General features: G+C 41.8%; 1 protein-coding gene across 2 annotated transcripts; it reads left to right on the forward strand.

The window, feature by feature from the left end:
* The first annotated feature begins 19,829 nt into the window (after positions 1-19,829).
* LOC125460102 (hepatocyte nuclear factor 4-beta-like) lies at positions 19,830-101,833 on the forward strand. Of its 2 annotated transcripts, XM_048547210.2 has the most exons (10): positions 19,830-20,210; positions 45,197-45,371; positions 52,746-52,840; positions 58,555-58,661; positions 62,016-62,171; positions 64,337-64,424; positions 72,650-72,802; positions 84,653-84,889; positions 97,498-97,620; positions 98,020-101,833. In XM_048547210.2, the coding sequence occupies exons 1-10, from the start codon at positions 20,096-20,098 to the stop codon at positions 98,157-98,159; spliced, it is 1,389 nt and encodes a 462-aa protein (XP_048403167.1). In that variant the 5' UTR covers positions 19,830-20,095; the 3' UTR covers positions 98,160-101,833. The 2 variants fall into 2 exon arrangements, with proteins under 2 accessions (XP_048403167.1, XP_048403168.1); XM_048547211.2 differs by lacking the exon at positions 97,498-97,620.
* The last annotated feature ends 10,894 nt before the right edge of the window (positions 101,834-112,727 follow it).

Here is a 112,727-nt window from a genome sequence, read left to right on the forward strand (position 1 = left end):
CACTCTCCTACTCCTATATGAATCTACAGAGAAATTATTTAAAATTAAGAATGGGAGGGGCAGAGGAGGGTCGCGTGTGGTCATTAAACATTGAGGAAATGAAAAACTGTTGTAAAATTTTGTGTTGAGGCTGGCAGAGGAAGTTTAAGTTTTGGTGTTATATTCAACAAAGAAAGTGAATATCTTTACTGGATCCATTCTGTAACTTAGTAAGAGATGGTGGCATCTCATTATTCACTGGAGGCTGGTTATTATGGACTCACAGAATTGTTAGAGTCATAGAATGTACAGGGTGGAAGCAAGCCATTTGGCCCATCAGGTCCATACCAATCCCCAAAGAAAATCTGAGCCAGGCCCACCCCACTACCTTATCTATGTAACCCTGCACCTCCATGCTGAATACACTTAATCTACACAAACCCTGGATACTTTGGGCAATTTAACCTGGTTAATTCACCAAGTCTGCACATCTTTGGACTGTGAGAGGAATCAGGAGCGCCGGGGGGAAACCCACACAGATGCGGGTAGAATGTGCAAACTCCACACAGACAGTCACCCAAGGGTAGAATCAAGCCAGGGTCCCTGGCACTGTCAGGCAGCACTGTGCTATCATTCCACCTCACTTAGGGTGTATTAAGGATAGTTCTGTTTTTCTGTTTGGACAGTATAATTTTGCAGGTTGTTCAGCAAAGGAGGGTTGTGTGTGTTATGGTAGGCATGGAACTTTCTTAAGATCCCTATTGCAAAAACAGCGGTGCATTATAAATGTCTCCCAATGCATGTGTTGCACTGTTGATCTACAAAGACCTCTTGTACTTGTGTGCACACTTGGGTGTGAGACTCGCCACTAGATACTGGGCAGATCCATTGGGGTTTTTAATTCCTATTAGCTGTTGGATGAGAGTGGGGAAGTTAATAGTCCACCATTACACTCCACCATGCCTGGAATTCCTGCTAGTTTCCTTCCAAACTTCATTTTTTTCACAGTTATATTTCAGTGTGTCGGTAAAGAAAAAGCCCCTATCAATGTGAGATAAAATACTGGCATGGGACCAGCAACAGGTAAATAGCCGCAGACCTAAACTGAACTCAGCTAAGTATAGCTCAAGATTTCATTGGGTCAGTACAACTGAATTGCTGCATGTGGTTACATAAAACTCACTGTGGTTAATGAATCAGATAATGAGTCATGACACTCCCAGCGCCACCAAAGGACTATCATAGCTGATCACCATTTTTGGCATAAAAACCAAAAGAACTGCGGATGCTGTAAATGAGGAACTAAAACAAATTTGCTGGAAAAGCTCAGCAAGTCTGGCCGCATCTGTGAGGGGAAAAACAGTTAATGTTTCGAGTCTGGTGACCCTTCCTCAGAACTGAGTCACCGGACCCGAAATGTTACTGTCCTTTCCTTCACAGCTGCTGCCAGCCCATTTTTGCCATATTAGAAAATAAGATCGTAAGAAATTAGAGCAAAGGTAGATGATCTGGTCAGCTTGGATCTGCTCTGCTATTCAATAAACCCATACTTGTCCTTGATTACACTGTCCCACCAGCTCTCCATAATGCTGATTCCATGAGACCAACATCTATCGATCTCAGCCTTAAGTATAATTGAGAATGGAGAATCCACAACTTGCTAGAGTACAGAATTCCAAAAAAAATGCAAAGGAATTTCCCCTCATCTCCGTCCAAAATAATCAGTTGCTGATCCTGAGGCTGTGCCCCAGGCCCTAGATTCAGCAGCTGGGGTTGGGGTGGAATACAACATCTCTGTATCCTCTCAAGTCCCTTCAGAACTGTGCATGATCTTCTTTCTTTCTTATAAACTCCAGAGAATATTGGCATAATTTACTCAACCACATAGAACAACCCTTTTAGCTCAGGAACTTATTTTGTAAGCTATCACTGTGCTAACTCTGAAAACAGGTATATCCAATCAGATTGAATATTGACTGATACTGTTAGAGTGGCCATTTATTTGAGTAAACATAATCATTTACACTAAAATCTCTGGTAAAAGTATTTAACTGTGCAGTGTTTACTTGTGCCTTCCACTTATGCACAGCTTGGAATCCTGCATTTATATCAGTAGCGATGCTTCAAATACCATTTGTTTCTCTCCTTTTAATATCGTGCAGCATTACACTTAATGAGTAACTGATTTTATTGCTCGTGAAATTACAGTGTAAGCAAAACTGAACACTTCAAACTTCTCTTATCTGTGTGGGTGGCTCACAATTATCAGAGACTGAAAATCAATATCGACAACACTTTTTTTGATGAGCTTTTCTCTAAATATAAGATGATACCTTCTTCCTGTGATTTTTCACAAGGTTACAGCAGTACTTTAGTACTGGTTGTACCTTCCCAAAAGTCATGAGATAAATCTTATTGATTTTGTGTCTGGGTGTTTTTGATAACTGGGCTGCAGTGAACCTGTGCTGGCAAATCAGGGTGGTGCTGAAGGTGTGTCGTGCTTGTCAAGGTTCAAGTGAATACTTGATATTAAAGATTCAGTGACACTATTTGAAGGAGATCAGGAAAACTTTATTGGCATTTTGGCAACTGTCCTCCATCATCCAAAATAATTTACTTGTTCAATTCATTCCCAAATCCAAGACTTTCCTGCATGAGAAATGGTAGGTTTACTTCCCAAGAAAACAACAGTTGATAACTTCACAGTAATTGATTTTACATGAAATGCAGTGCAAATTTTCTCAGAGATGTGTAAGACATCATATAAATTGTAAGTTATTCTGTCTTTGTGGTGAAGAACACCAGCCAAACCACATCTACCAATTCTGAAAACACATCTCAATACTGACCAGAACAGTCAATGATTCCAAAATGTTAGACCAAGCATTGTGAATTTTCCTGAAATTTTCTTTATTCTTGAAAAACCATTGAATCACATGAAGCTGTATGAACTCCTCCTCCTCTACACTTGCCAGGGTGACTACTACAGGAATGTCACATATTATTCTTTACCTCTCCATGGTGTTAAATGTCAATTCACAGGGTGGTGAATGTAAGCTATGAAACGTTTTCAGAGAATGGAATTGCAGATTGGAGAGTGACTGTGAGCATGAGGTGAGGTGCAATAAAATGAAGGTTTAGTGATGGCTATTCAGATTGGGACGTAAGGCTGTGCTTTGAGAGAGAGAATGAGTGGAGTTGTGAGTTCTGTTGATCTAAGAATTGTTGTGTGGGAGAATATAGGGAAATTCAGAGTATGGGTGCTGTTATGTTAATACAGAATGCCATTTCATTGTTCTGCCCTGATAAGTGAATCTCTTCCAGTACTGTGTGTGAAGTTTCACACTCCTGCTACTTGATTTCCTGAGCCATTTTGAGCCACACCTACTTGGCTTAAAATGTAGCTTCTTCCAGCTATTGGGAAGACTGCGGTCTCTCTCAGGAATCAGACCCAGTGACACCTCAGAGAATTGAGGAACAGGTATCTCATGGTGACCCTCCATTGTTGTAGTTTCTTTCCACTGTCATGGCAGTTATGTAATGGAAAGATTCTTTCCCCCATTGGGAATTCGATATTGAGAGCTTTTAACTTTCATATACAAGTTGTCATGATGCTTCCCGCTCACATCATTTGGGAAATGTGGAAACATAACGCAGATACCATGCCTGAGGTACGAAGTTACTTTAAAGTCCCTCCAGCAATGGTCTGCTTCTTGACCTGTTATTGGTCTCACTTGTTGTAATAGGGTTGTAAGTGTTAAGATTCTGGCTATTAGTTCTATTTCTCTCTCCACAGATACTGCCTGATTTGCTGTGTACTTTGACTATTCACTGTTTGCACTAAGTATACTGTTTATATTCCTTTAGAAGAACACACAAAAGCATAAACAAAGGAGTATGTTATTCAATCTTCAAGCCTGTTCCACCATTCAATTAGATCGTGGCTGATTTGTACCTTAATTCCACCCACTGCCTTGTCTCCATAACCCTTGATATACTGAAAATGAAATCTATCAATTTCAGTTTTGAGATTTTCAATTGACTTCCAGCCTCAACAGTAATTGATAACAGAGTTGTAGATTCTTCCTGCGGCCTTGCAGCATGAGGGCCCCGGTTCAATTCCCCCATCAGAAGATTTTTTTTCCTCATCTATGTTAAATAATTCAATTAGATCAATGCTCTATACCCAAGGAGATACAATCCTAGTTTATCCAGCCAATCTTTGCAATTAGCCCCAGCATCGTCATGGTGAATCTGCGTGGCACACTTTCCTTAGCCAATACTTCCTTTCTGAATATACTGTTCAGATTGAACACACTATCTAAATAAGATTTAACCAGAGCTTCATATAACTCTAATTTGTACTCTAAACTATTTCCAATATTGCAGTTTTTCAACATACTGTTGCTATACTGTGTGATAAATTATGATTTGATTGGATAACAAAATTTAGTCAATGTTTTCATGTAAGCTTCTTCATATAACCTGCACTGATCATTGACCTACCAATGCTGAGGTGTTGAAGATTCTTTGTAAGATAAATTGTTCTGACAGATTCCATATACAGCCACATCCCACCTCCACATTTGATGAGGAGCAGTTACCATTACAAAACTACCACCTAATAACCTTGTTGTGTAAGAAAGTATGACTTGTAATCAGATAGTGATCACGCTGAGATTGACATTGCTGTCAAAAACAGAGCAAAGTCCAAGGTTAAGATTTTCTTTGGCTTTTACACCATTCGTGCACTTATAATGGTCATTTTCAGTAAAGACACAGTTGAAGTATACTGTCTTCACCTTTTTTAATTCAAAATAAAAGGTAAAGTTGCCAGACTTTCAGGACTGTATGGCTGATTTCTCATTTGACAGCGATGACTGATGGTGGTTTAACCTTCGGGTCACTAATCCTCAGGAAAGTGGATAGGTTGAGAAGGTAAATCCTTCATGTGAACTCTGCTGATGCAGGAACTGAACGCATGTTGTTGGCATCACTCCACATGGCAAATCAGCCATACAGCTAACCAACCTCCTTAAAAATAGCACTCTGCTTTGGTGTGGGTCATGCAATATTACTTATGGGGTGGCTGTTGGATGAGTTGGCTAGATGGTGACAATGTGCATCGGTGTCATTCCAACATGATGGGATTTGATCTCTTTTCTGGCTGACATTGACTGCTCTTCACCCTGCCCGTGGTAAAAAAATCATGGTACTCCATTGGATCTCAAAGAATTATCATCAGGAAAGTGGCTTTCATAAATATCTCGAAAAGAATATTTCAAAAAGAATGTTATTAATTTTAAGTGCATGTCTATGGATGGAATACTGAAGACATATGGATACAAACAAAAGCAATTTAGACAAGGAAAGCAAATTATCATTTAGTGCATTAGACTACATGCCAGTCAAATAGAGTGACCAGGGACTTATCAAAGGAGCAGTGAAGTAGACCCAAAGGACAATAGCCTTTACTTTGAAGAACTGTGGCAATTTGAATTAAACATATCTCATTTGTTGGAATGCTATGTATCAGAAAAGAAATATCAATTTATTTGTCACCATGGACCAAATTCAAATATTGAGTTCCAAAGCCTATAGAATCAATCACTCCCTCTGATGGCTAATGTACAAAAGAAACAGATGTTTTGGAATGTTCTCCTTGATTATTTCACATGGCAGTATTAGGAATATGTGTCCCTGTACTTCTAGTCAATAATTCTTTTTAATGAGCAACCATGATTAGCATATTATTTCATCACTGCCAAATTGCACTGTCTTCTTTCAATGTTTATACTTTACTCACCCATGTAACTCTTCTCATAAGTAACATCATGAATTAATATCAGATTTTATTTTTCAAATGATTGAGTTCAGTGGGGCGCACTCAAGATACAGAGATCAGACAGACTCAATAGCAGGCATAAAGTCTCCTGTAACAAACACACAGAATGCTGGAGAAACTGAAAAGGTCTGGCACCATCTGTAGAGACAGTAACAGATTTAATGTTTCGTGATTAGTATGGCTCTTCTTCAAAACTGGAAAGTGTTGGAAAATAATATTTTTACACCAATGTAAGAGGCAGGGTTCAATACAAAAGACAAAGGGCTGTCAACAGCACTGAGACATAAAAAGATATAAAATGGGTGTAAATTAAGTTGTGAAATTAAGGGAATGTATCCTCTATACTAAGAACAAACCAAACAAAACACAAATGTAACAAGGCAGTGGGAACTTGGGGTAGGTTGGGTGTGATAACATCTCTAAGGCCCATAAGGAACAAATAATTAACCTCCCTGTGGGTAAAAATCTGGTTATCAGGTGTGAGGCACTCTCCCTGTTGTTGTGCGTGGCACAGGTCTGGCCCATCACCCTAAACTATGCTGCATTGGTTATTCAAGCCAGCTTCCACTTCATCAGGAGGTCTAAGATGCGCCATCCCTGCAGGGCTCCATGAACAAAACTCTGGATTATGGGGTGGAGAATGTACCCGATGTCACCCTTACGCTGGTTGCCACCTTTGTGCGCAGCTGCATCAAGTTGTACGTAGACCCTCGGTACGCAAACGGCAAGTTACACTATGTACTGAGCTTTTTCCTGTCTTCAGTGAGGCAAAGGATGGGACTGGCTTCTTTGCCATGGAACACTCCATGGACCGTTCGTTATCAACAGTCCTGCATAGTGAAATTTACAATGAAAAACGCCTTTCGCCACAAATCCGTCAGGAAGTGTTTGGCCCCTAGCGTTCTTGAGACCCTGAGTGAAAAGGAGAGAGTGGATCCTGTCGCGTGGTTCCCTCAGCAGACTGTCACAGTCATTTGGCAGAATGCTTCATCAGTAGAACTTTCCTTGATTTGATGGTGACATCTTTCATGTAGACACAGTTAGTCTGCGCCACCTCACACTGCCCTCAAACAGCTGTGGAGGGTGTTGAGACTGACACATACCTCCTGCTGGAATGTGCCTTTGCAAAGGAAGTCTAGTGGAAAATGCAATGGTTTTATCGAGATTTTGTCCGGAGCAGCTCTGTGACGCGCAAGTCTGTGCTCTACGGTCGGTTCCCTGGGATGCAGACCGTGACAAACATCGGCCGCACCTGGAGGACCATCAACTCAGTGAAAGACACTCATTGATCTTCCCGAAACTTATTGGTCTTCCAGAGCAAGGAGTTGACTCCAACTGAATGTTGCAGATTTGTACATTCCAAGGTCCAGGACTATGTGTTGAGGGATGCACTGAAGCTTGGGCAGCTAGAACTTGGGCTGTGGAAAAGATCATGATCTGAGGCCTTTTGGCTGAAGGTAAATGGGGTCAGTTCAGCTATCAGACTCTCCCAGTGCCTCAAATATAAGTAAATACGAGTACTGTATGTATAAGAGACGTCCTTGGCTTTTTTTGGATAGAGTCAAATTCCATTGTTTTGTTTGTTTACTTGATATGCAACTATACAGAACTGAACTGCTTTTGTGGCAATGCATATATACAAAGAGTGTTTTTATGAATAAAGTATGCTTTTGAGCTAAAAAGGTGCACCATAATTGAATCTTATGCTATTTTTTTAGTGAAATTTGGAGTGTTGTGTGGTAAGAATATAATTATCCCAAAGACAATGAACAAGTCAATATTGTCACCAGAAATTCTTTCAGGCTTACTTTCCCATTCATTGATGCAACTTCAGAGAAAGTCCATTTACTTGCTAAAGTCATGGCAGCTGAGTGAATCTCTAGCAATTGTCAACATTTAATAATGCTTATAATAGAGATTAGCTTTGTTTTAAACTACTGAAGCAGTTCTATGCATAAACAATTGCTTTTTTTTGCAAACTGGAACAATAAGATCGACCGTTGGTTTTGAAGAGCTGAATCTTTATAGGAATAGTCAGGAAAAGATTTGAGCAGATCTTCAACAAATTGAAAAGAGGACCATGCAAAGGATTCAGCTTGAATTTTAATCCCTTAGTCTGTTTACATGCTGGTAACTTCTAAGAATATATTGTGTAGGTACACTATTATTAAATCTATTTGAAGTAAATTCCCATAAGCAGCCCAGAGGTGATAAAATACCCACATGAAATGCATTTTAAGTCACTACTACCTAAGACCATAAGATGTCGGATCAGAATTAGGCCATTCAGACCATTAAGATTGTCCCTTTTCTTTTAGTCTGTACCCTCTGGTCCTAGTCTCACCTATTAGTGGAAACATTTTGCCATGTGCATTCTATCTAGGTCTCTCAGTATTCTGTAAGTTTCAATCAGATTCCACCTCCATCATTCTAAACTCCATCGAGTGCAGACCCAGAGTCTTCAACAAGTCCTCAAATGACAAGTCTTCCATCCCGAGGATCATTCTTAAATCTTCCTTCGACCACCTCCAATACTAGCATATTGTTTTTAGATACAGGGCCCAAAACTGCTCACAATATTCCCAAGGTAGGTCTGACCAGAGCCTCAGCAGGACATCTTTGCCCTTGTATTCTTGCCCTCTTGAAATAAGTGTGAACATTGCATTTACCTTCATAACTGACAACTGAACCTGCATGTTCAGCACAAAAGAATCCTGAGCTAGGGCTCCAAAGTCCCTTTGTGTTTCACATTTTTTAAATAGTCTATGCCTCTATTCTTCCAATCAAAATTCATAATCTCTTACACGTTCCCACATTGTATTCTATCTGTCCCTTCTTTGCCCAGTTATTTAGCATGTGCAAGTCCTTCTGCAGCTTCCCTGCTTCCTCACACTATCTGCCCCTTCACTTTTTTTTGTGTCATCTGCAAACTTAGAAACAATACTCTCAGTTCCTTCATCAAAATCGTTCATGTATAATGTGAACAATAGTTGTCCCAACACTGAACCCAGTGGATCTTCACTTACTGCCGGCTGCCATTCTGAAAAAATACCCTTTATCCCTTCTCTCTGTCCTCTGCCAGTCAGCCAAACAGATAGACATGCCAGTACCTAATACCCTACACCATGGGCTTTTGTTTACCAGCCTCCTTTTCAAAGCCTTTCTGGGAATACCTTTGAATTGTTCATCAAGCTGTCAAGGTAACATTACCAATTAATCTTTATCTTCAAGTTGGTATGTATCATATCGTCACTGTAAAACTTCTACCAAGTTCTTGAGTAAAGGCAATACTATGATTCAAATTGAGCTTGAGATAAGATAGTTGGAACTTCAGTAGAGTTTGTTTCTTCCCTGATACACCTTGAACTGATATCACTTTGTGAGGCCACGCTTGGGAGAAAAAGCACATTTTCTAAAATGTACTGCACAAATCTTAATAGTTAGCACATGCAGTTCAAATGATGAACATAATGAACCATATTCAACTCGTTGGTTTTCGTGCACAATTTGCAGTTAGAGGTTGGGAGTTCGAGAAGGGGATTTCATGTATTTATTTGAACTCATTGGGCAAAGCTCTAACCAAACATACGACTTATAATTGCTTATAATTTTTTTCAGTCATATAAATCAGTTGATCGAACTGGCAAATGGAAAGTTCTTGAGCTTGACTTTGATGCAATGCTCAGTATGTTCTCTGTTATGGAAAGCAGATATTTGATGTAAACCCAGTGAAGAGCCAAACATTGAAAAATTTGTTGAATCAGTACCCATTTTGTAGACATGGCACACCAAAAAGCTTTTTCTCACGTCCTCCTTGCTTAGTGTTATAGAGTCATAGAGCATGGAAATAGATCTTTTGGTCCAACCAGTCAATGCTGAAAATAATCTCAAACTAAATTAGTCCCACTTGTCTGCACTTGGCCCATATCCCTCCGAACATTTCTCATTCATGAACTTTTCCAAATGTCTTTTACACATTGTAACTGTACCTATATCTACCACTTCCTCTGGAACTATATTCCACACACTAACCACTCCTGTGTAAAAATATTGACCCCTATGTCTCTTTTAAATCATTCTCTTCTCAGGTTAAAAATATACAGCCAGCCTTGAAATCCCCCATGCTAGGGAAAAGATACCTCCTACTCATATTTAAACCCCTCATGATTTCACTTTAAATCTTCCCTTCAGTTTTTCTTCCTTTTCCATGTAGGAACATGTTCAACGTACTCATGATATTGAAAACCTCTAATGCACTGATTCACAAGTCCCATGACACCGACTGTCTTTGCAAAAGGTAATGATTTAATCAGAGTTCGCAAGATCCCCAATTTGCAGTCTGATAGAATCCGGTTAATGGAAAACACAGACCAAACTCCTGTACTTAACAAGAATGGCTTTACCACTAATATTTAAGTCCTGGCTACAAGCAAATAGAAGCATGAAGTAACGACATTCAATTCTACTAGTCACAGAGTCATACAGAATGGAAACAGACCCTTCATTCCAACTCGTCTGTGCTGGCCATAGTCCCAAACTGACCAAATCCCATTTGCCAGTATTTGGCCCCTATCCCTCTAAACCCTTCATATTCAGATACCCATCCAGATGCCTTCGAAATTTTGTAATTGTACACACCACCACTACTTCTTCTGGTAGCTTGTTCTATTCATTGCATGAGAAAATTACCCTCAGGTCCTTTCTAAATCTTTCAAAAAAAGGTCACCCAACAACCTCTGATACTCGACGAAACAAAAGCCCCAGCCATTTCAGCCTATTCAAACCCTCCAGTCCCAACAGCATCCTCATAAATCTCAAACTGCCTCAAATTTAACAATATCTTTCCTATAGAAGGGCAACCAGAATTGTGCGCCGTATTCTAGAAGTAGCCTCTTCAAAATCCTGTACAGTGACTTAGAACGTAGAACACTACAGTGCAGTACAGGCCCTTGGACCCTCGACGTTGCGCCGATCTGTGAAACCAAACTGAAGCCCATCTAACCGACACTATTCCATTATTAACCATGTTTATCCAATGGCCATTTAAATGCCCTTAAACTTGGCGAGTCTACTACTGTTGCAGACAGGGCATTCCACATCCTTACTGCTCTCTGAGTAAAGAACCTACCTCTAACATCGGTCCTATATCTATCACCCCACAACTTAAAGCTATGTTCTCTTGTCCTAGCCATCACCATCCCAGGAAAAAGGTTCTCAATGTCCACCCTATCTAATCCTTTGATCATCTCGTATGTCTCTATTAGGTCACCTCTTAACCTTCTTCTCTCAAACGAAAACAGCCTCAAGTCCCTCAGCCTTTCCTCATAAGGCCTTCCCTCTATAACAGGCAGCATCCTGGCAAATCTTCTCTGCACCCTTTCCAATGCTTCCATGTCCTTCCCATAATGTGGCGACCAGAACTGTGCACAATACTCCAAGTGCAGCCGCACCAGAGTTTTGTACAGCTGCAACATGACCTCATAGCTCTGAAACTCAATCCCTCTACCAATAAAACCTAACACACAGTACACCTTCTTAATAACCCTATCAACCTGGGTGGCAACTTTCAGGGATCTGTGCACATGGACATCAAGATCTCTCTGCTCATCTACACTACCAAGAATCTTATCATTAGCCCAGTACTCTGTATTCCTGTTACTCCTTCCAAAGTGAATCACCTCACACTTCCCTGCATTAAACCCCATTTGCCACCTTTTATCCCAGTTCTGCAGCTTATCTATGTCCCTCTGTAACCTGCAACATCCTTCTCCACTATCCACAACTCCACCGACTTCAGTGTTATCTGCAAATTTACTAATCCATCCTTCTACGCCCTCATCCAGGTCATTTATAAAAATGACTAACAGCATTGGCCCCAAAACAGATCCTGTGGTACACCACTAGTAGTTGAACTCCAGGATGAACATTTCCCATCAACCACCACCTTCTGTCTTCTTCCAACTCACCAATTTCTGATCCAAATAGCTAAATCACCCTTTATCCCATGCCTCTGTATTTTCTGCAATAGCCTACAGTGGGGCAATTTATCAAACATGTTACTGAAATCCATATACACTACATCAACCGCTGTACCCTCATCCACCTGTTTAGTCACGTTCTCAAGGAACTCAATAAGGTTTGCGAGGCATGGCCTATCCTTCACAAAACCGTGTTGACTATCCCTAATCAAATTATTCCTTTCCAGATGATTATAAATCCTACCTCTTATAATCCTTTCCAACACTTTACCCACAACCAAAGTACGGCTCACTGGTCTATAATTACCAGGATTATATCTCCTCCCCTTCTTGATCAAGGGGTCAACATTTGCTATCCTCCAGTACTCTCATGTGGTTCCTAGCTCGTGTGCTCAATGTTCAGACCAGTGAGGGCAAATGTGCCAAAGGCCTTCTCATTCACCACCCTTTCTACCTGCAACTCCACTTTCAAAGAACTATGCACCTATACTCCTGGCTTTCTTGGTTCAGCAACACTCCCCAGGACCCTATCATTAACTGTGTAAATCCTACCTTAGTTTACCTTAACAAAATGCAACACCTCATGTTTGTGTAAATTAAACTCCATCTGCCGCTCCTTGGCCCATTGGCCGATCTGATCAAGGGCCTGTTGTACTCTGACATAATCTTCTTCATTATCCAATCCACCACCTAACTTGTAGTCATAGAGTCATGGAGTCATACAGCATGGAAAAGGCCCTTCAATCCATTGAGTCCATGTTGATGCAAATCATTTATTAAACAATGAAAAACCGTGGAGACAGCACCAATTTTTGTGGTTTGCCGCTGGTCCCAGTCTCCAGTCCAAAAAACAACCTTCTACCACCACCCTCTATCTCCTACCTACAAGCCAATTTTGTATCCGATTAGCTAGCTCCTCCTGATCCGACGTAACCTAAGCTTATTAACCAGGCTACGATGTAAAACCTTGTTGACTGCCTTACTGAAGTTCATGCAGACAATGTCTACCATTCTGCCTTCATCAATCATCTTTATCACCTTTTCAAAAGACTCAATCAAGTTAGTGAGATGCAATTTCCCAATCTGAAAGCCATGTTGATTATTTCTATTCAGCCCTTGCCTTTCCAAATGCATATTAATCCTACCCCTCAGAATCCACTCCAACAACATCCCCACCACTGACATAAGGTTCACTGGTCTATAGTTCCCTGGCTTTTCCTTACTGCCTTTCTTAAGTAATGGCACCACAAATAGCTGACCTCCAATCTTCCGGCACCTGTGTCTGTAGATGATTCAAATATCTCAGCAAAGGGCCCAACAATCTCTTCCCTAGCTTCCCACAAAGTTTTGGGAAACACCTGATCAGGTCCCAGGGATTTAATTACCTTTATACATTTTAAGATCCCCACCACCTCCTCTTTTGTAATATGAACTCTTTTCAATACATCATTATTTATTCCCTCTATTTCCCTTGCTTCCATGTCCTTCCCCACAGTAAATATTGACATAAAATATTTGTTTAGTATTCCACCCATCTCCTGTGGTTCCATGTACAGATTGCCACGTTGATCTTTAAAGGGTCCAATTCTGTCCCTAGTTACTCCTTTGCCCTTAATATACTTGTAGAATCTCTTTGAATTCCCCTCAACTCCATTTGAATTGAAGCTCTAAATCCAAATTAAATCCCTGCACAGATGCATGTATAGAGAAGCAATAATAACTTTGATGTTATGGGTATAAGGAAAATAAACCGAGAATCAGGGTTCAATAGCACCTATCAACAGGGTTCAAGGAGGTGTTCCTTTTACATAGAACATAGAACATAGAACATTACAGCACAGTACAGGCCCTTCGGCCCTCGATGTCATACCGATCTGAAGCCCATCTAACTGACACTATTCCATGTACGTCCATATGCTTGTCCAATGACGACTTAAATGTACTTAAAGTTGGCGAATCTACTACCATTGCAGACAAAGAGTTCCATTCTCTTACTACTCCCTGAGTAAAGAAACTACCTCTGACATCTGTCCTATATCTTTCACCCCTCAATTTAAAGCTATGCCCCCTCGTGCTCGCCGTCACCATCCTAGGAAAAAGGCTCTCCCTATCCACCCTATCTAACCCTCTGATTATTTTATATGTCTCAATTAAGTCCCCTCTCAACCTTCTTCTCTCTAACGAAAACAGCCTCAAGTCCCTCCGCCTTTCCTCGTAAGACCTTCCCTCTATACCAGGCAACATCCTAGTAAATCTCCCCTGCACCCTTTCCAAAGCTTCCACATCCTTCTTATAATGTGGTGACCAGAACTGTACACAATACTCCAAGTGCGGCCGCACCAGAGTTTTGCACAGCTGCAGCATAACCTCTTGGTTCCGGAACTCGATCCCTCTATTAATAAAAGCTAAAACACTGTATGCCTTCTTAACAGCCCTGTCAACCTGGGTGGCAACTTTCAAGGATCTGTGTACATGGACACCAAGATCTCTCTGCTCATCTACACTACTAAGAATCTTACCATTAGCCCAGTACTTTGCCTTCCGGTTACTCCTACCAAAGTACATCACCTCATACTTGTCTGCATTAAACTCCATTTGCCACCTCTCAGCCCAGCTCTGCAGCTTATCTATGTCTCTCTGCAACCTACAGCATCCTACAGCTTCCCCTGACCTTCTATTCTATGATCTCCTTCCTGCATGTTCTTTCATTTCTTCGTAGAAGCACAGGGCAATTGGTTACTGGTTAAAGGCCCTAGTTTACAGCAACTGGTGGGTGAAAATAACTCGCTTAAGGTATCAGCTTCTTTTCCTCCAGAGAAATAGACACATAGAACCTACTCTTCCAGCAGTCCAGAGAGTTCTTCCCTTCTCTTGTGAACCTCCAAGCTGTTCACCTGTCAAGGAGCCAGTCAGACAACTGCATTCAGGGTGATGACTTCTGGCATCCAAAATTAGTCATTACTGCATAAACCAATCTGTAATCTGTTGTTATTCAAAATCTCAGTCTGCACACACATCCTGATGATGCACATTCTTACTTGATCCCCCCCACTGCTGGAAAAACAATAGCGTAAACACAACTCAATAATGTATTTTCAACAATTTGTTCTGCAGCCCTTGGTTTTAAAATATTTTCTTTTCCCCATTTCAGTTCACAATCAAAAATAAAGAAAAGCAAAAATGTTGCCTTTGTAATTTTAAGAGGCTGGTGGCAGCAAAGAAACCACAGGATAAGATGCAGCCTTGGTTTGATTGCATGTACAACAGATTATTGGGCTAGAATCACTCATTGTAGCATATCAGCTTCCTTTGGTTACAGTAAAGCAAATAGTTGGTTGATTTAATGAATTGCCTTATGTATTTTTAAACAGGAGACATGGCTGCACTAATAAATAATTATTTCAAATACCAGTTGTAACATTAAAAGCTTTCATCTATTAAAAATGGACTATTTAATTTTATAATGTTTGTCAGAAAATGCAAAATAAGAATACAATGTTGGCTATGCAAGTAAGGCACAGATAAGGAATACTTTATTTCAACGTTATCAATCCGATAAATGTTACAGCCTGAGACTCTGTTAAGGTTCCACTGCTCTAGAGCAAAATGATGGAGCCACTAGAAAAAACAGGAAAACCCTAATTCCAAGGGTACCCTCGATGCTTTGTCAGAGGCAAACTTTCTATTCACTCGTTACAAACCAATTAGAATCAAAATAGATGGTGACAGTGGACTGTAACCATAAAATCCCTATCCTGGACTTCTTTTCGATTTGAGCATTGTTGTGGTGATCAGAATTAAATGCAGCCAGCAGAAAATAGATGATTCATTCTGAAAGAAATGAGCAGATGCATCATCCTTTTATCTGGCATTTGAAAAATGCATTCTAAGGGTTGAAAAGTAGAACGTTCAATTTCTACTCAAATGATGAAGTCATAAAACTATAGCTTCCATTGGGATTGGCCAAGGTTCATAGCAGTACTTGGACCTTCCTATCTCATGTGAATTAAACTGAAGCCCTCCCAAGCTGCATTGGAGTCGGTGATGGAAGTCTTCATAAACATGGTCCCTTTATAACAATAGGATTATAATCCAAGACATTTTGAGGCATCCTGGCTCAGGTTTCATAAAGAAGCTCAACATCCTTTTAGCTGATTATTCTCTCACCAAACATAACGAGTAATTTCTCAAATTCAATCTAAATTATTGTGCCTTTTTCTTACCAACTCTTTTCTCTGAATTTGCCTATTTTGCTCCCCCTGAACTCACAGTTGACCATCCTCCTAGCTATACCTCTCACCTACTTCATTCCCACAAAATCACAATTCATTGCCAGTACGCAATACTCCAAGTGCAGCCACACCAGAGTTTTGTACAGCTGCAACATGATCTCATGGCTCTGAAACTCAATCCCTCTACCAATAAAACCTAACACACAGTACACCTTCTTAATAACCCTATCAACCTGGGTGGCAACTTTCGGGGATCTATGCACATGGACACCGAGATCTCTCTGCTCATCCACACTACCAAGAATCGTACCATTAGCCCAGTACTCTGTATTCTTATTACTCCTTCCAAAGTGAATCACCTCACACTTTTCCACATTAAACTCCATTTGATACTTCTCAGCCCAGCTCTGCAGCTTATCTATGTCCCTCTGTAACCTGCGACATTCTTCTACACTATCCACAACTCCACTGACTTCAGTGTCATTTGCAAATTTACTAACCCATCCTTCTACGCCCTCATCTAGGTCATTTATAAAAATGACAAACAGCAGTGGCCTTAAAACAGATCCTTGCGGTATACCACAAGTAACTGAACTCCAGGATGAACGTTTCCCATCAACCACCACCCTCTGTCTTCTTACGGCTCACCAATTTCTGATCCAAACCGCTAAATCACCCTCAATTCCATGCTTCTGTATTTTCTGCAATAACCTACCATGGGGAACCTTATCAAATGCTTTACTGAAATCCATATACACCACATCAACTGCTTTACCCTCATCCACCAGTTTGGTCACCTTCTCAAGGAGCTCAATAAGGTTTGTGAGGCACGATCTACCCTTCACAATACCGTGTTAACTATCCCTAATCAAATTATTCCTTTCTAGATGATTCTAAATCCTATCTCTTATAATCCTTTCCAACACTTTACTCACATCTGAAGTAAGGCTCATTGGTCTATAATTACCAGGGTTGTCTCTACTCCCCTTTTTGAACAAGGGGATAACATTTGCTATTCTCCAGTCTTCTGGCACTATTCCTGTAGACATTGATGACATAAAGATCAAAGCGAAAGGCTCTGCAATCTCCTTCCTAGCTTCCCAGAGAATCCTAGGACAAATCCAATCCGGCCCAGGGGGCTTATCTATTTTCTCACTTCCCAGAATTGCTAACACCTCCTCCTTATGAACCTGAATCCCGTCTAGTCTAATAGCCTGTATCTCAGCATTCTCATCGACAACATTGTCTTTTTCCTGTGTGAATGCTGATGAAAAATATTCATTTAGCACCTCTCCTATCTCTTCAGACTCTACGCACAACTTCTCACAACTATCCTTGACTGGCTCTAATCTTACTCTGGTGATTCTTTTATTCCTGACATACCTAGAGAAAGCTTTAGGGTTTTCCTTGATCCTCCCTGCCAAAGATTTCTCATATTCCCTCCTGACTCTTCTTAGCTCTCTCTTTATGTCCTTCCTGGCTGACTTGTAACTCTCAAGCACCCTAACTGAGCCTTCACACCCCATCTTTCCATAAACCTCCTTCTTCCTCTTGACAAGAGATTCAACTTCTTTAGTAAACCATGGTTCACTCACTCGCCCACTTCCTCCCTGCCTGACAGGTACACACTTATCAGGGATACACAGAAACTGTTCCTTGAACAAGCTCCACATTTCAATTGTATCCAGCCCCTGCAGTTTCCTTCTCCATCCTATGCATCCTAAATCTTGCCTAATCGCCTCATAATTGCCTTTCCCCCTGCTATAACTCTTGCTCTGCAGTATATACCTATCCCTTTCCATGGCTAAAGTAAACATAACCAAATTGTGGTCACTATCACCAAAATGCTCACCTCCTTCTAAATCTAACACCTGACCTGGTTCATTACCCAGTACCAAATCCAATATGGCCTCCCCTCTTGTTGACCTGTCTACATACTGTGTCAGGAAACCCTCCTGCACACATTGGACAAAAACTGACCCATCTAACATACTCAAGCTCTAGCTTTTCCAGTCAATATTTGTAAAGTTAAAGTCCCACGTAATAACCACCCTGTTACTTTCGCTCTTATCCAGAATCATCTTTGCCATCCTTCCTCTACATCTCTGGAACTTTTCAGAGGCCTATAGAAACCTCCCAAAAGGGTGACCATCCTGTTTATGGAGGTCCCACCTACCCCAGAATGATCCCCAATTATCCAGGTATCTGAATCCCTCCTTCCTGCACCATCCCTGTAGCTATGTTTTCAACTTCTCTGTCACCCTTTTCCTTGACTCGCTAGCACGTGGCACGGGTGTCAAACCAGAGATAATAACTCTGTTTGTTCTAGGTCTAAGCTTCCATCCTAGCTCCTTGAATTTCTGCCGTACATTCCCATTCCTTTTCCTACCTATGTCGTTGCTGCCTCTGTGGACTATGACTTGGGGCTGCTCCCTTAAGGATCCCGAAAACACTATCTGAGACATCATGGACCTTTGCACCAATTTCGAGTCTCTCTCGTTACCACAGAATCTCCTATCTGTCCCCCTAACTATGGGGTCCCCAATGACTAATGCTGTCTTCCTCTTCCTCCTTCCCCTCTGAGCAACAGGGATAGACTCTGTGCCAGAGACCTGTGCCCCATGGCTTACCCCTGGTAAGTGCCCCCCACAAAGTATCCAAAACGGTATACTTGTTATTGAGGGGAATGGCCACAGGGGATCCCTGCACTGTCTGCCTGTTCCCTTTCCGTCCCCTGGTTGTAGCCCATCTACCTTCTTCCTGTACCTCTGGTGTGACAACCCCCCTGTAACTCCTCTCAATTACCCCCTCAGCCTCCTGAATGATCCGAAGTTCACCCAGGTGGACTTGTAAAGGTCCATCTGTTCCTCAATATCTTACAGAAATCCTGCTATTTGTGAGGTTGCATGCCCTCCCCACCCACATTACTTTACATTTCTTGTCTGCATTCCATTTGCTAATTTTTCTCCTTACTTGACCAGTCCATTGAGAGCTTCACGCAGTCTAAAGCTTTCTCCATCACTATGAACCATATCACCTCCAAACTTCTTAATTCTGCCACTTAGTTTTAAGTCTACATTATTCATGTATATGACAAATGCAAGGGACTCTGCTGACCCCTGTAGAGATTGTCGGAAAAAGTTGTTTGGTGAGCAAAAGACTTGTTGATTTGGTTCTCATTGAAAGCCAGTCCTGTAGCTGCCCCTGATTCCCTGACAGACCTCATGAGTCATGTCCAAGGGGAATAAGTTGTTCCCTGTAGTCAGCCTGTGACCTGAGGCTTAACTGGAATCAAGGTCACAACAGGAAGCTAACACGATAGGAATCAATGGTGATTGTTGCCAGGATATTGAGTACAAAGCTGTAGGATGTATGGCTTGTGGTAACAACCTATCCTTGCATTGGGGGAATTATGTCATTTTGAATAATCAGAGTTTTCTGACAGAAAGAACAGCTGTTTCCCCATGTGGCTGGGCAATTGAACCAACAACTAGATAGAACACCCCATTCAATTTTCTGATTGCCCTACACTGAGATCACGCAAGTGGCTTCTTTAAGGCCTGACAGTAACTATGCAGAAAATCCTGCCTTGCTGCTATTTTAAAATAATGAGATTAAGCAGTCATAGCGGATAACATTTGAAGTCATGGCCTGGACTTAAAAAAAAATGTTGCTCTGTTTAACTGCTTATGCCATAATGTTACTGGTTGTTTAGGAATAATTTGCATGGGTGGCTCTACAAAAACCAATAAGGTATTACACCTTTTATGTTGTGTACACAGTAGAACAGATAAGCAGATTGCATGAAAACAGGGATGTTGGGTATCTAGATAGATTCAAGGCTTATCAGAGTCATATGCTCATATTATGAGAAAGACGGTATTGGGAGTGCCAGTGGATTAGGTTTCCAGAACTTCAATGCTCAACCTGAACATGTAGGGATTTTTTGGGGATTTGTCTGCAGTTGGTGAGGAATTGACAGGCACACCGCTTGTCACTTTTCCTCCCTAACCATTGAAGCTGTGATCGATGGCTTATGATTTGGTTTTCAGCTCACAATAATGAAGCTTTGTGAACACATGATGGATATGAGTAGGCCTGATTACACAGAAACATTGGATTCGTCTTATACCATGCTTGAGTTTGACAGCCTGAAAGTACTGCCATCAAATAGCGGTGAGTTTTGATGCATTGATGAACTTTCTTGTATAGCACAGGAGTTTGATGTATTTAAGGCTGTGCTTTAACCAGAATATCAACTTGACTAATTCTAATAATTCTTCTGCTTTAAAACAAGCCAAAAATACTCAAACAATTGCTAAATATTGATCACAAATCCAAATTCCACCAGCAAAATGAAAATGAATTACAAAACTCAGTGAATTTCAGTTGTATCACACAATAAATAAATGTAGTATTTATAACTCATTAATTATGAGTTATTTATAACACATTGTCTGCATTAAAAGCAATTAATATAAATTGCTAAATCTTTAGCTATCATTGAATTGTCATAAGGTTTTCATTTACGTCAGTTTATTGATTTCAGTGAAATTGCACGGTTTAGAAAGAATTGCATCAAAGCACATAGTTATCAAAAATATGTTTTCTTTCTTTGCTTCCTTTTCATGTAAAACAAGGAATACGTAAAAATATCAAAGCATTTTGAATAAAGTACTAAATTTATAGGAATTCGCAGCCAACTTTAAGGGCTAATGGTATCTGGGTCGCTAGAAGTTTATTTGATTTGTAGTTAATGTTTAACCAGGTTTCAGCAGTACTTGTGTTGAAACCAGATTGTTAGATGTATCATTTCATAATTCAACATCATACTATGACTATGAACAATTGGATGTCTGTCGAAATGATAACTAATATTGATAGCAACTACTTAACTGTTTTTCCTTTATAATGTTATAATGGTTCTCCAACAAAAAGTCCCTTGATCCTGCCTACTGTTTCCTCTCCAAAGTCTTTGAATATATTATCACCTCCCAAACCAATGCCCACTTTTTCTAGAAATCCAGTTTCAATCCCTCCAACCAAGTCTTTGCCCCAACAACTGTGCCCAAATGGCTCTTATCAGAGTAAAAAAAAACATCCTGTATGTCTGTGTCAAATGTAAACTATTCTTCCTCATTCTCTCAATTTGTTTTCAGCCATTTATTCACCATCTATTTCCAACTTCTCTCCTTCGTTATTGAGCAGGATGGGACTACATTCGCCTGCTTACCAATTTTACTAGATAGCCACTTGCAATGATTCTCTTTCCAACACCAACTACTGCCTGGGGTGTCTCTCAAAACAAAATTATACTTGGTCCCCTTCTATTTCCTTTCTGCATGCTATTGCTTGACAACATCATCCCTAGTAGTAAGGGAATGGAACGCTTTGCCTGCAACAGTAGTAGATTCGCCAACTTTAGGTACATTTAAGTCATCATTGGATAAGCATATGGACGTACATGGAATAGTGTAGGTTAGATGGGCTTGAGATCGGTCTGACAGGTCGACACAACATCGAGGGCTAAAGGGCCTGTACTGTGCTGTAATGTTCTATGTTCTATAAACCTAATGCCGAATTTTCACACATTCCCTGGTGACACTCAGATCAATGTCATCACTACCTCTTGCAATGCTTTCTTCCAACTTCCCATTCTTGCCAAAATACCAGAATTTTTGACTAACATCCACTAGATGAGAAATTTTCTCCAACTAAATATCAGGTAAGTCAAATTGCCTTTGGTCCCTGTGTCAAACCTAGTTCCCAAGCTACTGTTTCTCCCACTGATACTCGGGCTGTGGCAGACTGTTCACAACTTCAGTATTACTTTTGATCTCAGGATTAGCACCTGACTACAGATTCATGTTAGCACCAAAACAGTTTCCAGCACCATTTGTTTTGTCCAACCATGATTCCATCTTCACTCCATCACGAATATTCTCATTCTATGATTTTATTGCCTCAAAACCTGACCATTCAAGACACTCTCTATTTCTGAAATCTTTTCCAGTTACACACCCCACCAAGACAACTGCACATATCTAACTCACGACTCCCAAGTGTCCTTCATACTGATCCCTCTGTCAGTTTTCAGCTTTCTGGGCCTTAAGCTTTGGAATTCCCTTCTCTTCCTTCCCATCCTTGTACCTCACTTTCCTCCTTTAAGGTTCCTTAAATGTAATTATTTGACCAAGTGAGCATTTTAATATCTTTTCATGTTCCAAAATTTGATACAGTGCACATAATAGAGAAAAGCTATCACTCATGGAATATGACAGACAGTAGCAACATGAGTACAAAATTGGCTGAGTAACAAGAGATAAACAATAATGGTCAGTGGAAATCTTTCAGCTTGAAGGGAGGCTTGTAACAGAGTTCCCCTAGAATTATATGGGGACCCTAGCTGTTCATAATAAACTAATCATCTAGATCTTAGTAAGCTGGCGGCCATTTCAACATTTCAAGATGATACATAATTTAGCAGTATTGTAAACCATAAGGAGGACAGTGTAAAAATCTAAAAGGACATAGTTTGTGGAATGGTCAGATGGGTGGCAGATGTAGTTCAATGTGGGAAAATGAGAGGCGATTAATTTGGTCGGAAGAACATGGAGAGATATTAAAAGGAATATAATGCTAAAGAAGGTTCAGGAGTAGAGGGACCTGGTTGTATATGTATAGAAATTGTCAAAGGTGGCAAAACAAGTGGAGAAACTAGCTGTTAAAGCATATAATTTCAAGTGCTTTATTAATAGAACAATAGCATACAAGAGCAAGGAGGTAATACCGCATGTGTATAACTCAACAGTTAGACCTCACCTTGGGTATTGCAAATAGTTATGTACGCCATACTTGAGGAAGGATGCCAGTGGTTTGAGAGAGTGCAAAAGTGATTTACAAGAATAGACAATAGACAATAGGTGCAGGAATAGGCCATTCGGTCCTTCGAGCCAGAACCATCATTCATTATGATCATGGCTGACCAAGAATGATTCCAGGTGTGAGAAACTTCAGTTATGAGAATAGATTAAAGAGGTTGAGATTGTTCTCCTCTTTTGAGGAGATGAGATAGAAGTTTTCAAAACCATGAAATATTTGAATACAGTTGATAGGGAGAAACTTCTCCTGTTTGTAAAAGGATGGACAATAAGAAGATACAGATTGAAAGTGAGTTACAAAAGGAAGAATGTGATGTGAGAAGAAAACCTTTTCATGCAGCAAGTGGTTCAGGCCTGCAATATAAAGCCTAGAAATGTGATTGATGCAGGTTCAATTAAAATACTCAAGAAAGAGTTAGATGCTTTGTTGAATAGAAACAAAATGCAGGGGTGCGAGGAAAAGGCAGGAGGTTGGCACTAAGTCATTATACTCACTTAGAGAGTCAGCGTGGACCCTTAAAGATTGGCAAGGCCACTTATGTGTGGAACTGCAGGAGATGGGGGATGTTGTGAAACTTGAAAAGGTTCAGAAAAGATTTACAAGGATGCTGCCAGGGTTAGAGGGTTTCAGCTATAGGGAGAGATTGAATAGGCTGGGGCTATTTTCCCTGGAGAGTCAGAGGCTGGTGGGTGGCCTTATAGAGGTATATAAAATCATGAGGGGCACAGATAGGGAATATAGATGAGGTTTCTTCCCCAGGTTAGGGGAGTTTAAAACTAGATTGTGTAGGTTTAAGATGAGGGGGAAAGATTTAAAAGGGACCTAAGGGACAACTTGTTTATGCAGAGCGTGGTGTGTGTATGGAACAAGCTGCCAGAGGAAGTTTTGGAGACTGGCACCATTACAACATTTTAAAGGCAGCTGGATGGGTACATGAAAAGGAAGGTTTTAGAGGGAAATTGGCCAAATGCTGGCCAACAGGACTAAATTTATTTAGGATACCTGCTCTACATGGACAAGTTGGACCAAGGGGCTTGTTTCCATGCTGTACACTTCTGTGAGCCTATAACTCTATGACAATGGGTTCGATGGCCTTCTAAACCTTAATAATTCTTAATGATTTTTGTGCGTTGGCTGGGAATCATATTTTAAATCATGCTGAAGTGAATGATCTTTGCAAGTTCTATTGCATTAAAACTGTAGTATAGATTATAGTTGCTGTCAAGTAAACAAGGCATATTCAATTTTGAATGTGATTGCAAACATGCACGGAGGTTGAGTTAATGTCATTCAGTTTTATGCCACTTGGTGTTATATGTTATAGTAAACTAAACTTAAACGTTATGTCTATTTCACCTGGAACAAGTAAATCTGGTAGGCTCTTTGTGTGAGTTATGTAGGCACCAAAGCTGCAGAAAACTATGGCTTCAATCATTGCCATTGTCATAAAAGAACATGACCCTTGTATGAAGAACACCATAAAATCTCTGCAGTCAAATTGTTTATTGTTTTATTATTCTTTCTGCTCCAGCCTGGTCTGAGTTATAGGCTAATTATGGAAAATATACAAAATTTCTTTTAAAAATGCATCGATATAAAAAAAATAAATTATCAGACATAAATTAGAAATACAGAGATCTATTATAAAATTAGCGTGTCCCAATTATCAATGGGGTACATTGGATTTTTAAGGCTGGCCTGATCACAAATATAAACAGTTTAAACACGTACACTCCTGAGACCAAACTGGTCACAGATGCTCACGAGTCTGTGCAGCATACAGTGGCATAGTCCGTGTAGAGGGAAGCTTAGATCTTCAGGCCTCTACTGCTTAGGATACCTTAAATCAGATTATCTTAGATTAGATTAGATCCCCTACAGTGTGGAAACAGGCCCTTCGGCCCAACAAGTCCACGCCGCCCCTTGCAACATCGCATCCGGACCTATCCCCCTATAACCCACACACCCCTGAAAACTATGGGCAATTTAACATGGCTGACCCACCAAGCCTGCACATCTTTGGAATGTGGGAGGAAACCAGAGCACCCAGAGGAAACCCACGCAGACATGGGGAGAATGTGCAAACTCCGCACAGACAGTTACCCGAGGCTGGAATCGAACCTGGGTCCCTGGTGCAGTGAGGCTGCAGTGCTAACCATTGAACCACCTTCATGATAAATTCAGCAAATGGTTCTATTCAACACACAAGTTGCTCAGTGTAAGAAGACAGCTTTGTCTGACTCTGGATTTGATTGAGAAGCATTCCCATTTGATTGAAACTGTGCGACTGTTGTTTGTGCAGAGAGGTTGGATTCAATTGCTGATTTCATCCCCAAATCCCATTTTGGAATACCCCTCCATCATAGACATTTGTGATATTCTGTCAAAGACTTTTTCCTGGAACAGGTTATGAAGCAGGTGTCCATTCTCCTATTCTACACTTTGATATTTTGCACACAATATATTAGCATGGATAGAGTGTTTGCTGACTATTAGAAGACCGTCATTTGGGAAAAGTATGACTTTTTCAGGATACTAATGGAGTGCCATAAGGATCAGTGCTGGGGCCATAATCATTATATGAATGAATTAGATGAGGAAAGTTAATGTATTATATCCAGGTTTACAGATTGCTCAAAAATAGGTGGGAAGGCAAGAGCTGAGGATGACACAAAGAATTTGCAGAGGACTACAGATAGGTGATACCTGCAGGCAAAGTCTTGGCAAATGTAATGTAATGCAGAAAAATGTGTGATCATGCACTTTGGCAGGAAGAATAGAAGATCTGAATATAATTTAAGATGAAAAAGACGACTGAAAGCTATAGCACGAAGGGATTTGCGAGTCCCTGCACATGAACTACAAATTGCTCGTGCACAGGTTCAGCAGGTAGTCAGGAAGGTAAATGGGATTTTGATCTTTAGTTCAAAGAGATTAGAAAATCAAAGTAGGAAAATCTTGCAAAAACTATACCAAACAATACCTAGGATACTGTGAGCAGCTTGCTCCCTTTACCCAAGGAAAGATACAATGTCATTGAAGGAAATCCACACAAGGTTAATTTGGTTAATTGAGGTATAGAGGAATTTTGTGAACAGGAAAGAGTGAGTATGGTGGGCTTGTATTCATTGGGGTTTAGAAGAATAAAAGGCCACCTGATCGAAATGTGTAACATTCTTAGATGTTTGACGGAGTAGACACTGAGATCCTGTTTCCCCGTATGGGAGACTCTGGGACCAGAGATCATAATCTCAGTGTTAGGGGTCACCAATGTAAGAAACAGAAGAAGAGGAATCCCTTCTGGCAAAGGTAGTGAATCTGTGGACCCTTACGTTTTAGATGGTTGTCAAGGCTGGTCTGTAAGTGTATCCAAGGCTGAGATAGACTAATCCTTAATCAGTAATGGAATTAAGAGACATAAGGAAAATGCAGGAAGGCGGAGTTGAGAATTATCTCATACATCTCTGTCAGGCTACAGCCAATCAAATCACATAGAGTCAAATGCAACTTGGCCGGCAAGTCTTCGCTTCTGGGAGTTTTACTCTTCTACAAAGAATGGCTGGCCTCACTCAGCTCATTCACAGTTAGCAGTTGTCCAGACTTTCCCTGCGAAATACCAGCTCAGACTTCCATAATGGAAAATGTGAATGATCGGCAGGCCATGCAGCCTATGGGCTTCATGACATACAGTCGGACATGGAAGGATTTATTTGATCTCGAAATATCAGACGGCGATGACATTAGTAAATTTTTAAAAAGCCAAAAGAACTGTGGATGCTGGAAATCAGATACAAAAACAGAAATTGCTGGAAAAACTGGCAGCATCTGTGGAGAGAAATCAGAATTAATGTTTCAGGTCCAGTGGCCCTTCTTCAGAACTCATGGGAGGTGCAAAAGATAGGGTGGGGGAGGGGCTAAGAAGTAAACAATAAATGGAGATAGAGCACAAAGAAAAAGACAAAAGGACAGTTGGACAGACAAAGGTGTTGATAAATGTCAGCCTAAGAGAATGAAGGGCTGCTATTGGAGACTATTAGTGGCTAAAAATGGGTCCTGTATAATAGCAAACCATGTGACAACAAGATCTGGTGTGTAGAGGTAAGGGAAAACATGGGGAAAGTATTTAAGCTCTAAAATTGTTGAACTGTTCTTCCAGCTTGTGCTGACCTTCGTTGGAGTACTGCAGCCAGCCTGTGACAGAGATGTTGACCAGGGAATAAGGTGGTGTGTTGAGGTGGCAGGCAACAGAAAGCTCAGGGTCTTTTTTCTGGCCAGAGTGTCGGTGTTCTGTAAAGACGTCACCCAGCCTATGCTTTGTTTCCCCAGTGTAGAGACCACAGTGTGGGCACTGAATGCCGTAGCCTACATTACGTGAAGTGCGGGTGAAATGCTGTTTTGCCTGGAAGCTGTGTTTAGGCCCTTGAATACTGAAGAGGGTGGAAGTAAACGGGTGGGTGCTACACCTTCTGTTGTTGCAGGGGAGGTGCCAAGGGGTGTGGGATTGTGTTGGAATTAAAGGAGGAGTAGACTTGGGTGTCCCAAAGGGAACAGTCCTTGCGGAAGGCTGACAGGGGAGGGAAGGGAAGTATGTGTCTGGTGGTGGCCTTCCACTGGAGGTGGTGGAAATGACAACCAATAATTTTCTGGGTTGTGGATGTTGGTGGGATAGTAGGTGAGAACAGGGGGCACCCTATCACTTTTGTGGGAGGGAAGAGAGGACTTGAGGGCTGAAGTGCGGGAGATGGGACAGACCTGGCTGAGGGCCCTGTCAACAATGGCACTGGGGAATCCTTGGTTGAGGCAAAAAATGGACATTTCAGAGGTCCTCGTGTCAAAGTTGGTATCATCAGAACAGATATGATGGAGATGGAGGAACTGGGAGAATGGAGTAGAGTCTTCAAAGGCAGCAGATGTGAGAATGCACAGTCAAGATAACTGTGGGGTCAGTTGGTGTTTGCACTGGATATTGATTGCCAGCCTAACTCCAAAATTAGAAACAGAGATGTTGAGTAAGGAAAGGGAAAAGTTAGATTTGGACCAGGTGAAAGTGAGTATGGTGGTAATTGGAAGCAAAATTGATAAACTTTTCCAATTCTGGACCAGAGAGGGAAGCAACACTGATGATATCATTGATATACCAGAGAAAGAGTTGTGGGTGGGAGCTGGAATAGGACTAGAATGAGGACTATTCCATGTACATCAAATGGAGACAGGTGTAACTGGGGCCTGTACGCATACCCATAGCCATCCCTTTGGCCTGAAGAAAGTGAGAGGAGTTAAAAGAGAATTTTTGGACGAGCTTGGCCAGACAGGGTGGTGGTAGATTGAGACAGTTCAAGCCATTTTTCCAGGAAAAAGTGAAGAGCCTGAGATCACCCTGATGGGAAATAGACATGTAGCGGGACGGGTAAGAGGAATCCATGGTAAAGAGGAGATGACTGAAACCCGTAAACTGATGACATGAGCTAACTGTCTTCTTGCTTCAGGCTATGAATCTCAGAGTTGCCTCTGTGCACCTCCTGGAAGAGGAAACAGAGGCACATCTTGTCCTGTTTCACAGAGTGAACTCTTGAATGGGAGGTTGCCTTGGAGGACTCTGAGGCAAAAAAAACAAGGCTAACTATCTGCTCATCTCTTAGTAGCCCTTGACATTCAATGGTATTTCCACACGGAATCCCCCACTAACAAAATCACGTGAGCTCCCATAGCACACAAACTGAATTGGACCCACTATATTAATACAATGCTACAACAGCAAGATGGAGGCTAGGAATTCTGTAGCAAGTAAATGTCCTCCTGGCTTCCTAAAGCCTGTGGTTGAGGCTAGGGAAGTCTAAAGCTAGAGGGCATAGGTTTAAGGTGTGAGGGGAAAGATTTGAAAAAGACAAAAGGGGAAGCTTTTTCACACAGAGGGTAGTGCATGTATGGAATGAGCTGCCAGAGGAAGTGGTGAAGGTGGTTACAATTGCAACATTTAAAAGGCATCTGGATGGGTATATGAATCAGAATGGTTTAGAGGCTAAAGTCCAAATGCTGGCAAATGGGACTAATTAATTTAGGATATCTGGTCGGCATGGACAAGTTTGACCAAAGGGTCAGTTTCTTTACTGCATAATTCTATGACTCTTTAACTCTACCACCTTGAAGGTTAAGGGCAGCAAATACACAGGAACACTACACATGGCAACTTCTTTATTTGGAACTGTAGTCCGTTTCTGACTGGTGCTCAATTAAAATCCTGAAAGTCCCTTCCTGAGAGCACTGTGGGTGTCCCTATACATGAAGGGCAGAAATGGAATGAAACAGAGCAGCTCAGCCACAACTTCTTTGGGACAATTAAGAAATAAATGTTGACTTTTTTTAGAAATATTCCTTTTCTTTGGATGAGTTGAAATGGTGAAGATAATCAAAAATACACAAAAGCAAACTGCTGTATGTTGGAAATCTGAAATATAGAGAGCAGGAAGCACTCATCGGGTCGAGCTACAACTATGGAATATGAAATAGAGTTGGGTTTCAGAACTGTGACCTTTCACCAGAACACAAATACGTGGCAGTTTGATCAACAAAATACTTTTAGATACAATCACATGCTGCTCTGCAAGCATACAACTTGTTACACCAGTCACGTATTGCTCAATAGTGTTAATCACAAACCTACTGAAGCCTTAAACTTAAGGCCTGCAGTAATTACTTAATGTCCCATTACAGCTAGGGTGGAAAAAGGTAGCTTGGAGGCATTGAGATGTATGAATGATGAACAGGAGAGCAGAAAGTGGAATGACAATATTCCAAAGGCTTATTAATTGCCTGACCTTCTTCAGATGTGCAATACCTCCTCCTTCATACAGCCCAAAAGAAGAAGCTTCCTATATCCAGTTTTGACCTTATTACCTTCTGGAGAATTTAGAAATCATTGATGCAGTAGCTGCTGCCAAGATGGAAGCTCACCAAGTTTGGAATTATCTGCAATGTTTGATTCTCTCTCTCTAGTTCAAAACCATTAAATAAAACAATAAATAATAATAACTTTGACTCCGACTCTTCTGGTAATCAATAATAATGCTGGCAGTTAGCAATTATATTACGGGAGGATCCTCCTAAATACCAGAAAATGAATACAAATTTCAATCAATGAAAACTATTGTTATACCAAATTGCATCAAACTTTCTTGTAACCATAAAACCTCTCCTGAATTATTGGATCTTCACATATAAATTGTACTAAAGCTCCAGTAAGACTAATGAGTCCAGAAAGAAGGGTTAGGTGGAGAAGAAGAGTTCGAGGGAAGGGCGAAAACATTCTTCCATCAGTAAACATTTACAGATAAAATATAAAGCCAAGTGAAATCAATTCTTCATTTATTGTTTAGTGATTAGGATTTTAGGGTGTGGAATAAAACCAACACTAAGATTGTCTCAGATCCACGTTTCTAAAAACGTTTATACAGAATTTGCATTCAATTGTAACATGACTTTTCCCGACCTAAACATTCATATCCTCTGCTCCTTAAGAAAAGAATAACTTAATAAATAACAGCAGGGTTACCTTGTCTAAATTTGTTAGTATTTGAAAGAAAACTGGCATCTCCAGATAAGGTCTGTCCATTAGCAAATTAAAGGCTGTTCCTGGGCTGAGTGAAATTTTCTGTGTCTGTTACCCAGGTTGTGTGAGAAGGTTTCAGTTGTGGTAATGTGAATCTACTCCAATGTTGAGCCTAATGTCTCATAAGAGTACATCAAGTACCTTAAATAAAATATACCAGCTATTGAGTAGTTTACTGATCAACAAGTCTAAGTCTTCCTTCGGACAATGACTTTGTGTGTGTGTCCTTCCCAGATGATATTAGTATTCTAAACTAATACTAGCTAAAAGGATCGGTGGCACTGACACTCACCAAAATATTTCAGTCCAAATGCTAAAATAGAGCCCAATCGATCATGGTTAACCTTCTGCCTCAATACCAATTGCCTGTCCCTTTTGCATATTCTTTGATGCCTGAGAAATAAAAAACTCCATCTATCTCATTTTGGAACACATTTATCTATGAAACATTCACATCTCTCTAGGTACATAACACCAATTATGAGGGCAGGAAATCATCATCTTAGTTCTAACTAATTGATTCCTAATTCTGAGGCTACATCCATTTGCTCTGTTTTCCTCAGCCAAGGGAAACAATCTTTCAGTTCTGTCCTGTCAAGCCCTTCAAAATCATATATATTGCAATGAGATTACCACTGAATTTTTTTGTAAACTTCAGAGAGCATAGGTCCAATTCATTCAGCCTCTCGTCACAAGCCAAATTCAAATCTGATCTAATGAACCTCCACTGCACCATGTTCAGTGTCAGGTGTGGTGTCACCAAACCCCTGTACAACTGCAATTCTTGTCCACTAATCTCCTTGCTCTTGCGGCTAATCTGCTATTTGCCTTCCTAATTACCTCTTTACTTGCTTTCAAGTTTTCTATGCTCCCCAAGTCTCTCTGAATTTCAAAGTAGAGAAAGTTCATGCATTTTAGGCAAGATTCTGCATTACTATTCTTGTTTCCAAAGTGAATAATTTCATGCTTGCCCACCTAATTTGCATCATTAGCAAACTTAATATGTTTGTCTTAATATCTACATCTAAATCATTAATACAGATGTCAATAGCAGTGGCTCCAACATTAATGCTTATTACACATCACTAGTTATAACAAGCAGATTCAAAATGCTTCATTTCTCCCTGTTCTACTTCCTATCCATTGCTACACCCACTATCCATGCTCATATATTACTACACCTTCCCGAGAACACCCTAAACTCCCCATTACCATCTTGCATGTAGACCTTTTGAGTGGCACCTTACTGAATGTCTTTTTTTGGAACTTGAATCCATTTCCTAGCTCTGGTTTTTTGACCCAGCTAGTTACAGTTTCAAAATATTCAAATAAATTTCCCTTTCAAAAGACTAAGTTGACTGGGTCAGATCATGCAAGGATTTTTCCAATTTCATTGTTAAGACTTGCTTAATAGTAAACTCTCACATTTTTCCATTGACTGATGTCAGGCTAATGGTCCTGTAGTTCCTTATTTTCTCTCTCCCTCCTTTCTTGAATAGCACAATACGTTTTTAACAATTGCTGGAGCTGTTCATATAAGGAGGATATATTGAAAAAACATGAACAATGCACCTAATTTCGGATCCTCAGATGACTTCTAATACCCCTTAGACTTTGTCAGATTTTTGTCCTTTAATGCTCTCCAACAATTCTTCTCTGCTGCTATTAATTACTTTAAATTCCTCATTCTGATTAGCAATTTGGCCATCCTCTATTTCTGGAATACAATTTATATTTTCTACTCCAAAGGCTGACAAAGCATTCAAGACATATTCGAACAAAAAGAAAATACACCAGATCAAAATTAAGTGGCAAGTCAAAAACAGATTTTCACTTTTCTAATCTCCAAGCATGCAATGACAGTTCTGAAACATTGGTTCTAAATACCTCATAGAATATTAATGTGCCAAATCACTTCCTGTTCACTCAAATTATCTGGAACTATTCATCCACCCAATCAATTAATGATGAAGTTCCAATCCAAAAGTAAATGATTAATTTTCAGGGTCCAATCTTCTAAATTGAAGTTTACAATCAATCTATACTGCAGGAGACAATGCATTTTGATAATTTAATTACAATGGGGTTACACGTTTCTGTTTTGTGATATTTCTTATTTGCATTTAAGCCCTGAGTTGACCACTGAATAGTTACATGACCTGTCATAGATTTTATGGCCAATGAGCAGAATTGCAAATCCACATATGTCTTTTGTTAGCAAAATACTTGAATGTTTATGAGAATTAAACTAGGCTGACCATATGGATGAAGGGTCTAGGCCTGAAACGTCAGCTTTTGTGCTCCTGAGATGCTGCTTGGCCTGCTGTGTTCATCCAGCTTCACACTTTATTATCTTGGATTCTCCGGCATCTGCAGTTCCCATTATCACTGACCATATGGATGTTTGTGTGTCTGTGTGCGCTATCCTCAAATATCCAAGAGATCCAAAATAAAGAATATATGCGCCATTGTGAAATCTCAAGGCAATAGACATGAAACATAGCTTTCATTATGAGCTGAAATAAAAGTAGAAAATTTGCTACAGTTCTTTTACAATTAACAATAACAAAGAGCAGTCAGTTTAATTCATGTGGAAATAAACAATAGTTTATATCCAAAAGCATTCGTCTAGAGAAAAAGTTCTGATAACTGACCAAGCTTTGGAATCAGAGCTCACACTCGAGGCTCAAACTTTTGATTTAGTTTGATACTTTCATAAAGTCATAGGGAAATGTTACATTGTCTGAGATCCTGGGCCGCATTTTGGTCTTCAGCTGGATCAGATTTAACTGGCTTGGGAAACATTCCTGATTCAGCAACATGCCGTGGTAAGAATTTTCCCATCAAACCCAATTTCTGCTTATGGGAATAAAGGTGAATGGAAAGGAAAGATAGAATAAGCAAGTTGTTTTATCAAGAAAGATTGAACTAGTTAGGTTTGCACTTGCTGGAGTTTAAGAGAGTAAAATTTGACTTGACTGCAACATTCAAGATCCTGAGAAAACTTGACAGGATGGATTTGGAAAGGATGGGCTGGATTTTCTAAGGATTGGCAATCCCATGAAGATTGCCTCTTCAACCTGCTTTTTTTATGAAATGAAAGGTCTCTGTATTTCTGGTGAGAATATGATCAGGGCTCCTTCAGAAACTGTGATGGGTCACTCATTGTGCAGAACTGCCGTGGAAAGACAAACCATGATCCCGTTGGACAGCAGTCAGCTGCTTTACTTTAAGGTATAAAGGTTACGTGCTGCAAACAGCCACTTTGCCAGCTCCTGTGAAAGGGAAAGTACACAAGGTAATTGTAAGGTTATTGTACCAGTTGGGTAGGAAGTTAGGTAGGTAAAGTGCCAGGTGGATAACAGAAGGATGCCAGGTAAGTAATGCAGTAGGTGTGTAGGGTGCCTAGTGCGTATGGGTAAAATGTCAGGAAGTACGGGGATAGATAAGTAGATTCCAAGAAAGTATGGGAATGGTATCAGGGCAAAGGTATCAAGTGGATAGGGGATATATACCAAGGGGTAGGGTATCCGGGAGTAGGATGCCAGGTTGCAAGGTAACAAGGGAGCAAGGTGAGTGATGAGTGAAGGAGTGTTTAGGATCAAGCCGAGACGTTGGGAGATATTGAGTTTGCTGGTAACAAGGTGGATGGTGTAGTATTAAGGAAGTGACAAGGTAGTTTGGGGGAAGGCAGGTCAGGAGTGAGGCTCTTTTTCAGGTCAGGGGGGATGGGTGGCAACAGAGAACGGCGTCATTGAATCCAGCATATGAGTGCTGTTGGCCAAGTATGGAGAGTGGCCTCATGTCAGGTCTGGCAGTGGGACAATAATCATGGGGGAGTTCAATCTGCAGGTCGACTGTGGAAATTAGGATGGTAATGGATCCCAAGAAATAGATTTCATAGAATGTCAATGAAATGATTTTTTTGGAGTAGCTTGTAGTAGAGCCCATTAGGGATTTGGTGATGTATATTGAGGCAGACTTGATTAGGGATCTTAACGCGAAGGGGCCCCTTTTGAGGCAGTGACAATAAAATGATGGAATTCACCCCGCAGTTTGAAAGGGAGATGCTAGAAATATATGTAATGGTATGACAATTGAGTAAAGGTGACTACAAAGATATGAGGGAGGAGCTGACCAGTGTTGATTGGAAGGGGAGCCTAGCAGGGAAGACGATGGAGCAGCAATGGATGAGTTTCTGGGGGTAATTCAAAAACGTGCAGCAGAAGTCTCCCAGTTGTGCAATACTTCTTTTGCCTATCTGTACTTCACATATCTACAACGCTCTTGCAATCTTCTTTCATATTATCAGCTAGCTTGCTATCATACTTTATCCTCTTCCTCTTTATTGTTTTTTAAAATAACACTCTACTGAAGGCTTCCCTGTCCTCTGGCTCCCCACTGATCTTCCTGAATTACCCCCAGCAACTCCTTCCATTGCTGCTGCACCATCTCCCCTGCTAGGCCTCCAATCAACTCTGTCCAGCAACTCCATCATATCTTGGTAGTTACTCAATTGTCATACTGTTGCCTATAATTCCAGCTTCTCCCTGTCAAACTGCTGGGTAAATTCTATCATATTATGGTCTCTGACCCCTAGCGGTTCCATCACGTTAAAATCCCTCATCAAGTCTCCCCCATTATTATTGTAATAAGCTTTTCTTACATGACTTTTCAATCTTCTGACGTATTTCCTTCCTCAAAATCTGACTAATGTTAGGAGGCTCATACATAACTCCCATCAGGGAGTTTTCTCCTTTGTGGTTTTTCAACTCTACAAACAGATTGTACACCTTCCAACTCTATATTGCTTCTCATTATCAATTTAATTTTATTTCATGCGAGCAAGGCAACCTCAGCCCCTCTGTCCATCTGCCTGTTCTTCCGATTGGGTGGGTATCCTTATATATTCAGTCCCCAGCCCTGATACCCTTACAGCCACATTCCTGTGATGCCCACAACATCATACCCACCAATATCATTCTGTGTCACAAGCTCATTTGCCTTGGTTGGTATACTGTGTGCACTTAAGTGCTACATCCTCAGTCCTGCATTGACTACCCCTTCTCATTGTTGTCCTCTTATTTACTATGCTGGAAATTAGATTTTTTGATACTCTCTGTCCTATTACTTATTCTGGTAACTTTAGTAACCTCTGCTTGACCCCCTCGCCACCTTTAACTGGTTTAAAGCCTTTGTGACTTTGATCGCCGTGATTTGTGCCATCAGTTCATCTACTTTGTTCTGAATGTTTCATGCATTAAGATACAAAGCCTTTGTTTATTATTGAGTTTCCCTACACTTTTATCGTTCCATGGAATAATATGACATTCACACTTTCTGTCTCTTCCTTTAATTTTCTGGTAACAATCAATCCCATCACTAACCAGCAATCCTACTTTCTCCTTTACCTTTGATTTTATAATTTATAGTGGCGTTACCTTTAATTTTCCATGGAGCAATAAAGGCTTAAGATCACTGTTTACAAATTTAAAAATGTTCACCATTTTAGACAACGTTAGGGAGAAATATTTATCTTTCACAGGGTTGAGTGTCTTTGGAGCCCTTTCCCTGATAAGGCAATGAAGGCAGAATCTTTCCTCATTTTCAAGGGAGAAGTAGATACATTTTTGTTAAGCAAAGGGGTGAACGTTTATCAAGAATAGGCAAGAATGAAGAGTTGAGGTTAAAATCAGATCAGCCAAGATTACTGCCCAGCAGATTGCATGTAGCCACAGGTTGGTTTAGTGCCAAAGTGGGCAGTTTAAATGGATAGGCTTTTTTATGTTTGTTAATAATTTAGACGCTCTAGGTCTCACACTGCCTGCCACGTCTAGCCATTCTGCATGCCAATTCCATGCCCCTGCCCCACCCACTCCAGATCACCTCTCACACCCTGTCAACTCATGGCTTTTCCATGATTATTCATCCATCACATACTTTATGCAGAAGCTGTAAATTAAAGTTTTCACTTCTCCCTAGATGTATGAAGAAAAGAAAACTTTTTATGGGATTCTGGGCTCTCAGCCAAACATATTAAATTCCAAGCTTAACCTATGAGCACAGCCCCAAATATTTTACCAAAATTAGAATTTGTTTAAAATATCATATATAATATGTATCAAAAAACAACCCAATCTGATGAAGTTGCTATCATATTAGGTGCCCCCAGAGTAAAATGACACTGTTTATCAGCACTTAATGAAATATGATTTTATATCACAACATATTTAAACACCCTGAACTGTCATGACGCATTGCTCCATTTCATGACTCCATGGTGTTTAAGTTTGTCAGGTTCAATCATATCACTGTGTGATTTTTTTTGGCAAGGTAAGGAATTGCTCGGCAATGAGAAGGAACAATTGGTAAGCGTGTGTCACCCTTCTCCAATCTCGCAAATGTATTTTCAAATGTCCCAAGAATAATAATAAATTTTAAATTAACATTTATTTGAAATAATTGGTAGCTAAACCTCACACAGTAGGTAGTTTCTCATCCTAGAACACTGTCAAAACCAAGTGCTACAAACAGTGAAAGACAATCTCTAATGGCTCAATAATCATTTTTATTGGAATAGGTAAATGCAGTTTCATGTTGTTGGAACACTGTTCTTACAACTCTCTTCCTGATTTTATTACTGAGTTTCTAAATCTAGAAAAATAATAAAAACTTAGGAAGGAAAATGAAAATGGACTGTGGGAAATGAGAGAAGTATTATTGTATGGAAATAAATGTGAGGAAAGAGCTGCATAAATGTAAAAAAAGGTTTAAAATGATTAAGTGTTTAAGTGAATAGTTACTACTATTTCCTACTGCGCATTAGCAAGGTTAACAGGGGAGCTTGTAGTATGTTATTAGCAGTATGTACGTATGCAATATGTTGAATCTACTACAGGTAGTTCTATAACATGATGGTTGCATTCTTGTGTGACCTCACACTATAGAAAATCACCGTAGAAAAGCATGCTATAGGGAAAGTGCTACAGAGAATTGCCAAACCTGTGCAGCAGGAAGTTCGCATTATCCAAACAGCGTCCACTATTCATCAATTGTGTTACAGCCAATTCGTGTTAACATAACACGTGCTATAGCAGAACTACCTGTGCATTCTTGGAGGTGTTATTCAAAGTAGATAATGGATCTGCACTGTCTGTCCTCTCAGACATGCCTGGCTGTAAAAAATCCCTTTGACCTTATTTTTCAGAAGAATGAGGGAGCATTCCCTATATTCTGCCCCAATATTCATGCGGGATAAACAAGCCGATTATTTGGTAGCTGTGTCTGTGATCTGTGTGCAAAATGCCTGCCAAAGTTCTAACATTTCAACCGTGATTATACTTCAAATGATCTTCATGACTATATAATATTTGTGATTGTGCATGTTGCTGTGTAAAGCCAAGTCCTTTCTACTTTAACTTCAAACAGAAACAGTAATTTAAAATTGGCAAACTGTTCTCTGTCAGTGGGGCTTTATCTCGAGTCATGAGATCGAGTATCAGATCTTCTCATGAATAGCATATGTGCTGACAGTGGGCGAGGTCCCTTGTCCTGGGAGACACTTGAAAATTGCAGTTTCCATGCCAACTGTTCTGAATTAATGCAAAATCTTATGATACAGCTATATTAGGGCTTGATTTCTGGTGTTACTAACAGAGATTAGGATCTTCCCATTACTAAACAATGTAAGCATTGACTAGAAAGTTGGGAAAACTGAGTGTGATGGCCAAGTAGAAGCTTCCTAACCTTGAGAGAAAAGAGACCCACTTTCTAACCATGTGTTCAATGACACAATGAAATTCTCACTTGTGAGCAACAGGAGACCTTTTTGCATGTATTAACATCTTGTTATTCATTAATTAAGCCTTATTAATATACAGCGTTCCATTCTCCTATCTACTGGATAGCAACAAAATGGTGAATTACCAATATGAAAGTCAAAGCTATTTCCTGGTGACATTGGGTTTAAGCTATTGGGCTCAAGTGAATCCCTAGAAGACTATAAAAAGTGTCGGAGTACACTTAAGAGGGAAATAAGAAAAGCAAAAAGACGGTATGAGACGGACATGGCAGTTAAGGTTATAAGATAATTCCAGGAGGTACTACAGCTATATTAAGAGTAAAAGGGTGGCTAGGGAGAGAATAGGCCTTCTTAAAGATCAGTATGACTGTCTATGTGTGGAGTGATAGGAGATGGGGGAAATTTTTAATGAATATTCTGAGGAGAGAATCATGAATGCTAAGGAAATAAGAGAAACAAGTGGAGATGTGTTGGACCACGTACATATGGCCAGAGTGGAGATATTTGCAGCCTTAGATTGCATTGAGGTGAATTAATCCCTGTGCCTGATAAAGTCCATCCTCAGACAGTGTGGCTGGCTAAGAAAGAAATTGTAGAGGCCCTTGCAGAGATTTTTGCTTCATGTTTAGCCACTAATTCTGGAAGACTAGAGGTGGGTAATGTTGTTCCATTGTTTAAATGGGGTAACAAAGACAAGCCAGGGAGCTTACAGGCCAGTGAGCCTGATATTAGTGGTAGGCAAGTTATTGGAGAAGATACTGAGGGACAGTATTAGCCAACATTTGGATAGTCAAAGTCTGATTAGGGATAGTCAGCATGGATTTGTGCACAGAAAGTCACATCTGACAAATCTTTTAGAGTTTTTTGAAGCAGTATCCAAGAGGATCAATGAGGGTAGGGCAGTGGATGTTGTCTAAACTGACTTTAGTAAGGTCTTTGACAAGGTCCCGCATGGCAGACCAGTCATCAAAATTAGGTTACATGGGATCCAGGGACATCTGGCTAATTTGATTCAAAATTGGCTCAATTTTGAGGAAGCAGAGGGTGGTGATTGAGGGTTGTTTCTTGGACTGGAGGTCTGTGACCAGGGGTGTGCCACAGGTGTCGGTGCTGGGATCTTTGTTATTTCTTGTATATATAAATGATCTGGCTGTGAATGTAAAAGGCATGATTAGTAAATTGATGGGCGGTACGAAATTAGGAGCTGATAGCGAGGAAGATTATCAAAAATCATAGAGGGATCATGATCAAATGGGGAAGTGGGCTGAGGATTGGCAAATGCAATTCAATACAGATGTGTGAAGTGTTATACTTTGGAAAATCAAACCAAGATGGGACTTATACGGTAAATGGTAAGGATCTGAGGAGTGTTGTAGAACAGAGGAACAGAGGAGCACACGTATATAGTTCGCTCAATGTGGTGTCACAGGTAGATAGGGTGGTGAAGAAGGTATTTAGCATGCTGGCTTTCATCGGTCGAGGCACTGAGTACAGGAGTTGGGACATTCTGTAACAGTTGTATAAGTCATTGGTGAGGCCGTTCTTGGCATATTGTATACAGTTTTGGTCACCCTGTTATAGGAAAGACATAGTTACACTGGAAAGTGTGCAAAGAAGATTTATGAGGGCATTGCCAGGACTAGTAGGCCTGAGTTATAGGGCGAGGTTGGCCAGGGTAGGACTTTATTCCTTAGAATATAGGAGAATGAGGGGTGACCTTATTGAGGTGAATAAAATTGTGAGGGGCATAGATAGGATGAATGCATATAACTTTTCTCCCCCCAAGGATGGGTAATTGAAAACTAGAGAGCTTAGGTTTAAGGTGAGAGAGAAAGATTTAAGAATGACCAGAGGGGTAACTTTTTCACAGAGAGTGAAGCGCATATGGAATGAGCAGCCAGAGAAAGTGGTTGAGGCAGGTACAATAGCAACATTTAAAAAACATTTGGATAGGTACATGGATGGAAAGGGTCTAGAGGGATAGGGGCCAAATGTGGGCAATTGGAACTAGCTGAGTGGGCACCATGGTCAGCATGGACCAGTTTCCATGCTGTAGTACTCTATGATTCTATTACTTTATGACTGTATGACTCCAGCTTGCCTATTGGGCAGCAGTCACCAACATAACAGGGCGTGCTTTATGGGTGGCAATCGCATGCACCCCCTAGCACAGACATTGGCATCTGACATCTGCCAGCATCACACCAACCTCAATGCACATCTCTGAACTACTTGCAACATGGTTCTGTACTTCAGTTCTGCATTTTGGAGTGCGCCAGCATCTTTCATTGGAATGCTGCCTCCAGGACATTTTACACACAAGGGCAGGCACCCCACTCATTAATTTGACCAGGCCACATCTCCAGGCTGCTTGCTTGCTCTCTTGGCACTCACTCACACTGTGCTCACAACTTGTATGCTTTGTCTTGTCGTTTGCTGTTTGTCCCATCAGCCAGATATTAATGAGAGTACCTTGCCTTTCTGTTTCGCGCAGACACAAAACCAAGCAGGCTGTTATGGTTTGAAAACAAAGAATGCTGAAAATCACAGTGTCTCAGGCAGCATTGTGGAGAGGGAGCAAACTAACGTTTTTACATAACTCATCTAGCTCGCTCTCTCTCCACGGATGCTGCCCGACTCGCTGTGATTTCAGGATTTTTTGTTTTTGGTATAGATTCCAGCATCTGCAGGAATTTGCTCCCAGGCTGTCATGGTTTTTTGCAGTCATCAGTCAATGGGGTGGACACATTGCTGCATTGGAAGTGCTACCTCAATGTCACAGCTCCACCGTGGGCCAGCAGCGTACGGGGCAAATGCATCAACTCAATCGGCATGTGTCAGTGTCAATGAGGAGTAGACATCAGTCAAGGCTAAGGATATAGGCTTCAGTCAAGACATCCTGGCACAATACATAAAGGGCAGCCTCTGATATCATTCCAGAAGCTTGGACACTATCAGTCAGCCAGTTGGCATGTTTGTGGTCAGAGGTCCTCATCACTACAGACTGGAAAGGGGACACGGTCTGCCCTGCAGGTTGAATGCAAACAATCTGAGAAACCATAGTCAGTCAGAGAGCTGCACACTAGCAGTCAGGGGCCTAGTCGGCCATCAGCCCAGGTTGTCCATCAAAATCAGCCCAGATGGGTAGAGCATCGTCATTCCTGGCAAAGAGCTCAATGAATGCCAAGAAGCATCATCAGGGACCATTGCTGTGGTGAGGAAGTTGGGAAATTTAGTTGTGGGGATAGGAAGCAGCATGCTGAGATACTGAAATCACAATCATTGTGAAGGGAGATCTCAACATATCAGAGGAGATGTTCATGCTTTAGAGGAGATGGGTCACTGTGGGAAAGGTGTGTAATTGACAGTCACAGAGAACTGGGGAAAGATTGGTTGATTCAATGAAGAGTGCAGGAGGGCATGCCAAGAGCAGCACCTAAAAATGAGGGGTTAACCTGGTGAAGCTACCAAACAGGACTAGATATGATCCAAACAGCAGAAGCAAAAAGTGATGCTCAGTGATTCTGCAATGGATCAGATCTAAGCTCTATGGTCCAGCCACATCCGGTCATGAGTGGTAGTGGACACTTGAACAATTCAGTGGAGGAGGAAAATCCACAAATATCATACAGCACAATGATGGGGGAGGCCAACACATCAGTGCAAAAGGTAAGGCTGAAGCATTCACAGCAATCATCTGGCAGAAGTACTGACTGATTGTTTGATCTCTGCCTCCAGAGGTGTCTAAAATCACAAATGTCAAACTTCTGCCAATTTCATTCAGTTGCTATGATATGAAGAAATGGCTGGAGACATTGGTTACTGCAAAGGCTTTGGATCCTGACAATATTCCAGCAATAGGACTGAAGGCTTGTGCTCCACGTTTATCATGACCCCAGCTGAGCTGTTGCAGAATGGCTACAACACTGACATCTACCTGTCAATGTGAAAAATTGCAAAAGGTTTAGGTTTAGTGGTATCAGAGATAATGGGAACTGCAGATGCTGGAGAATCCAAGATAATAAAATATGAAGCTGGATGAACACAGCAGGCCAAGCAGCATCTCAGGAGCACAAAAGCTGACGTTTCGGGCCTAGACTCTTCATCAGAGGGGGGGATGGGGAGAGGGTTCTGAAATAAATAGGGAGAGAGGGGGAGGCGGACCGAAGATGGAGAGAAAAGAAGATAGGTGGAGAGGAGAGTATGGGTGGGGAGGTAGGGAGGGGATAGGTCAGTCCAGGGAAGACGGACAGGTAGAACACAGGCCAATTCCAACCCGGCCAATTAGCACCCTGTCAGCCTTCTCTCAGTCAGGGTAAAGTGATGGAAGGTGTCATCAACAGTTCTATCAACCGGCTCAGCAGTAACATGCTCAATGATGCCCAGTTTGGGTTCCACCAGAGCCACTTAGCTCCTGACCTCATTACTGCCTTGGTTCAAACATGGACAAAAGAGCTGAATTCCAGAGATGAGGTGAGAGTTACAACACTAGACATTAGGGACACATTTCACTAAATGTGGCACCGAGGAACTCTAGCAACACTGGAATCAATGGGAATAAAGGGGGAAAAATGGCTGGTCAAGTTATATTGGTAGGATGTCAGTTATCTCATTTTTGTTTTTATCCAGTCGTGGGACGTGTGCAATGCTGGCTGGGCAAGCATTTATTGTATGTACTAACTGCTCTTGAGAAGGAGGCTGTGAGCTGCCTTCTTGAACTGTTGCAGTCCACGTGCTGTCAGTTGATCCACAATGCTATTAATGAGGGAATTCTAGCATTTTGAACAAGTGACAGATATTTCCAAGTTAGGGTAGTAAGTGGCCTGGAGGGTACACTGAAGGTGCTGGTAGTCCTATGTATCTGCTGCCATTGTCTTTTTAGGTATAAGTGTTTGTAGCTTTGGAAAGTGTTGCCAGAGGATCTTTGGTGAATTTCTGCAGTGCATCTCGTAGATAGTACACACTGCTGCTACTGAGCATCGGTGGTGAAGGGAGTGGATGTTTGTGGGTGCCAATCAAGTCGGCTGCTTTGTCCTGGATGGTATCAATCTCTTTCACTGTTGTTGTAGTTGCTAACATTCAGGCAAGAGGGAGTATCCCATCAGTTCCTGATTTGTGTCTTATAGATAGTGGATGGGTTTTGAGGAGTCAGGAAGTGAGTTACTCAACACAGTATTCCCAGCCTCAGACCTGCTCTTGTAGCCATTGTGTTTATGTGGCTGGTCCAGTTGAGTTTCTGGTCAATGGTCACCTCAACAATGTTGAAGTAGGGGATTCAGTGATCGTAAAATCATTGAATGTCAAGGGACAATTGTCTTTTATTGGAGGTGGTCATTGCCTAGGATTTGTGCGGCACAAATGTTATGTGCCACAACTTTCACTGCAGAAATTTACCAAAGATACTTAGGCAGCACCAGCCAAACCTATGTCACCTTCCATCTGGAAGGACAAATGAATCAGATAACATGGGAACACCACCATCTATCAGTTGTCCTCCAAATCACTCACCATCCAGGCTTTTAAATATATCACCATTCCTTTACTGTTACTGGGTCAAAATAGTGGAATTCCCACCTTAAGGACATTGTGGGTCTGCTGATGGTGCATGAATTTCAACGGCTCAAGAAATCTCACCACGCCCTTCTCAAGAACAACTAGCAATGGGAAATAAATGCTGGCCCACTGACATGCACATCCACTGAATGAATAAAAATACAGGTCTGCCAGGAGCAGCAGCGACATTCATGCCGAACAGTCACCGCATGAAGAGATGAGGGACTCCTCAGGATGCAGAGGAGCAACAGGAGATCCAGAGCCAATTGCTCTCAATACCACTTCCTCCAGATGACCAAGGTATGGTGGTTACCACAGACTGAGAATGACCCAGCAGATTGTCACAGAATTATGCCAGTTCATGGGGTGGGATAGTGGAGGTGTTGGTGACCACCCTCTTCCAGTGAACATCAAAATGACAGTTCCGCTCAACTTTTATGTAACTTTGAATTGACACCTGGTTCCATCAGATGTGAATTGTGAACTCTCCTTGATTGTAATTGTTGGTCCTCAAACAACAATAGTCCACATGTCTTCCCAGAGACAGGTTGCAGGTTCTATCTGTTTTATTTTTCTCTCTTTTGTGTTGCTGAATAGAAGTGAATGTTTTGAATCATTTAACCATTTCCAGTGAGTGATAGTCCACATTGAACAATAATAAGATTTTGGGCAATGCTGGGCATTGGGGAAAGGGTAGCCTTGACTTAGATAGGGTTATAAATGGGATGAGGCTGAGAACGTGAAAGCTGTGTGGCTTTGTTCTTAACCAGCAACAGATGCAAGTGTCTGCACTTGTAAATTCAATGAACTATCAACCATGCCATCTACCTTTCCTGAGGAAGTGTTTGTTTCTGTTTTCTCTCCCACCTTATACCTTGTGAAGGGAAACTGCAGATATGGTGCACTGCTGGTTTTAAAAATGGTGTCAGTGCCAGGGATCTCAGTTTATCCCAGCATTGCCAAGTGCTTCTACCTTATGAAACAATAGAATGAGTGAGATGCTGTTGGGGCGCTGTGTAAAGTTAATGAAGCAAGTTTGGGAAGGTTGCACGAGGAAATCTCCTTGGCTTCACAAACAGAAACCCTACATTCAACTTGCCAAAATGGATACTTAGCCAGTTTCTGGCTGGGTTCAGACCACAAGCTTAACTGCAAGTAAGTTTTGTGATGCAGCTCTTTATTATTCTTGCAGAAGTCTGTTGAGTGCATCCTTTCATTGGAGAAAGTCTCTGGCAAAGGATCTGTCTTTGTACCAGTAACCAGCATGTTTTAATATTGAAAATCTAATGCCTATACTACATTTTCTTATATGCTTTGCAGAGACTATTCCATCAGAAATAGGTAATATGAATGTGTTGATGAACAACGGTATCTCTGCCATTTGCTCAATCTGTGGTGATCGTGCAACAGGGAAACATTATGGTGCGTCCAGTTGTGATGGATGCAAAGGTTTCTTCAGGAGAAGTGTTCGAAAAAATCATGTCTACACATGCAGGTAAGCTCATTTTTTCTCTGATGAAGGGTCTAGGCCCGAAACTTCAGCTTTTGCGCTCCTAAGGTGCTGCTTGGCCTGCTGTGTTCATCCAGTCCCACACTTTGTTATCTAAACTTCATACTGGACTTTGAGAGATCTAAGACATAATTAAAATGGATTATGCTTAAGCTTGAAAATTCAATGAAGACATTAAGCAGGAACTTACTTGGTAATATAAAGAAATTAATTGCATGAATATGATAAATTCAGAATAATATTTCAATATAAGTGCACTCAGATTATTACTCCAAAATCAACAAGGCGAGATAATATAATTTAAATGAGCTTGAATCAGATCAAATCCCTCACTCAAAGGGCTGCTAAATAGTTGAAATAATTTATCTGTAAAGTGGTGCAGGGAATGATATAGTAACAATTAGATGGAAAACTGGGTGATGCAGTACTGGACAAACACTAGTATCCAACTAGTCTAGAGGCATCAACTTAATCAGCTACATCACCATTCCTTTCTGTGTGAAAAAGAATGACTTATACAAATGGTTAAGTTACTGAAATATCCTTTCCACTATTTTCAAAACAGATCTCATCATACTTATGCAATATTTCCCAGAAAATACAATCTGTCTTCCATATCTTCCATTTTCATTGAAATAAATACTAAAAAAATAATGTTTTATATTAATGCCACAGATGCACGAGTGAGAATCTATTTGCGTCACATTACAATCCTGTAGTACACTGATCTGGAAAAATGCCATTCCAGATTAATATGACTGGAATTTATGAAAAGCAGTAAAGCCCTTGGATTACCACATTTAGAAATGCTTTGATGGACATTAGAGACAAGTTATTTTTCTGCGAGACTCAAATAACCAAACTTGTTTTCCTTTGAATTGACCGGTATCAGGGGAAATGCATTGTTATTAATTGTAGGAATGTGTAGGAATGGTCCTTGTCAGTCAGTAAACTAGGTATGTTCTCTACAAGAATTGCAGATTCCTCTTTCATCACTGAAGAAGCTGGAACTAGAGATGTCCAAGGATTTTGTGCAAGTCCTTGGAACATTCCTCTCCTCCTCTCTGGTCCAGAAGGATCTTACGCAGGTGGAAATTTTTGAAACTTTATCTGGCCTCCTCTAAGCAGCAAGACCTTGTAGGATTCTCTCTGACATATTGGTAATACTGCATCACAGCACCAATAATGTAATCTGGCTATGATCCGTACATAGGGGAGGTGATGGCCAAATGGTATTATTACTGGACTATTGATCCAGAAACCCAGGTAATGTCCCAGGGCCTGGATTCCAATCCTGCCATGGCAGATGACGGGATTTGAATTTGGCTTCAGAAATCTGGAATTAAGTTAGCCCAGGGGTCACTGAATCACTAGCATTATTGTTGTATTGGCTGGCTTCCGGTTGTTTGGAGGCAGAATTTTTGAATACTAAATCCAAACTCTCTCCTGGACCTTAAATGACATCAGGCATGGGAGCAGAAGGAAAGAATTGAGGCCAATGAACCAGTCAAATTAAATCTGTAATCACAATCTTGGAGGAGAGGACTAGAACATTAACGCATTTCAAGAAAAACAAGTTTTTTTTGCATAACTGCTGTAGGCACAAGAAATGTATTTGGCAGTAAAACTAGTGAGCTTTGCACAACTTAAAACACACTTCTTTCTCTGCCCATAGAGTTCCGAACTACTTTTTAACATTGAACAACAACTTGTCTTTACGCAGTATTTTAAATATTGTAAAATATTGCAAATTGCTTCACAAAGCAAAATTTAACGCTGCAACATGTAACAAAATATTAGAGCATGTGGTCAAAAACTTTCTCAAAGAGATAGATTTTAAGCAGAGCCTTGAAGCAGGAAAGGGAAGAGTTTAGGGATGGAATTCCAGAATTTAGAGCCTATCAACAACTAATGTTGCAACCATTAATGGGTCAAAGATTAAAATCAGGGCTGCTCAAGAAAATAGAACTGGAAGATCATTGATATCCGAGGGCTGTGGGATTGAAAGGATTGACAGAGAGACACATGCATAGGGAGTTCCCTGTACTTCAGCACTGCCAACCTCCTTTGCACAGTCTGAGTGGAGCAGCCGCCGTAGGATTCCTGGCCTTGTACTGCTAGTGCAACCTGCTTAGGAAAGACAGAGCACAGAGAACCGTACGAACTAGGAGCGGCAGTATGCTATTGAATCCCTCTAGCCTGCACCTCTTTTCTATAAAATCATGGCAGTTCTGCTGGTGATCCCAACTCTGCATTCCTGCCTACCCCCTGAGCCGTACAACAGCAACTAAATTAATCCGATCAAGGTGCAAGTGAGGAGTCTGTGAGCATTAGGGTTTCGAGGGAGCTTTAAAACCACTGGGAGGTAGTGTCATAGTGGAAATATCACTGGACTGGTACTCCAGAATCCTAGGCTAATGTTCTGATCCGTCTGTGGCAGACATTTAAAGTGAGTAAAAATCTGGAATAAATACTGTCCAAATGATGATAAGTAATTTTTTGTTCAAAACCCAAAAGAACTGCAGATGCTGTGCATCAGGAACAAATTCAGCAAGGCTGATTGGACCTGAAACATTATCTCTGATTTTCCATCAAAGATGCTGCCCGCAAACTTCTGTTTCTTTTCTTTGTTTAAAACCCAACTGGTTTTAGGAAAGGAAATCAGCAAACCTTACCTGTCTGGCCTACATGTAACTCCATACCCACAGTAATGTGTTTCATACTTACGTGCCTGCTGGGCAGTTAGGTATGGGCAATAAATGGGGCCTAGCCTGCAACATCCACATTCCAGGAATGAATAAAAATAAACTTTCTATAGCTGACATTGTACTGTCAGGTAAGGGATTAATATCAGCACCTGGGACCCAATATTACTGCAACTAGTGAAAATATGAAATGGGAAACATGGCATTTCATATGAAATCCAGCAGTAGGATCAGGATGTGGATATAGTGCCAGAGTTAAGTCCAGGCCCTCATTCATTCTTTCTTCCCAGCTTGATATATGATTTTGCAAACATGGAAATAAGGAACAGAACCTGGAACTAGATAGGAAATTGCAACCTACAGATCCGGACTTGGAGGTTAGGGCAGGGGGTATTTATGACTAGCCTCGGGGTGAGAGTCAAAGTCGCGATTGGCTGTGTGGAGTCCAAGATCCTCAATGGAGTGCCAGTGAAGCACTCTTTTAAGAAAACACTTTATCTTCTAGAGATGATAACTCCTCCTTTTGTTTCCCAGCCAGATTTCCCGGATATTGCAAACATGGTCAGCAGCGATTAAATTTAAACTAGGCTTCAAGAAACGATGTAACAAGGGACCAAAGTATCATTTCTCTCACAAGACAGACTACTCATTGCATTGAAACTGACTGCAGATTTTGGTCTGGGGATCCTGTTCTTAATTTTAGACACTTCCTGCTGCCCATTGAAGGTGGGGTAATAATGAAGCCCTGGTTACCAGGGAACAAAACCTAAGCCAATCTCCAATGAATAATGAAAGCTCAGAAAAGTGGTCCACACTGCTGGCGAAGCAGTGTGACTCCACTGGCCAATTTTTTAATTAGTGTTTATTGAGGGAACCGTCAAGGTGTTGAACACACATACTTTCTCCCCAGTGTAAGTTGGATTGCAGTACGCTCAAGGTTGGGAATCAAGACCAAGCATCACAATCTGTTCACTTCAAAAACTTTCACTTCAGGGCCATTTGCTCAGTAAGAACCAGCCCGCCATGAATCTGACCAAGATAATCAGCACTCAGGCGCAAGGGGTATTGGAACTCCGAGAATCTCTCTTGTACAGCCCAAATAAATGCTGTTTTCTCACATTTACAATCAAGGACATTCTCTCAAAACACTACCCATCTCATTCTATGTCAATACATCGGCTCCCTTTACACCTTCATGACATTTCCAGTATGCATCATCTTTAAAATAGTTCATTCCTTGGCTCTGAATGTTGCTACATTGTTGGTATTTATTACCTGCGCCTGTTGCCATGAATTCTTTGTAGTAGCAGTGTAATATAACTCAGGGAGTTGCTAGGCCATTTTAGGGGGTAGTTTAGGATCAATGATGTTGGTGAGCAACTGGAGTCACTCATAGGTCAGGTTAACTAACAATTGCAGACTACCCTCTCCAAAGGGCATTCACAAATCAGTTGGGTTTTAATAACAATTGACAACTTCCTGATCACTTTCACAGGTGTCATTTGATCATTTTCACATTTCTTCAAAGCTGAATTCAAATTCACACTCTACCATGGTGAGATTTGAACTTATGCTTTCATGGGTTGCCACAGCAGGCAGCAAGAACTGTACAGCAGGATCATCCGGACCAGACCTTTAATTAGATCTTTAATAAGCAGTGTTCTCTACAAAGGCACAATGCGTTTGTTCCATACACCTTCAACAACCATATCCACTACATTAAAAATCCAGGTTAGTTCTTTCCTTCATTGGCACAAAATTGTAGTGGTTATATTATTGGACAAATAATTGAGAAGCCAAAGTTTGAATCCTATTAAGTAAAACTACCAATAATTGTGATGGATAAGAACACGAAAGCTAGAGGAGTAGATCATTCAACCAGTAATGTATGCTTCTTTATTCAATGATTATGGATTGTCTTGGGTTTCCTGCCTTTTTCCCCATATAGCTTGTTTCCTCCAGAGACCAATGATCTAATAAACATATATTGAACATATGACCAATTAAACATATTCAGAAATGGTGCATTCACAGCCCTTGATAACAAAGTGTGGAGCTGGATGAACACAGCAAGCCAAGCAGCATCTTAGGAGCACAAAAGCTGATATTTTGGGCCTAGATCTAGGCCCGAAACATCAGCTTTGGTGCTCCTAAGATGCTGCTTGGCCTGTTGTGTTCATCCAGCTCCACACTTTGTTATCTTGGATTCTCCTGCATCTGCAGTTCCCATTATCTCTATTCACAGCCCTCTGTGGCATTCCAAAGATTTCTACTTCTGCAGCTGAATCAATGGTCTCATCTCATTTCCAAATGATTGGCCCCTATCCTAAAACTTATACCCCCTTGTTCTAGGTATCCCAACCAGCAAAAATAACCTCTCAGCCTTTTTCATATTAAGCCTCTTCAGAACATTCAATGTCTCAATTAAAACACTTCTCACTTTTTAAAAACACCAGAAAACATAGGACCTGTTGACTCATCCTCCCATTATCTGACAACCCTCTTGCCTCGGGAAATAATGTCGCCTGGCTTTGCTATGCCTCCAATAAACATTGCACAGTATTCCACTTTAATCTCATTGAAACTTTACACAAATGTAGAAAGACATTTTTATTCCTGTATTCCCCATTTGATTAAGGCCAATGTGCCCTTTGCCTTCCCAATTGCTTGCTGTACCCGTAAGTTAACTTTCTACATTTCTTGCATGAAAACCCCATTCTCTGAACATCATTGATTTTAAAAATCTTAACTATGAAAATTTCAAACTTTTAAAAATACTCTAGTTTTCTGTTCTTATAAAAAAATTGATAACATCACATTTCCCTGTATTATACACCTCATATCCACCCATTCATAGATGATAGAATCCCTAGGGTCTTTGACTCAACAAGCCCACACTGGCCCTCAGAGAATCCCACCCAGGCCTACCCCCCCTTCACCGACCTAACTGAGGCATATCTGAACATTATGGGCAATTTAGCTTGGCTAATCCATCTAGCCTGCATATCTTTGGACTGTGGGAGAAGACCCACACAGACATGGGTCCACAGACAGTCACCTGATGGTGGAATTGAACTCAGGTCCATGGTGCTGTAAGACAGCAGGGCTAACCACAGAGCCACTGTGCCACATTATAAGCATAGGCAGTGATCAGAGATAATGGGAACTGCAGATGCTGGAGAATCCAAGATAACAAAGTGTGGGGCTGGATGAACACAGCAGGCCAAGCAGCATCTTAGGAGCACAAGGTCGAGGCCCGAAACATCAGCTTTTGTGCTCCTAAGGTGCTGCTTGGCCTGCTGTGTTCATCCAGCCCCACACTTTGTTATGTAATATAAGCATAGGCAGTGTCAGGAGTGGGATCTTTGCTGTAATCAGGTAATGATCAGTTTGAGGAATCTGGGCTTTCCCTGTGGTGTTCTGATAAATTCTGGCATGCTTGTGTAATATAAGATTTGAAAACAGGGAAGACTTTAAGATCATGAAAAAAGGATTTTTTTTTCCAATTGCATCAGGATATTACAAACATGAAGGGAAATTAAAGTTAAACAAGGAAGTATTTATATGAATGAAGCCTGGAGTTGATATTATATCAAGGAGCCCCTTGTCAGTCTGCTTCTTCCTTCTATGAGGCGTCCTTCTACCAAAGATACCCTTTTCTTCCAGAGAGGATCCATTCAACTGCCCCCATGGCAGTTCCTCACCATCCCTACCAGATGCCAGAGATTCCATTACACATTTTCCCAATCGAAGTTAATGATTCTGTCTACGACAAATAGCACACAGTGACCACTTGCTAAGCCATTGTGGGATTAACAGGTTCAATTGTATGGCTTGTATGTTCAGTAGCAGCTGCATTCTTTTCTTGTATCACCAGTCTGGGCAAATGCTATGGATTGGGGCGATGTCTTGCATCTGCTTGAGAAAACCTTCTCTGCCTCTTACCTGTACTGCTGACTTCCAATAGATTCAAGTGTGTGGTGGGTCACCCACATTGGGGTCTAAGTTGGTCAAGTTTCCAGGAGTCATTATTGATGGCACATGTTGCTTCAGTCGCTACCTCCCAGCAGGTCCCCCTAGCACTGGTTTCCAGGGGCTCACACTTGACGCACACCCAAGATTCACAGCAGACAGGTCACCCCTAGATTTCACATCGCTACCTGACTCATTTTTCATCAAGCCATCACACTCAGACACTTCAGGTTATGCAACACCACGGCTTGAGCTGCTTAGCTCCACACCATCCACCCAACTCTGGCTTCAAGTAACTCCTCTTCTCCTGTGTACCACCGTCTGAGATTGACCCCCAAATAGATGCAGCTACACATCACATAGGTCTGGCTACCTGAATCCAGCCAATGATCACACTTTGGGGTTCAGGGTCCCACACATCCTGTCTCTTATTCTGAGTTCAGAGGAATACATGGCACTGATTGGAGGGTCAGTCCTGTTAGCCCTTGTAATCATGCAATGTTTTTCTTCCCAATGCTTTTTCTTTCTCAGTGACATTCTAGACTTTATTGTACACAGCACACTGGGCTTTCTCAGATGTATTTGAAAACTTTTCCTTAAATTTTGAATATGGTGAAAGGGAGTATAATTAATAGGCCATATCAACGAGTGAAATAATCAATATTATCTTTTCTCTCCAAAGGTTTAGCAGGCAGTGTGTGGTTGACAAGGACAAGAGGAACCAGTGCAGATACTGCAGGCTCAAGAAGTGCTTCAGAGCTGGGATGAGAAAGGAAGGTAATGGCACTTCACTGTTCAGTTGCATTCTCCAGTCAGAGCTATGGAAATTTCATACTCCAGTAAATCGGGCCAGATACCATACAGATAGATTATTTTCCTCACTGCTGTCCAAAAATCGTTAAAAGCATGGTAATTTCTTATTTTCTAAGATTGTTTTGTTTTAAAAATAAGATTTCAATAATCGTATAAACTACTATTTAAATCTCACACCTGCTTAATTTGTATATTACAAATGCTAACTTTAATCTTCCTTATATATCCATCCTGTGCTCAAATGTGCCCACAGTGGTTTGTAAATGTTTCACTTGTGAAGTGGTTACATTGCAGTGTTATGAGGAAAGGCAAGGGTGTGGCTGTAAATTTGACAGATCCATTAAAAGCCTGGTATTGGCACAATGGGCCTGAATCGCCCATGACGGATCCCAAAAATTCTGTGTTTCTGCAATCTTTTGTCAGCTAACCTTATCATGACTGGGCACTATGTAAACAAGACAAGGTGACAACCTAATGTCACTATTGTTGAACTGTTAATCTAGAGATTCAGGTAATGTTGTAAGCACCCAGATTCAAATCCCACCAATTTGAAATTTGAATTTACAGTTCACTGATGACCATTGATGATTGTCAGGAAAAGCCAATCACGTTCACTAATGTCCTTTTAGTGAAGGAAACTGTCATCCTTACCTGTGACTCCAGACCCACCGAAAAGTGGCTGACTCTTTACTGCCCTCTGGGCAATTAGGGATGGGTAATAAATGCTGGACTGGCCAATGACACTCACATCCCATGAATGTGTAAAAGAAAATACCTGAGTGTCATAGACATTATACAATAGTATTCTCTACCTAATGGAGGTTCCACAATTAACCATTTAGTTAGCCCTCATGTTTGGATTAAGAGTATTGTAATCGCACTGACACCATTTAGCTCTCACTTAGAACAGTTGTATGAGATAATGTCAAATAGCAATTTGTGGGTCTTTGGACAGAGGTGTGACAGTGATGGCAAAATGAGAAAATCTTATTTTATACGGTTAGGAACTGAAATGTACTGAAAAAGTGGTGGAGGCATATTCAATCATGGCTTTCAAAAGGGAGTTGAATAATTATCTAAGGAGAAAACATAAAGTGCAGGACCATGGGGAGAAAAGAGAAGGATGGGATTAGTTGAGTTCTTCTTGCAGAAAGTTTCATTTGATCACAATAGGTTGAACAGCCTCCTTTTGTCTTGTGTACGTTCTTTAATTCTATGATTCCGTGAATTGGGGCAATGAAACAGAGCGAAGGAAAAGCAGTTACAGAAATAAACAAAAATATATCTGTCAAAGGCAGTTGTGTCGATAAAATAACCAAAATCTATTTAATGTTTGTCATTACCTCTTTGTATTGTTAGATTGTTTATTGTGATATTGAATCAACAGGTACAGCGGTTGCAGTATCCCACGTTAGCAGGCATGCAGCTAATGTGGTATACTGCATCCATTGTACCCGGTGTGGCCTCCTCTACATTGGGGAAACCAAGCAGAGGCTCGGCGGCCACTTTGCAGAACACCTCCGCTCGGTTCACAATAAACAACTGCACCTCCCAGTTGTGAACTATTTTAACTCCCCCTCCCATTCCTCAGATGACATGTCCATCCTGGGCCTCCTGCTGTGCCACAATGATGCCACCCGAAGTTTGCGGGAACAGCAACTCATATTCCGCTTGGGAACGCTGCAGCCCAATGGTATCAATGTGGATTTCACCAGCTTCAAAATCTCCTCTCCTCCTATTGCATCCCAAAACCAGCCCAGCTCATCTTCACTCCCTAACCTGTTCTTCCTCTCACCTATCCCTTCCTCCCACCTCAAGCCGCACCCCCATTTCCTACCTACTAACCTCATCCGACCCCTTGACCTGTCCGTCCTCCCCGGACTGACCTATCTCCTCCCTACCTCCCCATCTACACTCACCTTTACTGACCTCCCCATCTACACTCACCTTTACTGGCTCCATCCCCACCTCTTTAATTTGTCTGTCTCCTCTCCACCTATCTTCTCCTCTATCCATCATCAATCCGCCTCCCCCTCTCTCCCTGTTTATTTCTGAACCTTGTTCCCCACCCCCCGCCAAAATCTGATGAAGGGTCTAAGCCCGAAACGTCAGCTCTCCTGCTCCTAAGATGCTGCTTGGCCGGCTGTGTTCATCCAGTTCCACACCTTGTTATCTCAGATTCTCCAGCATCTGCAGTTCCCATTATCACTGCCAGATGCCAGGAGTTTTCTGGTGACCATTAGTCCCCCTGGTGGCCAATGTCCAATGCACAAATGTACACACCTAAAACAAAGCAAAGAAGGCAAAAAGATATTCCCAGGCTCAGAGCACCACAGGCTGCCTTAGAAATGAAGGGAGGTATGGCATCTGCAAATGGCACACAGGACAAACATTCAAAATAAGGCAGAATCCCTTAAAATATGGAAAAGTTTGGCCACACTGGAAAATATTGGGTACAGATTCTGCAAACCTGCAGTTTAGAGATTTACCAATTCATTAGTAATTTGAAAACCATTTGGTATATGCCTCCATCAAGATATGCCAAAAAGGGAGGAAGCTTTCTGTGTCTGTTAGATGCTTTTAAAGTACGAGTTTGATATTAGGAGAGCAAGTAGATATCCCCATTGTAAGGTACATTACTGCTATTGCTTAGTACATGAAGCTTGTGCATTAACATTGAAATTAATTTCACTTAAACTGTCAAGAAGCTATGATTTAATCAAGTACACAAAATGTTTAATGTGGCTCATCTTTATTGGACAGATAAATTCAGTTCTTTCCACTGCAACTGGAGTTGTTAAGTATGATTAGCAATATGTTTCAGAAGGTTGCCATCTGCTGGCAAATGTATGCAATGCAGAACTACCCAACAAACAAAAGGGCCAAAATTGGAAATTGCATGCTTGTAGAAATTTAACCTCCCAAGGGAGCATGTTGCCCATGATTTTTGATTCATTATCCTAACAAAAATAGTGTTGGTATATGGGTCACAAGAAGCAGGATTTGATGTTGGTGATGTAAGTCTTGCCCGCTTATGGAGAACCAACTGGAACCCCAGTCATCTCCTTTGGAGAAGGCCCACTAGAATGAAGAGCCCATCAAACTTATAACTTGCAATTTGACAGAATTTTGCTTAAGTTTAAAATCCTTCTTCCAAAAGCTGTTAACCAATGAGAAGCAAGCATCACTCCATTGCTGTTGGCACCAGCAGGAATAGTGGCTAACACTGTTAATGCTCCAACAGGGAAAGGGGTCCAATGATGGAATCAGGTCACAGGTGAGTAAGGGTAGGACAGGGTTTTTAGGAAGTGGTTCCCATGTCCTGCTACTGAGCTCTGAATGCCTTTGAATGAAAGACCACTCCAGCCACACACACGCACCTCCTCCTCAACTCCCAGCCTAAGCTGAATACCAGCAGTTTGAGGCTGTGGAGTGGGTATTAACTATTGCCCACTTTTGGGCTTCAATGAGCATCAGTCTTGGTTGGATGGAATTGGGAGGATTTAGGCTCAAACACCAGCCTCCTGCCCTGTTCAATGCCAGTGCTCCCAAACCATGGCTGTAAGGGCATTAAATTCAAGGCTCAGTGGAGTCTTGATTCAGTGAAAAGTGCTAATTAAAAGTTTGTGTTTCCATCTTGTTTCTTTCTAACTCTGAGCAGGTCTACATGTAACTATATAGCATGCTATATTGTCCAAGAACATCTCAAAGAGCTTTACAACAAAGAAGACACTTTTGAAGTGTACTTTATGTCTTAATGAAGGAAATGCAGCAACAAAACAACAAGATCTCACAAACAAGAATGTAATAATGATTAGATAACCTATTCTTATGATATTGGTTGAGTGATATATATTGGTTGAAACATCCTGGAAAACTCCCCTGTTCTTCTTTAAAGCAATGCTGTGGAATCTCTGCATCTAATTATGAGGGCAAATGGGGCATTGTTTTAAAGTTTTATATGAAAATGAGCCCCTGAAACAGTGCTGCACTCCTCCAGTATAACCATGGGAGTGTTGGCCTGGTTTACGTGTTTATTGTTTTTGAGTGGGGTTAAACCCATAAATTTATGTCTCAGAAAACAGGATACTACCCAGTGAAGCACTGGGGACATTCTTAAAATTTATGACTTCAAGGTACGTTGCAGATATTTGAGGGCCCTCAGGGTAGCACAGTGGTTAGTACTGCTGCCTCATTTTGCCAGGGACCTGGGTTTGGCTCCACTCTATCTATGTGGAATTTGCACAATCTCCCCATGCCTGTGGGTTTCCTCTGGGTGCTGCGATTTCCTCCCACAGTCCAAAGATGTGCACGCTACGTGGATTAGCCATGGGAAATGTAGGGTCATGGAGATAGGGAGGGTGTGAGTCTGGGTACAATGCTCTTCAGAGTGTCGATGTAGACTTGATGGGCCAAATGGCCTGTTTCCACGCTGTAGGGCACCTATGATTCTACCCAGGCTGACATTTCAGTATATTTTGAGGAAATGGTTGCTTTGTGGCAATGTCACCACACTAATAATCTAGAACCCAGATTAATATTCCACAAATATGATTTTAAATCCCACTATGTGGTTGGTGAAAATTACTTTATAAATTTGACATTAAATGCTAGCCTAATGGTGAGCATGAAACCGCTATCTAAAAGGTCATCTGCTTTACAAATTTTTTTTAGGGGAGGAGATCTGCCATCCTTGATCAGCACAATGTGGTTGATTCTGAAATGGTCTAGCAAGCCACTTCAGTTGTATCAATCTTCTGCAAACTCTCTCCCAAGAACGGCAGTGATTCAGGAAGGTTGGCCACCACTTTCTCAAGAGCAATTAAGGATACAGCCAATGAGCTGTACAGCACAAAACACACCATTCAGTCCAACTCATCCATGCTGGCCAGATATCCTAAATTAATCTAACCCCATTTGCCAACTTTTGGCCCCTATCCCTCTAAACCCTTCCTATTCATATACCCGCCCAGATGTCTTTTAAATGGTTATAATTGTACCAGCCTCCACCACTACCTCTGGCAGCTCATTTCAAACACGCACCACCCTCTGCATGTAAAAGTTACCCCTTGGGTCCTTTTTAAATCTTACCCCTCTCACCTTAAACCTATGCCCTCTAGCTTTGGACTCCCCTGGGTAAATGACTTTGGCTATTCGCCCTACCCATGCCTATGGCCGCGCCCCTCCCCCCCCATGATTTTCTCGGTCTCTACAAGGTCATCCCTCAGCCTCCAACAGATGAGCAGTACATTTCTGCCCAGCCAAAGGTGCCCTCATCCGCACCTTTAAAAAAATGTACAGCTGCAATCATTCAGCAAAAGCTTTGAATAAGATATTGAACTGAAGCGCTGGCTCTAATTGAAGAAGAGCAAGAGAATTATCCTACTGCCATCTAATACTACTGAAAATATATCAACTAGTCTTCTATTCCAATAGGTCTGGTGGGGAGTTTATGTGGAAACCAATCGTTATGTTTTATACAACAGTGACTCCACTTCAAAACTTCCACGGATGTAAAGTAATTTGGGATTTCTTGAGATCATAAAAGTTGCTATGCAAATGAAAGTTAATTCTTGTTAATAAATTACTGGAAACAAAAGGTTTCAGGGAGAAATGTATAAGTTAAATTTAGAGCATTGGATACAGGTGATTTAACATTTAATTTTATATTTTCAAAGCTGTACAGAATGAAAGGGACAGAATCAGCATTCGCAGGACCAGCTATGAAGATATTGGCTCCCTGTCCATTGCTACACTGATCCAAGCAGAAACAATGGCTAGGCAGGTAACTTCACCAAAATAAGTTAAAAATACTGGAAGTCAAAACTGTTTAATGATATCTTGCAAATTTTTAATTGACTAAAAAAAGTAAGTAAACAATTATTTTCCCCACTGTAATGCCCTGAAAAATAGTTGGCTTAGTGCATTTGTCAAAAATATTTAGGTCATGTGTTTTCATCAGATGTGTCGATTTGTAATCTTACCTCAGAGCTAAAAGGATTTGGGTTCAAATCCACTCCAGGGATTTGAGAACAAACGTCAAAGATGATAATCCTTCAGTCCCGCATTGGAGTGATGCACTATCAAAGTGCTGCCTTTCAGATGCAGTATTAAACAAAGGCCCTTCCCATAAAATTATCTTCCAGATGAGCAGGGGATTTATCCCAGCATCTTGGTTAATTCTTAACCCTCAGTCAACATCTCTAAGAAACAACTTATTGAGTTATTATCACATTGCAGCTCTGAGAGTGGTGCCAGGAGGAGGGCTTGCTGTGTACAATTTGAATACTGTGAGTCTGATTTTGGCTACCACGGGGGCAGCTTGAGTTGGAAAATTTCTTGACTTGCTAGACCCACTCAGTAAAAGGCAGCCGCTGGCTTCAGAGCTCAATGCCAGGAGGGAATGGGGGTAGGCCAGTGCCAAGGCAGGTTGGGTCACAACTATTCAATGGACATTTTCTGGCCTTCAAGAAAGTTTCCATCTATTCCATCAGTTTGTCACACCTGCATTGCAGGTTAAGGCCCTTGAGCAGCCAAAATGGGGCCTCCATAGCATCCCAACAATGTGGAAACAGGCCATTTGGCCCAACAAATCCACACCAACTCTCCAAAGAGCATCCCACCCAGACTCACCCGTCCACCCTATCCCTATAACCCTCTATTTCTCATAGCCAAATCACTGAGCCTCTCTGAACTCAGCGCTTAAGTATAAATGGCCCAGCTGAGTATGTTTATGTACTCTTGTCTTCCAGACAAAATTAAGTCCAGCCTTTCCTACCTTAAAACAGTGACTACAAAAATACCACCATACAATAGAATCCCTACCATGTGGAACAAGCCATTTGGCCCATCCAGCCCACACCAACCCTCCAAAGAGCATCTCCCCTAGATCCAACCTCATCCTTGTAACCCTGCATTTGCAATGACTAATCCACCTCGCCTGCACATTATGGGCCATTGATCATCACCAACCCACCTAACCTGCACATCTTTGGACTGTGGGAGGAAACCCATGCAGAAAAATGTGCAAATTCCACACAGACAGTCACCTGAGGCTGGAACTAAACCTGGGTCCCTGTTGCTATGAGATAGCAATGATAACCATTGAACCACTGTACTTCTTGAGCAAGAGAAAGGGAATTCTTCTATGCTACTAAAAATACATTATCTGCAATGCAACTCTGTATTATCTTGTGCTTACTGTCAAATTACATCTTCCAGCTAATTTCGGGGACAGTTTCTATTTACATTTAATCGGCTGCTTTCCTTGCAGAGGGAATTTCAATTACTCCCCTTCCAATAATTTAAAAAAAAACTGAAACACATCAGGGCATCCAGATATCATATAGTTCCTTTCGGTCAACCACTTAAAATTGTGATATGTCCAGCTCTTGAGTTGTATTTGTTTTTACAAGCAGTTACAGTGCTCTAAAGATTGTGACAGCCATTGTGTTATCTAATCACCAGTTACCCATCATTTGGGTTGCTGAAGTGGCAATATTTTTAACAAAATGAGAGGTTGGTATAAAGTATAATAGCCATAAAGCTAAAAGGCACAGAGTAAATCATGTGATGAGAGAAGAGGCCCTACTGATGCGGAAGTATATGTAATTGTACAATGCTGTAAAGTAATGCAATGGTTCTGTATTGTCTTGAGATTATTGTCAAATGAACAACTCCCAGCTAATTTTGGGTAATTTCCTTTTGCACTTTATCATCCAATTCTATTACAAAAGGAATCTGCTATGGTATCCAATTTCTACCCTTCAGTAATGAGCCGTTGCGGAGATTCATGGCCTCTAACATTAACTGCTCTTTTACTTTCAGCCATCCTTTTATCCCTATTATGTGTCATCTAATGTCCTTCATGCCCTTTAGAGTAAAAGTCTAAATATGAACATATTATGAGAGAGTGATTAGAATGTATATTTCGGATTTAATGGAGATATGAAATTAAAAAGTCATTTTGAAAAACATCAATCATCAAATGCAGCAATTAATTGCCAAAATAAGGAAGATATTTCACACAGTCCTGGGGAGGCAGATTCTGTCCAAAGCTGGGTCTTTCATCTATTCTATTAACCTGGGATTTAATTATGATGTACATAACACATGTCTTGTGATCCAGCTCACCAACAATAAGAATGAAATGCTGAACTGAGTGTCTTTACTTTGTTAATGGTTCAGCACTATCATTCTCAGATATATCCATCATTTCTGGCGCTGGAAGGACTGAATAATGGCTGTCATTAGCAGCTCAGATTGCTTTGGGATGCTTGTTGTTAGGTGAACATAAACGTTGCTTAATATCTTAAAATAACAACAGTTGCCTCTAAAAGACAATAACAGACCTTAATTGTTTCATTGCATTGTATTACCTATCTATCTCCTCAATTTCTTCCTAACAACCTTCCTTGCAGTTCCGCTGAATCATTCAGTCTTTCTCCAGCTTCTGTCAATCTCTCCATGCTCATATTCTCTAACATAGCACAGGACAACAGTAAAGAAATCCTTTAAAAAGTTTTTTTATTCATTCTTTGGATGTGCATTGCTGGTTGGGCCAACCTTGATCACCTATCCCTAATTGCCCTCGAGAAAGTGTTGATAAACTGCTTTCTCAAATCAAAGATTGTGACTATTAAAGAATCCTTACCATGCTGCATTTCTGTTCATTACATACCCAGTTGACCATTAACCTGGTTACAGATTCTTCCACTTCTTGCCCGATTTAATCATTTAAATATATGTATCTCTAGAAGAATACTGGTTTAACTAGAGTGTAATCAACAGTAATAGGACAGCAGTGGGGGTCCTGAACTTGATTCCTTGTGGACAGTAACATTAAACTGTCTGCATTCTTTGCTCAAATTCTGTTTTATTTTAATCTGTGAATAAAAATGTTCCCTGCCAGTTAGAGCTCACCAATGACCTGACCTATTTAACTCTTCCTAATATCATAGGAATGCCCTTTTTATTCTTGACACCTCGCTTCAATGTTCTGGCTAAAGTTATGAACTCACTAAGTTTATTGCAGATATAAAACCGTGGACACCAAATTCATGATGAATAAAAACATATCAGCTACTCGTGTGTCTCTTCAAATTCAAATAATTGAATGATTCTATTTTTCTGTTGGTAGATATCTGGTTTCAATCCTGTTCATCATGCTGATATTGCAATGAAGAAGATTGCAACGATCAATGATGTTGGTGAATCCATGAAACAGCAACTGCTTGTTTTAGTCGAATGGGCAAAATCTATCCCAGCATTCTGTGAATTGCTACTGGATGACCAGGTCAGTGAAAGGCATGACAACTGAAGAAGGGTTTAGGCCCAAAATGTCAGCTCTCCTGCTCCTATGATGCTGCTTGGCCTGCTGTGTTCATCCAGCTCTACACCTTGTTTTCACAACTAGAAGGCAAATTACTCTTGTTAAAAATTCACAGATACACTTTCCTTGTGCTACCCAGCTCAGTAGTGTCTTGAATTCAGTTAATGCACTTTACCATCCCAGTTCATCTTTCACATTAAGTAAGCACAGTCGTTAAACTTAGTATTATTCATAAGACAGATAATATAGGATATTTTGTGTAAATTTTTGAGTGGTACCTTGAAAATGTTTTAACTATGTATCTAATGATTCTCTACATGCTAAAAAATAACTTGATAAAGAGATTGCTGTTAAACATTTCGATAGTAGGATGTGTGATTGGAATAGATCCTCCATCAGCTGACTCAAAGGTAGCTGTGAAGACAGGAGTAGGATGGTACAAGGGACACAGAAAATTAAGGCAAGTAAGCAAAACTGACAGCTGGAGTTAATGTGGGATCACCCACTCGGGATCTTGGGGAGATAAATCAAAATCTGTTCTTAATGATGGACAAGGAGCTAAAAATGATATCAGCGTGAGTGGTGTTGCATATCCTAGTGAAGAAATCAATAAAAGTACAAGCACAAAGAAAGCCAATGGACAGCCAGCATTTGCTGCAAGGGACTGTAATATAAACTGAAGGAAGTAATGTTTCAGTTGTTTAAAGCCTTACCGAGAAACATTTCAGTTTTGAGCAATGGATACAACTGATCATGGAGGAGATACAATATAGATTCACAAAACTGCTGCTGGAGTTCAAAGACTTAAATAATGAAGATAGTTGCATGACGTTGCCTTGCATTTCTTTGATTATGATAGGATTGACTTAATAAAAGGATTCAATAGAGTCAATACAAGGAAGCAATTTATTGTATTGGTGAAACAAAGGATGAGGAGCAAACCTTAAACTAGAACCTGACTATTTGAACATGAAATCAGAAAGCACTTATTCATTAAAAAGGAAGTGGAAATCTGGCATCATCTTTCCCAAGCATTTGTGAATATAGTATCCATTGGATGAGTCAAAATTGAGATCAATATATTTTTATTAGCTGGTATGGGTATTTTGATATAAGGGTTACAATTCATGGATATTTGAATATAATTTATATATACATTAATATAATTTATTTTAGAGTTTGTGTTTTGAGTTTTGGTTAGTCTATGATAGGGCATGTACATTTAGCAATTAACTTGTCAGTATTTCTGGAGCCAAGGATTTTCTTTAAACTAGTTTGAAAAATGAATCCCTTAAGTATTCATGTAAATTTGTTGGTATTGGGAAAAACAGAGTAAATACTGAAAAGCATTAACTTGCTTTCAATTAGAAGGAGCTGTGTTTCACTTTTTTTTCTTTGGATAAACAACATTGTTTAAGAAGTTTTTTTTAAAATTTCAGTTCACAGACATCCTGGTTGAAATTGAGAAAGGAATTTAGAAAATTTAAGAAATAGGTTATGTCATTATAAGAGTATCAGTTTGAAAGTTCCAGACCAGAAATGTTTGGTTACAATCCTGAGGAGGTTATTTGCAGCTGCGAAAATGAAGCTCATTTGTGTTAATGCTGAAGAAACAGGATATCAAACTCTCAAGACCAGGAATTGAAAGCAACAGTTACATCAAATCTATAGATGTGATAAATAAAGGGACTTTATTTGGTAATTGAGTACTGTAAAAGGATGATATCTGGATGGATGGGATATTAATTTTTACTCTTCAAAATCTATCGAATGACATTTTTCTAAATAGCTTGTATTTTTCCATGTTTCATCTTTTCTTTTACATAATAAAATTGTGTTCTATTGTTGAAATTAAATCTGCATCATTGTGTGCTTATGTTACAGTGAAGGACCAACTTGATAAATAAATCAAAACAAAAAAAAACAAAATATGGCCTATCAAGCCAGATTTCCGTCTGGGATCTGACTTGTCCACTAATAACATCAGCTAGGAAGACGACCATATTGAAGGATATGGAATGATGTGGAATAAATTAAGTTGCAATACAGATTGGACACGTCAGAATAGATTCAAGGTGTTGAATGGAATACTTGTATTCCTATGATCTCATCACCATTTATTTCTATAGGTTGCATTGCTTAGAGCTCATGCAGGGGAGCACTTGCTGCTGGGTCTGGCTAAACGTTCAATACCTTACAAAGACGTCCTCTTGTTAGGTAAGAATTGTCTTATTTAATATTGCAAGAGGCTTAACAATTTTCAAGCTGCTTTGACTTACAGTTTGTTAAAATTTAAGAATAACCAAATACATTGTTAAGATATCTTTCTTTCCCTACAACATGAGAGCTTAAGAAAACAGCTGAAAGGAACATTTAGTGAACTGTAACTTCTAGCTGCCTTCACTGATGTACCTCCACTAGTTTATCTGTACCATGACTAGATCTTATCCTACCTCACAAAAAACTGAGGCCTTATCCTTGATGGTGTGTATGACATTGTGCTTATAATATTTTGAAAATATCAAACCAAGAGAATAGGCATAATTTTTTTATGTTCACCTACGTTGCAACTCAAGGATAAATAATTAGGGCTATCCCTTTAATTTGAAACCTTACATAACTATCCCAAATATGGCAGCTTCTCTGTGTTTCTTAGTCCATTATTTCATTTTGCCGGTAACCACAGTGATGTTTTAAGGCATTGTAAAGAGGTGCTTAATTATCTATCAACTATTCATGAGTGAGTTAAAAAAAACAATTATGCAGTTCATCCATTTGCAAAATATCAATGATATTCTCTGATGAAGGGTCTAGGCCCGAAACATCAGCTTTTGTGCTCCTGAGATGCTGCTTGGCCTGCTGTGTTCATCCAGCTCCACACTTTGTTATCTTGCAAAATATCAATGTTGTTTACAGAATAGTGTATTGAGTATTTCTAAGTGAGAATCTAACTCTAGGAGTCATCTAATTAGCTGTAAATGAATTTAATAGAAATTCGTTTTTAATTAAATAGTTGCTAGAATTTAAAAATGCCAGTCAGCAAGGTAGTCTGCTACTCCTGAGGAATGAGGCAAATCAGAGACAGTTTGAACGTACCTGACAACTACTTCTACAGGAAGTGTGTCCAATTGCAGCACCTGTCAGATCGCATGGATCTATTGGAGCAGTTGGGCATACTTAAGAGCATGCAGGAGGCAAAAAGAGTCATATACAGGAGTTTTAGAGATGTGGTCACATCCAAGGCTCAGGCAAAAAGGTGGGTAACCACAAGGAGGGTCAGGCAGACAATGCAGGAGACCCTGTCGCTATCCCCCTCCTTAACAAAATACTGTTTTGCATCCTGTTGTGGGGGGGGGTGCATTTCCTATCAGGGGATCGCATGTTTCTGTGAAAATGAAGGATAATGATGGTGAGATTCAGTAATATTGAATAACAAGAGAAAATGCGAGCTTGCTCAAAAAGAAAAAGGTGTACATAAGGTTTAGGGAAAGGAAGACAGACCGAGCACTTGAAGAACAGAAAGAAAACAGAAAAGAACTTAAACAAGGAATCAGGAGGGCTAAAATGGTACATGAAGTATCATTAGCAAACAGGATTATGTGAAATCCCAATACATTTATGCGTACATAAGTAGCAAGAGGGGAGCTGGGGAAGGGGGAGGCTCAATCAAGGACAAAGGAAGGAATTTATGCATGGAACCAGAGGAAGTGGGTGAGGTGCTTAATGAACACTTGCATTGGTGTTCACAAAGGAGAAGGACATGGGAGATGTTGAGTTTAGAGAGGGATATGTTGATATTCTAGTGCTTACTGATATAAAAAAAGGAGGATGTGTTGAGTGTTTTGAAAAGCATAAAGGTAGGCAAGTCCCCAGGATCTGATGAAATCCATCCCAGAATACTAAGGGAGATAAAGGACAAAATCTTTGTATCCTCTTTAGTCATAGGAGAAGTCCCAGAAGAGAAGAGAGTAGCCAACATTGTTCCTGTGTTTAAGAATGACATTAGGGATAATCTAAGAATTTACAGACTGCTGAGTCTTACATCAATGGTAGGGAAACTATTGGAGAGGATTCTTATAGACATGATTTACTCACAATTGGAAAAATACAGATGTATGTGTGATAGGCAGTATGGTTTTGTGCAGGGGACGTCATGTCTCAGAAACTTGACTGCAGGACAGTGGATGTTGTCTTTGTGGACTTCAGCAAGACCTCTGACAAAGTCCCTCATGGTAGACTGGTATAGAAGGTGATGTCATTTAGAATCCATGGTGAGCTGCTAAGAAGTTTATAGAGCTGGCTAAGCCATAGAAAACAGAGAGTAATGGTGGAGGGGTGTTTTTCTGCCTGGAAATCTATGATGAGTGGTATTTCAGGAGGATTATTGCTGGGACCCCTGTTGTTTGCAATATGTAAATGATTCGGAGGGGAATGTAGGTGGCCTGATTTGTAAATTTGCAGAGAACACAAAGATTGGAAGAGCTGCAGGGAGTCAGGAGGATGGTCAGAGGATATGGAAGAATGTGGATAGGCTAGAGAATTGGGCAGACAAATGGCAGATGGAATTTTATCTGGACAATTGTAAGGTGATGCACTATGGAAGATCTAATGCAAGAGAGAAATATACAGTAAATAGCAGAACCCTTAGCAGCATCAATATACAGAGGGATCTAGGCTTACAGATTCACAATTGCCTGAAAATTGCAACAGAAGTGGGTAAGATGGTCTTCAATGCATGTGGTATGTTTGCCTTCATTGGTCAAGGCATAGAGTATAAAAATTGATCAGTTGTGTTGCAGTTTATAGAACTTTAGTTAGGCCACATTTGGAATATTATGTACAGTTCTGGTCACCCAACTACTGGACAGACATGAAGGCTTTAGAGACGGTACAGAAAAGGTTTGCCAGATGTTGCTTAGTTGAGAAGGCGTTGTGGGTAAAGCTACCTTTAATTTGGCTACTAGCTAAGAAATATTACAGACAATCAACTACTGAAGCAATGATTTAAAACTTTATTGCATGCAGGAACCAAACTAAGACCTTCAAGTAAGCATGTGATAATGGGAACTGCAGATGCTGGAGAATCCAAGATAACAAAGTGTGGAGCTGGATGAACACAGCAGGCCAAGCAGCATCTCAGGAGCACAAAAGCTGATGTTTCGGGCCGAGACCCTTCATCAGAGAGGGGGATGGGGAGAGGGAACTGGAATAAATAGGGAGAGAGGGGGAGACGGACCAAAGATGGAGAGAAAACAAGATAGGTAGAGAGGAGAGTATAGGTGAGGAGGTAGGGAGGGGATTGGTCAGTCCAGGGAAGATGGACAGGTCAAGGAGGCGGGATGAGGTGGTAGGTAGGAAGTGGAGGTGCGGCTTGAGGTGGGAGGAAGGGATGGGTGAGAGGTAGAACAGGTTAAGGAAGCAGAGACAGGCTGAGCTGGTTTTGGGATGCAGTGGGGGATGGGGAGATTTTGAAGCTTGTGAAGTCCACATTGATACCATTGGGCTGCAGGGCTCCCAAGCGGAACATGAGTTGCTGTTCTTGCAACCTTCGGGTGGCATCATTGTGGCGCTGCAGGAGGCCCATGATGGACATGTCGTCAGAGGAATGGGAGGGGGAGTTGAAATGGTTCGCGACTGAGAGGTGCAGTTGTTTGTTGCGAACCGAGCAGAGGTGTTCTGCAAAGCAGTCCCCAACCCTCCGCTTGGTTTCCCCAATGTAGAGGAAGCCACACCGGGTGCAATGGATACAATATACCACATTGGCAGATGTGCAGGTGAACATCTGCTTGATATGGAAGGTCATCTTGGGGCCTGGGATGGGGGTGAGGGAGGAGGTGTGGGGGCAAGTGTAGCACTTCCTGCGGTTGCAGGGGAAGGTGCCGGGTGTGGTGGGGTTGGAGGGGAGTGTGGAGCGGACAAGGGAGTCACAGAGAGAGTGGTCTCTCTGGAAAGCAGACAAGGGTGGGGATGGAAAAATGTGATGGGTGGTAGGGTCGGATTGAAGATGGTGGAAGCGTCGGAGGATGATACGTTGTATCCGGAGGTTGGTGGGGTGGTATGTGAGAATGAGGGGGATCCTCTGGGGACGATTGTGGCGGGGGCGGGGTGTGAGGGATGTGTTGCAGGAAATGTGGGAGACGCGGTCAAGGGCGTTCTCGACCACTGACTCCCACAGCTACCTAGAATACATCTCCTCCCACCCACCCTCCTGCAAACATTCCATCCCCTATTCCCAATTCCTCCACCTCTGCTGCATCTGCTCCCAGGATGAGGCATTCCACTCCTGCACATCCCAGATGTCCACATTCTTCAAGGACCTCAACTTTCCCCCCGCAGCGGTCGAGAATGACCTTGACCATGTCTCCCGCACTTCCCGCAACACATCCCTCACAGCCCGCCCCCACCACAACCGCCTCCAGATGATCCCCCTCGTTCTCACATACCACCCCACCAACCTCCAGATACAAGGTATCATCCTCCGACACTTCCGCCATCTTCAATCCGACCCCACCACCCAAGCTATGTTTCCATCCCCACCCTTGTCTGCCTTCCGAAGAGACCACTCTCTCTGTGACTCCCTTGTCCGCTCCACACTCCCCTCCAACCCCACCACACCCGGCACCTTCCCCTGCAACCGCAGGAAGTGCTACACTTGCCCCCAAACCTCCTCCCTCACCCGTATGCCAGGCCCAAAGATGACCTTCCATATCAAGCAGATGTTCACCTGCACATCTGCCAATGTGGTATATTGTATCCATTGCACCCAGTGTGGCTTCCTCTACATTGGGGAAACCAAGCGGAGGCTTGGGGACCGCTTTGCAGAACACCTCCGCTCAGTTCGCAATAAACAACTGCACTTCCCAGTTGCGAACCATTTTAACTCCCCCTCCCATTCTTTAGATGACATGTCCATCATGGGCCTCCTGCAGTGCCACAATGATGCCACCCGAAGCTTGCAGGAACAGCAACTCATATTCCGCTTGGGAACCCTGCAGCCCAATGCTATCAATGTGGGCTTCGTAAGCTTCAAAATCTCCCCTTCCCCCACTGCATCACACAACCAGCCCAGCTCGTCCCCTCCCCCCACTGCATCCCAAAACCAGCTCAGCCTGTCTCTGCTTCCCTAACCTGTTCTTCCTCTCACCCATCCCTTCCTCCCACCTCAAGCTGCACCTCCATTTCCTACCTACCACCTCATCCCGCCTCCTTGACCTGTCCGTCTTCCCTGGACTGACCTATCCCCGCCCTACCTCCTCACCTATACGCTCCTCTCTACCTATCTTGCTTTCTCTCCAACTTCGGTCCGTCTCCCCCTCTTTCCCTATTTATTCCAGTTCCCTCTCCCCATCCGCCTCTCTGATGAAGGGTCTCGGCCCGAAACGTCAGCTTTTGTGCTCCTGAGATGCTGCTTGGCTTGCTGTGTTCATCCAGCTTCACACTTTGTTACCTTCAAGTAAGCATGTTAAGTTTCACAACTCAACTTGGTTATGACACAGTTAATGGTGGAATTTAGCTACAATTTCAGCCAACAGCATCTGGCGCTGGATGTCAAGGGGTAGATCTTTGTGCCATGTTGTTCTTTGAAGTTCTGCTGAAGGACAATTGTCGTGTTTGATTCTTATACTGTATTTTTGTCCTTCAAGCTTATGTTGTGACATTATTGATGATTCTTCAGAATGCTTTCATCCAAACCATTGACTTCTCCTCTGAAACTGTCAAGTTTGCAGCTTGCCTTCCGAACAGGAAATGTTCTTTGTTACATTTTGCCTTATCTCTCTGAAATCATAGCCTTCCTGTGGTTAACTCCTTAAATTCTTCTGCAGGGCAATTTATTTTCCTTGTGGAACGAGGCAGGCATTGCAATTGACAGAATAATCTTCGACTCCTTCTTCTCCCACACATGGCTAATTGCTTTCAATCTCATGTATAAGTCTGTTCTTGTCAGCTAATACAGCAAGCTATGCTTTAACCAGCACTTTATGAACTGACATTCTCAATAGAACACAGAACATAGAACATTACAGCACAGCACAGGACCTTCGGCCCTCGATGTTGTGCCGACCTGTCATACCGATCTCAAGCAGGCAAAATCTATATACTTCAAATACCTGAAATCTACTGTATTATTGCAATCTCCACAATGTCCAAGTGGTCAGTTGAGGGTGTGGGTGAGAAGACTCTCTGACAGTAAATTTTATTTTAGGCAAAGATGCATTATTATTTGTGATTTATGCTGGACAGAAAGTATAACAGTGATGTGTACAGATCATGCATTACATTTTTATTACTCATGTTTGTTTTACATTGAATATGTGGACGTCTTGATCAACCAGAATAATTGATTAACTGGTACACTCCTGGTCCCATAGGTACCAGTTAATAACAAGTTCATTTTGATTTATTCCAGATAAAGTCATTTCTGATCCAATCATGTGTACCAGTTTATCTTTGTTAATTCTTTCAATCGGTCAAAAGTTATTAAAGTTCTGAAGTTTACACTGTCACAAGAGTATTGGCTTTGAGGATGGATTGAACAAACTTGGCTTGCATTGATTTGACCATTGGAGGTTGAGAGACAACCTAATCGAAGTTTACAAAATAATGAGAGTCACAGATAGAATGGACAGTCAAAAATCTTTTTCTTAGGATAGGAATATCAATTACTAGGGGACTTAGGTTTCAAGTAAAAAGGGGAAAGTTTAAAGGACATGTGAGAGGCAGGCTTTTTACACAGGTCGTTGTAAATCCCTGGAATGCACTGCCAGTGGAGGTGGTAGAAGCAGACACAACAGAAACATTTTAAGAGGAGCCTTGACAGACATATGTACAGACATTGAATAGAGAGAAACATATTGGGCAGAGGCAAAAGGTTTTTAGATTAGAAAGCCATCATGTGTTGGTGCAAGTTTAGTTTTTTGTTCTTTGATTTTTAGAGAGTTTGAGAGAGCAAAATTTTGTTATAGCACAAATTTACACTGTGAACTATTCAGAGAAAGCACAGCTCCTCCTCAGAAGTATAAGCATCATTCCACTCTTCGAATACATGTGCAACTTTTCCACAGTTCTTTTCTAACACTATAACTTGAAAGTCCCCTTTAAGGAAGGCTCAGCTGACCATGAAGCTTTATAAACTTTTATTATTTGTTCTTTGTAGGTAAGCTTTGGTTTGCTTCGGCTCTTTGGTACAGAAATAATCCTGCCAATGGTGATGCTACTGAGCCGCTCTTGGCAATGGATGTTGAAATCCTTCATCTAGAATACCTTCTGTGCCCTTACCATTCTCAGTGTTACATTCAAATGGTTTCAGCATGGAGGAGCAATGATTCATCTGCTGAGGAGATGCAGTAGGTCATAATCAGGAGCAGGTTCCCTTGCCCATGCTTGAGTGGTTGCCATGAGACCTCATTAGATCTGGAGCGAATGTTGAGGCTGCCTGGAGAAACTCTCTGCTGGCCATATACCACTGTTTTGCTATTGGGTCTGATATGCCAGTTGATCAGAACATACCAGTTCTAGGTGATGGTGGTATCTGGGATATTGTCAGTTAACATTCTCTGACCATGACTGCACTGGGCTGTTTCTTGATTAGTCTGTAGGATAGTTCGGCCAATTTTGGCCGAAGCCCAAGCTTTTGGTAAGGAGGACAATGTAATATCAACAGTGCTGGGTTTGTCATTCTCATTTCTGGTACCTTGATCCCTGCCTGGTGATTCATTTGGTTTCATTCCTTTATGCAGAATTTTAGCATTTTGATAAAACTCCACCATTTCAGAGAGCAATTAAGAACCAATTGTATAGCAATGAGCCTGGAGTCACATGTAGGCCAGACCAGGTAAGAATGGCAGACTTCCTTCTCTAAAAGGCATTATTGAAACACATTTTCTGACAGTCGATAAAGGTCACAAGGTCACAATTAGGTGATATTTTAATTCCACATTTCAATGAATTCAAAGTTCACCATCTGCCATGGTGGGATTCAGGCCATGTCCCTACTCATTTGGTTGGGTTCTTGATTATTACTCTTGTGACATGACAACTGTGCCACCAGATGGAGAACATTTTTTAAATATCTGCAATAAATATATTTTATGAAAAGTACAGTCGTTTAATATATTGCTCCATGCAGAAGATTATAAACTTCAAGCCTCACTGTGACATAGTCAGTATTAGTACGTGCTAAAAAACAATGGTTTGTCAATGCTCTTCTCGGCCCTACCTGCATGCTCCTCTTACATTTCTATTTATGATTAATAATGCTTCTTAACATTTCCCAAACATTGGGTGGATTATTATGTTTCATGCAAACTAGAATATTTGCATTTATGAATATAAACGCTACGTTAACTGTTTTTAAATGGTTTTCAGATATGCTTGATTAGGTTCAATTATATCAGTTTGTGAACTGGAGGTACAAAGCTAATACAATCCACCCTTTTCAACAGGAAATGATTACATCATTCCCAGGCACTGCCCAGAGTTAGAGATTATGCGTGTTGCAAACAGAATTCTGGATGAGCTGGTGAAACCATTTCATGACCTCCAGATAGATGAGAATGAATTTGCTTGCCTCAAAGCTGTGGTATTTTTTGATCCTGGTAAGTGTCTTTGTTGGTTAAATTAAATTTAAATATCAATATAGCTCAATGCATGTTAAGATCTCAGACTCCTGGACAAAATTAGGTCCTAGAAAGTGCTGGAAAACGTATCACGTCTGGCAGCATCTGTGGAGAGAAAACCGGAGTGAAACGTTCAAGTCTGATATGACTCTTCTCAGAAACCAAAATGAAACCTGGTTTCTCAGATCAGTTTTTATGTAAAAAATTAACACGGTAGTCATTTACTGAAAAATAAGGTCATGCAATATAGGTGCTGAATTAAATCAATTAGCCCTTTGTGTCTGTTCCATCATTCAGTCATGGCTGCTATGTTTCTCAACCCCATTTGCCTGCAGTAACCATTGATCCCCTTATCAATCAAGAACTGAGCTATTTCTGTCTTGAATATGCTCAACAACTGCCTCCACAGCACTTTGCCGCAATGATTTCTACAGATTAGCCACCCTCTGTCTAAAGAAATTCCTCCTCATCTCAGTTCTAATGGATCATCCCGTCACTATTAGGCTGTGCCCTTAGGCCCTACTCTCTCCTCCTAGTGGAAGTATCTTTTCCATATCCACTCTATCTAGGCCTCTCAGTATTTTGTAAGTTTCATTCAGGTCCTTCCCTCATCCTTCTAAACTCCATTGCGTAGAGACCCAGGGCCCCAACCACTCCTCATATGGCAAGCCCTTCGTCCCCAGGATGATTTTTGTGAACCTCCTCTGGACCTCCTCCAATGCCAGCATTTCCTTCCATTGATACAGGGCCCAAAACTGCTTACAATATTCCAAATGCAGTCTGACCAGAGCCTTATACAGCATCGGCAGTTCATCTCTGCTCTTGTTTTGAAATGAATGTTAACATTCATGAGTGTAAATGAATGCATTTACCTTGCTAACTGCCAACTAAACCTCCATGTTAATGTTAAGAGAATCCTGAGCCAAAACTCCTAAGACCCTTTGCGCTTAAGATCTATGAAGCATTTCTCCATTTAGAAAATTGCCTGAGTCTCCAATCTTCCTAGTAAAAGGCATAGTCTCCCATTTCCAACATTGTATTCCATGTGCTACTTCTTTGACCATTCTCCTGGCCTGTCCAAGTCCTTCTGCAGCCTCCCCATTTCCTTAACACTACCTCTTTCCACCTATCTTTGTGTCATCTGCAAATGTAACAACAATACCCTCAGTTCCTTCGGCCAGATTGTTAATGTATGACATGTATAGTTGTGGTCAAAACACAGACCCCTGCAGAACTCCACTAGTGACTGACTGCCATCCTGAAAAAAACCCTCTTTGTCGCTACATTCTGCCTTCTATCAGTTAGCCAATACTTTATCTATGCCAGTACTTTGCTCCTAATACCATGGGCTGTTTTCTTAGTTAGCAGCCTCTGTGCAGTACCTTGTCAAATCATTCTGGAAATCCAAATAGATCATGTCCACTGCCTCTCCTTTGTCTCATTTGTTCATTGCGTTTTCAAGAATTTTGACAGATTTGTCAGGCATAACCTCCCCTTGACAAAGCCATTCTGACTCAGTTTTACCATGCACTTCCACATACTATGCAATCTCAACCTTAATAATGAATTCTAAAACCTTACCAATGATTGAGGTCAGGCTTACTAGCTCATAACTTCGAGCCTTCTGCCTCCCTCCCTTCGTAAACAGGGGTGTTAGATTAGCCATGTCCCAATCCTCTGGTAACCTTCTTGACTCCAGTACTTCCTGAAAAATCACCACCAATGCCTTTATAGTCTACTCAGCTTTCCTTCAGAACTCTGGGTTGTAGTCCATCTGGCCCGGGTGAATTATCCATCTTCAGGCATTTCAGCTTTCTCAGCGCCTTCTTGTTAATGATGGACACTACACTCACTTCTGTCCCTGACTCTCTTCAAGTTGTGGTGTCTTTCACTGTGAAAACTGATACAAAGCATGTGTTCACTTCCTCCACCAATTCTTTATTTCTCATTATTCTTTCTCCAGCCTCACTTTCTAGCAGACCAATATCCACTTTTAGCTCTTTCTTACCTTTTAGATATCTAAAAAAAACCTCTTGCAGTCTCCTTTTATATTACTAGCCAGCTTACTCTCATATTTCATCATCTCCTCCTCTTCCTTCCCCACCTGTCCTCCTGACTCCACGCTACACCCCCCCTGCCCCAAACACACACACACACACACACACACACACACACATACACACACACACATACACACACACACATACACACACACGTTATTTAGTTTTTAAAGGCTTTCCAATCTTCTGGCTTCCTACTAATCTTCACCACACTGTATGCTTTTTCTTGCTTTTTATGCTTGGGGACCGCTTTGCAGAACACCTCCGCTCAGTTCGCAACAAACAACTGCACCTCCCAGTCGCAAACCATTTCCAATCCCCCTCCCATTCTCTAGATGACCCCTGTCTGCTTTCCGGAGAGACCACTCTCTCCGTGACTCCCTTGTTCGCTCCACACTGCCCTCTAACCCCACCACACCCGGCACCTTCCCCTGCAACCGCAGGAAATGCTACACTTGCCCCCACACCTCCTCCCTCACCCCTATCCCAGGCCCCAAGATGACATTCCACATTAAACCTGCACATCTGCCAATGTGGTATACTGCATCCACTGTACCCTCTACATCGGGGAAACCAAGCGGAGGCTTGGGGACCGCTTTGCAGAACACCTCCGCTCAGTTCGCAACAAACAACTGCACCTCCCAGTTGCAAACCATTTCCACTCCCCCTCCCATTCTCTAGATGACATGTCCATCATGGGCCTCCTGCACTGCCACAATGATGCCACCCGAAGGTTGCAAGAACAGCAACTCATATTCCGCCTGGGAACCCTGCAGCCATATGGTATCAATGTGGACTTCACCAGTTTCAAAATCTCCCCTTCCCCCACCGCATCCCTAAACCAGCCCAGTTCGTCCCCTCCCCCCACTGCACCACACAACCAGCCCAGCTCTTCCCCCCCACCCACTGCATCCCAAAACTAGTCCAACCTGTCTCTGCCTCCCTAACCGGTTCTTCCTCTCACCCATCCCTTCCTCCCACCCCAAGCCGCACCCCCAGCTACCTACTAACCTCATCCCACCTCCTTGACCTGTCCGTCTTCCCTGGACTGACCTATCCCCTCCCTACCTCCCCACCTATACTCTCTCCACCTATCTTCTTTACTCTCCATCTTCGGTCCGCCTCCCCCTCTCTCCCTATTTATTCCAGTTCCCTCTCCCCATCCCCCTCTCTGATAAAGGGTCTAGGCCCGAAATGTCAGCTTTTGTGCTCCTGAGATGCTGCTTGGCCTGGTGTGTTCATCCAGCCTCACATTTTATTATCTTGTATGCTTTTTCTTTTGCTTTTATGCTATCCTTTAATCCCCTGGTCAGCCATTGTTGCCTCATCTTCCCCTTTGTATGTTTATTCCTCCTTGTTATGATTTTCTGCTGTGCCTCTCAAATTACCCCCAGAAACTCCTGCCATTGCTGTTCCACCATCTTCCTTGCAGGTTCCACTTCCAATCAACTCCGGCCAGCTCCTCTCTCATACCTCTGCAGCCACTTTTACTCAATTGTAACACCACTATGTCTGATTCAAGCTCCTCCCACTCAAACTGCTCGGTGAATTCTAGCATATTACAATCACTGCCTTCCAGGAGCTCCTTCATCTGAAGCTCAGAAATCAAGTTTATCCCATTCCTCCTGACCTGCTGAGTTTTTCCAGCAACTTTGATTTTGTTCCTGATTTACAGCATCCACAGTTCTTTTGATTTTTATTTACTATTTAATTCACTGCCACATCTCTTCCAGGCATGCCCACCTTAAAGAAGTTCTGCTCCTCTCTCCGATGGGATTTCCATTCCAATTTCTCTTCTTGTCCACCGATGTTAATTTCACTGTCACTCCTAGTGTTTGACCAGGTATTTGCTAAATCTCATTTCCACAGCCATGTCATATTCCTCAGTGACTGCCTCCGGCTCAGACTCACCCCACGTGGATTCCACCTGAAGTTTCATCTCTCATGTTTTGAATCCTCCCAGGATCACAGGTATCTCCGTGATGTTCAACTTTCCATGGACAGCTGCTGTCACCGCATCCTGAGATCCACATTCAGTGCCACGTGGTGTCACATACACACTCTCAACCTTTCTCTTCAACAGCATCGCGACGCGCTGGCTCAGGGCTGCGTTACTCTGCAGTTCCACTTCATGCTCCGGCACATTCGTCGCGCTAACAAGAAGCTTTTTCTTTTCCTTTCAAGCATCAGGGCCCACAAGATGCAACAACTCAAAAATATCTATGGCCCTCTGGAACCACTTCTGCTCCACTTCCCTCTGACTCTATCACCTCCCCCAAACCTCCACCCACCTCCTGCCGGGTATTCACCATCCCTCCTAAACTTCCGCTCTCCGATGCTGAATGCTCTGTACTCATCGAAAGCCTCAGCTTTATCCCTCTGTGCCCCCGCCTTAACGAATTTCGGGCACGACATGACGCCGAACTGTTCTTCCACCATCTTCACCTCCGTGCTCATTTCTTTGGACAAGAGTCATCTCCCCGTCCCACAGACCCCTTTGCCCAACTCCAATACTCTCCCTCCACCTGGATCCCTCCCTCCAGTCTGTTACCTGCCCTCGATCTTTTCATTGAGGATTGTCGATGTGGTATTAGTCGCCTCAATCTCACTGCCCCCTCAACAAATCCAACCCATCTCCCTCCGAACTGACTGCACTCTGTGCACTCAGATCTAACCCTGACTTTGTCATCAAGCCTGCCGATAAGGTGGTGCTGTTGTTGTTTGGCGTACTGACCTCTACCTTGCAGAGGCTGAGCAGCAGCTCTCAGATACCTCCTCCTATCATCCTGACCATGACCCCACCAAGGCACATCAGGCCATTGTATCCACTACAGTTAGGGTGGGAAGAGATGACTATAAGTTATGGATCTCATTTCATCCGGTGATCTCCCCATCTTTTGCTTCCAAGCTAATAGTCCCCAAACCCCGCACAGCTCATTACTACCTCCTGCCAAAAATCCACAAACAGGACGGTCCAGATAAATCCATTGTTTCAGCCTGCTCATGCTCCACAGAACTCATCTCTTCCTACCTTGACTCAGTTTTCTCCCCCCTGTCCGATCCCTAACCACATACATTCACGATTCATCTGACTCCTTATGCCAGTTTCAAAGCTTCCAGTTTACCTGCTCCAGCTACCTCCTCTTTACCATGGATGTACAATCCCTTTCCACATCCATTCCCCACCAGGAGGGTCTCAGGGACCTCTTCTTCTTCCTGGAGCAAAGACCTGAACCATCCCCACCCACCACCACCCTCCTCCGCTTGGCCGAGCTTTTCCTCACCCTCAACAACTTCTCTTTCAACACCTTTCATTTTCTTCAGGTAAGAGATGCTGCCATGGGTACCCACATGGGTCCGAGTTCTGCCTGTCTTGTCGTGGGGTATGTGGAACATTCCTTCCTCCAGTCCTATACTGGCCCCCACCCACAACTCTTCCTCTGATATATCGATTACATCATCAGTGCTGCTTCCCTCTCTCGTCTGGAATTGGAAAATTTCATCAATTTCGCCTCCAATTTCCACCCTGCCCTCACTTTCACCTGGTCTATCTCTGACTCCTCCCTTCCCTTCATCGACATTTCTGTTTCCATTTCTGGGGATAGACTGGCCACTAATATCCATTACAAACCCACCGACTCCCACAGCTATCTGGACTATATGTCCTCACACCCCACTTCCTGTAAAGACTACATCCCATTCTCTCAGTTCCTCAGTCTCGGTCGCATATGTTCAGATGAGGCCAAATTCGACAAGGGAGCCTCCGACATGTCCATATTCTTCCTCAACCACGTATTCTCCAGCTCCATTGTCAACAGGGTCCTCAACCAGGTCCAACCCATCTCCCACACTTCTGCCCTCACCCCTTCTCTTCCCTCCTGCAACAGCGATAGGGTTCCCCTTATCCTCTCCTACCATCCCACCAGCAGCCACATCCAGAAGATCATCAGACACCATTTCTGCCATCTCCAGCAAGATGCCACCACCAGACACATATTCCCTTCCCTCCCCCTTGCAATTGTCTGCCTTCCACAGGGACCGTTCCCTCTGGGACACCTGGTCCACACTTCCATCACCCCCAACACCTCACAACAGCCCTACGGCACCATCCCCTCTAACCGGCGTAGGGGTAACACCTGCCCATTTACCTCCTCCTTCACCAGTATCCAAGGGGCCAAATATACCTTCCAGGTGAAGCAACACTTCACCTGCACTTCCAAGAATCTAGTCTACTGCATTCGCTGCTCACAATGTGACCTCCTCTGCATTGGGGAAATGAAGCGTAGACTTGCCGACAGCTTTGCAAAACAGCTACGTTTTGCTCGCAAAAAAGACCCTGAACTACCTGTTGCCTGCCACTTCAATGTACCACCCTGCTCCCTGGCCAACATCTCTGTCTCCTGCTTGCTGCAGTATTCCAGTGAAGCCCAATGTAAGTTGGAGAAACAATACCTCATTTTCCGCTTGGGGACCCTACAGCCCTCCGGACTCAATATTGAGTTCAATAATTTTAGGGCCTAATCTCTCTGATGTCCCAGCCCCCACCCCACATACCAGGCCTTGTTACCACATAGCCTGCCATTACACACCCCCTGTTGTTAGTCACTAACAGTCCCTATTAACAACTATTCACCCTCCCAGCCTGATCGTTAGCAACTCCTTTGTCTGTTCAACTGTCTTTCTCTCTCTTTGGGCTCTATCCTAATTTTTACTCCCTACCCCACCCGCCTCCCTATTTTCTGCATATACACTGACGTTTTCCCAGCCACCATCAGTTCTGAGGAAGGGTCACTGGACCCGAAACGTTAACTTCGTTTTCTCCTCCACAGATGCTACCAGGCCTGCTGAGCTTTTCCAGCAACTTTGTTTTTTATCCTATTCCACATCACCAAAACTAGAATTACCTATTCCCTAGGGGGACCTTCCACAAAATATTTCAAATAAAAGCATCTCATAGACATTCCACAAATTTCTTTCCTGGAGGTACTTTACCAATCTAATTATCCCAGTTCACCTGCAGATTGAAGTCCTCAATGATTATTGTGATAATGCCTTTCTCTCATGCTGTTTCTCTCTCCTGACTTAATTTCTTCCCCATTTTCTGACTACTGCTAGGAGTCCTGAACATAACTCCCATCAGGGTCTTTATTCCTTTGTGATTCCTCAACTGTACCCTCCTAGATTCTATGTTTTCTGACTCTACATTGTTTCTTGTTAATAGTATTAATTCATTTCTTATTAACATTTCAACCCCACTCGTCTGCCTATCTGTCTGTCCTTTTGACAGAACGTGTATGTTTGGATATTTAGTTCCCAGCTCTGAACCCCTTGCAGCCTTGTCCCTGTGCTATCGTACCTGCAAATTTCAATCTGTGCACAAAACTCATTTACCTTGATTTGCGTACTGTGTGCATTTAAGTACAACACCATCAGCCCAGCTTTGACTGCTCCCCATCTCATACTTGTCCCCTTATTTGCTGTGCCTGAAGTTACATTCCTGAACCTTTCCATTTTCTCTGACCTATTACTTGTTCTGGGAACTTTAATGACCTCTGCTTTAAAAAGATCTCCCCAACCCTTTAATTTTTTTTCCATAATTTTCCATGTAACTGAATTCCATCTCCTTCCACCACCCCACCCCCATTTAGTTTAAAGCCCTATCACAGCCCAACTTATGCAACTCATCAGGGCTCTAGTCCCAGCTTGATTCAAGAGGAGACTATCCCATCCCTTTGTCGCCAGTACTGATGCCAATGTCCTTTTAATTTGAGCCCATTTCTCCCACACCAATACTTGAGCCAGGTGTTTACATCTTTAACCTTTAGTCAGACAAGGCTACAGAATTCCTTCAACAGAACCACAAGTTATTTCATAGAAGAAAACAAAAACAAACTGAGCTATCTAAATAAAGAATAGTTACATAGAACAGTACAGCACAGTACAAGTCCTTCGGCCCACGACGTTGTGTCGAACTTTTACACTAATCCGAAAGTCTATCTAACCTCTACCCCTACCTTATACTATCATCGATCACATCTAGAGTATTGTGTCCAGTTCTGGTTGCCTCATTACAGGAAATATGTGGAAGCATTGGAAAAGGTGCAGCGGAGATTTACCAGGATGTTGCCTGGAATGGAGGATGGGTCTTATTAGGAAAGGTTGAGAGAGCTAGGACTTTTATCTTTAGAACAAGGGAGGTGACTTGATAGAGGTGTACAAAATGATCAGAGGTATAGCTAGAGTGGACAGCCAGAGACACTTTCGTGGAGTGGAGGTAGCTCTTTCAAGGAGGCATAGTTTTAAAGTGAGTAGAGGTAGATATAAAAGAGATGTCAGAGGTAGGTTTCTTACTCAGAGAGTGGTCGGGGTGTGGAATAGTTTGAAAGATCTTGTAAAATAATGCAAAACAAAATTCTCATTCTGCTTCCCAACACTATCCATTATGCAAATGTGGAGAAATTTGTTTGTTGTATCAAATATTTAAGTTCAACTTAATTGACTTGCCCCAGTTCTTTTCTGCAAGCGGTATAGTCTTCTCACATGAGTATTCACAAAGCTGAGAGCTGAGACTTTCTCAGTTTCAATGATCTGTAGATTTCTCACCAAACACTTGTGATTTGAATGTTTCACAGTCATTCTTTTCCCTGGAACCACCTCCTCTGAATGTTACTAATCAACTTTCTAAGGGATAAAAAAGCATTTCCTCCTGACCCAAGCAGGTCTATTCTAAATTGCCCTTAAACTTTCAATCACTGGGTTTCCTAAGCTAAAATCTATCATTGATTATCCTGAACCAATTAACAAATTAACAGACCTTAATGTTTTATGCCACCTTTTGTAAACCACAACAATTAATTCAATCTTCCATTCATACTCTCCGATGCATACTGGAATAGGTCACTGCTCTGGAAGGACTGTCTGACATAGTTAAATGACAAACCTCTCATTACACTAAATAGGGTTAATCATTCAGGCAGTGACAGTGAAGATTCCCATTCTAGAGAGAAAGCAAATTAACAATGAAGAGATTCGGAATTACATGGGGAGCTAGGCAGACATTTTTCATCTGAAAAAATTCATTCAATTAAACAATTAAAGTGGACTCAAAAGATAATTTATATTCAGAAATCCCGTGGCAAAGGATCTTTTGCACTTGTTTATAATTATATACAATGCATCTACAATTGGCCACTATTTCTGAAGAGACACAGACTGAGGGAATTGGCAAAGATTTGGGTGGTAAAGTGTATACATTAAAGGTAGAAGGGTTTTAAAATCTTACTGTGTTTTAGTTATTGGTTTATTGCATTCTGATCAATAATATTTAAGAACACAATTTATTTGTATAATGTGGACAGGCACAGACTCAATAATATAATTTCTTAAAAGTGGGCAAAAGTAGCAGTCTGGGAAATAATACTGCACATTGGTGAAAATAAAAGTTGTCAGTTCATGGCCCAGCCACAACATACTTGATGAAAACCTTAAATGAATAATAGAAAATCACATCATTAAGGTGTATTGCAGTTATTGTTCTACAATGTATTGAATGGTCACTCATAATTAGCAATTCTGTAATGGTAAGTCATTTGTATTTAATTATGATTAGATTCCCTACAGTGTGGAAACAGGACCTTCAGCCTAACAAGCCCACACTGCCCCTTGAAGCATCCCACCCAGACCCATCCCCCTATAACCCACACACCCTTGAACACTATGGACAATTTAACATGGCCAATCCACCTAGCCTGCACATCTTTGGACTGTGGGGGGAAACCCACACAGACACAGGGAGAATGTACAAACTCCACACAGACTGTTGCCTGAGGCTGGAATCAAACCCAGGTCCCTGGTGCTGTGAGGCTGCAGTGCTAGCCACTGAGCCACTGCGCTGCCCCACAGAGTGCACCTACTTGCGCTCACTATTTTACTGTATTTTCACCACTTTCTATTTTTAGACCTTCCTGTAGCATAAATCATTCTCTACATAGGAAGGAAATTAGGAATTTCACTACGTTCAATGTGTATGTTTAGGAACCCACTATCTTAGTTTAGGCTAAGCAATCATTTGGCTATTCATCCTCTGATTTATGCTTGGCCAGTCCCTGAGATAATGTAAGCACATTTCTCAGAAAGCAGGGAGAACTTGTGTAGGTGGAAGCCCTCACAGACAGTCACCAGAGGTCAGTCATGAGCCCCATCAGCCAAACACTTGGTTCAATTCAGTGGAATCGATCTTTTATGTTCCAAACTTTCCAATGTAAATCTCTCTACTGGATAAATTATGCACTGGCAAATTTTGTAGTTAAAATGTGCATTTTGAAGCACCCGTGCATAAGCAAACAGAAATGAAGTCTGCACATCTGATAGGGAGTCAGTATGACTGTTTTTCATCTAAGTTAATGAATGAGGCACTCCACACCCAGTTTTCATTTATTCCCCATTCAATATACCTTACGAGATGGAGACAGCAAGTAATTTTCTTCACTAGAGAATTTAAATCAGATATTCACACTGAATTTTTTCATACAAAAGAAATACTACCTATTTAGAGGCATATTTACCAGATATTACAGTTGCAAACTTCAGGTTTGTGGCTAAATTTAGTTTTGGGGGACTCATCCAGTGAGGCCAAATGGGTAGAACTCAGGGGTGGGAAGAGAGCGATCACTTTGATGAGATTATGTTACAGGTCTCCCACCAGCTAATAGTTCCAGTCCACTAGAGAGAAGAACTTAGTGAGACAATTGTTTTCCTCATCTTTAATAATGAATCTTAGTAGCAGATAGCGAAGGGGACTGTCAGAGATTACAGCAGAATATAGATCGACTGGAGAGTTGGGCAGAGAAATGGCAGATGGAGTTCAATCCAGGTAAATACGAGGTGATACATTTTGGAAGATCCAATTCAAGAGCGAACTATACGGTAAATGGAAAAGCCCTGGAAAATTGATGCACAGAGAGATCTGGGTGCTCAGGCCCATTGCACCCTGGAAGTGGCAATGCAGGCCAATAGAGTTCTCAAGAAGGCATACGGCATGCTTTCATACATGGGACGGGGTATTGAGTACAAGAGTTGGCAGGTCATGTTACAGTTGTACAGGACTTTGGTTTGACCACATTTAGAGTACTGCATACAGTTCTGGTCGCCACATTACCAAAAGGATGTGGATGCTTTGGAGAGGGTGCACAGGAGGTTCACCAGGATGTTGCCTGGTATGGAGGGCACTAGCTATGAAGACAGGCTGAGTAGATTAGGATTATTTACATTAGAAAGACGGAGGTTGAGGGGGGACCTGATTGAGGTCTACAAAATCATGAGGGGTATAGACAGGGTGGATAGCAGGAAGCTTTTTCCTAGAGTGAGGGACTCAATTACTAGGGGTCATGAGTTCAAAGTGAGAGGAGGAAAGTTTAAGGGAGATATGCGTGGAAAGTTCTTTACACAGAGGAACGCTTTGCCAGCGGAGGTGGTAGAAGCAGGCACGATAGCGTCATTTAAGATGTATCTGGACAGGTACATGAATGGGCAGGGAGCAGAGGGATACAGATCCTTGGAAAATAGGCAACAGGTTTAGATAGAGGATTGGATCGGTGCAGGCTTGGAGGGCCGAAGGGCCTGTTCCTGTGCTGTAATTTTTTTTGTTCTTTGTTCTTTATCTAAATTTATTTTGTTTGTATTTACCCATTTTCCATCAAAAAGTACAAATGCCACTAACTTGTAATGCTTTCTACAAAAGTATTAATTTACTGTGACCTTTCTACCGTAGATTGCAGGGGTGTTAGTGACGCAGCAAAAATCAAAAATATGCGATTCCAAGTGCAGGTCAACCTGGAGGATTATATCAATGATCGTCAGTATGACTCCCGTGGACGGTTCAGTGATATTCTCCTGCTTCTTCCATCACTGCAGAGCATCACATGGCAGATGATTGAACAAATTCAATTTGCCAGACTCTTCGGAGTGGCAAGAATTGATAATCTTTTACAGGAAATGCTGTTGGGAGGTGAGAAACTGGTTTTATTTTTAGTAATTGACTGTTAATAAGACTATGCTACTGTGTCACCTAATTTGTGTAACTCATGGTGAAACAAACACATAAATCTGTTTATGTAGGGAATTTTCTTTATAGTACCATTGATCATAAACCTTTACAATGTTAAGTGTCGACGTAAAAAACTCAATAAAAATTTATGATAATAGGAAGTTGGGTCCAAGAACAAAAACTTTAACATAATACATAGATAGTGATAATGATTTAAAAGATTTTGGTGATTCAACTGCTAAAATTAAAGTCTTTAGCAGAAAGGTATACACACACACATGCGAGTGCACACACACACACACACACACACACACACACACACACACACACACACACACACACACACACACACACACACACACACACACCAGTTGGCTCCTGGCCACTGGTGAAGCCTACCTTGAATTTTAGCTCCAGCTCTTGGACCCTAAATCCCTGGTCTCAGCCCCTAAGACCCAGTTCTTGACAGGCATTCCCCAGCAACTCCCTCAATGACATGCTAACTGCTCGTTACTCCTCCAGTCACAAGTTGCCTCCTTCTTTACTGCAAATTCCTATGCTTCTGTGTTTCACAAGCCAATTAGCAACACTTGCACGACAGAAGGAACCTCTGATTGGTGAAGTTGCTTGCCATTTCCTTTCATTTTATTTCGAAGGTAAGATTTCTCGAAATATTTGCTCCTGTGAGTGAACTTTCTCAGCCATTTAAGGGGATTTGAGACTAATTCACCTGCTGCCTGTGTGTATTTTGAGTAACAGACATCCAATATGGCATATTTTTTCAAAGGAAAAAGCATTTTAATTTCCTGAGAGCTGTGACTAGGAAAAACATTCTGCTGATGGAGTCGGTGAAATTAGGCATTAAGTTAAAACGCAAAACATCAAAGGTAATAACCTCTGGATTGCTAATTGTGGGATGTGCAAATTAATGTAGGGCCATTAAGATTAGCGAGATTAATGCATGCTCAAAGTGTGTGGGAGAAGTGGTGTCGACACCTGAATTTTTCTGGGAATGTTGTTCCAGTGAGACAATTTACTAGGAGCGTAGGGAGGGCTTTAAACTAAACAAGGAATGAGGGTTCAAGCTTCGGTAAATTTAACAGATTGATGAGAAGAATTGAAGTAGGAGAACAAAATAGTAACATGAGAAATGGATGTCAGAGTCTGGCAGGATAGAGATAAAGGAAACCCTATGAATGTACCAACAGTAAGGAATAGATGTTACAAGGATAACAAGGAGACAAAATGAAAGACTCTCTACCTGAATGTGCACAGAACTCCTGATAAAATAAACTAATTGCTAGTGCACACTGATGTAAATAAATATGAAGAAGAGTCATCTACACTCAAAACATTAGCTTGCCCTCTCATCTTGGATGCTGTCTGATCCACTGTGATCTCCAGCATCTCTTGTTTTCAGTACAGATTGAAGCATCTGCAGTAATTTCTCCTATAATTGAAATTTACACATGGTAAAAGGAGAAGTGTGGTTCAAAGACTAGTGTTTTAAGCTTAAATAAGGGTTGAAAGCTGAACCAGTTAAATTGATCTGGGATACCGGCTAGGGGGTGGACATATGGAGAAGCAGCCTTGCTCTTGCTCTTGATCTTGACCTTGGGGTGTTTCAGAATACTCGGAATAAGAATACTCCTTATATAAAGTAAAATTCCAAAGGGACATCCATTCATCTACATTTGATGAAAGAAGTTGAGGAAAGTATCATATTTAAGGAAAAATATATAAATGCATCAAAGGTGAGAGGCAGGTCAGATGATTGTTCAAAAAATAAAGAATGGAAGAGAACAACTAGAAGGTTAATTGGGAGAAAAAAAGAATTAAGAAGGCAGCTAGGAATGTAAAAACAGGGAGTAAGAGTTTACACAGAAATCTAAATTGGTAACAAATAAATAAACTGAGTTCTGAAGACATCATATTGGACTCAAAACTTTAACTCCATTTTTCCCCCCAGAGATGCTACCAGGCGTGTTGAGTTAGAACATAGAACATAGAACATAGAACAGTACAGCACAGAACAGGCCCTTCAGCCCACAATGTTGTGCCGACCATTGATCCTCATGGATGCACCCTCAAATTTCTGTGACCATATGCATGTCCAGCAGTCTCTTAAATGACCCCAATGACCTTGCTTCCACAACTGCTGCTGGCAACGCATTCCATGCTCTCACAACTCTCTGCGTAAAGAACCTGCCTCTGACATCCCCTCTATACTTTCCACCAACCAGCTTAAAACTATGACCCCTCGTGCTAGCCATTTCTGCCCTGGGAAATAGTCTCTGGCTATCGACTCTATCTATGCCTCTCATTATCTTGTATACCTCAATTAGGTCCCCTCTCCTCCTCCTTTTCTCCAATGAAAAGAGACCGAGCTCAGTCAACCTCTCTTCATAAGATAAGCCCTCCAGTCCAGGCAGCATCCTGGTAAACCTCCTCTGAACCCTCTCCAAAGCATCCACATCTTTCCTATAATAGGGCGCCCAGAACTGGACGCAGTATTCCAAGTGCGGTCTAACCAAAGTTTTATAGAGCTGCAACAAGATCTCACGACTCTTAAACTCAATCCCCCTGTTAATGAAAGCCAAAACACCATATGCTTTCTTAACAACCCTGTCCACTTGGGTGGCCATTTTAAGGGATCTATGTATCTGCACACCAAGATCCCTCTGTTCCTCCACGCTGCCAAGAATCCTATCCTTAATCCTGTACTCAGCTTTCAAATTCGACCTTCCAAAATGCATCACCTCGCATTTATCCAGGTTGAACTCCATCTGCCACCTCTCAGCCCATCTCTGCATCCTGTCAATGTCCCGCTGCAGCCTACAACAGCCCTCTACACTGTCAACGACACCTCCGACCTTTGTGTCGTCTGCAAACTTGCTGACCCATCCTTCAATTCCCTCATCCAAGTCATTAATAAAAATTACAAACAGTAGAGGCCCAAGGACAGAGCCCTGTGGAACCCCACTCACCACTGACTTCCAGGCAGAATATTTTCCTTCTACTACCACACGCTGTCTTCTGTTGGCCAGCCAATTCTGTATCCAAGCAGCTAAGTTCCCCTGTATCCCATTCCTCCTGACCTTCTGAATGAGCCTTCCATGGGGAACCTTATCAAATGCCTTACTGAAGTCCATATACACCACATCCACAGCTCGACCCTCATCAACCTTACTAGTCACATCCTCAAAAAACTCGATAAGGTTTGTAAGGCATGACCTACCCCTCACAAAGCCGTGTTGACTGTTAGTCGACTGTTAGTGTTGACGAGTTAGTCCTGCATTTGTTGTGTTTCTTTCTGTTTTCCAGCATCTGTAGTATTTTGCTTTTAATTTTTAAAAAATGAGTGTTGTTCTTCCAGAGATTGAGCATCAGGAGTCAGTAGTAAACTACAGGGAAATGGCAAATGAAATGAAAAAATCATTTTCACAATAGAGGTTACAAAAAATGCCATAATAATAGCTACAAATCTGGAGGTAGAAGGAAGAAAGGAAGTTGGTAAAATTATAACGAGTAAAGTAACACTGAGAAAACTGGTGGAGCTTTGGGTTACAACTCCCTGAGTCCTGATTATGTTCATCCTAGGATCTCAAAAGAAATGGTCAATGAGAAGTAAATGCATTAGTGTTAATTTTCAAGAACTTATTGAATTCTGGAAAATAGAAACATCATGCAGTTATTTAAGGAGGAAGGAAGTCAGAAAACAGGAAACTATAGGCCCAAAAGCTAATGCCTGCTGTCGACAAATCAATCATTAAGGAGGCTATAGTTGGGCACGTAGAAAAAGTTGAGGTAATCAGAAAGAGTCCACGTGTTTTTTTGAAAGGGTGTTGATGTTTAATCAACTTGTTGGAGTCCTTTGAAGGAGAAACATGTACTCTTGGAAAGGGAAGTCTATTGAATTCCTGCACTTGGATTTGCAAAAGGAAATTTACAAGACACCACATAGAGGTTATTCTGAAAAGTAGTACATGTTGTTGGGAATAACATACTACCATAGATAAAAGATTGGCCGTCTGGCAGAAAACAAGAGTCTGCATGAGTCAGTATTTTGTCGAATCGGCAGGATGTGTGGGTGGGCCTGCTCTGGTGTCAAATTGTTTTTCTCTAACAAGGGCATGGTTCCCTAATGTTCACATGATACATCAGTCAGAAAGTATGTTCTGAAGATGACATAAGAAAGTTGCAAGCTGATATGGATAGGAAGAGTGAAAAACATGGATTACCTAGGCAGAGATAATAAAATGTGAGGCTGGATGAACACAGCAGGCCAAGCAGCATCTTAGGAGCACAAAAGCTGACGTTTCGGGCCTAGAGAATGGCTACAGAATTCAAAGATGCAGAGGTATCCAGGTGTTGTAGTGCATGAATCATACAAAGTTAGTATGCAGGTTGAAGAAGTCATAAAGAAGGTATTGGGATAATATACATTATTATGAGAGGAATTGAACATAAAATTAAAGATGTTATGCTTCATTTATACATTGTCTAGAAACCTTGTCTAGAATACTGTGCACAGTTTTGGTCTCCTTATTTAAGAACTGACGTAAAAGTGTTAGAGGTAGTTCAGAGGAGGCTCTTCAGATTCATATGTCTTGAATGAGTGGGTCGTTTTATGGGGTTAGGGTGGACAGGCTAGGCTTGTCTATTTTGGAATTTTGAAGAGTAATAGATGCCTTAATTAAATTATGAGAATCTGAGTGTGCATGGTGAACCAAGTGTATTCACAAACAGCATTTCCTTTTGTGAGGGAAATGGTGGTACGGGGAGTATTTTAAAATTAGGGGCTGCCCTTTTAGGACAGAGATGAAGAGAATTTTTTTTTCCTCTCAGAGATTATGTCTGGAGGTCAGTGCTGAGTGGTGTCCCGCAGGGCTCTGTTCTTGGGCCTCTGCTCTTTGTAGTTTTTATAAATGACTTGGATGTGGAGGTTGAGGGGTGGGTTAGTATGTTTGCTGATGACACAAAGGTTGAAGGTGCCGTTGATAGTATCGAGGGCTATTGCAGGCTTCAGCGAGACATTGACAGAATGCAGAGCTGGGCTAAGAAATGACAGATGGAGTTCAACCTGGATAAATGCGAAGTGATGCATTTTGGAAGGTCAAACTCAAATGCTGAATATAGGATTAAAGGCAGGATTCTCGGCAGTGTGGAGGAACAGCGGGATCGTGGTGTTCAAGTGCATAGCTCCCTCAAAGTTGCCACCGAGGTGGATAAGTTTGTTAAGAAAGCAAATGGTGTTTTGGCTTTCATTAACAGGGGGATTGAGTTTAAGAGCCATGAGGATATGCTGCAGCTCTACAAAACCCTGGTGAGACCACACTTGGAATATTGTGTCCAGTTCTGGTCGCCCTATTATAGGAAAGATGTGGAGGCTTTGGAGAGGGTGCAAAGGAAGTTTACCAGGATGCTGCCTAGACTGGAGGGCTTGTCTTACGAGGAGAGGTTGACTGAGCTCGGACTTTTCTCTCCAGAAAGAAGGAGGAAGACAGGTGACCTGATCAAGGTGTACAAGGTAATGAGAGGCAATTAAGGTGTTAGGAGGAAGGTATAGAGGAGACGTCAGAGGGAGGTTCTTCAGCCAGAGAGTTGTGAGCACATGGAATAGTTTACCTGTGGTAGTCGTGGAAGCGGAGTCATTAGTGACATTTAAGCGACTGCTGGACATGCACATGGACAGCAGTGAATTGAAGGGAATGTAGGTTAGGTTATTTTATTTTGGGATTAGGATTATTCCACGGCACAACATCGTGGGCTGAAGGGCCTGTACTGTGCTGTACTTTTCTATGTTCTATGTTCTATTATGTGAATTTAGAGTCAGAAACACAGAGCAGGAGTAGGCCATTTGGCCCTTCAAGCCTGCTCCTCCATTCAATGTGATCATGGCTGATCCAGTACTCTGTTCCTGCTTTCCTCCCACACCCTTTCTTTTAGCCCTAAGACTATATCTGCCTCCTTCTTGAAAACATTCAATGTTTAGGCCTCTATCTCTTTTTGTGGCAGAGAATTCCACAGCTCATCACTCTCTAGAAAAGGAAACTTCACCTCATCTCAGTCCTATGTGGCCTATCTGTACGTTTAGAAGTCTTTGCCTTAGAAGCTGGTAGATGAAGGGCCATGGAATACTTGTTTGGTGGAGATAGATAAGTTGTTGTTAGGCAAGGGAATCAAAGCTTATTAGGCAAAGATGGAAAGATGAAATTTAAAATTGAGACTGATCAGACATGATCTTATTGAATGGTGGAGCAAGTTTGAGGAGCCAAATGGCCTATTCCTATTAATAATTCCAATTTTTGTATGATTGAATGAGTCAAAAAACACACAAAATAGATTTATTGTGAAAGTAAAAGAAGAATAGTAAATAGTTGATTGTCATCATCGATGTGTGCGACCAGCTTGGTTAACTGGATGACCGCTTTGGGGCCCAAAATGCCAACAGAGCAAGTTCAATTCCCACACTGCCATCTCAACGTCAGCCCTTGCCTGAAGGATGGTGACCATAATGCTAAAATTAACACCAATTATCTTCTCTTTAATGAGAGAGTGGGACTATGGTGATTGTGTGTACCTACAACAGCACCCACTCTCTATGCAGACAAAATGTGCAACGTTCATTTTTACACTCGAGCCTTGTGAATTGGAAGCTTGAAACAATGCATGCTTGATGATTTCCTTTTGGCTCACTGGAGAAAATTGAGCTTGAAAGTTTCAATGAAATTTTGTATGTAACAGTTGGTTTCTGGGCATTGTTCCAATTGAAGGTGCAATAGAGTCCACTTAGTAAAGATCTGTCTTGGTTCTGTAAGATGATAGAGGGGATACCAGACATAATGGGAACTGCAGATGCTGGAGAATCCAAGACAATAAAATGTGAGGCTGGATGAACACAGCAGGCCCAGCAGCATCTCAGGAGCACAAAAGCTGACGTTTCGGGCCTAGACCCTTCATCAGAGAGGGGATGGGGTGAGGGTTCTGGAATAAATAGGGAGAGAGGGAGAGGCGGACCGAAGATGGAGAGAAAAGAAGCTAGGTGGAGAGGAGAGTATAGGTGAGGAGGTAGGGAGGGGATAGGTCAGTCCAGGGAAGACGGACAGGTCAAGGAGGTGGGATGAGGTTAGTAGGTAGGAGATGGAGGTGCGGCTTGGGGTGGGAGGAAGGGATGAGTGAGAGGAAGAACAGGTTATGGAGGCAGAGACGGGCTAGCCTGGTTTTGGGATGCAGTGGGGGGAGGGGACGAACTGGGCTGGTTTTGGGATGCGGTGGGCGAAGGGGAGATTTTGAAGCTGGTGAAGTCCACATTGATACCATTGGGCTGCAGGGTTCCCAAGCGGAATATGAGTTGCTGTTCCTGCAACCTTCGGGTAGCATCTTTGTGGTTTACTGCGAACCGAGCGGAGGTGTTCTGCAAAGCGGTCCCCAAGCCTCCGCTTGGATTCCCCAATGTAGAGGTGCCACATTGTGTATTCTAGGTAGCTGTGGGAGTTGGTGGGCTTGAAATGGACATCAGTTACAAGCTGGTTGCCTGAGATGGAGACTGAAGAGATCCAGGAAGGTGAGGGATGTGCTGGAGATGGCCCAGGTGAACTGAAGGTTCGGGTGGAAGGTGTTGGTGAAGTGGATGAACTGTTCGAGCTCCTCTGGGGAGCAAGAGGAGGCCCATGATGGACATATCATCTAAAGAATGCGAGGGGGGGTGGAAATGGTTTGCGACTGGGAGGTGCAGTTGTTTATTGCGAACCAAGCGGAGGTGTTCTGCAAAGCGGTCGCCAAGCCTCCGCTTGGTTTCTCCAATGTAGAGGAAGCCACACCGGGTACAGTGGATGCAGTATACCACATTGGCAGATGTGCAGGTGAACCTCTGCTTAATGTGGAAAGTCATCTTGGGGCCTGGGATAGGGGTGAGGGAGGAGGTGTGGGGTCAAGTGTAGCATTTCCTGCGGTTGCAGGGGAAGGTGCCGGGTGTGGTGGGGTTGGAGGGCAGTGTGGAGCGAACAAGGGAGTCACGGAGAGAGTGGTCTCTCCGGAAAGCAGTCAGGGGTGGGGATGGAAAATTGTCTTGGGTGGTGGGGTCGGATTGTAGATGGCGGAAGTGTTGGAGGATGATGCGTTGTATCTGGAGGTTGGTGGGGTGGTGTGTGAGAACGAGGGGGATCCTCTTAGGGCGGTTGTGGCGGGGGCAGGGTGTGAGGGATGTGTTGCGGGAAATGCGGGAGACGCGGTCAAGGGCGTTCTCGACCACTGTGGGGGGAGAGTTGCGGTCCTTGAAGAACTTGGACATCTGGGATGTGCAGGAGTGGAATGCCTCATCGTGGGAGCAGATGCGGCGGAGGCGGAGGAATTGGGAATAGGGGTAAGAGTTTTTGCAGGAGGGTGGGTGGGAGGAGGTGTATTCTAGGTAGCTGTGGGAGTCGGTGGGCTTGAAATGGACATCAGTTACAAGCTGGTTGCCTGAGATGGAGACTGAGAGATCCAGGAAGGTGAGGGATGTGCTGGAGATGGCCCAGGTGAACTGAAGTTTGGGGTGGAACGTGTTTGTGAAGTGGATGAACTGTTCGAGCTCCTCTGGGGAGCAAGAGGCGACGCCGATACAGTCATCAATGTAACGGAGGAAGAGGTGGGGTTTGGGGCCTGTGTAGATGCGGAAGAGGGACTGTTCCACGTAACCTACAAAGAGGCAGACATAGCTGGGGCCCATTTTCCGCCGCCTTCGCCTCCACGCCTACTTCTTCAACCGGGAACCTAACCCTCCCTCCACTGACCCCTTCACCCGCTTCCAACACAAGTCCTCCTCCTGGACACCACCCCCAGGCCTCCTACCCTCCCTCGAGCTCTTCATCTCTAATTGCCGTCGAGACATTAACCGCCTCAACCTCTCCACCCCTCTCACCTACTCCAACCTCTCCCCCGCAGAACGGGCAGCCCTCCGCTCCCTCCGCTCCAACCCCAACCTCACCATCAAACCCGCAGACAAGGGTGGCGCAGTGGTAGTATGGCGCACTGACCTCTACATCGCTGAGGCCAGACGCCAACTCTCCGACACCACCTCCTACCGCCCCCTCGATCATGACCCCACACCCAAGCACCAAACCATCATCTCCAACACCATTCATGACCTCATCACCTCAGGGGACTTCCCACCCACAGCCTCCAACCTCATTGTTCCCCAACCCCGCACGGCCTGTTTCTATCTCCTACCCAAAATCCACAAACCTGCCTGCCCTGGTCGACCCATCGTCTCAGCCTGCTCCTGCCCCACCGAACTCATCTCCACCTATCTGGACTCCATTTTCTCCCCTTTGGTCCAGGAACTCCCCACCTACGTCCATGACACCACCCATGCCCTCCACCTCCTCCAGGACTTCCAATTCCCTGGCCCCCAACACCTCATTTTCACCATGGACGTCCAGTCCCTATACACCTGCATTCCGCATGCAGATGGCCTCAAGGCCCTCCGCTTCTTCCTGTCCCGCAGGCCCGACCAGTCCCCCTCCACCGACACCCTCATCCACCTAGCCGAACTCGTCCTCACCCTCAACAACTTCTCTTTCGATTCCTCCCACTTCCTACAGACTAAGGGGGTGGCCAGGGGCACCCGCATGGGCCCCAGCTATGCCTGCCTCTTTGTAGGTTACGTGGAACTGTCCCTCTTCCGCACCTACACAGGCCCCAAACCCCACCTCTTCCTCCGTTACATTGATGACTTTATCGGTGCCGCCTCTTGCACCCCAGAGGGGCTCGAACAGTTCATTCACTTCACCAACACCTTCCACCCCAACCTTCAGTTCACCTGGGCCATCTCCAGCACATCCCTCACCTTCCTGGATCCCTCAGTCTCCATCTCAGGCAACCAGCTTGTAACTGATGTCCATTTCAAGCCCACCGACTCCCACAGCTACCTAGAATACACCTCCTCCCACCCACCCTCCTGCAAAAATTCCATCCCCTATTCCCAATTCCTCCGCCTCCGCCGCATCTGCTCCCACGATGAGGCATTCCACTCCCGCACATCCCAGATGTCCAAGTTCTTCAAGGACCACATCTTTGCCCCCACAGTGGTCGAGAACGCCCTTGACCGCGTCTCCCGCATTTCCTGCAACACATCCCTCACACCCCGCCCCTGCCACAACCGCCCTAAGAGGGTCCCCCTCGTTCTCACACACCACCCCACCAACCTCCGGATACAACGCATCATCCTCCGACACTTCCGCCATCTACAATCCGACCCCACCACCCACGACATTTTTCCATCCCCACCCCTGTCAGATTTCCAGAGAGACCACTCTCTCCGTGACTCCCTTGTTCGCTCCACACTGTCCTCCAACCCCACCACACCCGGCACCTTCCCCTGCAACCGCAGGAAATGCTACACTTGACCCCACACCTCCTCCCTCACCCCTATCCCAGGCCCCAAGATGACTTTCCACATTAAGCAGAGGTTCACCTGCACATCTGCCAATGTGGTATACTGCATCCACTGTACCCGGTGTGGCTTCCTCTACATTGGAGAAACCAAGCGGAGACTTGGGGATCGCTTTGCAGAACACCTCCACTCGGTTCGCAATAGACAACTGCACCTCCCAGTCGCGAACCATTTCCACTTCCCCTCCCATTCTTTAGATGACATGTCCATCATGGGCCTCCTGCAGTGCCACAATGATGCCACCCGAAGCTTTAGGAACAGCAACTCATATTCCGCTTGAGAACCCTGCAGCCCAATGGTATCAATGTGGGCTTCACTAGCTTCAAAATCTCCCCTTCCCTCACCGCATCCCTGAACCAGCCCAGTTCGTCCCCTCCCCCCACTGCATCACACAACCAGCCCAGCTCTTCCCCTCCACCCACTGCATCCCACAACCAGCCCAGCCTGTCTCTGCCTCCCTAACCTGTTCTTCCTCTCACCCATCCCTTCCTCCCACCCCACGCCGCACCTCCATCTCCTACCTACTAACCTCATTCCCACCTCCTTGACCTGTCCGTCTTCCCTGGACTGACCTATCCCCTCCCTACCTCCCCACCTATACTCTCCTCTCACCTATCTTCTTTTCTCTCCATCTTCGGTCCGCCTCCCCCTCTCTCCCTATTTATTCCAGAACCCTCACCACATCCCCCTCTCTGATGAAGGGTCTAGGCCCGAAACGTCAGCTTTTGTGCTCCTGAGATGCTGCTTGGCCTGCTGTGTTCATCCAGCCTCACATTTTATTATCTTGGAATCTCCAGCATCTGCAGTTCCCATTATCTCTATAAGTAAAATGCAATTATTTTCCAATGCAAGTAACACTATCAGTGTTATTTAATGTGAAGTGCTGTGTGCATTCCTAATTACCAGTCTTCTCTAAATTCTATTCTGTTAAATTATTTGTTTACGTTGCTTATTTAGCAAGTGAATATTGAAGTAGGATCGTTTAATATTGGAGGTTAAACTCAGATGAAAATGACTCCTTATTCATATTGTGAAATAAACAACATCTGCTAACTTTACTAGAACATGAATTCTCAGCATACAATTACTGCAAACGTTACATTATGTAAAATGTGTAAAGATGATTCCAGTATTTTGTTCAAGTGAATCCAATCACTTCACAAATTGCAGATTTTACAGAATTTAATAAGAACAGTTTTTACTTGAAAAGTATTAATCTGTAATGTGAGAATTGAAGGAGTCTTCAAAACTGTGATTTGGATAGCCTAAATGAGTTGGAACCATTTGGCAGATGAAGATCTATGCATGAAGAAAAGTTAACCAGGTTGAGCCATTGGAGCTTAAAGAACGAAACTTGAACTAATTGAAGAATGTAAGATCCTGTGGGGTCTTAGCTGATGGCGTACTAGGAATGTTTCTTCTAATGGGAGAAGACAAGAACCAAAAGATGGAGTTTAGAAACAGGAAACCTTTCCTCTCAAAATGGAAATAAGCAGAATTCATTTCTCTGACAAGGCCAATGCAATCGTTTTCCCTAAAAAAAAGGTGGAGCAGAGTCTTTGAATTTATTCATAGCTGAGTTGAATTTTTAATAGACAATCAAGCCAAGAGTTTGAGGAGCAGACAGCCAAGTGGAGCTGAGATCACAATCAAATCTATTGAATATGATCTTATGAATGGTGGAATAGGCTCGAACAGCTGAATGGATGACTCCTGCTTCAAAGCCCTTTACCTATCCAATGAGAGTAGTTTATATACTGTGTCCAGGATCAGGATTATAAACATCATTAGTTTCTCTTAAATTTATCATGGGTTAATATTTTGAAATAAAGTAAAACAAGTGGGGTCACCAGACTGATGTCTAATGAACCAGCAACTAATGAAGACTGATATTTTTGGTCAGAGACAAAAAAACTGCAGATGCTGGAATTCAAGGTAGACAAACAGGAGGCTGGAAGAACACGGCAAGCCAGGCAGAATCTGGAGGAAAGGAGAAGTCAGTGTTTTGGGTATTACCCTTCTTCAGGACTGAAGAAGGGTAAAGTGATGTTCTGTCACATTATGTTACCCAACATTATTTTATAGCTGCTTTCTTTGAAAAAAAAATTCACTTTACAATCTTTATATGCCATAGGATCCACAAACGAAGTAACTCAGTACCCACATTCTGGACACTCTGGTCTAGTTCACAATCCTTTAAGTGGCCATGCAGTGATTACAACGGGTGTGTCTTCAGCTATCCATCATGTTCAAACCTGTAAGTCTCCTGACAGGATTTTGAAGAATCTATTCTTTTTAAAAAGCCCTAATTATAAGACTACCTAATGCTCCATTAACATTGCACTAATACTTATTTTAAATTCTGTTGTAGTCCACTTTTATTGAAAATTAGGGGAAGATATTGTTAATATTTCTGATGATGTTCAACCTTTGATGATGAGAACAGTCATGACCAACAGGTGATTGCAAACCTTTTAAAATAAATTGTAAGCAATACAAGTGGAAGGAATTGAAGATTTTCAATACTTGAATCCCTTTTTTGGAGTATGCAGGATGTTTTCTTAGTTAATATGTACCAGTGCAAGAAGTCAACTGATTTGTAAGTTTTCGGATTGACAATCGCCATTTAACCTGAATTTTTTCTTCTTTCTTGCAGCATCACCAGAAACTCCACTTCCGTCGCCGTCTTCTGGTTCAGGAAATGAAGAATATAAACTGCATCCTGTTGCTCAGATTCAGACTCCGTCTGCACGTATGCTGCCTCAAAGCATCATTCCCAAGCAGGAAATATTGTAAAATAACAAACCAATGTAATCCCACATTGACCATGTGTGAAAACAGAGACCAATTTACAACGGGCACTTCTCCATACTACAAATGTCAGTTAATATGGAAAGAAACAGAAAGTGTGTTGTGAGTGTGTTTGTAATGAGAATGAACATAAGTATTCATACCACCTCATATCATTAATACTTGTAGAAGTCATGTGTGGAAAAGTATCAAATATGTTTATACATAATTCATCTTAAATTTCCTCTGTACTTAAACCAAGAGACACATAATCTAGCATAATCATAGAATTTTGGGTGTAGATTAGTTAGGGTCGGAAATCCAATGCACTCAAAATTCCGCAATTTATAACAACTGTCTTTCAAAATCTCCATCTGAACCATAAGTCTATCCATAAAACCGGGTCTGCCCATAAATTAAAAAGGCGAGGTGAGAGTGACTACCGTTGACACTAAGGCAGCATTCAACCAAATATGGAATCAAGAAGCACTAGCAGAACTAGAGTGAATGGGAATCGGGGGACATTTCAAGGCAGGCTGGAGTTATGCTTTGCACAAAGAAAGTTGACTGTGATTGTTAGAAGTCAATCACTTTGGCCCAAGACATTGCTGTTTCCTAGACTTAACCATCTTCTCATGTTACGTCAATGATCTTCCCTCCACATAAGCTCAGAATTGGGGGTGTTTGCTCATGATTGCACAATGTTCAGAACATTTGTGGCTCATCAGATACTGAAGCAGTCCATGTTCAAGTGCAGTAAGATCTGGACAATATCCAGGTTTGGTCTGACAAGAAGCAAGTAACGTTCACACCACTCAAACTTTTGATTTAATTTGATTTATTATTGTCACATGTACCAAGATACAATGAAAAGTATTGTTTTGTGTGCTATACTGGCAAATCCTACCTTACATAAGTCCATCAGCGTAATAGAACAGAATGCAGACTATGGTATTCCAGCTACAGAGAAGGTGCAGAGAAATATCAACTTCCATATATGGGAGGTTCAAAAGTCTGATAACAGCAGGGAAGAAGCTGTTCTTGAATCTGTTGGTATGTGTTTTCAAGGGAAAGTGCCAGGCAATGGTCATTTCCAACATAAGAGAATGTAACCATTCCCATTGACATTCAAATAAATTGAAACAAAGATGTTGGAAATCAGAAACAAAAACAGAAATTGCTGGAGAGACTCAGCAGCTCCACCAGCATCTGTGAGGAGAAAGCAGAATTAACACTTTGGGACCAATGATCCTTCTTCAGAATTGAACAAGGAACGTTAACTCTGCTTTCTCTCCACATATGCTGCTGCAACAATGGAGTTTCTCCAGCTCTTTGGCATTCAGTTGCATTACTGCTGCCAAATCCCCCACTATCAATGTCCTGGAGTTCACATTAACCAGAAACTGAAGTGGAATATCCATTGTTGGGCACAAAAACAGATCAGAGGTTAGGAATTCTGCTGGGAGTAACTCACCTCCTGTCTCCTTAAAGCCTGTCCATGTATCACAAGACACAAGTCAGGACTTTGATGGAATACACCACAATTGCCTTGATGTGTGCAGCTCCAATCACACTCAAAAAGCTTTATGTCATCCCAGACAAAGCAGCACACTTATTTTGCACCCTAACCACAACCTTCGTATTCACTCCCCATTGAACAGCAGTGGCAGTAGTGTGTAGTGTAGTAATTCACCAAGGCTCCATTGACAGCACCTTCTCAACCCACACCTCAACCACTTAGAAAAGGCAACAGATGCATGGGAACACCACCACCTGCAAGTTCTCCTCCAAGTCATGCATGATCCTGACTTGGGGTTTGCAGGCACAAACATGCAGATAAGAAAGCTAATTTGGCTGTTATTCTTTATAATGGCATGATTTGAACATAAAAGTAAAGAGGTTACACCTTAGGGCACTGGAGAAACCACATCTTGAATGCTCTGTGCAGTTTTGGTCTGCTTTCTCATTTAAGGTAAGATGTAAATGCTTTGGAGGCAGATCATAAGAGATTTACTATTGATTCCTGGAATGAGCAGGTTGTCTTATGATGAGAGGTTGAACAGTTTGGGCTTGTTTCTACTGAAGCTTAGAGGAGTGAAGAATGACTTGACTGAAGTGTACAAGACCGTGAGCAGTCTTGACAAGGTGGGGATAGAAAGGATCTTTTCTCTTGTGCGGGTGTCTCCAAGTTTGAGACACTGTTTTAAAATTAGGGATTGCCCTTTCAGGACAGAGAAGAGGAGGAATTTCTTCTTTCAAAGGTTGAGCAACTTGGAACACATTGTCTCAGAACACAGTGGAGGTAGGGAATATTTTTTAAGACAGAGGTGCTTTTTAGGAAAGGGAGCAACAGTTATCAGAGCCAGATGGGATGTGAAATCTGAAACACAAACAGAACAGCCATGATCTTCTTGAAATGCAGAACAGCCTTTAAGAGATGAATAATCTACATTGGCTCCTATTGCATATATTCACGTAAGCTGCGTCACTGTGTCTTCGATGTTGCTGGGTCAATATTCTAGAACTCCCTCCCTAACAGCACTATACCTATAACCCATGGACTGCAGTTGTTCTAGAATGCAACTCACCACCACCTTTTCTAGGGCAATTAGAAATAGACAACACAGGTAGACATAGCCAGTAAATTCCTACATCCCACAGGTGAATGAGTAAAACCACAGACATTAGTTTTCTATACTTGCAGCAGCTCTGAAGCTCCTTCAAAACTATGACTGGATTTTCTGAGCTGTAGCAGAAAACTAATATCTTTCTAAAGTTTAATCACAGTTGTTTGAGAGCCTGAAAGAAAATAGACAGAGACTGGGTCATGTTTTGCTTTTTTATTTGCATACATTTTTTATGATATATTGCATTGAAAATGGGAAAGCTTTCCTGATTGCAGGTTGGTAACCACATGTGTCTAACGTGCATATTTGATGCCTAAACGAGTTGAAACTTTAATGTTCAAGTGTGGCAGGAATCTTAGAACATAGGAACAGGAGTAGGCCATTCAGCCCCTTACAATCTCCATCACTCTCCTTTAGCCCTGATTGTTTACAACCATTTTCATATTCAGGCATGTTCTAAAGGGATTCACAGAAAATTTGAGTGTAACTAAATATGGCACAAGGGGTACCTTTTTGAGCCTAACTTCTGAATTGTGCCCATGGAGTAAGTTCAAGCCCATTATATTGTACTGTTTAACAAAAGTAAAATTGAGAATCTCTATAAAATGTTTGGAAAGAATTTCGTGCATCATGCCACTGACTTTGTTGAGTAATCAAAGATCTGCAGCATTTTAGACAATTTATGTCTCATCATTGAAATGTTCCACTGATTTATTAAATAAAACAAAAATAAAAACAAAATTGTAGATAAATCATGTGGTATTATAGCACTGCATTTCAGAACACATTACCTGTAGTTAATAATTTCATTAAGGGCTTCCTTAGGTTTTCTGGATGGCTCAGCTGCTTAGAGGTGCAAACATCATAATCACACACACCAGGAACACCTTAGGATCAAATTACCTTGTTTCACTAACTTGTTAGTTTCACAAGTTGGCTGTGTTGCAAACTCTTGGACAGTGAAGAACACTTTTGTATCTTTAACCCAGCAAGAAGTCAATGTACAGGAGATGAATAGAGACAAGAGGGCAGTGAAAGAAGGTACAGAATTGAGAGGAGAGGAAAATGCCTTCTGGGTTTGTAAATTGAATTGACTCATTCACACAATGGCTTCTTCAGCATTGTGCTTGAAGAGATGGAATATCCAGAAGGAGCAACTGTAATTTACTTCTCAGTAAACTTAATGTGAATTTATCATGATTTTCTAGTGTGAATGTTAACAGCAGCAAAGAATACATTATGCAGCCAAAGAAATGTCTGCAATCAAACGAAATAAATAGGATCCAGACTGATTTTGAAATTGCAATCTTTTGCAATCTCAATAGGTTTCCAGTGATGTTGTTCTTGTGGCTTCCATGATAAATATCATCTGAAATCTCATTGAGGTCCATGGGTAGAAAACACACTGTTGTTCTCTTCTTCAGTTGTGTCTTCAATTCCACAAATATTATTTTAACAAACAATCTTATAAAATATTGAAATAGTTAGAATGGAAAATATATTTTTAAATCTTTACCTGAACCTTGGAATATCTGACAACCACATCTAAACTAAAACATTCACAAATAACCTTACTAAGAACAGTGAAATTTAAATTGCTTCTGCAGTTGTTGAATATCATCTGGCAGCAGCTGAAAAGTTCAGACAAAATTGGTTGTTTTGAATTTCTTCGCTCTTATGAGAACATTCAATGAATATCACCACTTACACTGAAAAGCTTAATTGTTTCCGCACAAATTCAAAAATCTCAAAGGTTTTTTTCCAATGCCAGCTTAATTCTTCAATTTAATCATACCACATTCGAATCACAGAAAACTCGATTTCTGTAACGTAAGCAAAAAAGGACAAACAATTCAAGTAATTATTAGAGATTGACAGGAAAAATAAATCTGTTGTTGACACTGTACTGAGAACAGCTGCTTCACCATTACAGATTAAAAGCAAATGGACAGACAGCTGTGTGACAATAACCAATGAGGGCTCCAGTTATTACTAAGCATTGGACAATGTCTGGTTATTCTCTATTCCAATCTTGAATATTTGCTGCTTGTACTTTTTTAAAAAATGTGAAAATTGTGAGTTCTTTAGTTTTGACAATATCTGAAATATTGTATTTGTAGAACAAAGAACATTTGCAATCACCTCAAACTAAATCATGGAAAAACACTTGCAATAGGTTTGACAACAGCCAGTGCACTATGGATTCTGACAACAACAGCCCAGATTTTGTAAATGTAACAACAGCATAAAGGTCAGTGCTCATTGGTGTTACTTCTGTGAAACTGATGACATTGAAGGCAGCTGATCGAGCGATGTGGCAATAAGAAAGGTGGGTATGTACATGTCCATTTCCCTTTTGATTCTGACCACCTCCTCTTCCAGCTGGCAATCCCATTCTGTAACCACTCAAACATTGCTCCAGTGATCCGCGGCCCCTGCTTGGGTGCTTTACCAAAACAGCCACCACTCCTGGCAATGAGGCGCATGGAGAGTTGCTATTCTCCAGTTGGCTTCTTGTTCTCACTGAGTGGGATTTCTAACCTGACGATCCCAAATCCTGGGGAATTCTATAAGTCAGCCTGATGAGCAGTGACTGAGCGCTTACTTTCAACCTGTGCTTTCCCCAATATAAGCAACGTGAGACTCGTGCAAATTTTACAATCACTTTGACCCACAAGCCAGTGGGCAGAATCTTGTAAGACCTTGGGAATCTTGGCTGCTGGCTGAAAGCTCTTCCCCACTCAGCAGCACCACCATGAATACTGCCACTGCAACACAGAGTCAAGGCCTAGCATTGTTCCTGGGTCTTAGATACTGGTTGTGACAGTGGGTGGATACATGGGGAAATGGAAGAGGGAGGTTGGCAGCAAGATTAGGGATTTGATCTCAGGTGGTTCCTTCATCTTTGGTTCCTTCAATTAACAAGTCACAAATATACCAGGATGCTCTTGTGTTGCAAAACCATGCCTGCAGCAGTGGTGGGAAGAGATACTTAATAAGGTATTCATTGCCCACAGGGTTTCAATTGGCAGCAGGGCAGGAATAGCATCCAGTGACCTTCCCATTCCGGACTTAATTAGGTGGAGGCCCGGACTCTCCAGCCTTATTTGATGCTGCCCACCACCAAACACAAGGAAATGAAATTTTACCCAAAATGACAGATGTGAATATTCAGTGAAACATTTCATACTAGTGAAGCAGAGGGCAGTGTTAGTTGGGCTAAGCTGCTTTGTTAAAATGAGTTGAGGGACCTTTAGACTACACCAGAATTGGCTTGATACTAGTAACAATACTGTGATGCAGGTCACCAGAGAAGAAAAGGTACTACATTTCTCCATGTATACTGCATATTACTGAATACAAAGTTCAAATTAAAAAAGCATGTTAATGAGGGAGAGTTAGGACTAATTGCTTTAATTGTATTGAATATAACCGTTTTTAAGGTAGCAGTTTTGTAAAAGTATCACATTATGACAGAATGCTGCAAAAACAGCTTCTTTAATGAGAGTACACCGAACAGTTACTGCAAGCAACATCATCAACAAAAAGCTAATAATTAAAATTGTCATTAACATTTTGAGTGCAATTTTAATGTCAATCAAACCTACATTTGCAGTTCTTGTAACTGATACAACAGAGAAGTTTTTATATTTGAAACTGAAATAGGCTGTAAATTCTAGATATGTCAATGTTGGCAAACAAAATCAGTTTTATTTTATTATGTAAACATAAATGTAAATAAAAGAAATTGCAGGTGGTCTTAAGGTCCTTACTGGTGTTTTAGAGTAATGTATTATTGTGCTTCCCTGATGTATAGTAAAGAAATTAAAGGGTAGAATTTCAAAATAAAGTGCAATATTTTCTCATTAAAATTTCTTCTTCCATCCAAATATATTGTAGAGTAAATAACAGATACTAAAGTATTAAACTTAAACCTGTCATGTGGTTTAAAGACTGGCTCTCTAAAATGAAAATGTTCTTCAAGGAATTGCACCTTTGAGAGAACAATAGAATATATTCTGATTCCCACTCAATGCCAATCTGTCATACTTATGCAATACAATGTTTCCTGAGATTAGCACATTTGTTCTGGTTTGTGAGCATCTTGTGTTGTATACTGATCAGCATATCATAAGAGTGAGTTGCATCATGATTTAGGCTTGATGTAGAACTGTGTAAGACAAAAAAGAAAGTAATTAAGGGAATATAGGCTGTGTGATTTATTCATATGTAATGTATTTTAAGTTTGCAATTTTGGATTTTAAATCAATAAGTTTTTTGTGTCTGAAAGTTTTAATACTTAACTTGCGAGTATTTCTGTAATCATAACGATTTCTTTTAAAACATTTTGTGAGAGGTATCCTTCAGAACTAATGGGTTTTTTTGTGCACTTTACAACCAAACAAGTTAAACAACAGTGCATCAAGGTTTCTGTTTGGAATTTCTGGAGTCGGGCTATTTTTAAGACTGTGGAAACACTCATTGCTTAAAGAAGGAGAACTTTCCATTTTCATTTTGTGCAGGTGGCGGTGTTAGACTAGAATGGGCAAAGTCACAAGTCACACGGCACCAGGTTATAGTTCAACAGGTTTATTTGAAATCAGAAGCTTTCTGAGCGTCGATCCTTCCTCAGGTGAATTTTCATTTCAGTTTTATATTGATCTGAAGAAGTCCTTTGATGATGAATGTGTGAAGCTATACTCCTGAGATAGGGAGGAGTAGATAGACTTGTTAACATTGGATTATCTTGGACTGAGGAATTAGTGCTATATCCAGACCTGAAGTGTTTGGATAAACTGCTAAGTACTTCTATGCTTGGGTGTATGAGAATGGCAATCTTATCTGCACCAGAACTTGCTTCACCTAACCAAGAATAGCTTCCCTACGTTTTGTATGAGAATGAATCCCAACTTCAAACCAAGAAGTTTAGTAAAGGAGAATGAATGACTGCTAAAGTGTTTCCGATTAATTCACTTTGAAAATGTTAGGGTGGAGTGTGGTGTGTAGTGGTTGAATAGTGCATGAAACACAAGAGATCGGGCAAGCATACAAAATGTGTTTGAAAACCAAGATGTTAAATTGATTGTAGCTACAGAGCCTCATTTAAATAAAATTTATCAGATTTTGTCAGGCACCACCATCAAAGACCCATCCCACCCCAGTAATTCTCTCTTCCATCAGGCACAGGATGCAGAAAGTTACATAAGAACATAAGAACTAGGAGCAGGAGTAGGTCATTCAGCCCTCTGAGCCTGCTCTGCCATTCAGTAAGATCATGGATGATCTTTTTGTGGACTCAGATCTACTTACCCATGTTCTCACTGTATCCCTTAATTCCTATATTGTTAAAAAAAAATCTACCTTAGCTTTAAAAATGTTTACTGAAATAGCGTCAACTACTTCACTGGGCAAGGAATTCCATAGATTAACAGCCCTCTGGGTGAAGAAGTTCCTTCTCAGTTCAGACCTAAATCTGCTCCCTCTAATACTGAGGCTGTGCCCTGTTGTCCTAGCTTCACCTGCAGTAGGAACATCCTCTCTACTTCTATCTTATCTATTCCCTTCATAATTTTTTATTTTTCTATAAGATTCCCCCCTCAATCTTCTGAATTCCAGAACATAATCCCAATCTCCTCAGTCCCTCCTCATAATCCAACTCCCTCAACTCTGGAATCAACCTAGTGAACCTACTCTGCACCCCTCCAGTACCAGTACATCCTTTCTCAAGTAAGGAGACCAGACTGCGCACAGTACTCCAGGTGTGGCGTCACCAACACCTTGTACAGCTGCAACATAATCTCTCTGCTTTTAAACTCAATCCCTTTAGCAATGAAGGGCAAAATTCCAATTGCCTTCCTAATTACTTGTTATACCTGCAGACCAACATTCTGTGATTCATGCAGAAGGAATCCCAGGTCCCTCTGCGTGGCAGCTTGCTGCAACGTTTTACCATTCAAATAATAATCCTTTTTACTGTTACTCCTACTGAAGTGTATGACTTCACATTTATTTACATTGGATTCCATCTGCCAGACCTTTGCCCACTCACTCAATATATCTATGTTCCTCTGCAAAGTTTCACAGGCCTCTGCACACTTTGCTCTGCCATTCATCTTAGTGTCATCTGCAAACTTTGATACCCTACATGTGGTCCCCAACTCCAAATCATCTATATAAATTGTAAATAATTGCGGTCCTAATACCGATCCCTGAAGCACACCACTAGTCACTGATTGCCAGCCAGAATAGCACTCATTTATCCCCACTCTTTGCTTCCTGCTAGTCAACCACTCCTCTATCCATGCTAATACTTTATCCCTAATGCCATGCATCCTTATCTTATGCAGCAGCCTCTTGTTTGGCACCTTCTTGAAGGCCTTTTGGAAATCTAGGTACACCACATCCACTGGGTCCCCATTGTCCACCTTGCTTGTAATGCCTTCATAGAATTCAAAAGATTTGTCAAGCATGACCTGCCCTTCATGAACCCCTACTGCATCTGCCCAACAGGACAATTTCTATCAAGATACCTTGCTATTTCTTCCTTGATAATAGACTTAAGCATCTTCCCCACTAGAGGTTAAGCTAACTGGTCTATAATTCCCCATCTTTTGTCTACCTCCCTTTTTAAATAGTGGCATCACATTTGCTGTTTTCTAATCTGCAGGGACTGCCCCAGAGTCCAGCGCAGTTTGGAAAATTACTGCCAGTGCACCTGCTATTTCTCCCACCATCTCTTTTAGTACTCTGGGATGTACACGCACCAACAGGTTCAGGAACAGATTCTTCCCTGTTGTTATTAGATTGCTGAATGGACCTCTAACTTCAAATAATTGTTGATCTTGCTAATTTTGACCCTGCTTTATGCACTTCCTGGACAGTTATTACCTTGCAAGCCTTGCTGTGTCAAGGAACCCTATGATCTGTAGGCCCTTGTTTGCTATGATCTGCCCCTGCTGCTTGCAAAATAAAGCTTTTCACTGTACTTCAGTACATGTGACTACAATAAATCTAATCAAATCAGATGACTTACAGTGAGTTTAAGCTGAAGATCACCATACCTAGTGTGAGGGGCAAGGTTGAGAAGGTAGGACTTTCATGGAGACCTCAACCATCATGGGATTGAACACACACTTTGATTTCACTCTGCACTGCAAACCAGCTGCAGAGCCAACTTAGCTATAGTAGATGTCAGTTGAAGTGAAAAATTTTGGGAGGAGAAATAAAGACAAAGCATATGCATTAAATAATAAATTTGAGGAGGAGAGATGTCGGGATTCAAAGAGAAAAGATTCTAAAACCGAGGTAATAAATTGGCAGCAAGATATTTTAAATCTTATAAATGCGGGGCACAGAGCAGAAAAACAGATGCATACTATTGGATTAGGGTAAAAAAATGTGAGGTTGGATGAACACAGCAGGCCAAGCAGCATCTCAGGAGCACAAAAGCTGACGTTTCGGGCCTAGACCCTTCATCAGAGAGGGGGATGGGGTGAGGGTTCTGGAATAAATAGGGAGAGAGGGGGAGGCGGACCGAAGATGGAGAGAAAAGAAGATAGGTGGAGAGAGTATAGGTGGGGAGGTAGGGAGGGGATAGGTCAGTCCAGGGAAGACGGACAGGTCAAGGAGGTAGGACGAGGTTAGTAGGTAGATGGGGGTGCGGCTTGGGGTGGGAGGAAGGGATGGGTGAGAGGAAGAATAGGTTAGGGAGGCAGAGAAAGTTTGGACTGGTTTTGGGATGCACTGCAATATTAATATTAATATTTAATTAACATTTAATTTAAAGGTTTCAGGACCTTTCAAAAAGAGGCAGAAGCAGATTTCGTAATTGGGAAGCAAATAAATAATTGAAAAGGGAAATTTGTCAAAGGTACGTAAAAGGCATTCAGAGAAATAGATAAAGAACTGAGGTATCAAATGGTCATCTGTATGCCATAACATTCTGATGTATAAGATTGGTGAAATTTGAAAACTGATTGATAAAACCATTGTCATCTTCCCATGCATTCTTGAAAAAATCCCCAGATGTGCAGAAATGAGACAGGGGTCATCTTCTCACCTTTTGCTCCAGTTAAGTACTCACTGCAATATTGGAAAAAAAAACTGGATAAAGGAAACAAGTGGTGCAAATCCAGTGAAAGAATTTTTTTTGGGGGGGGTGCGGGTGAGATGGCAGGAAGAGTACTAAACTGACGGAGTAGCACTCTGAAAGATTGTGATTTCGAATAAATCTTTTGGATTATAACCTGGTGATGTGTAACTTCTGATCTTGTCCAGCCCAGTCCAACACTGGCACCTTTGCACCATGGTATTAAGTGACATTAAATAAAATTTCAAACTGTGTTGACATAATCAAAACAATAATGTTTCACAATTTCTAATCTGTTGAGATAAATTTGTGTTCTCAGGTCCACACCCTGCTGTCGGGTCTATTTCCAAGTCTCCTTTCCTCTAGGCCATAACGGTTGAGCATCTCAATGTCAGGGCTAGTTCCTGACTTGTAGTGTCTGAAATTTGCATAGCTGGGCTTTAAATATGGTGCCAGGAGTTATGTAGGAAAGTTCTGGCAGTGGTGGAGCTCTTGCACCTCCCCTGCAATGTGATTCCTTTAGAAGGACACCAAAGATCCTGTTGCATAATTAATAAGTTGAAGAATAGAAGATTGTACGAGAAAAGTCACTTCAAGCCGTGGCAGATCATGGGACATGAATCTCACTCAACACAACTCTAATGGAAACATGGCTCACTGGTTAGCACTGCAGCCTCACAGCACCAGCGACCCCGGTTCAATTCCAGCCTTGGGCAACTGTCTGTGCGGAGTTTGCACACACTCCCTCTGTCTGCGTGGGTTTCCTCCCATAATCCAAAGATGTGCAGGCTAGGTGGATTGGCCATGCTAAATTGCCGTAGTGTTCAGGGGTGTGTGGATTATAGGGGGATGGGTCTGGGTCTGGGTGGGATGCTTCAAGGGGCAGTGTGGACTTGTTGGACCTCAGGGCCTGTTTCCACACTGTAGGGAATCTAGTCTAATTATGGCCTACACTAATAACTACTGAGCATTATAATTTCCTTACTTTTCCATTTTTCTGGTTCTCAAGCCCAAGCTTGATATCACTTGATCAATATATCTGTTACCAAGAGTTTTTAAAAAATTAACATTTTAGTCTTTCTTCTAATTTCTCAATAACATTATAAAAAATTAATGGAAAAATAATTTACCATCTCACTGTGACACAAAAGTTCTTTTAACTTAAATAGTCTGCAAACGTTAACAAAGATTATGGATAAGCTTATTGTCTGGCCAAATAACAATGTAATGAAAGAAAACCTATAGACTGAAAATTATCTTAGAAGGTGTCTCTAGTTCTGTACATTTTAATAAATTTGAAAACGGAGCATTATTTTTCTCCTGATCTTTATGATGTAATGAAATTGAAATTCATAATCTGGGGACAGATCACCAATGTAGCTTACACTATGATTTGCATTTGTGGGGGTTTGTGATTTGCATTTGCGAGGATTTATCACTGAAATACAAGTCTTTTGTTTTTGTCTGTGAAATACGGTAAAGCATGTAAGTCTACAATGACAAAGTGTTCATGTTCAGGAAGACACTATGACCTGGCAGAGTAGCAAACATAGTATTTTGACAAATGGTTCTCATTCATTAATTCTCTGACAATAAGCATGGGAAAAAAATTAATAACAATAAACATCTCTTTCTTGTGTTTCAGAAGAATAATATTACAGCATCGAGTCCTGTTTGCTTATGGTATGGGGAAATTTGGAAACATAAATACGCCTATATAAATTGCACACTGCAACAACATTAAAACAGATGTTTCAATATTCAAGGTTTCTTTACTTACACATTGGTGGAGTGAATATTTCTAGCATTTTAAACACCTACTCTCAATAAACAAAAAGATTAATAAACATAAATTTAAAATAAGCATTTCTTTTATACATTAAATAATTTCAATTCAGGGTATTGAGATGAGATGTTTATAACATGGAACTACACCCACCTTTTATGATAATGTATTAAATGCAGGAGAGGAAAAAAAAACTGAAATGCAGCTCGATTCAGCTTGAAAACACCAATTAGAGTGCACCAATAAATAATTTGAAAGAATAATGGGACTCAAAGTTTAAAAATTATCCAGCAGTCAAACATTGCTGAACCCAACTATACTTTTCATATCCCTCAAAACTCCCCTAAAATCTTTGCTGAGTTTGATTCTATAGGAACCAGTCATCCTCCAAATGGCCACGATTCATGCACAAATTCAGCAAAACCAGCCACTCTTCATTCTGTTGAAGGAGGCATCATAGCCTGTTCCTTTCTAATTCATTCTCTTTATAAGTGCACTTCTAGACACAAGGGATCTGGATAAGTTTATCTTTCCCAAATCCAGTGGTACACAGGCCGATTGTAAAATACCAGCTGAAGCAACTCAGCAAAGATTAAAGCGGGTGCCTACCAGGTTTCTGAGGTGTGAACAATCATTAAAGCTTAGTTATATTTGAATCAACCAGCACAAACACAACTAGGGTCAAACAATATTCAGTGCCTTTATTACTTTAGTGGAGGGATAGGAATCATAGAATCCCTAAAGTGTGGAAGCAGGCCTTTTGGCCCATCGAATCAACACACCCCCTCCAAGCAGCATCCCATCCGGACCCACCTTCCTATCCTATACCGCATTTCTCATGGCTAATGTACCTAACGTCCACATACCTGGACACAGCGGGCAATTTAGCATGGCCAATTCACCTAAAATGCACTTCTTTGGACTGTGGGAGGAAACTGAAGCACCCGGAGGAAACCCACATGGAGAATGTACAAATTCCACACAGACGTTGCCTGAGGGTAGAATTGAAACCAATTCCCTGGTTCTGAGAGGCAGCAGTGCCATGATGCTCAAGAAATTTGTTAAGAATTCCAACTTAGACTTGTTAAAACTGAGATAATTGTAGACAAACTTTTAAAAGGGTGAGGAAACTGAAGGAAAGTCATCAGGCAGCTGAGAGACTGAGCAAATCCACCCCCATAGGCATAATGCACTGCAGGTGGGGTAAATTAGTAGGTGATGACTTTTGCACCTCAACAGAGAACGTTATACTTTTTGGAACTGCTGGTCAATTGAGAAGATCCAGTGGAACCAAGGTAAGTGAGGGTCAGTGGATGGGGTCAGTTTGATGACATTAGGGAGCAGTGGGCTTTAAAGTCCATGTGGAGAGGAAGAGGTTAGTACAATCTTCTGTGGAGGGGATGTTGTCAGTGTGCAAATGAACACATTCAAAATAGTACCCTTATTCCATTAGTTTAAAAGCTAATAATAAAAGGCTACTCGCTGACACTCATCTGCCTATGCCAAATGTATTAGGGTGTGGGCAGGCTAACATCATAGTAAACTGAGCTTTTAAGAGGCTCAATCGACACCTTCAATGCTTATTTGCCTCTAGTGGGTGTGCTGTCAATTTTGACACCTGTTCACCCTCTAAGGGAGCAAACTAATGAGTGTGTGGGAACAAGCTGGTACCTATCCATATATCCCTTGTCACAACCTTTGAATGAATTGTGCTCTGCCCAATCCAAATACCATGAATTCTCATTTTCTTTTATCAAAAGAATCCCGGAGCTTTTCACAATTAAACTGTACTACTTAAACTATCAATTCTCAATTAAATATGTTGTAAAAGTGCAACATACCTCCAATCACCTTGGAGTGCTCTCAATATGAGACTTAACATCAGTATAAAGCTGCTTTACACATTTATAACATAATTGTTGCCTAAATCCAAGAATGGCTGGCTTCTGAAGGAAGTAGAGTGAACTCTTTGGAAGCAGACTTACCTTGCTTCATTTCAGAATTGGGTGGGTTAGAAGTCAATAGACACTAGGTGCTGGAGTAGGCCATTTGGCCCTTTGAGCCAGCACCAC

The sequence above is a fragment of the Stegostoma tigrinum genome, chromosome 16, assembly GCF_030684315.1.
Source record: "Stegostoma tigrinum isolate sSteTig4 chromosome 16, sSteTig4.hap1, whole genome shotgun sequence".
In the NCBI taxonomy this organism is placed as follows: Eukaryota; Metazoa; Chordata; class Chondrichthyes; order Orectolobiformes; family Stegostomatidae; genus Stegostoma; species Stegostoma tigrinum.

Bases quoted from the DNA above. Each gene is read 5' to 3' on its own strand.
- LOC125460102 (XM_048547210.2), top strand. From the start codon at position 20,096: ATGAAGCTTTGTGAACACATGATGGATATGAGTAGGCCTGATTACACA. The intron at 62,172-64,336 runs GTCAGTGAAAGG...TTATTTCTATAG, and splicing joins AATTGCTACTGGATGACCAG to GTTGCATTGCTTAGAGCTCA. The intron at 72,803-84,652 runs GTAAGTGTCTTT...TTTCTACCGTAG, and splicing joins TGTGGTATTTTTTGATCCTG to ATTGCAGGGGTGTTAGTGAC.